General features: G+C 40.7%; 4 protein-coding genes across 8 annotated transcripts; 1 reads left to right on the forward strand and 3 right to left on the reverse strand.

Annotated features, from left to right (window-relative positions):
- The first annotated feature begins 8,931 nt into the window (after nt 1–8,931).
- On the forward strand, nt 8,932–45,591 carry lrrc3b (leucine rich repeat containing 3B). 4 transcript variants are annotated; one of them, XM_039605108.1, is made up of 3 exons: nt 21,984–22,040; nt 37,675–37,872; nt 40,189–45,591. In XM_039605108.1, exon 3 carries the CDS (start codon nt 40,335–40,337, stop codon nt 41,115–41,117), a length of 783 nt encoding a protein of 260 aa, XP_039461042.1. In that variant the 5' UTR covers nt 21,984–22,040; nt 37,675–37,872; nt 40,189–40,334; the 3' UTR covers nt 41,118–45,591. The 4 variants fall into 4 exon arrangements, with proteins under 4 accessions (XP_039461045.1, XP_039461044.1, XP_039461042.1 ...); XM_039605109.1 differs by lacking the exon at nt 21,984–22,040 and adding an exon at nt 37,512–37,652 and having other exon boundaries at nt 37,768–37,872; XM_039605111.1 differs by lacking the exons at nt 21,984–22,040; nt 37,675–37,872 and adding an exon at nt 8,932–8,984.
- A 4,613-nt stretch (nt 45,592–50,204) lies between these two features.
- LOC120435516 lies at nt 50,205–54,651 on the reverse strand. 2 transcript variants are annotated; one of them, XM_039605274.1, is made up of 5 exons: nt 53,147–53,170; nt 52,752–52,805; nt 51,294–51,449; nt 50,952–51,047; nt 50,205–50,700 (listed from the first exon to the last, which is right to left on the reverse strand). In XM_039605274.1, the coding sequence occupies exons 1-5, from the start codon at nt 53,153–53,155 to the stop codon at nt 50,383–50,385; spliced, it is 633 nt and encodes a 210-aa protein (XP_039461208.1). In that variant the 5' UTR covers nt 53,156–53,170; the 3' UTR covers nt 50,205–50,382. The 2 variants fall into 2 exon arrangements, with proteins under 2 accessions (XP_039461208.1, XP_039461209.1); XM_039605275.1 differs by lacking the exon at nt 53,147–53,170 and adding an exon at nt 54,611–54,651 and having other exon boundaries at nt 50,206–50,700.
- Nucleotides 54,652–57,059: 2,408 nt separating this feature from the next.
- Nucleotides 57,060–71,699, reverse strand: LOC116333393 (tropomyosin alpha-3 chain-like). The gene is made up of 10 exons (XM_031756617.2): nt 71,492–71,699; nt 71,042–71,167; nt 64,968–65,101; nt 62,708–62,825; nt 62,460–62,530; nt 62,203–62,278; nt 61,926–61,988; nt 61,657–61,726; nt 58,737–58,815; nt 57,060–57,935 (listed from the first exon to the last, which is right to left on the reverse strand). The coding sequence occupies exons 1-10, from the start codon at nt 71,603–71,605 to the stop codon at nt 57,932–57,934; spliced, it is 855 nt and encodes a 284-aa protein (XP_031612477.1). The 5' UTR covers nt 71,606–71,699; the 3' UTR covers nt 57,060–57,931.
- Nucleotides 71,700–94,492: 22,793 nt separating this feature from the next.
- Nucleotides 94,493–134,108, reverse strand: arhgef1a (Rho guanine nucleotide exchange factor (GEF) 1a). The gene is made up of 23 exons (XM_031756620.2): nt 133,875–134,108; nt 129,484–129,646; nt 128,149–128,216; nt 127,097–127,145; nt 126,773–126,905; nt 125,548–125,657; nt 123,966–124,109; nt 123,520–123,770; nt 123,318–123,443; nt 121,646–121,763; nt 121,159–121,235; nt 113,943–114,114; nt 111,437–111,513; nt 110,712–110,884; nt 108,006–108,073; nt 106,687–106,875; nt 105,054–105,140; nt 103,287–103,336; nt 102,384–102,419; nt 102,248–102,298; nt 97,982–98,302; nt 97,261–97,435; nt 94,493–95,409 (listed from the first exon to the last, which is right to left on the reverse strand). The coding sequence occupies exons 1-23, from the start codon at nt 133,935–133,937 to the stop codon at nt 95,381–95,383; spliced, it is 2,730 nt and encodes a 909-aa protein (XP_031612480.1). The 5' UTR covers nt 133,938–134,108; the 3' UTR covers nt 94,493–95,380.
- Between the last annotated feature and the right edge of the window lie 249 nt (nt 134,109–134,357).

Here is a 134,357-nt window from a genome sequence, read left to right on the forward strand (position 1 = left end):
ATAGAGGAGGGAGACTCTCTCTTCAAACGCTAGCTCGACAGCTGCCATCTAGCAAAGATACCGTCTGGCACAACTTCCTCCCACATCCCTCCCACATTTCCGGTTCACGCGCGTCAAAATATGCAATTTTGGCGCGATGGATTTTTCTTGGACACGCGTTGAGGTGCGAATGTGCACGCGTCAAATTAGGGGCGTTTGGGGCATTTTCGCTCGCGTCTATCGCGTTCGGGGTGAAAACACCGGCTGCGTATGCTGGTCGGAGCTACTCACCGAGTTTTTCTTTAATCCTTGTTCAAGAAAAAGGTTATGTGTGAAGACACAAATTGGATTTTACTCTTCCGCTTGTTGGGAAACGCGGACACTTTTTGTTGATGCCGATGTACCTCTGTTTTTGTGGTTTTTGTTCATTTCCAGTTGGTTTTTTTGTTGGAGTCTAAAGTTGCGAGCCAGGATTCCGGACCACCAGCTGCGATGCAGGAAAGGTTTCCAGCCTACTTAGAAGTGACAACTGCGTTACTTCTTGACAGATAAGCTTATGAGATCTCAGAACAATACACTACCCAGGTAGTACTACTAACATTAACACTAAACACACACACTCACACACCTGAAAAGAACTCTGAACACTGAACTCTAAAACTGAATACACGGACTGACAAATGTGGACTATTGGAACTGTTGAATGACTGTTTTTGGTTTTGTTTTGAATAAATGTTGACTGTTCTTTTAGCTGTGTGTCAATCGCTCCTTAGTCGATTCCTAGAGAACATAAGCCCAACATCCTAATTTACTCTACATTCAGTAGTGGTAAAGTATTGTGTGTTACAACTGCATTTGTATAGCGCTTTACTAGTCCCTAAGGACTCCAAAGCGCTTTACACTACATTCAGTCATTCACCCATTCACACACACATGATGGCAAGCTACATTGTAGCCACAGCTGCCCTGGGGCGCACTGACAGAGGTGAGGCTGCCGGACACTGGCACCACTGGGCCCTCTGACCACCACCGCTAGGCAAACATGGGGTTAGTATCTTGCCCAAGGATATTTGGCATGCAGCCACGAGGCAGCCACGAGGCAGCCACGAGGCAGCCACGAGGCAGCCACGAGGCAGCCACGAGGCAGCCACGAGGCAGCCACGAGGCAGCCACGAGGCAGCCACGAGGCAGCCACGAGGCAGCCACGAGGCAGCCACGAGGCAGCCTGCGATCGAACCACCGACCTTCTGATTAGTGGCTGACCTGCTCTGCCACCTGAGCTACAGCCACCCCGGCTGTACAAGAACAGAGAGGTTTTAAAGGAAAACAGCCATCCATAGTGTTCCCATCACAGCCACAGAAACAGGAAGTGATAACGGTTTTAAAAATAAAACTTCACTATTCTCCCTTATGAAGGGATTCTTTGTATCTTTGGGCCTCCTAACACTGTGTGGATGCTGTGTTGTCCTCTCTGTTAGATGCTTCATTGTTATAACATTTGATAAATCTAGCTCACAGGAAACGGCTTCCTTAACTGAACAATAACTTCTGATGAAAAAAACAACCTGATTTCAATTAGTTAAAAATAATAACAATGTTTTATAAACCTTTAAATCTCTTTATAATTTGTAACCACTAGCATGTTCTAATCAGCTATGGCTACTTCATGTGTTCACTTAAACATCAGATGTATAAAACACTTTTTTTTAAATTACTACTACTACGTTTTAGATTCAGATTTGATGTTATGAGTGATTACATATAATCAAAAGGATTGTAGTGCAGAATTTGTATTTCCATCATTTAAACGTTCTGTGCTTTTGGTGTGTGATTGATTTTTGTTTGCTGTATTGCTCCCTGTTTTCTGTCAAACCAAAAAACCCAAAACAAACAAACAAAAATCCTCAATTTATTTTCCCAAAACAAAAACAAAAAATTAATGAGATTCAGGGTTTCAAATAGTGACAAGTGCTATTCTACCATTTCAAACACCATGGTTTTTAATTAATTCATTAAGTTCTTGCCTTTTCCTTCAGGAACCATGTGTCCCTGCTCTACCTCTCTATATCAGCAGTGTGTCAGCAGGGCAGACTGTGATGATGACGGCTTTAGCTCCTGATATTTCTTCTATTTCTTTACCATCTATGCTCTCCTAATTAGAAGACATCCAATTGTGGTTGCCATGGAAACAGTTAGCACGCATTCCCTTTGATATCACCGTGTCTAACGGGGAGCACAGCTCATCACTAGTTTCTAAAATTAGAAGTCTCTCACTCTGTGGCACATGCTGGATGCTCACCATTTCTCTACCATGAGCATTTTTGTCTGACTGTAAAATGACTGAATTTGAACAATTTCTGATTTGGTAAAGTTGGCAAAGTTGGAAGCTCTTTGGAAGTTTTAACTCTCAAACGACTGATGCTGATGTGCTAGTCTGTTATTATGCTTTTTGACTCTTTAAAAATTAATAATAATCATAATTTTGATTTTGGTCATTTATTGTTAGGTTTTGTTTTGTTTGTTTGTTGTCAGAAAATAACAACCGAAACCAAACAATACACAAAAAATAGTAATTGAACGACAGCAAATAATTAATTGAGAAAAAAAACCAAAACCAAATCCTTGACCAAAAAGTGAAGGCTGAAGATTTTGGTTAATTATTTATGCTCTTCACACAGCACCTTCGGTCACATTCTGTAAATTTTACCAAAACAAAGACCAAAGAAATTTGGAATTAAAAAAAAAAAAAAAAGAGTGACGTACACACTATTAAATTGCTCTGTACTTATGTGGTACATTTTTGATTTTTGCTGCCATGATGCCAGGTGTCTCTTGGAAATTAGATTTATTTTTAATCTCAAGGAGATTTTTTCCTGGATAAATAAAGGACTAATAATTAAATTTACCTCTCTCACAGATCTGTGACTTAAAAAAAGTCCGAGCCTTTAGCTGCATAAGTGATGGTTAAGGGTAATCTGGATCAGCTATAAATTAAATAAATCGTAAAATCAAAACAATAGCTGCCTCGAGGCGTCTTAATATTGTAGTGTAAAAATAACAACAACAATAAAAGAAACCTCTGGCAAAACCAGGCTCAGGGATGGGCGGCCATCTGTCGCAAATGGTGGGAGTGAGGAGAAGAGGACAGGACAAAGACACACTGTGGAAGAGAGCCAGAGATTAACAATAACTAATATTAAATGCAGTGAGTTACCAAAAAAAAAAAGGTAAGTTAGGTAGAAACACTCACACGGTGAATCACTGGGAGCCCCCAGCAGCCTAGGCAGGAAGGATTCAGGGTCACCTGATCCAGCCCTCACCATAAGCTTTTTCATCATTCCAAGTTTGCTCAACCCTGACACAAAATTTGAAAAGTGTACTGGTAATGTACAACAAAAGCAAGCTAAAGCCAATGGGAAAATGTTAAATAAAGCTAAGAAACCCAGGAAACTACAGACTGTACCAACTGGAGTTCCAGGTGGTAGACAAGGAGGGTGTTGTGCCGATAATGGGCAAACAAGCCAGTGAGACTGTGAAAATGATAAAGGTGCACAACGAAAACATTCTGGCAATAGGCTGTAATACTACCTCAGAGAATCCCACAAATGGACAGTGGACAATGGAACAAATAAAAGCAGAATATGCACTGGTGATGGATGTCCTGACGGCAGAATACAAGACAGAGGTAGACGATACAGTGAAGCGTGTTCAGCTGCCAAAAAGACGTGTTCCAGTTGGTATGATGAAGCTGCTGAAGGAGAAATTATAGGACCTCCAGCACAGACGAATCATCACTCCAGTTGAATGCAGCACAGATTGAATCAGTGGTTGTGGTGATGAAACAGAATGGCAGACCAAAGGTTAGCATTGATCTGTGAACTCTAAATGAGACTCTAAAAGGCAGTCACTTCCCATCACCAACCAAACTAACACAAGAGTTATTTCAGATGATGTGTTGATTAGGGGACAAGGAGACACACACGAGGAAGCGAAAAGAACATCAAACTAAATGCAGACAGGTTTAATCTGAGGCAAAAGGAAGCTGCGTACACAGGACACCTAACAGCAGATGGACTAAAAATAGACTGAAAAAGTGTGTGCCATAAGAAAGATGCCGAAACTAACAGATGTGAAAGCGGTTCAGAGGCTGTTGGGTATGAAAATTACCTAACATTTTGCTCACACCTCTCTGATCACTGTGAGGCACTGAGGCAATTAACACACAAAGACTGTGAATGAAATGGACATCACAAGATTAGGACGCATTCCTCAAACTAAAGGAGACTACTGCAAATGCTCCAGTCCTGAAATATTACAACCCAGAAGACGAACTGTCAGTGCAGTGTGATGCCTCAGACACAGGCTTGGCTGCAGCACTTCTGCAGGAGGTAGACCCATTGCTTTTGCAAGCAGAGGACTCACACAAATGGAGCAGGGCTATGCTCAAATAGAAAAAGAGTTCTTGGCTATTCAGCATGGAAATGTTCCACAAGTACACATATGACTGCAAAGTGACCACGAACCACTGGAGACCATAGTGAGAAAACCACTGTTGAGTTCTCCTAAGCGACTTCAGAGAATAATGTTACGCATTCAAAAGTATGATCTGGATGTGGTGTATGTGCACGGAATGTTACAGACACTCTAAGCAGATCAGATCTTCTTGAATGTCCACCTTTCAGCTCTGTCGAAGCTGATATAGAGACTCTAAACATGCTACAACACCTGCTAATCTCCAAGGACAGGCTCTGTGCAATACACCCTGCTACAAAACAGGATAACACCCTGCAGATCCTCATTTGAATCATGCAGGCTGATGAGTTAAGGTATCAAGATGGAATAGTATTCATGGGAGAACGTGCTGTCATCCCTGATAATCTGAGGAGAGAGATCACTCATTACACTTTCCACATCTTGGTGTAGAAGGATGCTTTCAGAGGGCTGATGATGTGTCTACTGGCATGGCAGGAATGTCCAGATCAAGACACACAGCCAAGGGTGACATCTGCAGGGCAGTAGACAACAAACAACCAAAAGCAACCTTCCTCCCACATGAAGTGCTGAGCAGGCCGTGGCCAAGGTGGGAACAGATTTGTTTTAATCAGACAACAGAGATCTTATCACTGGAGACTATTACTCAAACCTTTGGGGCCATTGCCCATTGTGTGCCGAAGTTTAATAAACGATTCTCCTGTTTGAATAAGAATCGCCAGTGCTGTATTTATTTTGTCTAGAAGAGAATGAAATACAACAATATAGATTCACTTACACCAGCGTTGGCTGTCAGGATAAATGGTAACACAATGCTGGTTATCAACTAGCTAAGGTAACCCCGGGTTTCCCCTGCCTGTGCCCTTTTCCATTACAATCGGGTACTACCTAATGTGCGTGGTTGTTGTCATAGCAACACAACCGAGCATCCCGCAACATAATTAATAAGTGACATGAACGCTCAAAAAAAGGTGGACATCGAGGCCACGATATACCTGCTCCTCAGTCTGTGGCTTTTTGTCACACTCTGGGATCACAGCCTTGTTTTTTGTAGACATTTCCCTGAGCAAGACATCGCCAGACAGAAATGGCGGTTTTAAATTTCATGAACAAGACATGCTCATGACTCACCGAGTGACGCTACTGACCAGCCAATCGGTGGCATGCAGTCTGACGACATCACATTGCAGTACCTGCTTGGAGCGCTTGGAACTCTGGGCGAGCAGGTACTAAAAAACTACCTGGTACCAGGTACTGTGACCTAATGGAAAACCCTGGAAACTGTGGCGAACCGTGCCGAGTTGATCCAAGTAGGTACTAATGGAAAAGGGGCTACTGTGTCTTTGTACTGTTTTCCTCCTGTCACCCCCAACCAGCGCTGGCAGATGGCAGACCCTCCTTGAGCCTGTTTCTGCCAGAGGTTTCATCCTGTTAAAAGAGAGGTTCATCTAACTTCTGTGCACTATTGATATGTAACTATAACTTTCTTAAACAAAGAATGAGTGTGAAGATTTAAAATCAAACTGTGTTTAAGGTCATGACACATTCTATGCGTCTTCACTATCAGCCCAGGGCCTACATGACTGTGGGAATTGACCTCTCTACAGCAGAACAGAGGAAGATTGTGTTCACACAATGGGTATAAAGGAACTGTTATTATTTTGCCTATTAGTCAGTGCTGGTAGGAATCCTCTATTCATGGGACATGCCCGAATTACTTCACCCAGGAGGCGCCCAGGAGGCATCCTTGTCAGATGCCCGAACTACCTTAACTGGCTCCTTTCGATGTGGAGGAGCAGCGACTCTACTCTGAGCCCCTCCCGAATGGCTGAACCTCTCACCCTATCTCTGAGGGAGAGTCCAGCCACCCTATGGAGGAAGTTCATTTCCGCTGCTTGTATCTGTGATCTTGTTCTTCAGTCTCTACCCACAGCTCATGACCATAGGTGAGGGTAGGGACGTAGATTGACCGGTAAATCGAAAGCTTCACTTTTACACTCAGCTGTCTCTCAGTGTAAAAACATCCTGCAGCCGCAGCACCAATCCATCTGTCAATCTCCCGCTCCCTTCTCCTGTCACTCGTGAACAAGACCCTGACATACTTAAACTCCTCCACTTGGGTAAGGAACTTGTCCCTGACCCGAAGTGGGCAATCCACCCTTTTCCGCCTGAGGACCATGGCCTCAGATTTGAAGGTGCCAATTCTCATTCCCACCGCTTCACACTCGGCCATCACCCGATGAAGCCCACAGAACCACATCATCTGCGAAAAGCAGAGATGAGATTCTGAAACCACCCAAGTGAAAGCCTTCAGTCACTTGGCTACACCTAGAAATTCTGTCCATAAAAATTAGGAACAGAATACAGATACGAATCCTGTTCATGCTCTATTGATTCCTTTCCAAAGGTTTTAACTTTCCTTCAATAAATCTCATAAAATCACTTTGCTTTTGATGCACAATTTGTTTTTCAACAGTAAATTAAAAACAAACAAACAACAAAAAGCAGAAATTGTTATCTGCTAATCGAAAGGTTGGTGGTTCGATCCTCGGCTGCATCAAGTATTCTTGGGCAATACACTGTACCTTCATCCTCATCATAGTGCGATTGTGTGTGAATGTCAGATAAATGTGTGGTGTTGAAGTACATGCACAAAAAGCTACCTTTGTGCTTACATGATGCTGCTGGAGAGAGAAAAAAGCTGCTGTAACTGCAAAAGACTTTGACGAGAATCTTCCTTATTGGCCAGATGTTCCTGACAGATCTGCCACCTGGATAAGTTAATACATTTTGTGTGGTCCACTCTGGTCTGCCATGAAATGTCCTACTCTTCTTCTTTCTAGAAAATTTGACTAACAGATTATAGTGAGTAGCAGGACTGATAAGAAGCTGGCCTCATGAGATCATGTTTGCTATATGTTGGCTGTCTTATTCATTTTGTTCCCACGAGATTTCTGTCTTCTCAGGAAGGTTTTTATCACAATAGCAAAATGTTTTCACTAAAAATGGGACAACATGAAAAGTAAACTAATTAGGATGGAAATAGGCTTTTTAAAGTGTTGATATTTATAAGGCTGTGTTCTTTTGGAACAGCACCATTGTGGTGTTTTGACAGCCTCCACAAGCTGTGAGAAATTCAACAGACGCTTCTCACATAGCACAGATGGAAATATTTCTCAAAGCACAGTGCCACAAGCCAGAAGCCCCAACACATGTGCAGTGTATTTAAAGCAGACCATGTTTGCTCTCAATACGCTGCACTATCTCTGTGTTTCATTAGTATTTGATCTCAGTTACCATCATTATCTTACAGATTAGTATATCATTGATTTAAAACTGATAAATCTAAAATGTTTGGAAGTCATTGCAGTCATGAATAATTCAGGGTTTGTTCAAACTGCATCAGATTTGCTTTTAAGAAGTGATTATATTTGAGTCTGTGAACTAATGGACCATCATCTGAGAAATGCCAACAAGAGTGTGGAGCAGCTCTGCTTTAAGTCATCTCTCGAGTCAGGATCCCAAAGAGAGACTTACTGACCAGGCACCTCGTTCACACACACTAAAAGAACTGTACAAATGACTGGATATGAAGTCATGAACTTTAGGACCTGACAGCAAACCTCCACATGCTGGGGAGGTTGTCACGAGAGAATTTATTCCAGGCCCAGGAACGTCAGTGATGCCTATACAGCAGATAATTTACACAAGGATAAGGCATTTACATCTCAGAACTCCTGACCAAATTACAAGAACCCTTTGTGGTGGGAGGGGTACCGTTAGACAGGTGCGGAGCCACACAGATATACCTCAACCTCCTAAAAAATGGAGAAAAGCAGAATCCATTTCTCTGGTGAGTGTGGTGAAGGTTAGAGATGAACTGGGGCTGCAGGTGCCAAGCCAAACCATTCCCACCTCCTTTCACTGGGATAACCATCTCACACCAGCCCAGAGAGCGGATGTTGCTGCATTGCAACATGTGCACACGTGTTCTCTCCCCTGCCTGGTCACTACATACTCGAAGATCACCATTTTGAAATGCGCCCAGGCATCACAGTGAGTTCCTATAGATCACCTGAACATAAAAGGCAAACAGTTCAGAAGGAACTGGTTGCTAGAGATGCCTTTGGGGGCTGGCTGGTTACTGCTGTAGGTTTGTACTGGGCTTTGTATAACAGAGCGATAGATCTTGTACAATGGACAGAGTAGTGCCAGGCGACTGCCCAGTCGTGTGCCTCAACAGGAAGCGTAAGACCCGCTACAACACTCAGGAAAACGTGTGGTGGGAGGTTGACTCTCTTCATTATTACCTCCTGAGATGTCCATTCACCTTCTGACAATGGCTGAACTCATTATGCAATTGTCCTGTTTATAAGGTTGGAAACCTGCAGTCAGCTGAGACTGAAGGAGTCACCTGGATGAGTGATGAAATGTTTCTCCCACTGAAAACATCCAGATGAACAGAATCAACCTTTCTGGGATTTACTTACCTGGATGACTGAACATGCACCAAGGTAATTTGGTTCTCCCCACTATATTTGCAGTATCAGATTTTTTTTAAATCTCAAGATAATCAAGCTAACTAGTACAGGCACAAAAGATGCAACAGATTAACATAATCAGTGGAACTTTAGTTCTCTAAGTCACCATCTTGATTTTAAAAGAATGTAGTCAAATGGACAGAAAATGTGCAGATGACTTTTTTATTATTCCAACCCAGCTTACTAGAGTTCACTATGCATTAAAAAGGGCTTTACAGTTACAGTACACATGTACTCCCATCATTTTCAAGCCAATTTGCATGTTAAACTGACAATGGCAAAGTCCCATTTAAATGAATAACTGATGATTTGCTGATTTGGGCTGATGGCTTTTCCATGTATTTGACAAACAGATGGATCCCCAAATAAATTTAATATTCCACACCACAGCTTTATGTACAGTTACATAAACAAAACTGTAACAAATATCTGGGGTGGCTGTAGCTCAGCAGGTAAAGCAGGCCATGTACTAACTGAAAGGATTGTAGTTCAATCCCTGACTGCTCCAGTCTGTGTGCCAAATTATCCTTGGGCGAGATACCTCAAGTTGTTTCTGATGTGTTCATTGGAATGTGAATGTTAGAAAGCACTTACATGTAAAAGTGTGTGCATGAATGATGTGTTGTATAAAGTGTTAAAATGAGTGCTCTAGAAGAACAGTGCTACATATTTACCATATTCCATAAATCAAAAAGAAATCTGTACCTGGTGTTGATACAGACTATGGTTTAATTGGATAGATGCAGATATAGAAAAAATATCTGTAGTCTGTGCAAGATCCATTATCTGTCTGCAAAATCATGACTTTCTATTCATTTCATTTGGCCTTTACATGGTGAACATTTCAGCTGCATCAAGTTGCTGCTGATAGCCATATCAGTGCCAGGAAAGCAGCTACTTCTGCCATCAAAATAATAGCTCATCATCAGACATCAAACATACGTGAGCCCAAACCTCTCACGTTTAAGGAAACCCTTCTGTCTTCATGCTTTCCCCTCAATTAGTTGGAATGCTTTTGTCACTTTTTTTCAAGTCCAATGTGAAAGGATTACTGTACTAGTGAATACAATTCTTTTCTTCTCACTCTCATCGCTCTATATTTATTGGAAGTGGTGTGAACTGACTGAAATTGTAGGACGATGGCTGCGATGGTTCAATGTTATAATAATTAGGTTAGCTTAGCTGTTGCACTACTTAAAGTGTTTGGCAAAGGCAGCTGATAAGCACTTATCTCCTAGGAACCTTTAATGCCTGGAGAAGTCCTGGCAGTCAGTTTAATAGTCAATAAAGTGTCTGGATCAAGAGGTGGACCTCTAGACTGACAATATTCAATTCAGGGAAAAACCCAACAATGTAATAATCCCCAATGAGCAAGCACTTTGGTGACAGTGGGAAGGAAAAACCAGGAAAAAGCAGGAACACAAGCTTTCACTAATCACAGGGTAGTTTTCCTATTGAGTTTCTCACTTTCAGACTCACCCCCATTTTCCTATTGGCTTCACCCGACATAGCCTGTCCATCTTTTATATACAGTTTTTTCTGACTTCCTCATGGTGCTATTGTTTCACTGTTACTGTGAAGAAGTGACAGAAAAATCATGGCATAGTACCTGGGATTACTGTACTTGTGAAATACTTTGTGGAACTGAAGCTACTGATAAAAGTGCAACTGGAGCATAAACATGAAAAACAAACAAAATAACAAATAGGACATAATCTCTGAATGTGACACAGTCCACATATGAAGAACTGCCAATCCCAAGAGAAGTTGGGAGAAACAAGTAGGAATCTTGAATATAGCAGCCTGTTGGAATAAATGAATTTTGTAAAGACAAAACATTTCAGAATGTAAAAATATACCAATGAAAACACTGAATGGGTTACAGACAACGTGATTTTAATATATGGTTCATCTGTCTCGTATAGTGGAAGTGCCTGGTCATCAACATTTTATACTGAAAGGTGAGACCGGTAGTGGGACTGCTTTTGTCACCCTGTAACTTTACACAGCGAGCCCCTCCCTTTACCCCATTCATTCCTTTGCAGTGTTTTATACTGAAAGGTATAAGATGCTAATTCACACGGCGATTTGTACACGCGTGAACGGACAGCAGAGCAGAGACTGCGCTCTCAGCCTCTAATCAGCTTCATGCGATTCGGACTTTCCGCTCCAGCAGTTTCTACAGTCGATGACTGACTGCAGGTGAGGAGACTCGTGTCGCCTGTTGCTCCTGTGTCCATCTCCGCTGTGATACGTGCGGACTACCCGTCCTCAGTCAAGGCCGCTGCTTTCATGAATGTTTGCATGGAAAAGAAATGTTTCTTCTTGTATGATTACTGGTGTGATGTTATATAAAAGTGCCTGTGTGCTTGTACTTTTTATTTTGCTTGCAGTCTCATCTTACAATTCGATTATGAAAGCTTTGAATTGGTGTAGGCAGTTCAGGTAGGGTGATGCGTGATATTTTCACAAGGAACGTCGTGCCAGACGCCATTAAAAAAAATAGACTTTAATGTTTATTCTTGTAATTATCTGGGCAGCTTTGCGCATTAAAGTTCATTCGCACGCCATTCAAGAGCAGCGACACCACGCATTAATTCGGCTTTCGAGAAAATAGCGAGAAGCTGTTTATTTTTTGCATAATTTCAACTTTATTCCGGCTAAACCCGCAATTTGCTGCGATCCTTTCTGGGTACACGCACCTCGGATGGCGGTAGCTGGCGTCTATCAATATTAAAGTTCAGATAATTAGTAAATAACCGCTGAGTCTGGTTTCTGTGCGTCGACTTATGCTAATATCTCGCATATGGATTTATTGCACGGTTATTCGTTTGCAATAAACAGGCAGCGTAAAGATGGGTTGGGTATATTCACTTAAATGAAATGGGAGAAACGACAAGTTGAGAGCTTTCAATGTGTGCAGCAGTTCAAGCGTTTTTACGCGCATGGCAACAGCTGGATCTTCCTGGGATTGTGTATCTCAGACTAGGGCAGGGCGATATGGCCAAAAATCTTTATCACGATATATATTTTAAAATTTGCGATAACGATATAACTGACGATATAATTTCTGTGAGACAAAATACAACTCCACAACTTTAGTAGCGCAAAAAAACCCCATCCATTTATTTTCACTTAAACAAGCAGCTGTTTTTTTTTATGTGCATTAAAGCTATATAAACATTTAACAGTGCAAATGCAAATTCCTTGCTGAAAGTTTAACCAGAAGGCATTTCCAGTAGAAATGGGCTGACATATCCTGAGCATAACCATGTATAATATCCACTGAAGTTAAAAAGAGGTGCTTTACAACATGAAACTGCAGTGTGCCAAATAAAAAAGTCAAATAAGTGGTTTTCGCACCATAAGGTGCACGGGATTATAAGACACATTAAGCGAAACAAAGCGGTCAGATAAGTCCAACTTTATTCAACTCATTCTTCTTGCTTCCTCCACTTCTGTACCATTGATTCATTAATGCTGTATTCTATCACAGCTGCTCTATTCCCATGTTGTTGCAGTATATTAATGACTAACCTCGTATTGTGGATCGATTATCTCAGTTGTTCTCCTGACTGAAGTTTGGTCCGTTTACAGCATCCTGCCATGCGATTGCATTTGTCCCTAACCATCAGGAACCCTCACGTTAACTTTTATCGAGTGGAAAAGTGTTAGCGTTCATCCTCCAGCTTCACTGTTTATGTTATGCTAACACAGCTGTGTCGCTAGTGATCACGTAGCACATCATTATATACCAGCTAGCCCAACTTCAGTAACCCTACAAAAGTCACTGTTGTTTAGTTTTCTGTCTTCATTTATGTTGGAAGTGATAGCAGAGCTGTACGTTTGAATTTTTTCATTAATCTCTCAGTCAGAACATGCTATATCATGCTTAGGTAACTAGCGAAACTAGCGAGCTAACTTCCGCTAACTTCCTGCTAACTTCTAACTCCGTTAAATGTAATGAATTCTGTTTTCATGGATGCCTGGATGTTAAACATCATAGTTACACCTGGTAAAGCAGCAACGCTGATCGTTTTATTAAAGACGAAAGAAGTTAGACAGTTTTTAACTCTCAGTGATGCTGCAGTGTTCAGTGTGCAGTGATGCTGCAGTGTTATACATATATATATATATATATATATATGTATATATATACATACATACATACATACATACATACATACATACATACATACATATGTATGTATGTGTATATATTACTCATATCTGGGTAGTCCCCTTCTCATTAATAGAGACACAATCTCATATCATAATGTCAGCTGCAAGCTTTAGACATGTGACATGAGTAACTTTAAAGTAGTCACTTTTGCATTGCCTCTGTGGGGCACACTGGGTTGGTTATCACGTGGGTTGTTAATGAATCATTACAGTGCAGTGAGGAATTTTGTTGATATTAAACATCTGAGCTGTTCGTTTAGCTTTGGTCAATATATGGAAATGTTCGTGCGGTGAAGGATGACCCAAAATACGTACACAGAGAGACAGGTGGAGTTGAACAGGGGAGCCCTTTGTTGGGCTGTATGACAGAAACAGTATGAGAATAACATCTCACTGTGACAACGGCAGGAGGAAGGATATCACTTTAAATAGACAGGAGGGAAATCAGGGCAGAGAAGAAAACGCCTGGCAACAAAATGAGACACAGATGAACAGAATGTAACTGATAAGACAGGTGTAAGCAAACCTAAACACAGCTCACATGAGAAAAAGGGTTAACAAAATGAAAATCAGAACATTGAGAGTAAGACCCACAGGCTTGATAAAAAACCTCTACGCTAGACAGAGACTAGAGTAAAGAAACACAGAGACAGGGAGAAAGCTGACACAAAAGGGAACTAAACAAAATTTAATTCAGAACTAAGAACTAGAAACAAAGTTAGTTATACTGAAGGACTAGAAATTAATTTGCTTTGCAAACCCAAAATCAAACAGGAACCTACAAAAACTCAGAACCAACAGTCAACGCCCATTAAGGTCCATGGGCTGTTGAGGGGAGGAGGTAATTTATGATGTTCATGTGTCAGAATAATTTTCCATATTGTTGTTTTAGTATTAAAAGCTCAGGCAGTCCTAGTAATAAAAAAAAAAAACTTTAAAAAAATGAAGGTAATAGTTTTGATTTAAATCAGTTTTTCATTAGCAAGCTAAAGCCATGTGGTGGCTAGGTTAGGTTTTCATGAGGTCATCTGGGGATGGTTTTCTCACCAATGCTGGTCCGAATGTTTCTGAACAATAAAAAAGGAAGAAACTGAGATTCTGGGTCAGATTCTCTGTGTTGCCAGATCAAAACTAGCAACCTGTAAATGTAAAGAAGGTTTCTTTACCTGCACGATCGAGTAAGCATCGAGATGGAGAGCAGTTCAGAGTCAACTTTGATATTAATGTGATTCATTTTTGTTCTGACGTGTTTTCCTTGACTTGCTCACTATTGCCGATGTTATGGAAAATCTTACACAAAAAGACTTGTTGTCTTTTAGAATATATACGGAGCGTCTGGGCTTTTTAATTGTGTCAATGATAAATCAGTTCAAATTATTGTCACTGAGTTAAATATGTCCTTTATAAGGGCTACATTATTAAAGCACTGCAGATTCCTTTATTTCACTGCTCATACATAGAATAATTCACCATAATCATCATTGGTTCAAATTCACGGTTTAAATACAACAGTTTAGTTTAGAGCTGGTGCCTAAACTAATATCTGTATCTGAACTAAAAAAGTTATACATAAAGATGTGAAAAAATTAACAATTTTTACTGAAATCCAACTGACGACTATAGGGACATATAGGGTTGTCCCAAACTGTCACAGGGTAGTTGATGGTAATTACTTTTTTGTTACAGTTAATTGCAAAAATGAATATGATACCAATATTTAATCAACACTTGAAGCTTCAATTGAATGAATTAGTGGTTATTAAAAGACGTTCCTTTTTTTTTTCTTTTTTTTGGATAATTTTATTTTAAATTTTCAAAATATAACACAAAAACAAACCCAAAACAAAAAGAGACGCAAACAGGCTCAGATGCGTTACAGAAAAAACAGTTAATTCAAACAAACTAGCACTTCATAATATATATATATATCTACATACATGCACACATATACATATATATACATACACATACAGATACATACAGATACACATACACATATACACAAAAAGCTGAAGTTGATAAAAGTTTACAAATCTAGTTTAGCCCAATCTGGCTTTTGCAAAGTGTTCCAAAAAGGGGTTCCAGACATTCAAAAAAGAATCTTTTGAGTGCTTACTAAACCTTTCCATTTGTATTATGGACATCATGTCTGTTACCCACAACTGAAAGGAAGGAGGGGTGGGGGACTTCCATTCCCTCAGTATTAGTCTCTTGGCAATCAACAATCAAGCCTAGTTCCAGTGGCCCCTGCAGTTTAACCGGGAGTAGCTCTGACGTCGGAGAACATCCAAAAATTACAAGTTCAGGTTCAGGCTGTAAAGGTTTCATATATGCCTTGGAGTACCAGTCAGATATTTTAAACCAAAAGCCTCTTAATGAGGGACAAGACCAAAAGGCATGAAACAACCTTCTGCCTGTCTGGACCTGTCACACATTGGGGAGATAGAAGGATAAATCTTGTGCAGTCTGACCTTAGAATAGTGTAACTGGTGGAGGATTTTAAATTGAATTAATTGATGTCTACTGTTTATAGAGCAGGAATGGATTTTGGACAGACACTTACTCCACATTGATTCGGGCACCCTCATCCCTGATTCTTTCTCCCAAGCCTGCCTAATCTCAACGGTATGCACTACAATAGAGTCGCCAAGTAATTGTACAATTTTTGTGATAAGATGTCTGGAATCAGGTTGGCTCTTGAGTATTTCATAGATCCCGTGCTCCGAATGTAAAGTTGCAAAGTCTTTAAACTTAGTTTGAATGTAATGCCTGACCTGCAAATATCTATAAAAGTGTGAATGTGGCAGATTATATTTCCCTTTTAGTTGACCAAATGAAGAGAATTTATTATCAATATACATATCCTTGATATACACTAAACCCTTGTCTCTCCAGTCATGATAAGTCTTGTCTTGCCAAGGAGGCATAAAATCATGATTAAAACATATTGGCGTCTGTACAGATGTGTCTGGCAATGCCAAAAATCTTCTAATCTGATTCAAGATTCTAATGGTTTGTTTTAATACAAAACCCAGACATTTATAAGAGTCCAATTTTTCAAACTTGGTAAATAACATAGCCGACAGAGAGGAGTTGTTCACTGATTCAGCTTCCAGTCTAACCCACAATGGGGGCGTCGATGCCTGGTCATCCGGGGAGTCCTGCTGCCAGAACACTAATGCTCTGATATTAGCATCCCAGTAGTAATGTCTAAAAACTGGCAGACCCAGCCCTCCTTCTCTCTTGGTTTTCTACAAACGCACTTTAGAGATTCTAGCCCTTTTACCATTCCAAATATAGGACTGAATGACTGAGTCCAAATGTTTGAAAAAGGCTGCTGTAAGATAAATGGGGAGATTTTGACATAGATATAAAAATTTGGGAAGAGAAATCATCTTAATTGAATGAATGCGTCCAGTCATTGACAGAGGTAGTGTAGTGTAGACCTGACAGATACTCAGTGAAATTCAATTTAAATATTAATTTGGGATCCCTAGGTATAATCAAGCCGAGATAGCTTAGATGATTCCTGACTACTTTGAATGGAACTTGCTGCAGAAATTCTGGTGAGCTGTTGTTGGAAAGAGGCATAAACTCACTCTTTGACCAGTTAATGGTATATCCTGATAATTTACCAAAAGCTGCAATCAGGCTGAGGAGCAGAGGAACTGATTGTTCAGCATCCTGCAAGTACAGTATTACATCATCAGCATACAAGCTAATTAGTGATTCAACACCTCCAACCTGGAGCCCCTTGGTATCTGGATGCTCTTTTATAGCCACAGCGAGAGGCTCCAAAATGATGGCAAAGAGTGCTGGGGATAGTGGACAGCCCTGCTGCACCGAGCGCTGCAGAAGGAATGGGGCAGACTGGTTGTTATTTGTCAAAACAGAGCACATTGGTTCTGTGTAAATCAGTTTCACCCAAGAAATGAAAGATTCACCAAATCTGCGCAGTGACTCAAACATGTAGGGCCATTCGACCTGGTCGAAAGCTTTATGTGCATCCAAGGCCAAAACAGAGGCTCCCTTAGAATTTTTATAGTCAGAATAGATGATATTGAGTAATCGCCTAACGTTAAAACAGGAAAGTCTACCAGGGATAAACCCGTCTGGTCAGGATGAATAATGGATGCCAAGTGTTTGTTCAATCTAGTAGACAGGATTTTTGTAACTATCTTACGGTCAAAATTTTGAAGTGCTATCGGCCTAAAGTTAGTAGGGTCAGTCATATCTTTTCCCTTTTTCAAAATGAGAGTAATATTGGCTTGACATAAAGTTTTAGGCAATTTTCCTTCTTCTTTTGAGTTGCGCAGCATCCTAAGCACTAGTGGTGCAAGAATGTCACAAAATGTCTTATAGAACTCTGGACAAAAACCATCAGGTCCCGCTGTTTTGCCATTAGGGAATGATTTTATAGCCTGGATAACCTCCTGAAGAGTAAACTCGGAATCAAGATAATCCCGGTAGGAGTTCCTCAGTTTAGGCAATTGGAGAGAGTCGAAGAAGCCATTAAGATCAGATTGTAACACTTTATGCTTAAGAGAATATAACTCACTGTAGACCTCACTGAAACGACGGTTTATATCAATCGGGTTAGTTAACAGAGTTCCTGTTTTGGATTTGATGCTGTGTATTGCTCTTGCAGCTTGAACACCATTGAGCTGTCGTGATAACAACATACCGGGTTTATCCCCAAACTCGAAATGCTTTTGTCGCAGTTTCCGAAGTAGATTACTGACTAGGCCACTCATTATATCATTATATTCGTATTTTAATTTCACTATCTCTTTAAAATCCGCAGGAGATTTAGAGACTTGATACGTTCTTTCCAGGCCAGGGAGAACACTATTGATTTCCGATAGACGTTTCTCTCTTTCTTTTTTAAGAGCTGAAGTGTAAGAGATTATTTCGCCCCTCAAAACAGTCTTCAGTGCTTCCCATAAAGTTGAATCGGATACCTCACCATTATCATTTAGTTCTATGTAATTCTTCAATTTACAGGTTATATTCTTAACAAAAATGTCATCTTTAAGAAGGTTAGCGTTAAGTCGCCAAGAATAAACCTGTTTTGGAAGTGAAAGATTTAATGATATTGTTAAGGGACTATGGTCCGATATTAATATATTATAATACTTGGAGTTGGTGACTTGAGAAATGAGACATGAGCTCACCAAAAAATAGACAATCCTGGTATAAGATTTATGAACATGTGAGTAGAACGAGTACTCTCTACCTGTAGGATGTTGAATCCTCCAGATATCTACCATGTCCCTAGTTTTAAGAAGATTGTTTAAAAGTTTTGAAGATGCTATTTTTGAGACTAATTGTGTAGATGATCTATCTAAGAAGGGGTCAAGATAACAGTTAAGATCTCCAGCCACTATTATATTAGAATCATTATCTGGGAGCAGATCAAAAATTCTCTTAAAGAAACTCAGTTCATCTGTGTTTGGGCCATATATATTTAAGAGTATTAAGGGGTGAGAATTTATGATACCAGAGACCATTATATATCTACCTAGGGGATCGGTAACTATAGAAGTCATCTGGAATGGGACATTCTTCCCAAATAGTATTGCGACACCACGCGCATGCGAGGAGAATGGTGACTGATATATCTGAGATACCCAGTTGCACTTTAATCTATGTTGTGTATCTTTTTTAATATGAGTCTCTTGCTGAAAGATAATATCTGCAGATAAGGATTTCAAATGCTTAAAAACTTTCCCCCTTTTTATAGAACTACCCAGCCCCTTCACGTTCCATGAGATCAACTGCAAATTTCCCCCCTCTGCCTTCACACCACCCTGGACATCAGTCATTATTATTATAAGTGATGAAATTCAGCAGTTTAATCTTGCATAACATAGAAAAAATAGAATACACTCATCTGAGCCACAAAACAAAAAACAGAACAAAGAAAAACAAACAAACAAAGAAACAAACAAAAATTAAAAGATGTTTCAATGACCAGCGTTTCATGCAAGAGTAAAAAGTGTGACAGCAAACCCCAGTCTATCCTACTTCATAATTACAATAATGTATTTATTGCATTTTGCTAATTAATTTGCACTGGCTAAGAATATTTGGCAAATTTTTAAAAGGTTTTAAGAAAAGACTTCCTTAAATGTAAAAATAAATTTAAAAAATCTCAAATACAGTAAAGTCAAATAAAACGAGGTATACTTTCATAAAATAAAATAATCTGCACACTGTCTTTTTTTGGGTGGGGGTTTGTATTAAAAGTAAGAGGCAAAAAGAGTTCTGACAACATTTTATCTCCAAGCTGAGGCAATGTGTGCATGTGTGTGCAGGTAAACTAGTGAATGAGCGAATTTGTGCGTGTAAGAATTCAAAAGAGCATGTGGTGGCTGCAATGAAACAGAACATAGAACAATGGCCTGTCGATTTTTTTGTTGTTGTTTCACTTTAAATCTGAAAAATGATGTTACATATGCTAGTCAAGGACACCCCATGCACCCCTTTAGATGAACCCCTGCTAGTTGCAGGTATTATGTGATAGAAAAGTGGACCAGCTGTCCTCAGGAATAATTTAATTTACTAATTTAAACATGGTATCAGACCAAGTCAACATTAATAATCTAGTCTTAGCCTTACTGTAGATACTGTGGATGGAGCAGTAAAGGTTCGAATGGTGATTACAGGAACAGGCGTTTGTTAGGGCAGAGCAATATGGCCAAAAATATTTATCACGATATACATTTTTAAATTTGCGATAACGATATAACTGACAATATAATTGACGCGAGACAAAATACTTTACAACTCCACAACTTTATTAGTGCAAAAAAACCCCATCAATGTATTTTCACTTAAACAAGCAGCTGTTTTTTATGTGCATTAAAGTTATATAAAAATGTAACAGTGCAAATTCCTCACTGACAGTTTAACCAAAAGGCATTTCCAGTGGAAACTGGCCGACATATCCTCAGCATAACCATGTATAATATCCACAAAACTTAAAAAGAGGTTATACACACACAATACGCTAATATTATGTTGAAGCACAGTACGTATCACTCCGCGAGGCTCCTGCCTACGATAGCCGTAATGCTCCGACAATCCATCAAGCGGTGCGGCTTCGTGCTTAGCAAAGTCGGACTAAAACATTTGACAGATTTTTGAGCGCCGTGGCCGTGTAGCACATAAAATCGTTTCGAGGTCAGTAAACACAACCAGAATTCATACATAAGGCACACTGGATTATAAGGGGCACTGTCGATTTTCAGAAAAATCAAAGGATCATAGTGCTTTGTTGTGTATCTGACGGACGAAAGCTAAACCAGTTCCACATCCAGTGGCGGTCCTAGCCTGTTTGGCGCCCCGGGCGAACACGCCCCCCCCCCACACACACACACGCACACACGCACATGCACATAAAACATATTAAGGAACCATACTGAATTTCGCCAGAGAAACACACATATGAAGAGAGAGAGAGTATGCATAGTATGCAAACGGCTACCAAACAGCCATCATAATTTGTCATACAATGAGAACAGGACAAATCAACAATTGACAAAGACTAATTAATATTAAAATCTGTAACATAATGTATTGTTTGGAGTTTAGTCTGTTACTGTTACTATTTTTACCATTTCTTCTTGGAGCAACTGTAACCCACATTATTTCCTTAGGGATTAATAAAGTATTCTGATTCTGATTGGTTCAGGATGACCTGCCATTATCCAATGACACATCTACTTACCTGTATCTTTTGCTCATTTCTCCTTCTCGTCTTTTCTGTTTTTTCTAAACTGAGCACCTGATGGCTTTGAACTTTTCTTGTCCATCTTACATTGGTTTTAATTTTCCACTGCAGTACAAATCACCCAACTCGAGGATCACCACAACATAACCTAACAGACCTACACCTTAGTTCACAGATTCACTTTGTCTAAGGTTTATTTCTGGGATTTCACACAACCCAGGATTCAAATCATGAATACATAATGGGCTTGGATTTACATCATTATGAATGAAATGTGCTCTATTTGGAAGCAGGCAGCATTTTTTGTTGTTGTTTTGTTTTGGGTTTTTTTTCCCGATGCCCGTGATGCCGCCCCCCACCACGATGCCACCCCGGGCAACCGCCCGTGTCACCCGTATCAAAAACCGCTACTGTCCACATCAGTGAAGTTGCAGCATTTTTACAAACCAATTCTGGTTCATCCGTTTCATTCAACGATCCACTTTCGCCCTTCTCATTCTCCGTCGCTGCCATGTGCGTATGTAAACATAGGCACTGCGCATGTGCGTTTTACCCATATTCTATCGCGATATTTCATTTTCCTATCGTTGCCTAACATTATACCGGTGTTACTGTGAACGGTATGATAAGGCCCAGCCCTAGAGTTCGCTCCACTTGAGCTCACCATCTTGGTAACTGCTCCACTTCTTTGCTCTTCACGGATGTTGTGTAGACAGACAACATCACTGCTGCTGTTGTGTTATTAGTCTTTTACAAACTGGGTTTGATGTTTTTAATAATTTTGTAGATGAGTCCTAACAAGCATAGTACAGGTTTAGACTGCCAAGCTGGCACATGTGGTGATTTAAACCCATTTCGACAGGCTGTGCACACATTTACTTAGTTACATTCAAGCTCTAAAGTCTGTGATTCTTAAATTTTGCAGATTTGGTAGAAATCTCTTCTTTTCTATGTTAAGCCCAACATTGGTTCCATCAAAAAGCAGACTTCCCTGTGTAAAAGCCCCTCTTCTCACGTATACAGGCACACTGCTCTTCCCCCTCCCTGCTCTGCTTTCTCACGTGACTAAGCGGCAAGACCGGAAGGCATTGTGCAGACACATACAGACTGCAGTAAGTGGCACACAGAGAAAAGAGCATCGTGTGAACTTATTTTTACTGCTTTAATTTAAAAGGTTTCAAACTGTGATGTGTGTAAAGAGTATCTGCTACCGTGGCAACACATCCGATTTTTTCACACATACAAAACACATATGTCATGACTGACGTGTAATATTCAGTATCAACTAATGTTCATTTTAAAAGTGCAGTTGGACTGATTACCTATAGACTATATTCAGACATTCAAATAATATATACAGCTCAAAATTGTTTAATGAATTATTTTATTGGAACTAAAAACATATCTCAAACCTGAAATAAAAATAGATAATTGTAATAACTTTGTGTTAGCTGTGAAAGCAACACTAGAATAAAATTCAACTTAGTTTCATGTATATAGTGCTAAATTACAACAACAGTTGCCTCACAGTGGATTATATTATAAGGTAAAGACTCTACAATAACACAGAAAACCCCAACAGTCGGACACCCCTGTGAGCAACAGAAAGAAACCTCTGGTGGAATCAGGCTGGGGAAGGGGATGCCATCTGTCACGACAAGTTGGGGATGATAAGAGGGCGACGCTGTGGAAGAGACCCAGAGAGGATTAATAACTAAGGATTCAATGCAAAGTTGTGTACAAATATATGGAGTGAAAAGAGCAGAGTAAAGAAGAAACACTCACTGGACCATGGAAGCCCACAGAAGGCCGGGTTCAGGGTCACCTGTTTCATCAAACAGAAAGTTCAACTCATAATCTTAAAAGTAGAGAGCAGACAGGCAGCCTGTCTCCTGGATCTGGCACAGGCACAGAAACGAAAATGAACTGCTGTTCAGAGAAGAAGCCAATTCCAAGAAATCAAGAAATTCATTAGTGACAGTAATCATATTTCTGTTTTTCTATATATTTGGCAAGAAACCTGGTAAATAAATACTAGAATCAGTCCTGGTTTTTAACATAAACATAATCAGCTAATTAACCAGTCTTTTAATAGTCATGAAAATATGTTCAGATGTAGCGTACTGATGATGCATTCACCTCATAAATCATGACTCACTGCTCTCCCAAACATGACAGTGCACAGGCTTCCCTTATATGTTAAAGGTATCTTTATCTGTGATCCTTGTATTTACTTGCTATCAGATTGATACCAAGTATCGCACACCATTAACAGAGAATCTGTAGTGCCTTTAAATCATGCTGTAAATGACAGAAAAACGAACACAAAAAAACGCTGGTCCACTTTAACCCTGATGATAGTTTCATGACTGATTGTTCTGACTATTGTCAAATTTGTACATGTTTTGTTTGGTTAGTGCACTGGCCCTTTAAGAGAAAGGCATGGTCTGTGTGCGGACAGGGGAAGTGTAAAAGACTCAGACAATCGACTGATTAATGTGATCTATGCTGTGAAAGGCTGATAAAAAGGCATTCCCTGTGAGTATGCATTATTGTTTGGCACTTTATGTTGATTAATAGCAGTTACTTAGATGTTGTATTACACGTGCTAATTTATGGTTTGTAGACAGTTGTTTGGTGTTAGCATTAGACCTTGGTCACGCAGCTCCTCAAGTAATTATTTTAATTTGACACTCATATACACTGTATTTTGTTGTTACAGTTTCACACCTGCCATATAAAGCAAAGTCTAAACCCACTCTGGCGTCAGTGACTTTTGTGTGGAGGTGTTTAACTCCTGGATAGTAGAAAGTGGTTCTACGAGGCCAGTACACTGATGCATAAATTAGATGGTTTGGCCTCTTTCCTGTTTTCGTATACAGGGCTCCAGAGTGCCACCAATGTGGTCGCAAATGTGACCTAATTTCTCGATGGTGCGACTAAAAAAAATCCTAGGTCACACCGGTGTGACCAGCTGTTTGAGTACAGAAAAAAGTGTCCGCAACTCTGAAAGTCTCCGTGTGGTCAACGACAGACAAACACACATTATGCCCATATCGTGCTCTAAACCAATCAGAGATAATCAGGGGCGGGACCTCTCTGATTGGCCATGGTCCAGATATTCCCGTCAGCCTACATGTATGTACGTTTGAAAGCGGATAGACAGAGGTGAGTAGTAGGGTTGGGTTTCAGTAATCGATTTTCCAATTAAAATTGATTTTAGCTTGAATAACGTGACATTGATTCATTAAATCCTGAATCGATTGTATTAAATGTATTTTGCCAGAAATGCCAGAAGCTCACAAAACTATTTAAACAACCCACCAAAGAGCTAAAACAGTAAATGAGGGCAGGTAAACAGATTCCACACAAAGACGTGAACAGAAAGCGTGGACCACGGCGTCGGGGCTGAAAGCCGACGGCTCACACCAAAATGTACCTCAAGAACAGTTTCCCATCTCAAATCTCTGTTTCCTGCATTATTCGTTTGCTTATCACGCACTGGTCTGCTGTTGTGTACAGAGCTGTCGGCCGCTGTTTGTTTTTCTTTTCCACAAAAATTACCTCCAACAACAAAGCCTCATTTCTGCTGTTCAATACTGAAGAAATTTCAACTTTTTAAAATGATGCCAAATTGCAAAATGCTTAGCTGTGTTTCTAATCAAATCTCTGTAACACTGTGTGCCATGGGCTCCCCAGTTTCACCCATCGTGGCCAATTTGTACATGGAAGAAGTGGAAAAGAGGGCTTCGCTATCCTACCCTGGAACACCACCAAGCCATTGGTTCAGATATGTGGATGACACCTGGGTGAAAATCAAATCTCAGGACGTACTACATTTCACAGATCACTTTAACTCGGTGAACCGACACATCAAATTCACCAGGGAGGATATGAAAAGTGGCAGGTTAGCCTTCTTAGACTGTGAGATTTCCATCAGTAATGGGGGACATCTAAAGGCTGATGTGTACCGTAAACCTACGCATACAGATCAGTATCTAAGGTTTGACTCTCATCATCCACTGGAGCTCAAACTGGGTGTCATCAGGACGCTACAACACAGAGCCAACACCATCCCCACTGACACAGCGGCCAGGGAGGCAGAAGAACAGCACATCAAGAAGGCCCTGAGTAAATGTGGTTATCCCAGCTGGACTTTTGTCAAAGCTGGGAAGGCACCTAAAGAAAGCTCCAGCCGATCCAGGAGAGAAGGACAACCGCTGCCCAGGCGAAAACCTGTAGTGATCCCATATGTGTCAGGAGTATCGGAGCAGCTGAGACGCATTTTTTCTAAACACCGGGTTTCTGTGGCTTTTAAACCCCAAAACACGCTGCGCCAAAAACTGGTCCACCCCAAGGATCGGGTCCCCCGACACAAACAGAGTAACATAGTGTACGCTGTTAAGTGCCAGCAGGATTGCCAGGATTTATACATCGGGGAAACCAAACAACCTCTAGCGAAGCGGATGGCACAACACAGAAGAGCAACCTCATCAGGCCAGGACTCTGCAGTTTATTTACACCTACAGGCCAGTGGACACTTTCAATGATGAGGATGTACACATCCTGGACAGGGAGGAACGCTGGTTTGAGCGCGGAGTCAAGGAGGCCATTTACGTGAAAAGGGAAAGACCATCTCTGAATCGAGGAGGGGGCCTAAGGGTACATCTGTCACCATCTTACAATGCTGTGATTGCAGCCATTCCCCAACTCTCTGTGAATGGTACTCATGGCCATTGATCAGTGTTCTTTGATCAGTGGGTTTTGGTCAGTGATTGTTGATCAATGGTCATGGGAATTTGCATAATTATGATTAAGGAACTGACCTCACAGCCCATTGTTCCTTCAGTGGGCTGGTTTCAGTCATTATGCAAATGTACTGTTTATAAGGTTTGGGGAAACCTGCAGTCAGCTGAGACTGAAGAAGTCACTTGGATGAGTGACGAAACGTTTCTCCCACAAAACGCTACGTCCAGATGAACAGATTCAACGTTTGGAGATCTGTAACACTTACTTCACTTCTGCAGCATTCACATGTTGATTCATGGTTTTGTTCAGTTTCTGTTCTACTGCACAATATTTTTAAGGTTATCTGCTACAAAAAGCCAGGCCAGGAAAATCTGCTTCATGTTTTTCTGTTTTATCCTCAGTTACTTTGACACAAAGGCATCTGCTGTGATGCTCACACCTCTGATGAAGTCTTACAAGTGGTAAATGATAAATGATCACAATTATATTTCTGAATGTCTGAGTCACAATCGAATCAAATCAGGACCTTGTGAATCGGAATCTAATGGAATATAGAAAGATACCCAGCCCTATGAGTAGCCTAGGCCTGACAGAAGTGGATGTAGCTGTGGGTAATAAGAAAAGATGAAAAGAACGATTGGTAACTTTTTTGTTAAGTTAAGCCCTGGTCCATCTAAAATTCAAAGTCAGTGCTCTGACACGGAGCCATCGACCTCTCAGGTTATGTCTAACACTGGTCCAGAGATGGCATCACATAATGAGCCACATACGATCGACTCCGAGCCAGAGCCCACTGAAAGTAAAACAGGGAAAGTGTATATATTTGGAAGAGAGTGGCTTGAGCAGTCTCCCTGACTAAGATACAGCAAAGCTGACAACATGATGTACTGCATTTACTGTCGTGAGCGTGGAAAGACCACGGCCGCCAGTACTGCGTTTGTGACTGGTGCTGATACATTTCAAATTGAAACGCTGAAAAAACAGCAGTGTATCCAGAAAACACATTATATGCTGCGATAAATGCACTGCCCAAGTGTCCCCTCCCCCCACTGCCTTTCAGCGGCAGGCAGCAGCAAACAGGTCGTCAGAGGAGCCAAAATGATGATTAAGTTTAACATTGTCTACAATATTACCAAAGAGTGCCAAAGCACTTTAAGCACAAGCACTTTTTCAGTAACTTATCTTTCTTGTGGAAATGTGCTTGTTAGTTAATCATTTACAAATCAATATTGTCTGTATAAACAGCAATTCCCCCCCCCCCAAAAAAAGTGCACATGTAAGACTGCGGTGTTAAGCCATGCGGTTGAAAAATTTGGGTGCACCTAACTTTTGTGCTGGTGCACCTAAGAAAAAGAGTTAGGCGCACCATGGTAAAAAGTTAGTCTAGAGCCCTGCTGTATCTTATACACCAATAGGATTGCCTTTCATATATTGCTATTTGGGCTCAAATTTTGGGGGGTGTTTGAAGGGGCACAAAGATATAAAAAAATAACTCCCCTCAAATTTCTTAAACCAAACATAACAAGCCTGTTTCTGAAAATGGAGTAGAAAGTACAGATATTTAAAATATGAAAACTTGCCAGAAAGACAAATACTTTATAAAGATTCAAATTCAAGATTCATGGTCTTTATCGTCAGTACAACAATATATACAGTATAAAGTGTACAGAGAGGCCGTTTCACCCCAAGTCTCCCATGGTGCATTATAGGTATATAAGAAATATATAAGATAAGAGATAAGATAAGATAACTCTTTATTGTCATTGCACAGTCATACATAGTACAATGAAATTGGAAAAACTGTCCTACGTCGGCACTACATATAACACAATACGACACGATATGACACAACGCACAACGCAACACAAACAACGCGACACAGCATATTAACTTAGTAAATAAAAAAAGAAGAATAAGTGTATGTGTATTGCACACTGTTATTATTGCACATTAATTATTATTGCACCTTGTTATAAATATAAATATTGTTATTGTTTTAAACATTGTTACGTCCCCCCTAAAAAAGTCCAGGGAGGTAGCCAATCAGGTCAGCTATTTGCACTGATCAGGGCTATTGCCCTGTTGTAAAAGCTGTCCTTGAGTCTGTTTGTTCGGGACCTCAGCAGCCTGAACCTCCTGCCAGACAGCAGCAGCTTAAACACCCGGTGTCCTGGGTGTGTACAGTCTCGTAGGATGCTGCGTGCCCTCTTGAGACAGCGAGTGCTGTACAGGTCCTTCAGGGAGGGAAGAGGATGTCCAGTGATTTTTTGGGCCATATTAATGACCCTCTGGAGTGCCTTTCTGTGTGCTGTGGTGCAGCTGGAGAACCATACAACGATGCAATATGTCAGCACACTTTCAATGGAGCAGCGGTAGAAGACGGTCAGCAGCTCCTTCTTCAGGTCCATTTTTCTGAGGATTCTCAGAAAGTGGAGATGCTGTTGGGCCTTCTTTAAGACCGCAGAGGTGTTAGAGCTCCATTGGAGGTCTGTGTCTATGTGCACACCCAGAAACTTGAAACTGGACACCCTTTCCACACACTCCCCGTTGATGCTGACAGGCTGCAGCTCGGACTTCCTCCTTCTGAAGTCAACTACCAGTTCTTTTGTCTTGGTGGTATTGAGGTCCAGGTTGTTATCTACACACCAATCTGACAGCCTCTGAACTTCAGCTCTGTACGCCCTCTCATCTCCCCCTGAGATGAGCCCCACCACGGTGGTATCATCTGCAAACTTGATGACTGTGTTGTCTGGGTGGGTACTAACACAGTCATGTGTGTACAGAGTGTACAGTAGGGGACTCAGTACACAGTCTTGTGGAGAGCCGGTGTTAAGGCTGAGGGCTGAGGAAAGATGAGGCCCCACTCTAACTCTCTGTACACGGTCTGAGAGGAAGTCTCTGATCCAGCGGCAGGTGGTAGAAGGAAGTCCAATTTCCAGCAGTTTAACTATTAGTCTGTCCGGGAGTATCATATTGAAAGCAGAGCTAAAGTCAACAAAGAGCAGCCTGGCGTAACGGCCCTGCACTTCCAAGAGATATAAAACTATAAATTACAAATAAATAATAACTTGCTAAATTTGGGTAAAATTAAGAGCTAAAAAGGTACTATTACTAACAACATCTATGTACAATACACAAAGACAGGACAGAGACAATACAAAGTGGATTGTGCAGTAGGTGTTGAATACCAGGTTGAGTTATGGTCAGGATATTGGAAAGACAGGACGAAGACATGTGCAAGATGCAAAATGTGCAAATATGATATAATTTAGATGTGTTCAGTAACTATGTGACTGAGTGTGCAAATAAGGATGTTGTTCCCAGGTCCAGTTTGTAGTGGATTTGTGGAAGTTTTTGTTGTTTTTGAGTCCTTTGGTGAATACTGTAAGGTGTTTGTAAAGGTGTTTGTGTATATCAGTCCTTTGGTGGTAGTGAGTTGAGGGCTTTGACTGCGATGGAGATGGAGATGGGTGGGAGAGGGCCTCCAATGATCCTTTCTGCTGTCCTCACTATCCACTGCAAAGACTTCTTTTCAGCGAGGGTGCAGTTCCCGTACCAGATAGTGATGTAGCAGCAGAGGATGCTCTCAATGGTTAACTGGTAAAAGGATGTAAGGATGGGAGGAGGGAGACTCGCCTTCTTCAGTTTCCTAAGAAAGAGAAGACGTTGTTCGGCTGTCTTCATGATGGTGGTGGTGTTGAGGTTCGAGGAGAGGTAATCTGATAGGTGCACACCCAGGAACTTCACACTGTTGACCATCTCAACAGCAGATCTGTTGATGTGCAGTGGGGTGTGGGCTATTGAGCTCTTCCTGAAGTTAACAACCATCTCTTTAGTCTTCTGAACATTTACAGACAGGTTGTTATTCTGACTCCAGTCCACCAGGTGTTGTACCTCCTCTCTGTATTGATCATTGTTGGTGATGAGACCCACCATTGATTTGAGCTGTACTGTGCAGTACAGTCATGTGTTAACAGGGTGAACAGCATTGGAATAAGCACACAGCCCTGCTGGAATCCTGTAATCAGTCTGAGGACTTTGGAGGTTTTATTTCCTATGGAGACGGACTGGGGCCTATCAGTTAGGAAGTCCAAGATCCAATTGCAGAGAGTGGTGTTTATTTCTAATAGGTCCAACTTCTTTACCAGCTTCTGGGGAATGACTGTGATGAATGCTGAGCTGAAGTCAATAAACAGCATTCTGACATGAGTGTCCTTTTTGCCAAGATGGGAGAGAAAAAGGTGAAGAGCAGACAAGATGGCATCATCTGTGGAGCAGTTTGTGTGGTAAGCAAACTGTAACAGGTCCAGATTCAGTGGAAGATGAGTTTTCATGTGCCTCAGTAACAACCTCTCAAAGCGCTTTGTGATGATGGGCATAAGTGCCACTGGTCGATAGTCATTGAGGCAGGACACAGTGGACTTCTTTGGAACTGGGATGATTTTTGTGGTTTTGCGGCATGCTGGTACCACACCTGAGCTCAGTGATGTATATTTAGGATGTCCGTGAAGATGCCTGTGAGCTGGTCAGCACACTCCGGAAGCACCCAGCCAGGTATGTTTTTAGGTCCTGCAGCCTTTCGCAGGTTTACTCTGTGAAATGTCATCCTGACGTCTGCTGTGGACAGAGCACTTGGTCGTTGGGGGAGGGGGGCATCTTCCTTGATGGCTCTTTGTTCTGTGCCTCAAAACGTGCAAAGAAGTCATTCAGTTTGTCAGTCAGGGAGGGATCACTGCTGCATGCCGGTGTTGGCTTGTAGCCTGTGATTGTTTGAATGCCCTGCCACAAGCGCTGAGTGTCCTTTGAACTTGTGAAATGTGTGTTGATCTTGGCCCTTTCTCAATTCTCAAGTACGCGAGTCCGTGCTCGCGTGCATTCTCGGCCAGTACGTACTCGCCGAGAACGCGAGCACGGACTCGCGATTTGTACTATTGGAACACCAGCGTACGTGATGATATCACAGGTCCGGAGGTTTTACTGCCGTCCCCTCTTAATTTAACTGTGAGTAACATGTTATGAAGCTTAACTTTAATCACAGCCAAACCGGTTTACTCAGGAACAAATAAAACACTGAAATAAACCAAACATTAACATTTAGAAGTGATCTAAGTGACTTATATATCATTTTTAACCTCGGTAGTGAAACCTCTATTAATAAAAATAGTGTACAAGTACATACGTGTACATACCTTAATAAAAACAAGCAGGTGAGATGTTAGAACGCTTTTATTTTTATTATAGTGGACACTCAATACAGTAGACAGCTGCTGGGGTTTCTTTAACCTGAGTAGTGAGAAGTCCGCGGGGGAGGGGGAGGGTTCAAAACGATGTGCCGGGAGTCCGCTGTTCTCCCCGGCTCTAATAATCCTCGACCTCGCTGTCTGCTATGGAGCTGGTGGGTCACAGACGTCTCCGAAAACGTCGGAGCGCGTTTGGAAATATATGATATCTTGATAAATCGAGCAGATATTTGAAGCTTACACAGCTACATTCTCGCTTGAAAATAACTTAAAAGTTTATTTTGTGACCCAGAAAGAGTAATATTTAAAAGTTTTCAGCCCCGCTCGTCCGCCATTGCCGCGTTTCAGGTTTGGACGAGATGCATTCTGGGATATTTAGCTGTACCAAGTCCACACAAGTCACCACCGATGCATGCTCGATAAAACGGGCGGAGCGAGAACACATCCGGGACTTTTTCGCGTTCTCGGCTTGATGCGTACTTCGAATTGGAACAGTACTTGGTCTCCGACTGATGACGTATCACGAGTACACAAGAACACAAGTACACACAAGTACGCATATTGAGAAAGGCCCCTTATCTGCATACTCCCGCTTTGCCTCTTTGATGGCCCGTGATAGGTCTGCTCTGGCTGTAGTGTAGGCTTCTCAATTGTTGGAATTAAAGGCAGAATCTCTGATTTTCATCAGGTTGCGTAGCTTTGCAGAGAACCAGGGTTTATGGTTTGCATAGGTTATGACGGTCTTGGAGACAGTGACATCCTCAATGCATTTGCTGATGTAGCTGGTTGCTGAGGTTGTGTACTCCTCCAGGTCCATGGTGTCTGTGTACAGGGAGTGCAGAATTATTAGGCAAATGAGTATTTTGTCCACATCATCCTCTTCATGCATGTTGTCTTACTCCAAGCTGTATAGGCTCGAAAGCCTACTACCAATTAAGCATATTAGGTGATGTGCATCTCTGTAATGAGAAGGGGTGTGGTCTAATGACATCAACACCCTATATCAGGTGTGCATAATTATTAGGCAACTTCCTTTCCTTTGGCAAAATGGGTCAAAAGAAGGACTTGACAGGCTCAGAAAAGTCAAAAATAGTGAGATATCTTGCAGAGGGATGCAGCAGTCTTAAAATTGCAAAGCTTCTGAAGCGTGATCATCGAACAATCAAGCGTTTCATTCAAAATAGTCAACAGGGTCGCAAGAAGCGTGTGGAAAAACCAAGGCGCAAAATAACTGCCCATGAACTGAGAAAAGTCAAGCGTGCAGCTGCCAAGATGCCACTTGCCACCAGTTTGGCCATATTTCAGAGCTGCAACATCACTGGAGTGCCCAAAAGCACAAGGTGTGCAATACTCAGAGACATGGCCAAGGTAAGAAAGGCTGAAAGACGACCACCACTGAACAAGACACACAAGCTGAAACATCAAGACTGGGCCAAGAAATATCTCAAGACTGATTTTTCTAAGGTTTTATGGACTGATGAAATGAGAGTGAGTCTTGATGGGCCAGATGGATGGGCCCGTGGCTGGATTGGTAAAGGGCAGAGAGCTCCAGTCCCACTCAGACGCCAGCAAGGTGGAGGTGGAGTACTGGTTTGGGCTGGTATCATCAAAGATGAGCTTGTGGGGCCTTTTCGGGTTGAGGATGGAGTCAAGCTCAACTCCCAGTCCTACTGCCAGTTTCTGGAAGACACCTTCTTCAAGCAGTGGTACAGGAAGAAGTCTGCATCCTTCAAGAAAAACATGATTTTCATGCAGGACAATGCTCCATCACACGCGTCCAAGTACTCCACAGCGTGGCTGGCAAGAAAAGGTATAAAAGAAGAAAAACTAATGACATGACCTCCTTGTTCACCTGATCTGAACCCCATTGAGAACCTGTGGTCCATCATCAAATGTAAGATTTACAAGGAGGGAAAACAGTACACCTCTCTGAACAGTGTCTGGGAGGCTGTGGTTGCTGCTGCACGCAATAATGTTGATGGTGAACAGATCAAAACACTGACAGAATCCATGGATGGCAGGCTTTTGAGTGTCCTTGCAAAGAAAGGTGGCTATATTGGTCGCTGATTTGTTTTTGTTTTGTTTTGAATGTCAGAAATGTATATTTGTGAATGTGGAGATGTTATATTGGTTTCACTGGTAAAATAAATAATTGAAATGGGTATATATTTGTTTTTGTTAAGTTGCCTAATAATTATGCACAGTAATAGTCACCTGCACACACAGATATCCCCTAAAATAGCTAAAACTAAAACAAACTAAAACTACTTCCAAAAACATTCAGCTTTGATATTAATGAGTTTTTTGGGTTCATTGAGAACATGGTTGTTGTTCAATAATAAAATTATTCCTCAAAAATACAACTTGCCTAATAATTCTGCACTCCCTGTATATAGCAGCTTCTCTAAACATATCCCAGTCTGTGCATTCAAAGCAATCTTGCAGAACTGGTATGGCCCCCCTCTGGCCATGTTCTCACCCCTCTGAAGGTTGGTCTGATCCGTTTGTTTATGGGTCTGTAGACTGGGGTGAGAAGATGTGGTCGATTGTCCGATGTGGGGGAGGGGTGAAGCCCTGTATGCATCCTGGATGTTTGTGTAAACAAGGTCTAACATGTTGCCCCCTCTTGTTGCAAAGTAAATGTTCTGATGAAATTTGGGTAGAACTAATTTAAGTGTGACGTTGTTTAAATCCCCAGCGACGATGAAGAAGCCGTCAGGGTGGGCTGTTTACAGATCACTGATAATCTTGTAGAGTTCACTGAGTGCTCCACTAACACATTGATCTAAAATCAGAAAAAAAACATAAAATCAAAACAACAAAGTTATTTGCAGCCATTTACCTTTTACCCTTTTTTTTTTATAACCATTTCAAACTATTTACAGAACAATCAGCTGTTCTGCATTCAATAAGATGCCACACAAACTATTTGTGCCACTCCAAAAAAATATTTTCTGTCCACTATAAAGGAGAACATCACAGCCTGATACCTGCAGGTCTGACAGCAGCAGGTGTATCACTCCTCCTGTTTTCTACCTGGAGACAGTGTTTACACTGTAATCTGCCTTTGGTGGCTTTTTGGTAGCACCTGTAACATTCAGCAGTTGCCTCATTGTTCTGGCACACAACACAAAACTATCCACAAGACAACACATTAACTACACACTCCAAACATGCTAAACGTCACAAATCTCTCACATCTCAAAACTCTCTCTCTCTCTTTTTCTGCTGTCTTTCTTTCTTCTCTCTCTCTCTCGCCGTCACTCCTAAAACTTCCCCCTCTTCCTAAACAACCAAATGTCATGTTGCCATATCATTTCTGATTGGTCGACATGGTGCATTTTTCCACCAACACGAACGACTAGGTGTTTTTTGTTTTGTTTTTTTATTTTTTGGTCATAGAGTGCTTGCTAGCGCTGTCCTTAGACGTTAAACGTGATGAAACTATTCAGGAAAAACACGCGTATATATTGTTTATTATGACTCTGGTTTTACTTGGCCCATCAACACAATTTAAAAACTGGTATATATCACCTTGTTGCTTTGTCATCTTAAAGTGGTCATGTGATTGGCTTACCACGACTACTTTATTCTTCCTCAGTCAAACAGCAGCACTCATGCGATTGTTTTGCCCCCTTAGCTCCAGGTGTTGTGCCAAAAAGTGATTGTCGGGCAGAAAGTGATCGCCGCCCGCGGGAGCGCGCGCAGCTGCTTAAAGCTGTAGCGTCCAGATTACTTACAGCTACTTCTGTGCAACTGATATAAGGTGCGGTAAGCTGAACACAGCTTCAACCGTCTGTTTGTTGAAAAATAGTAATGCGACCGCACCGCATTTTCTTGTTAGTAATGGTAACGCCGTTGTAACGATAGGAATAGTAATTAGTTAGATTACTTGTTACTGAAAAAAGTAACGCCGTTAGTAACGCTGTTACTTTTAATGCCGTTATTCCCATCACTGCTGATGACAGACTTTTAAGAATGCAGCTATGCACAGCTTAAATAAAATAAAAAGGTACATTCTGACTTGTCAGGTTGTTACATCATGTAAAAATCACCTTTGCATATTTTTAAAGTTACATATTGTTATAAACCCAAAATGATGTCACAAAATTTGCAGATGTCTTAACATGAGTTATGGTAACATACTCTGAACTGCATAAAAATGGGAAAATAAATTTAGTACAAAGCACATCAGTGGCGTTCAGTAAGAAAGTTTTACAGACAAGCAGAGACGGGGGGAGAATATTATCATCATTAAGAGGCAACAATAGTTTCAGTGCAGTACAAATGATGCACGGCAGCTGAATAACAGCAAAGCTGTGAGGATGCCAGTTTCTGCAGTTTCCCATAAACTTTGTGTGCTTTATTCCTTACATTCAGCTTGAGTGGTCATATAATGATGATGATGTATTTAATTGGACAGTCCCAAGAAAAGATATAGGGAAATATTACAAAATAGATATGAGTTGTTAATAACTTCTTAAGTACACAGACTACGTTGTAGTCTGTGGAGGCAGACTACAACCAACCGAACCGAGGCAGACTCTGTTTATATAGTCCTCATTATGACTGGGTTGAATGCTAATGACGTGTTAATAATCTCCTACCTGTTTTGGTGATAAGTGGGCCAGAATAAAGCAGGGAGACCACCAGAGAACTGCAAAACAACTTCAGTGATCAAAAAATAAAGCATGAAAAGCACAGACAGTGGCTGCAGTGACACTTTTCACTTTTCACTTGCTGTCTTTGCTCTTCTTTGCGGCTCACAGACCAACAACAACACGCGACAGAGGCCCACACACCAGTTGTAGCACATACTTCAATTGACAGCAGAGCTCACTGCAGGCAGATGGACAGGCTCTGCAGTAGTGCAGACAGTGAACACGCTCGCTCTGTTCGAGCATAAATTCTGCACGACTGTGATCATTGTGACTCTTATTTTTAGGGAAAGAGTAAATGCGAGGATTACTAATAGTCTACAGCACAGTGCCAAAGCTTCGGGTCTCATAAAGCAACAGTGCACCACATATTGCCAGCAGAAATACACATTCACATGTGTAGCTCAGGTCAAAATACTGACTTGCAGAACATATTTCAGCCAGAAATATATGGTTAAATCCCTGCATGTCAACTATCCTTGGACAGGATGTTAAGCCCAAGTTGCTCTATGAATATGCATAATCAGAAGATAAAAAGAAGAAAGTGTTTGTATGAATGAGGCATGTTTTATAAAGCACCTTAAGTGCTCCAGGAGAGCAGAAAAGCTCTAAATAAGAATCAGTCCATGTGTCATTTACATACATATTGTTGTTGAGTGCTTTCTGCCTGCCTATTTGTATTGCAGTAATTGCTGGATTTTGCAGGAAACAACACTTAATGTATAAATTGAGATTTTGCATTTTATAACAGAACATTAGCAGTGGAGTAACTAATTGTTTCATGTTTTGATTTCCAAACATAAGTAATCAATTATAACAGAATGGATCACTTAGATCACTTTCTGTCTTCTGTCTTGCCTGTTCGGTGAGCATAACCTCTATTCTGTGTGCTGCAAGCAAATATCAGTATTTTATAGAAAGGCTAAAATTCATGATACCATATATGCCATATCATATCACCCTATTAGAGCACTTCTAATGAGAACTTGTTGTTCCTAGAGTATTTAAAAGTAGAATGGGAGGCAGAGCCTTCAGTTTTCAGGCCCCTCTTCTGTGGAACCAGCTTCCAGTTTGGATTCCCATGATGCACTGGGTGCTTCTTCTTCTTCACTCACTTTTTTCACTTACAGTGTTTGTAGACCACTCTGCCTGTAATTATTAGTTGTTACTAATCTCTGGCTCTCTTCTACAGCATGTCCTTGTTCTGTTTTGCTCAACTTATCCCAACCAATCACAGCAGATGGCCCCGCCCCTCCCTGAGCCTGGTTCTGCCGGAGGTTTCTTCCTGTTAAAAGGGAGTTTTTCCTTCCCACTGTCGCCAAAGTGCTTGCTCATAGGGGGTCACATGATTGTTGGGTTTTTCTTTGTTTTCTTTGTATTATTGTAGGGTTTTTACTTTAAAATAAGCGCCTTGAGGTAACTGTTGTTGTGATGTGGTGCTGTATAAATAAAATTGAATTGAACTGATTTGAATGGAATTGATTGGAACACCTGATGAGTGAGTAAGTACTTTTGGCAATATAGTGAATGTCATCTAGACCAAACCTTTTCTATCTTCATCATCTTCGTAGCTTGCTGTGTTTCCTGATTCACTACCATTCCCCTCTCTAATATTCTTTATGCAGCAGCTCCTCAAAGTACTGCTTCAGTCTTTCAATTCAATTCAGTTCAATTCAATTTTATTTACACAGCGCCAAATCACAACAACAGTCGCCTCAAGGCGCTTTATATTGCAAGGTAGACCCTACAATAATAGATACAGAGAAAAACCCAACAATCATATGACCCCCTATGAGCAAGCACTTTGGCGACAGTGGGAAGGAAAAACTCCCTTTTAACAGGAAGAAACCTCCGGCAGAACCAGGCTCAGGGAGGGGCGGGGCCATCTGCTGCTTTGCCAGCTCTCTCTTTGCGTTATGCATAGTTTCCCATAAAGTTTGCTGTTTTCGTGTGTTTTCGTCTCCCTGGCTATCAGATGTGTTCATTACTAAACTCTTTGAATATTTTCCAGTGAATACACCAAACACCTTCTTGGCAGTCTCCCTCACTACTGCAGCTGTATTTTCACAGTCACCTGGTAATTCTTCTCTACCACACAGAACCTGTCTCAACTCCAGCTTTCACCATTTCATCATTGCCTCTGCCTTCACTTACTTCCACACTGAAGAACATCATCTCCTCCTCCATCCCAGACTCCACAGATCCCCTCCAGTTCGCCTACCGACCCAACAGATCCACTGAAGACGCCATCGCCCATGTCCTGCACACCACCCTCAGCCACGTGGACAAGAAACAGGGTAACTATGTGAGAATGCTGTTTGTTGATTACAGTTCAGCGTTTAACACAATAGTGCCCAGCAGACTGTTCACAAAGCTGAGGGACCTGGGACTCAACAGCCGTCTGTGTGCATGGGTGTTGGACTTCCTCACCGGCAGAACTCAGGTGGTGAGGGTGGGTGGGTGTGTCTCCGACAGCATCACCATCAACACAGGAGCACCACAGGGGTGTGTCCTCTCGCCACTGCTCTACTCCCTCTACACTTCGGACTGTGTGGCCACCCACGGCTCCAACACCATTGTGAAGTTTGCTGACGACACAGTGGTGTTGGGTGCCATCTCCAACAGCGATGAGGCGGCCTACATGGACGAAGTGAAGAATTTGGCATCATGGTGCCAGGACAACCACCTCCAGCTGAGCGTCAGCAAGACCAAGGAGCTGGTGGTGGACTTCAGAAGGAGTCAGCACAGAGACTACAAACCCATTTTCATCAATGGAGCTCCAGTGGAGAGGGTGCAGTCCTTCAAATATCTTGGTGTCCACATCTCCTCAGACCTGACATGGCTGCCCACATTCAGGTCCAGACCAAGAAGGCTAGGCAGCGCCTGTATCACCTCCGACAACTAAGGAAGTTCAGGGTCTCTCCAAAGATCCTCAGGATCTTCTATACAGGCGCTGTGGAGAGTATCCTCACACAGAACATGACAGCGTGGTTCGGGAACAGCTGTGTGAAGGACCAAAAAGCTCTCCAGAGAGTGATCCGTACAGCAGAACGCTGCTGCAGGATTGCTCTCCCCACTTCAGGACACCTACACCAGGAGATGCCGGACTAGAGCAACGCAGATACTGAAGGACCCGTCCCATCCTGGCAACAAACTGTTCCAACTTCTACAATCTGGTAGAACGTTCCGCATCATCCGGGCAAGGACAGAGAGACTCAAGAAGAGCTTCTATCCTCAAGCCATCCGGGCCCTAAACCAACACCCCCCCACACACACACACACATCTCACGTCATCTATAATTGACTGAGACTCTCCTCCAGACACTCAATTCCTTTAACTTCCTTTAACTTTAAATATGTTTATATTGTCCATTCTGTAAAATAGTCAGATGTCTATTCATATTAATGTACAGAATTCACCTGCTGCTGCTTCTACTGCACATTCACCCAATGTATATACTATATATATATTTATAATGTTATCCCTCTACCCCCCCCCCATGTTTTTGCACATGTCGAGGATCGTGTCAGGATACATTTCACTGTGTGTTATACTTGTATAACTATGCATGTGACAAATAAAGAACCTTGAACCTTGAACCTTGAACATTTTGATTTCCAGAGTCATCCTACAATCTACAATCCTTTCTACATTTTATAATCTCCTGTCCTTTTCAGATTGCACCTTCTGCATAAGATATAGTCTACCTTCTTCTACTCTTATACCTCACTCTATGTTGCTTTTTCTTGAAGTAGACTACATGGTCACCACGGCCATTTCTGTCCTTTTGGCAAAATCCACCATCTGTCCTTCTGCATGCCTCTCCTTAATACATATATACTTGTCACCTCTGTTCCCTCGACCTACATGTCCACTGAAGTCACCTCCAGTTACCAGCCTCTCCGCCCTGGAGACACTCTCTAGCGATTCATCGAACTTCCTCCAGGATTCCTCTTTGTCTTCTAACTGACATTTAGCCTGTGGGTCATGCACACTGACAGCCTGATCTTGTCTGACATTCACTTTCAGGCCCTGTGGCTTCCATTGTGTCATCTTCTGAGACTGAAATTGTGTGCAGCATCACTAAAATAAAACATTGCCCATATGCACACCCACTTTTGCGTATCCTGTTTGGGTATCCAGCATTGTGTTATACTTAACAGATGGTATGATAAGCCTCAGAATTATTCAGCATTCATCTTTTTATCTCTACTTGTGTTAAATTTTGATTCTATTTACAAGAGTAAGATAATGCTTGCACTATTATTTCATCATATTACTGCTAAACAGATCAATCATACATTTTATGATTATGCACTAATCCAGCATAAAAGGTTTTACTTTTAGTCTTTCAGAAGCACTTTTATTCTGATGATGCTGTTGGTAAGGTCAGGCTCTGGATATTCATTCTCTTTGGCAGCTTTCACTGGTAGAAAACGTATTTGGATTCAATTGTATAATTTTGATTATTGATTATATTTGATCATCTATCATGAATTCTACTTTCATGAAATTTCACCTGCCACATTTAAGATCACTTAAATGATGAACCTTTGACTATACTATATTTTTAGCAGATATGTTTAACTGACTCTCTCTTATCTCATTCCAGGCCACAACGCAGTATGATAACATCTGTTCATGCTTCCATATCTTCAGTGGGTAAATTGCGAAAGCCAGTCGCTACTATGCAATGTGTGTAAGCGACCAGTGGTGGTGCTGTGGCCCGAGGCGGGATGCTGCTGACAGTCGGTCAGCATGACTCTGCTGGACTTGTGGCTGTCGCGCTCCATCCCCATGTGCCTGCTCCTTCAGAGCCTTGTCCTAATGGCCTTGTGCTTTCCCTCGGCCAGCATGTGTCCAAAGGGCTGCATATGCCAACGCGATTCCCACCTCCATGGCTTCAATGTTACCTGCAGTCAGTCCCGCCTCAAAGAGATTCCTCCCAGTCTACCAGTTGACACTGTCTTGCTGAGACTGGACCACAACCAGATCGGCAGCGTGCCTGATCTCGCCTTCCATGGACTTAGGTTTTTGAGGGAGCTAAACCTTTCTTACAATGCAGTGGAGACTTTAGGGGAAGGTGCCTTCACTGGCATAGAGGCAACTTTACAGGTGCTGGACCTTTCCCACAATCGCATCACTAGCGTACACAAGGATGCCTTTGCTCGACTGAAGGCCCGGATTATTGTGAACGATAACCCCTGGCATTGTGACTGTGCCCTTCAGCAGGCTATTGGAGGAATGGCCCATAACCATGAGGCTGCTGCCCGGGTTCTCTGCAGAAGCTCGGAGCTCCACGACCAGGAGGGACAGCCATTCTTGGCGGTTGACATAGATCTCTGTAACTTGGCAAAACGGACCACAGATTATGCTATGCTCGTAACCATGTTCGGTTGGTTTGCTATGGTCATTTCATATGTGGTGTATTATGTACGTCAGAACCAGGAGGACGCGCGACGCCATCTGGAGTACCTCAAGTCTCTCCCCAGTAAGCCGAAAAAAGCAGACGAGACTGACGACATAAGCACTGTTGTCTGACAGCAGTGGCCCCGTGACTGTGTTCAGCAGAAACCCGGTGAACACCAAAATGTTTATGGAACAGGACCTACATTTATAGCATTTACCATACCAAACTTTTATGTAATATGAGCATCAAAATGTATTTTGATTGTCTGTCTTTGATAGTGTTTTTCTCATGACTAAGATGACAGGAGGAAGGCCACACCAACATTTTGGTTTTTACAGTACAAAGAAAGTCTTGAAAAATTAGAATCTCAGGTTTAAATATTTAAATGATAATGACTTTTGTAGAGTGGAACATCTGAAAAAAGCAAAATTATTTGTAAGACATGACACACTGTTTTTCCCATTTGTCTATTTAATTTGCCCTCTATCTGTTGATTTATCTATCTGTCTAGATTGCTGACAATCTTAAATTGTAGGTTTTTGTAGCTACAATACACCAAGGTCTTTTCAAATGTAGGGTTATAATTGGGATATTACATTAAATGTAGCCAATAGTGTGGCTTTTTAATTTTATTTACAAGTTTATTATGAAAAGCTTACTAACCATTTTTAAAACTACCCCCTTGTGTAGAAAAAGTAATTGCACAAATAATACGTTTTTATGTCATAAAAGTATCTTGTTATAACAAGCTATTTTATTATGGTTTTAGCGATGTGCTGCCATGATAAACTGCACAGGTCAGGCATTGAGGCATTACATTAAAAGCCTATAAAGTCATATGTGGTACCATAACAACATGGCTAAAAATCAAATAATCTAAAAAAACCAAGGTGTTTAAAAGCTAGAAAGTGCTATTAAAATACACCATATTGCTAAAATTACTGGTTCACTTTCACAAGCACATGAACTTGAGTGACATCCCATTTTTAATCCATAGAGTTTAATGTGATGTCGGCCCACATGTTGCAGCTATAACACCTTCAACTCTTCTGGGAAGGCTTTCCACGAGGGTTAGGAGTGTGTTTATGGGAGTTTTTGAAAGATTTTTCGAAAAGTGCTTTGGTTAGCCTATACAGTGATGCTGGATTTATTTCGTCAAAGGTGTTCTGTTGAGTTGAGGTCAGAATTCTGTGCAGACCACTCAAGTTCTTCCACACCAAATGCTCTCATCCATGTTTTTAGGGAGCTTGCTTTGTGCATTGATGCACAGACATGCTGGAAAATGTAGGGAACATCCCCAAACTGTTCCCACAAAGTGAGCAAGAATCTATCCAAAACATCTTGTTATGCAGAAACATTAAGAGTTTGTTTCACTGGGGCTAAGGAGCAGAGCCCAGCTCCTGAAAAACAATAGCACACCATAATCCCCCCTCCACTAAACTTTACACTTGGCACAATGCAGTCAGACAAGTACCGTTCTCCTGGTAACCAGTTCAGTTCAGTTTTACTTATATTGCACCAAACCACAATAACAGTTGCCGCAATGCGCTTTATATTGTAAGGTTAAGACCCTGCAATAATAAAAACCACCAAACAATGACTTGTCCAGCATATAGTCAGACACCATGCTTAATACCACTAAATCTGATGTTTTGCATTTGCAATGTGCTTGTTGATTTAGGCATTATCTGGTTGCAGATAATAATGGGAAGGTCCATAGGTTTGTTTGGTAAGCTATCATAGAAACGTCAAAGTCCAAAATAAGATAATTTGGAATATGAATATGATCCATTTCTGCAAATATGTCCAAAGTCTTGAATTTACTCTTTTTTTTCCAAATGTGTTTGTGTTGGATCGAATGTGTTTATGTCAGTCTATCCTATCACTGCAGCAATTAGATATTCCATGGTGTTTCTGTGTATGGCAACATTAAAATCTTCATTATCTTTTATCAAACATTTTAAATCACTTCAGCTTAAAATGCACAAACTAAACTCCTGTACAGGATGGAGCTATCTGTGGTATGTCCATGTGTGTGTGTGTGTGTGTGTGTTTTCACAAATTGCAAATTTATTGATTAAAGAGTAAAACCACTGAAAACTTCAAATATGTAAATAATCAATCTATGATGATGTCAGTGTTTCATTTAAATATTTTGAATATTTAAAGTGGAATGCTGTTAATCTGCTTCATCTAGGTCTGATTAGATTTGAGTGACAACAACCCAGCAAACGTCATTAGGTTCTTACACTGTTAAATCACGACTGACATTTTTCTTAGCTTGAAACCTTTTAAGTAAGTGGTTGTTTGAAATAAATGCATTTTCAGGGGCTTTGAAAGCTGCAGTGTGGTTGTATCCAGCCATTTATTGAACTTCCCAAAGTTGAAAATTGACCATCACATCCACATCATGCTATGCTTGGCAGAAACATATGTATGTTTGAATGTCTTCCTACAGAGGCTGTCTGAAAATGTGAAAACGCTGTCTCACTCAGCTTTTTATGACTTTATTTTTAAATGTGTCCTGACATCATATTGCAACTTTCAAAGAGCTTTCTTGTCTTTTATACAATCTGGAGGACACAATCAGTGGGCTCTAAGTCTTTTTAAGAACAGGATTCATAATCTCTCTCAGTTTTGGAGTTGTTCATTATGAATTTATACACATATTTCTGATTTTAAACAAATGTTTCAAGACGTTTGATTCATATTTTAGCATATTAATGGTTAGAAGTAGATCTTAAAAAGTACTGTAAAGTGCTTTGGGGTCCTTAGAGACTGAGTAAAGCGCTATACAAATGCAGGCCATTTACCATTTAAAAATATCAACAAACTTGGCAGAGTTGGCTGGAAGTAATAACATCCAGTGTAGTATTTGGTTTTAAATATGAACTCTTGCCTTCAGTGCTACCACAGCAGGAAACGTAATGTGCTTGGTAATGCAGTTTAATTGAAAACCCTTAATGTTGAGGGGTAGGATATGATAAGTAACACCAACATATGAGGGACTTTGGCTATGGACCCTGTAGAAGTTTCTTTTATTCATGGAAGTACTCGATCATGAGACAAAGTTTGAGTCATAGAGTCAGAAGTCAACCAAATTAACAGCTTAGGATTTCTTCCAGAATGGAACAGAATGGAACAATTCCCTCATTTTATCCAGGAACTGTAAGGAACTCTGAAGGAATTTGTACCAAACCAAGATCTCTATACAAAAAAAGAAGTGGAAGATCTATGTTTGCTTGCATTCAGCTTCAGTATAGAAAGCAGCTGGGTTAGCAGAAGGTTATCTGACTAGTGCAGTAACTGACTCTACTCTTCACTCCTATCCCAAGCCCTCTATAAATCATTATTTCTGTTTTTTATTACTCTAATCATAAACATAAACTCTGGCTTTGGCCTAGAGGATACAGTCCTTCAAGTCCTTCAGGTTTTTACATTTTCCAGATTATAATCATGCCAAAGGTGCCATGAAGAGATCAGACAAGAGTTCCAGTTTCCCCTCCAGAATATTACTGATAGTACGTTGATCACATGATGACAACTAGAGTATCTATTGGCAAATTCCTGCTTCTTCTTTCCCTAGAAAGTCAAAAACATGCTACGACTACAGGTTGCTATATTGTACTGTGCATTTGTTCCTTCAGTTTGTGGCATCTTTGTTTATTGCTATTGTTATACCTAGCTGTTGTCAATCAGAGTAAATCTTTGTATGTCTGTACTGAGCAAAGGGAGGCACTATACTAAATGTCATTTGCAGTTGACTCTAATTGTTGGTGGTGTTACTTTCCTTCAGTCTCAGAATTCCTCCCCCCACACACACACACACACACGCACACACAATTAACCTTAATCACTGTTCTTCTGTAACAGTATACAGTAATGTTCCCATCAGTGGCTGAGGAGAAAAATAATTCTGATGATTCTGTTTTTGTTTTATAACTTTGTGCTAATTGAAACACATTAGCATTGAAGGCTAATGGAAACCAGATGGAAAACCAGTACTGATAAAAAAGATACATATGGAAAAGTACAAGAAATTATATTCTCTCCACAAAACAATAATTTTAAGTTGTCCTTCAAACAAGTGATGTATTTTCTCTGAATGTTCAATTCATGTTGTACAGTAGCGGTTATAAAATTGACTTAGGGAATATGATGTGAGAATATGTAGCTATTGAGTGCTAGGATCACATGTAAATAGCAATGTGGATGTTTTGTGAAATACCTGAAAACCCTTTAATTTGTTGGTCTTGTCTTCAAAAGACAATATCCTACTCCACAAGATGGGATCAGGATCAGTCTGTGAAATACACGTACAATGTCATGAAGCAAAGTGTAGCCAAGGATTTGAGAGTTTTTCTAAGTGCCTGAATATTTACAGTTCTTTACTTTTTATGTCTTCTTTTTCCATCTCTTTGCTTGGACTTTCAGAGTTTAGGATTATTACTGTTTAGTGGATTTGTGCTAGCTAGAAAAAGCAGAATCAACCATACGATATATGAAATATAATATACCATATTGCAGATCTTGCACAACAAGAGCAGTGTGTAATAGATTAACACACCATGTTAGCATTGACTTTCATAGTTGTGGCATGAAATACAGAAAATAAAATAAAGAAGGTATGTAATGGTTCATGGTATTTTTTTTCGCAGCATTTGCCAGTGAGTGATGGATTACCTTTGGCTAAACAGATAACTCTTGTCTGTTTAGCCAACAAGTTCAAAGTTAGTAGTGTAGTAAAATGTAAGTGTATGATAATGATTATCATTATGTCAAAGAGACAATTTTTCTCAAATGGTAATCTGCAGCAAAGATATAACATTCTAAGAAAGATTTTTAGCTTGCATGTTTCAGTTAAAATATCAGACCATTCTCGCTCTCGAGGCGTAATATACCCACGATTTGTCACGTCCCAAGGTATTCCATAGGAACACGAAAGGTGTTCCTATGCTACGCGCCGGTTTATGGATGACATCCAGTAGAACGACGGTCCCCTAACCCTAACCCCCTATTGTCATGAACCACAGTTCATGCACACAAGCGGGATCCAAAAGCAGACTCAATACGCTTAATTGTTTTAACAAAAGGTGACCCGGAACAACCAAGGAAGCAAAATTGCAGAACTGAAGGAAACCGGGAAGACAAATTACACAGGGAAGCCGTAATCAGGACCGTGGGAGGCTGCAACAGAAAGGGGAGAAAATACTAGTGAGTAGTTGGATTGAGGGACACAACTAAACAGGGCTATAGTAATTTGGCTTACGATGAGAGCCGGACTGTGGGGCTCAGAAGAGGGGAAGCGTGTCCGTGGGAAGCGAATCCGAGGAGGCAGGGATGAGGACGGATGGTGCACTTAGAGATCCGAGCAGGCAGGAGGACAGGCAGGGGGCAGACACAAACCCTGGATAGTAACCTGGGCACACGGAGGGAGAATTAACACAGTTCATGTAACACTTAGATATATACAAAGCTTTGCGGGGAGCCTAGTTACCACTGAGGGGTGACTAACAGACTGGCATGGAGCATCCGTCAGCGCAGGGTTAAACGGTCCTCCTGACAATTGCCTGGAATGGGATACAGGTGTGATGGTGATGGCCCAGCCCGGAGGTGTGGCCACCGGGGCATCCCACACACTCCTCAGACACAGAGCCACGGACCATGACACCTATAGACGTTCTAGCCATGTATTCCAGCCCTAACCCTAACCTTATCCCTAACCTTAACCAGCACTTTAATAACGTTAGATAGTGTTTTCCAAAGGGATTTGAGTAAAACGAATGTACATGTGTAGATTCATTCCAAACAGATCCTATGTTTCGTCATTTTTCCAATCTCGTAATACAGCGGTCCCTCACTATAACGCGGTTCACCTCGCTGCTTCGCAGATTTTTTTTGCATGCTTTTTTTTTTTTTTTTTTTTTTTTTTACAGCACATTGTGTTCTGCGTCCTGATTGGCTGTAGACCATTGTCAATGTAGACCACTGTACAAACTCCTGTACAGTACAGAATGTGTTCAGCTTGTCAGATTTACATAAATCTTCGATCCTAGCAGTGTTACTCTGCAGTGCTGTACTGTATGTTTGTAAGTTTTCTCCCCAACAAACAACAATGTCGATGAAACGTTTTGCACCATCAAAGGTACCTGCGGTAGCTCCCAAAAGGCAGAGGACGATGCTAACCATCGCACAAAAAGCTGGTCTTCTGGACATGCTAAAGGAAGATAGAAGTTAGCGTAATTTTCGGATTATAAGACGCATTAAGCGAAACAAAACAGTCAGATAAGTCAAACTTTACTCAACTCATACTTCTTGCTTCTTCTACTTCTGTACCATTGATTCATTAATGTTGAATTCTCTGGCAGCTGCTCTATTCATGTTCTGGACCTGAAAACAGGGTTTGACCTTTGGTTTCATTCTATAATACTGGACTTGTTTTTCTGTGCAGGTTTGAACTTTGAGAGAGTTTAAACAAGAGAGAAACGTGTGAAAATGTCGATGCCTGTCTGAGAAAAGTGTATAAAGTGTGTAGTGAGAAAATATCTATAATAATTGTAAAAAATAAAGTTGGCAACTTCGCGGATTTCACCTATCGCGGGTTATTTTTAGAACATAACTCCCGCAATAAACGAGGGACCGCTGTATAGGGACGTGTTGGGTTCCCGGAAGCGTAACATACCGACGATTCATCACCTAGCATAAAATGTTACGCTTTGGGAGTGAGAACAAGTTGAAAATAGCCAACATCGATGCCTGAAGAAGTTTAAATCAAGCGTTAGATAGCCAACACTTAAAAAATAAAACGGTAATGTTTGGAATTAGGAAACATTTGTAGGCCAAAAAACGAGGAAAAAGGGAGTGCTAAAGTTTTTCTTTGAAGAAAGTGGATTAAATATTAATATTTGAAATTCAACATTCCTAAAAGTGTGTATTAGGAATATTGGATATAAAATTGTAATTGTGCTCAGATTACTTTTTAATTGCAAAATGTGACAAAATATGTTAGTTTTGCAACATAATTAATAATTTATTTAACATGTAAAAACAAAAACCAGATTCTTACAAAGGCTCCTGAATATAGCACATAAATTAAAGGATTGCCACAATCAGAGGTGGCAAAAATACAGATATTATTGACTTATGCAGAAGTACAGATACTTGTGTTTAAAAATATACTCCAGTAAAATTTGAAGTAGTAATTCAACTTCTTTGCTCAAATAATTCTTTTCTGTTGAAAACAAAAGTCGCCTCAAGGCGCTTTATATTGTACAGTAGATAGCACAATAATAAATATTATATCATATTTAGATGGAAGCTAGCGAGCTAACTTCCTGCTAACTTCTAACTCCGTTAAATGTAATAAATCCTGTTTTCATGGATGCCTGGATGTTAAACTTAATTGTTACACCTGGTAAAGCAGCAACACTGATCATTTTATTAAAGATGAAAGATTTTAGACAGTTTGTAGCTCTCAGTGATGCTGCAGTGTTCGTTTGACTTTGGGACCTGACACAGCTAATGACATCAGACATCAGACCAGATAACAGGAGTTCTTGCAGTGATTTAATGGCACACAGGAAACCAAACGCAAAGCCAATGTAAAACAAAAGTGACACAAACCATAGACCAAGATGCACTTGGGCAAATCTGAAAGAAGTTTTCTTTCACTCTTTTCCCTAGCTGGAAATATAGTAGCTGCTCCAAGACAGTAAGAACAGCAAGTAACTAAACTAAATTCAATAATACAATAAAGTGAAAAATATAACAATCTAGCTCTGATAGATACAAATAATTCTAATTATAAATATCCCAGTATATTACACAAATTAAATATATGCTGGTGACATTGCGGTGCCCTCTTATCATGATATACTTTGTTAATTTCTCTGTAGAGGATGTGCAAACAGTAACAGTGTGCAACTATTGCAGTGTGTACTCGTGCTTTAGATGAAGGAGTTGTACAGGGAGTTCACTCTAAGAACTAAAACTGATAATTACTTAAATATTTTGGTGCAACACTTTTACACTCAAAAATAATGAGTAAATGCAAAAACAATCACATCTCTTAAATACACCTTATTAATTGAGTAAATCCAACTAAAATGGAATAAGTTGTTATGAACAATTAAAGATGTTACAGTAACATACAAAATTGAGTAAATACAATTGAAAATGTAAGTTAAAACAACAGTAACCAAAAGTTCAAACTACATAAAATATTAATTAGGAAATGCTGAAATGCTTGGCACATATAACCTACACCATTACAATTATTTGTTTTTAAATAATGGTTCAATTTACTTAATATTTTAAAGTTAACTTAAGCAAAAACGTTAATTACAATTAAGTGTTTATATATATATATATATATATATATATATATATATATATATATATATATATATATATATATATATATATATATATATATATATATATATATATATATATATATATATATATATATACATATATATATATATATATACACACACACATATATACACACATATACATATATACACATATACACATATACATACATATATACACACACATATATACACATATACATACATACATACATACATACATATACATACATATACATACATATACATATATATACATATACATATACACACACACACACACACACACACACACACACACAGGAAAAAAAGAACCACGTCAGTTCAACATTGTTCACAATGATTTATTTTAACCAGCTTTTTTGTGAATCACACATTTAGCAGATTCCTTCTCTGAACACAGTGAGCTGAAATCTGTTCTACATTCAGTGGATAAAACTTCGATAAAATTTCAGTCACAACAGCCTTATATAATAAAATTGCATCCAAATTGGCATGCTTGATAAAACTCTGTAAAACTGGCATATTGATGCTAACAACAAGAAAAATGTACCTGCCATACAAAGAATAAAAGTGGCTCAAGTGAACGCAGTGCTTTACCTTTTCAGAAAAGGTCAAATGACAAAAATAAAATTAAGATCCCAAAAAAATATAAATCCTGAAAAAAAAACAAACATTTGCACTGTGACATAGTTTTTGAACATCTTATTTTGATTCCAAAAAATTGGGCAGATTATAACTAAAGAGTGACCAAAAAACATCCATAATTTAAATAAAAAGGTTTCAAAAAGGATTGCGCTAAGACAAAAAAAAAAAAAAAAAAACACCATACAGAAGATACGCTCCCATTTACACCTCATTGTGAATCTGGAAAGTTAATACAAAAACACAGTTTATGGTACAAACATTATTTATGAACAGGAATGTCAACACAATGTAATGCCGCAACTGAACCTTTTGATGAGCATTACATGTCACTTAACAAGTCTAACACTTTAAGAACAGCCCTGTGAAATTTTGTCTACAATGAACAGAGGTCATTTTTCAGTCTTTGAACCTTGACAGAAAGGTTTCCTGGATCCAGCTCCATGAACACTTTTTGAAATGCTTCAAATGTGCATTTGAGATTCTTGGGGTGTTTCAGATCCAGAGCATAGCACAGTCCCAAAAGATAGCAACAGGCTTTGCTCAGATTCCCAAGTTTGCCCAGAACAGTAACGCCTTCAATAACAATACCCACATCAGTAGGTTCGCCTGACCTGTCTTGATTCTGCAGCAGATAAATCTTCATCACCTCCTCAGCCAAAGCCTCTTCAACAAAGACAGCATCAGCACCGTCCTTTAAAAGAGAAACAACTGTTTTAAGCTCACATATTTCCAAACATTGAAACAAAAAGTTTCATTTGTATGAGATCACCGGTACTCATAATATGTGGACACTGTGCTCCAAAATCTTTGAGCAAATGCTATTCTTTTGTATGCTTTGAAGTGTTTTTTTTTTTTCTTTAGAACAGTATCTTAAAACTTTTCTATGATCTCACAAGCTAAAATAAACTACTAATATTCCTAAAACAGATTTATTGCACCAACCTCAAAGGTTTTGATTAAGGCACTTGGATCCTCTCCCAGATGGTCAATGAGACATCTGATGATGACTTCTCGTTTTTTCTCGATGGAATTTCCACTCTGTAAAACAGGAAGTCTCAACTGAGGCAAAATTTGTACATTTAAAACATGACTTACCATTTCTAGCTTAAACATAACTATTTTTTTTTTCTGTTGTTGACCTGTTTTCACACCCACCATCAAGGTAAGAACACCTGTGGAGCTAAAATATTGAACAGAAACCTCAGAAAAGCCGTTTTTAGTGGAAGGGCCTCTTCAATGCTGTGTTGGAACGTTTTTGTGGTTAGAAAATGCAATCTTCCTTACCTGAAGCAGAAGGTTTAACTGTGCCCTGTGGCGTTGTCCAGCAGCACCTTTCTTGGCTTGAAACAAGGACAGGAGTTTGGATGAATACAAGTCCAACGATGACATGAACTTTGGTTCAAGGTTCAGGGTCGTGATCCTATGAAACTCTGCACTGACCTGGATGGAGAGGACAAAAAACCAAGGACAAAAATCTGAAGGCCAAAATTCTGATTCAATCAAAAAAAAATCTTTAAGTGAAACTACCATTTTTGCAACCTGGACCTTATTTTCTAACATGCAAAAGATTAATTTACTCATCCAGACATAAATCCATATAAGTGGAGTTGTTCAGTATGCAGACTAAAGCCTTAGTGGAAGATAATACTTTATGTTAAGCTTCTAAATTTTATGTTATGAATTGCTTGCACTATTTCCCTGTGAGATTGTATAATGTTGGAGGGAAGAGGCGGAGCCAGGTTGCCCTCTGAACCATCGTCTGCCAGGCAGCGATGCGAGAGGAACACACCGCTGAAGCGGCGCACATATTCAGAATCGCGTCAGCGGCTTTACAGAGAAAGCCTTTCAGCTCCTCTGGCAGCTCTGCTTCCTCCACCTTCCTGAAGATGACAAACGCTAGCAAGGCAGTGTTGTTAGTCACTGCAGCTGACTGAACAGTGCATTGATATACGCGATCAGTGAACCTTGCTATCAGCTGGTCAAGTTTGGCGGGGTGGGCCGGTCGCTGTCCAACGACCTTGGTCATTTTGGTGCCGAAAACTGAAGCGAGGCTCGGCTCTAGAGGGGAACAGGCGGAAAACTCCGGTCTGTGAAGCCCTCCGTTTCATGCGAACTGTGAGACCTAGACAAGTGTGAGCGTAAGGCACCCCATGTCTTTAAAGAGCAAGGACAATTCAAATGAAGACAGGGTATGGAATAGCCATGACCAAATGTACTATGTTTCACTCGATAATGTTTGAGTAGTGACACTTTTGATGACTCCTCATGTTTGCAGAGTTTACACTGCCATCTCATCACCTGTGACCTAAAAATTGTGAGAAAATATGTCTCACAGCATGAAGATGACAGAATGGTGTATAACCATATTTACAGTTTTGTATGATTAACTGATTGAATAACCAATACTCACTACCAATTCAGGTGGAGGATACAACTTACAAATAAGTCAACATGGAACAAAGTACAATACTTAACCACATTGAAGTAATCTGAATCACATCACCACGCTGTATAAATAAAAAGATAGTATGGTGACACTAGATGACAGACCATGAACTCATCAATATATTTACCGAACTGAAAAATTCTCAAAATTTAGATTTGGCATTTGTATGACTAAAATAACCCACCACAAAACCAGTATAAATATTTAGGTGGTATCACCATCCACTACTCAGCTTGTATAAAACAATATCATATCATTCCAAAATTTAACACATCAAGTCCTCTGAGTAAAATTACCTGCTTTACTTTGTAGTTGATGCAGATTTTTTTCTCCTGGTGGTGAAGATGGTGCTGAAAAAATACAAATCAAAACTTTATCATTACAAAACATGTCACTGAGTAATCTGCCATAACATCAAGCTTTTTTTTTTTTCATTATTTTCTGGGATCTGAAAGGAAGTAGGGCCCCGAGTCTAAATTTACTTAAGGCCCCATAGTACTTTGGACCGGCCCTGGATGAGGTAATCTGCTGACCCGGGCGGTCCTCTCAGCGTTCTCTCAAAAACTGGCCCTGTTCGGGACAAAGCTGAAAGCAGCGTCTTATATGCTCTGAAAGACCCCACATAGAACAAGAAAGCTAAGCAGCATGGTTGCTGCTATGAACTGTTCCGCGGGCAGGTCTTCTTAGTTACCAAAGCCATTGATGACGTCTGTTCATCTCCTCCTGAACAACCTGACAGAGTGAGTCAGGCCGCGTGACTACCGCAGCTCCCGCACCGCGGGCCATTTTCTAGAAATGTCTGAGCACACTGTTAAGGTTCAGATATTGAGGAGGAATCCAAAAATAACCACAGATCCAGCCGGGTGCAATTAGACGACATTTTAATGTACACACGTGCGGAGTCCGAACGCTGTGCAGATTTCAGCATCGAACTACCTTACAATAGTCAGACAAAGGCTTTATAGGGTTTCTGTTGTCAGGCAGATCCAGTACAGCATACGTCAGCCTAAACCACAAACGTTCAGTCAACAACTTTTGAACACAGTTTTAAAAAAGAACATTGTCTTCGGCTCGGTGCTTCCCCTCAGCTCGTCTTCGCTGTCGCTTATTTCTGGGACATCTGGTGTACTTCCTGGAACAGACTAACACGTACGCACCCCCACTTTGCAGTCGCAAGCAAAACATAATTAAACTCTTACCTATATAAATGAGTCTATCTAATATGTATGTGTACGTGTGTCAGCTTCTGCTGCCCTTTATTTCACCTCTCAGCTCCCCAGCCAGACCTTGTAACCTTTCCGCTAGACAGAAGGCCAACACTGAAACTATGTGTATGTGTCTGTCTGTGCGTGCACAGAGTTTGCATATGCTCTCTGCACCTTAGTTGACCTCAACTTAGGCAACCAGGCTAAGGCCATCCTGTGTGTGCCTATCTTGACTTATATGTAAAATGTATAAAACAAATGTTTCAATCTAATACAACTACTCAAAGCTTAATCAGCGATAAATGCATAATAAAACACCCTGCTCTTGGCTTACACTCAGACTCGGCTTTCAGTTTCACTTCTGCAAGCCTTGCAGAAGTGTTTCCTGTCTCATTTTGGCACAGAGTGTATTTCCTGTCCCTGCAGTCTACACAGAAACATTTAAGATTATTATATAGGAGCATTGAAAAACATTTAAAATTATAGATTCAACTCCAGTTTAAAGTGGTTCTTCTTGGACCTGTAATAAAGACTAATATAATACCAATATGTTTGAACATCTGAATGCATCTGCATGCAACATCACTATTAATAATGAAATGGTAATGATGATTATAAAAATAGCAACAAATAATAGCAGCATAACATTCCAGCACTCCCGACAACACCTGCTTTCACGTGGTTCCTAAAATGCCCCCGATTAAACGGTCAGGTCGCTGGTACCGGGACATTCCGGTCAAATTACCCGGAACGCAGATAGCGACTCAGAACGTAAAAGGATAAAAGGGCGCGGTTTCCCGCCGCCTTGACTGGAAGACGGGTTGAAAACTTAAATTAACGTGCACAAACACGCTGCGAAAAGTGAGCCACCATGACAAACGCTTTCTTCAGAACATGTTATAAAAGAACGGTGTGGATAAAGACAGCTAATGTAAGAATTGGTCACTTACCTGAAAACGTTACCAAGTCTGCAGTGGATGTGTGTCTGTCTTGTTCAACGTGCAGAAAATCTCCCATGAGGCCATGCTCTCTCATGGCGGTACATGCCAAAGGTCATTAGTCTTACTCAAAGTTTTAAGTTAGTATTGGGGACAAAATTATATTGATTTTGAACCATTAATAATTAAAGTTCAAGACAATGATAAGTATGAATACCAGTGTCTCAGTTATTTTGAGTACTTTCTATGAGATATATTGAGTAGATTTAAATAATGCACCCTGTGTTTCAAATACAGAATTTTTTCTTTTAAATAAACTTGAACAAAAGAGCTCAGTTCAGCTCAAAAACTGGTGTTGAAAATTTAAGCATTCTTTTCAGTATTTTCAACTCAAGATAACACTTTTGTGATTTTCAAAGATTTAATCAAGGTCATCTAACTTAGAATTATAATGATATTTACTAAGCCCCTGAATAATTTTTTAGGGTGTTGGCCATGGGCAGGAATTCCTGATTTCTTGTGTTGTTCACTAGTGCATTTGGGTAATCTGAATCTCTCAGTGCTCCTGTGACTGGTGAGCATGTCAAGGAGTGGGTGGGCGGTATTGTCCAACATTGTCCTCATCTTGGACAACATCCGCCTCTCCCACACCACCTTAAGAGGGTCCAGCTCCATCCCCACAACATTACTGGCCGTCCGGATCAGTTTATTAAGCCTGTTGGTATCTGTGACCCTCAAACCTACTCAACAGCATAGAGGGCCACAACATACAATGATATCATTGAACTAACGTTTAAATGTACATTTTGAAAATAAAGTACAAATACCTGAAAATTCAGCTCAAATACCGTAATGAGGTATTTGTATTTTCTTACTTCCCACCTCTGGCCACAATCGGGCCACAATGTTTAAAAGAAACATTTGATTCACTTCTGTTGCAAGCAGGTAAATTTAGAATGGTTATTGAATTTTTTGTTTACTGAGTCGTTATTATAGGGCCATTATTAAAATGTCTTTAAGCTGAGCTGTGCTGGTGGGCACTTTTAAAGGAACTTTCCCCATTACCTTTTTACTTTGTAAATTTTACATTTATCACCTTACTAACTCTTAAATCCTAAATATTTGTTTGTATTTATTTATTTATTTATATTATTTTTCTTTTGCATTTCCCCCATTTTTATTTCCCCAGACCTATTTATTTCATCTTAATCTTCATCTCATTCCATCAGGAGTGAAATTCCTTGTTTGTGTGCACAAATGTGGCCAAATAAAGAAGATTCTGATGCTGATCTTGATCCATTTGTACAGTTAGACTTCACCTTCACGCACAGTTCATCTTCAGCTACACTCATCCTGAGGCTCTGTGAACACTGGAAAGAAGGAGGGCAATACCTCAGGCAGATCATCAGACAGCATGAGTGCCAATTAAAGGCTCCACTTCAGCGCGAGTGGTTCACTTTAGAGTGGTTCATGGTCAAAGTAGCTATTCCTTTTATGTGAATCTACCTTCGTACTTATACCCCTACATCTGATTTTGGAATCACAGTCTCTGCTCTCTGCCTATTCCTCACTCTGTTGTTGGGACTCCTCCTGCAATTCTGCACAGCTAATGTTAGAAACAGCAGCCTCTTGTGACTGTGAGAGCTTGTTACTAGTTGACAGTGCAGCTCTTAACATGCCAGTTAATTCAACACATATATAAAAAGAACTATTTCTTAATATTTCTCTCTTAGCTTTTCTTTTTACTTTTGTTTGTTCAGTTTTATCCACTCCATCCACGTAAAACTCTTCTATAAGGTGTGTGAGTTCAAAGGAAAGCTAAGGGAAGGGGCCTGTTGCATTAGTAAATTTGATTGTGTATCCAGTGTCAGTTCAATTACATTAAATTCAATTTTATTTATATAGCACCAAATCCTAACAGCAGTTGTCTCAAGGCGCTCAAAGAGTCGGTAATGAAAATGGCTGAATATGCTGCTCTCAGTGCTGGTAGAGACGGTGTGAAGCAGCCCTTTAAGCTCACTTTCAGCCTGTTGAATTATATTGACAAAGAAAAACATAATAATATTGACCCGTCAGCCCACAAGTGCATTTGCCCAGTGTGATTATTGTACTGGGGGCTTTGGGATCTGCGGGTAGGGAGAGAGGTGGTTAAAGGCAGCAAGTGCTAAGGGTTGATTACAGTTGTTGAACATCATAGTGTCTCTTGGAGGAGGAGAGTGGGCAGGCAGGGGATCCCAGGTAAGTCCATGTTTCCAGTAAAAGTGTCAACAGGTACAATGAGGCAGTGCTGCTTTTCACATTTAGCTCCAAAAATTGGCAACAGGTACATTTCTTTAGAAAAATCTGTAGCTCTTACATCTCACAATGCTTTGCAGGCTATCATCGATGTGCAGTGTGCACAAACGGAGAGTAAAATTAATGTAAATTTTCCATGTTAACCACCAGGCCAGAACACAGCATCGACAGCATTTCACCTTTAATATTTAACCATATGATTTAATGACAAGTCATGTTTTCGGTGTCTTCAGCAGCTTTTGTTTGTTTGTTCTGTTGCTCCAGAAATTAGATATTTAATGCACAGACCAGCGACTGCAGAATGCTGCAGATACCCCACTCATTTATATTTTCAAAAAGTTTAAAACACCAGTGCAGCAAATCTCTGCTTTCGTGTAATTTCCAACAAAGAGATCCAGATTGATAAAACCAATGTAAATGGTTTTATTTTTTTGCCTGTGCTCCACGTCTCCACCAAATTCCAAAAGTGTTCAAATTATTTTGCTGACAGACAAATGAACATGAGACATACTTTCACCGAGGCTTTACAATCATAATACTTTGTAATTCACAATTCAGGAAAATATATAAGTATATATATATGTTTATATATATAGGTTGGTGATATTTCTATCCAGATGTGGTTTTGTTCACGAAATTTTCCATGAATTCCTGAGACAAGAAAATCCTGAAAGCATTCATTAGGGACTGAAGACTGCAGAACTCCCATCGAAATTGCAAGACAAATATTAATAACTTCAGACTAAGAAAATAAATCATGAATACAGATGACGTAACCCAGAGACGTTTCCTTAAACAGGGATAGGCCACAGAATTGATACAGAAGCACAATGAAGAGCAAAACAAGACAACATTTATGAGCACAAACAATTATTCATGGACAACTGAACCATAAGAGGCTAATTGCACAGGAGCAAACTTAGAGGACATAGTGGGAATACTGTAAATACAGGTAGGCGATCACAGACGCAGAGCTGAGAGTAATGGTCAGCAGAAGAAAAGGTCACAACCTGGAAGGTTGGTGGAGATTCTGAACATTTAGCTGAAAACAACAGAAGCAAAAGACAGTGTGTAAGTGCATTTATATCTCAAATAACATCTTAGTAATGCAGGCAACACAAGTGCAACATAGACAGGCCATTCAATATGTTTTACAAGCAGGTCTATATTTACAGATAACAAGGTGGCCACGACAAAAGAACTCATTGATGATCCGTCAGCGTCAGCTTTAACAGAGGTGCTCAATTTGCTGACAAGATATTTGACTCAGTACGGAAAACAACAAACAAATCCTCAAGTTTAATGTTTCCTTTATGGCCTTTGCAAAGCCATAGCATCACCTATCTAAAGTCTAGATTCAGCCCCTCGTTACAGTGTCAGCAAGTAATGTCATAGTCAGTTTAAACCTTTAGTGTGTTTTTGATAGTGTGGCATCATCTTTGAGGTCCCAGAACAAGCATATGAGCCTTCAATAGTGTCTGAATTCTGTACCCACTGTTTGTCTATCAACAGTAAGAAGAGGCCACACAGAACATCAGTATCTCAATGACCTTAAAGTTTACAGTGCACTTATTCTGGGTGGCAAAACACTATCAAACTCTTTAATGTTTAGTTGTTTATTTAAAAAAAAAAAAGATTAAACACTCAATTAAAAACCTAATTTAACAAAAATTAAGATTTTTGTAATTTTCTAAAGCATTTTAATGCAGTAAAATGGACAGCCTGATGCTCTGAAATCAATTTACTAATGCATATTTTATGGCACAAATCATTATTAAATCACAAAGTGGTTGATTTCAATGTGCAAGACTCTCTTGGTCATCCATGTGCTGTCACAACTTACATAGAGGTCATGTCATTAAGGGCATGGTCCAGTTCCTCACTGATGGCTTTGTACTTGAGCTTTTGTGCATAAAGTTCATCTGTGGGTATAAACACAGACAAGAGAGAAAAACGAAGAAAGAAAACAGACAGTTTGAACAAAGAGGCTGAAACTGATCTGCAGAAACATTCACAGTGAAATACTGCATTATAAAAAAATTAACTAAGCAGTTCTTTCTTAAATAGAAGAGTCCAGTTAATAAGAGTAGCATCGCTTTCTGTGTTAGTGCTGCTCACTGTCTTGGACTCTTCATCACAACCGAACTTACTCGAGACATCCTCCCATGTACATATATACATATATATATATATATATATATATATATATATATATATATATATATATATATATATATATATATATATATATATATATATATATATATATACAGTGTTGGGGAGTAACGGAATACATGTACCGCCGTTACGTATTCAGAATACAAAATATGAGTAACTGTATTCCGTTACAGTTACCGTTTAAAAAGGTGGTATTCAGAATACAGTTACTTTGTTGAAATAAATGGATTACCCTGCGGTACTTTCCTGTTTCATATTCTCGTGGGTCAGGACTGTTTGGGTTTGTTTGACAGCTACGTTCTGTTGTTCCAGGCGGCAGCGTTACGGTTGCCATGGTTACAGGGTGACGCTCTCTCTCTGCTTGTTTCCTGGGTGAGAGAGCGCTTTTTTGTTGTTGTTGTTGTGCTAAGCTAATAGACAGAATGCTACAGGCATAGCTCTAAAGCATGTAGCCTGATGGGCAGTGTAGTCCGTGCTGCAGGGAGAATGGACTACCATACCCGTTATGTGTCTGTGAGCGAGGGAGGGAGAGAAAGGAAGTCCGAGCTGTCACGGAGCAAAAACGGGAGCTGGAAGCATGTAAATATAATAATAACCACTGCAGCCAAGAAGAGTGCCTGACGAGCCCATTTGTAAGTAAGCTATTAAGACTCGACTGTACACTGTGTTCGTGTTTTCCTCCGGAAAAAATAAGTTCCGTTGGAGCAGCCTTTCAACGCCTCTCTGTCTCTCGCTAGCATAGTTGACCCAGACAACAAAGTAAAGCTAGTTTTCAGCTACCAGCCCGACAGGGAACCCACCGTATTAGCCAGAGGTCCCTTTACTACGGTTCGGAGCCGCGGACCTTCAGTAACAGTAATAAATCACAGCAATAGTACATTCACGTAGTTGTAAACAGCATGATAATATATTAAGTAATCCAAAGTATTCAGAATACGTTACTCTCATTGAGTAACGTAACGGAATACGTTACAGAATACATTTTGGGGCATGTATTCAGTATTCTGTAATGGAATACATTTTAAAAGTAACCTTCCCAACACTGTATATATATATATATATATATATATATATATATATATATATATATATATATATATATATATATATATATATATATATATATATATATATATATATATATATATATATATATTTATATAGTCTTGTTTTCTGGCTCTCCATCTGTTTTGCTTCATCCACTTTTATTTTTCTTCTCCCTTCAAGTTTACACTCTGTTTTATTTTTGTCTTTATTTTGCTAATGTGTAAATAACATTTTCCCTTATTTTTTTCTGTGGAAATCAAACATGGAACAGTACCTAAAGGGAGCCATGCAGCTAAGAGAGTAACAGTTCAGACTGACATCAGGAACAGTGATGTAAAGTTCAATTCCTCTGCTGACCTTTACCTCTCAAGAAACTGGCCTGCTGCAACCAGTGTTATGTTGGTAGATGTTTTGACATTACACTTTACCATGTCAAAAATCCCCAAATTTATAGTTTATGTGAATGTGAAAATAACATTAGGCACAAAAAAATGTATAAATCTGTGTTTCTGGGGGACAATTTCTGAATTTTCTGTATACAGTATTTTCCGCACTATAAGACGCACTTAAAGTCCTTTAATTTTCTCAAAAATCAACAGTGCGTCTTATAATCTGGTGTGCCTTATGTATGAATTCTGGTTGTACTTACTGACCTCGAACCGATTTTATGTGATACATGGAGCTCAGAAATCTGTCAAAAATGTTTTAGTCTGACGTTGCTAAGCTACTAAGCCACACCGCTTGATGGATTGTTGGAGCATTACGGCTACCGTAGTCAGGAGCCTCGCGGAGTAATCTGGGTCCTAAACTCCGTCCGCTTCAGGTCCAAGTCAAACGAACACTGCAGCATCACTGAGAGTTAAAAACTGTCTAAATTCTTTCGTCTTTAATAAAATGATCAGTGTTGCTGCTTTACCAGGTGTAACAATTAAGTTTAACATCCAGGCATCCACGAAAACAGAATTCATTACATTTAACGGAGTTAGAAGTTAGCAGGAAGTTAGCGGAAGTTAGCTCGCTAGCTTCCATCTAAACATAATATACTATGTTCTGACTGAGAGATTTCTGAAAAATCTAAATGTTCAGCTCTGCTATCACTTTTTCCCATTTGATAAAAGTTAACGTGAAGGTTCCCAATGGTTTCTATTTAAAAAAACTGAGCTTTAAGATGAACAGTGGTAATAAAAACCAAGAGTTTAACGTGAGGGTTCCTGATGGTTAGGGACAAATGCAATCGCATGGCAGGATGCTACAAACGGACTACACTTCAGTCAGGAGAACAACTGAGATAATCCATCCACAATACCAGGTTAGTCATTAATATACTGCAACAACATGGGAATAGAGCAGCTGTGATGGAATACAGCATTAATGAATCAATGGTACAGAAGTGGAGGAAGCAAGAAGAATGAGTTGAGTAAAGTTTGACTTATCTGACTGTTTTGTTTCACTTAGTGCGTCTTATAATCCGGTGCAGCTTATGGTCTGAAAAATATGGTAATTAAAGGGTGAATTTTGTTGAGAAATGAGTGTTTTACCTTCCAGATCATCAATTGTCTTCTCCAGCTTGGCCACAGATCTCTCAGCAAACTCAGCTCGCGTCTCGGCCTGTTAAAGCAACAACTTTTGATCAGACAACGAAGTTGAAGAAGTAACAGAAATGCAGCAGTATGTTGAGCTCTCAAGCATCAAAACATTTAGAGCGCAGCACTGATTTAAATGTAGGAAATATTTTAAATAGATAAATAAAATGATTAATAAATCCAGCATTTAGAATATCTACAGGTCATTTTTCTTTCTTGCTCACCTCTTTCAGTTTGTCAGTTAGGATCTTAATTTCTTCCTCATACTTGTCCTCCTTTTGCGAATACTGTGGTGAAGGAGAAGATTATTCAGAGGGAGATGTCTGCTATGTCTGCAGGATGGTGAAGTGTCACAGGGGGGCAACTTGGTTTGAGTGTAAACCTCCCGTGTGTACTGTGTCAGCTTCTTTATTGTTATGTGTAAAAAGGAACGTTCCAGGAATTTGTCTGAGTCACGTTTTGATTATATGTTTACTTTCAGTGTCTCTGGCCTTTCCTTACCTTCTCAGCCTGGGCCTCCAAGGACTTTAGGTTATTGGTGACATTCTTCAGTTCATCCTCCAGCTCAGCACATTTACTTTTAGAGTTTTTATAAGATAAAAACATGTTGGTGTGGAAAACTCACAGTTTAAACGTTTGCCATGATATGTAAAAAAAAACCCTGTAAACACCTGAAGCAGTGCACCTAGGAAATAATTGCTTCTGTCCTTCAAAAAAAAAAAAAAAACATGAGTAGGTAACACGGTATATGTACTCACGCCTCAGCCAGCTCTGCCCTCTCCTCTGTACGTTCTAACTCTCCTTCTACAATCACCAGTTTACGAGCAACCTGAATAGAAAGTGTGAGAGTTTAAGGTCCTGCACCGTGGATTTGTTATTTTTCAGTATTATTGTAATAACAACAACACAGAGGTACATACAGTTAACAGCTCCTTTCAAATGTCTTTGGTTTAAAGAAAATGCATCACTACAGCGGACTGCAATAGACAAGAACAAAAAAACTCACCTCCTCGTATTTGCGGTCAGCCTCCTCGGCGATGTGTTTAGCTTCCTTTAGCTGAATCTCCTGGAGCTCCATCTTCTCTTCATCTTTCAGAGCTCTGTTCTCAATGACCTTCATACCTCTGTGCAGACAAACCATTCCTTACTTTCTGACAATACAAATACATTGCTAAAACATTTTTAACCCTCACGCTTTGTTCATTTCATGTAAAACAATTCTGTGTCCCCGATCAGAAGTGGCTGTTCCATTAGGACTCTTTATAGAAACTATAATAATAGATATATTATCACTATTTGTTGTGTTAGATTTTTGTAATCAGCTTACATTCTTGTGAGCATTACAGTTTTTGTATGTCTCATTAATCTGAAAAAAACAATACTTCTGGATTATTTTGACTATGAGAAATGATCAGATGAAACACAGTCTACTGTTTATCGCAGGCTACTTTGGATAAGTTACAACGTTACGAACAGTTTTTTTTAAGCCATTTAAAATCTTTTATAGTCACATAAAGCAACACCTGTTGTTGTCCTGGCCAAAAGTGAACGGGAATGTTTTATTTGTGTGACTAGGAAATTATCCCAAAACTACACTTCTGACATATCTTTATGCCATATTTAGACTACTTGCTTGGCATACACTTTTCGAAAGGGCAGCATCCCCTACCAGTCACCAGACAAACTGATATTTGGACTTGGACATGCGTGATGAGTGGCTGCTATTCCACACACTCATCCCAAACCTCTAATCACTGACAGTTTGTCTTGCTGATGATGACCCTGAATAGTATTGTAGCTGTCAAAGCGAATCACCCATAACAGCATGTAAAATTTCCAGAGTTACACTGTGGCCTGGAAAAATTGTCCAACCAGACTCTGCATCCCTCAAACTGCTGGTAGATCTGTTTCTGGATCTGTTCACTCCGATGAAAATCAGAAGACCCACGTATGCTGTGATGCCTTTCTTCCAGTTGTCTTTGTAAAACTGTTGCCCCTACACATTGGTCATGTTTGATTAATCAGGAACAGTTCAAACCAGGATTCAATGGCCATAATCGTCATCATCATTCCTCTTTATCTGGATTATATTCCGTGCCATCTTCAGCTTCTGACGCTTCCTCCTCTGATCCATCCTCACTGTCAGTTTCCTGGTCTCTCTCCTCCTCACCAGTGTGGTGATCAAATATGTAAGTTAAGTAGTAAATGGGATTGTTTGAGCTGCTTTGGTCTTAATAAAAATAACAAGTGCACCAGAGAAGCAACAATGAAACAACCCCTAAACAGGAAAGGTTTAACAGGTGGAGGACACTGACTTTTTTCCCTCCTCATCTTTTCTGAATGTTTTTTTTGTTTTTGTTTTTTTACTAGTTTTGCATTTGGCTGGTGTTGGTGTAAGTACCAGTAGCATGAGGCGATACCTTGACTTTACAGAGGTTACACAGATTGTCCAATTGTAAGGATCCCTGTTTTCTGTTGGACTCGTCAAGGTTGATATTTGTTTGTTTGGTCTTTGCGATTTGGGTCCTCGCGCTATTTCTAAGTTTGTTATGTAACTTCTTTCTAGTCACGTGTATGTAGCTTTTCCTTTTCCTTCCTAGTTTAATGATTTGCATTTCTAGTTACTTGTTCCATTTCGTGTCCTCGTTGTCCTGGTCTCGTCTGCGTGTTCTCCCCAGCCCGTCATGTCCCTCGCTCTCTCGCTCTGTGTGGTGTTTCCTGTTTAATTTGGTAGTCCTTGTCTCATCTGCATTGTGTTCAGCTTTGTTTCCCCTGTAACGTTTGTCTAGTTTGCTCCAGCTGTGTTTCTATGCATCTCCCCTTCTCTTATGTATACACTCTGTCAGTGTCTCTTATGTTCCTGTTGTTCCAGTCATGGGTCTGATGACCTGCCCTCGTGTCTCCAAGTGTTCCTGGTTTCTAGTGTACCCCCAGTTTAGGTTTCCTGTTTAGTTCCTTGTGCCTGTTTTGTACAAAGTCTGATCAGCCAGTATAAAGAGCTCGCTTGCAGTTTAATTTTCCATCTACTTCCATGTCTGCACTAAGGTCAAATACTCAGTAGCTGTTCAACATCTATGGAGTTTTTTGCTGATATATTAAGATACATTTTCAGTTCTAGGTCTTTTTCGTGTGGTTCTAGCACAGTATGTTCATGAACCGCCCAGGGGAAAAGTGTGGTCACTGACATTCAAGCTGTTCCTATAACGCTTGACTTATGATACTCATCGTAGAAGAACAATAAAAATAATAGGTCACAGCAGAGTCACCTCTCGCTCTCATCAGCAGCCTTCTCAGCTTCTTCCAGTTTTTGCAGAGCTGTTGCCAGCCTCTCTTGAGCGCGGTCCAACTCCTCCTCTACGAGCTGGATGCGCCTGTTGAGGGAAGCCACTTCTGCTTCTGCCTGAGAATACAAGGAGCAGATTAATTAGAAAAACAGTCTGTTACATACGCTGCACATGTCTAACACAGTAAAAGCAGCATTTCCCGATAGAAGCGTATTGCATGTTATTCCAAAGAAATTGAGACTATAATGTGGATGTGGACAAAGCTGTTCCAAAGAATGTCTTTACATATTCTCTTTTTTTACAATTCACTTTTGGTTTTCAATGGATTAGGATGATGTACTCAGCTAGAAACTTATCATGATACAGTGCAGCCGGAAAGTATTCTGAATGCATCTCTTTTTCCCCATCTTGTCATATTACACCATTATTCCAAAATGGATTGAATTCATTTTCAAAATTCAACATACAATGTTCCATAATGACAACATGAAAAATCCTTTGCTTGAAATTCTTTTCTTTTTTTTGAAAACATATATTAACAAATATTAGATTTAACAGGTCGTAAATCAAGTCTTGGCTCTGGCTAGGTCACATAAGGACATTCACAGAGTAATCCTAAAGTGACTCCTTTGTTATCTTGACTGTGTGGTTACGGTCTTTGTCCTGTTGAAAGATGACCTTTTACTCCTCTCCGAGGTCCAGAGCAGTTTGGAGCAGGTTGCCACCATCATGCTTCACTGTAGAGATGGCGTTGGCCAGGTGATGAGCGGTGCCTGATTTCCTCCAGACATCATGCTTGGCATTCAGGCCAAAGAGCTAAGTCTTTGTTTCATCAGAGCAGGGAATTTTGTTTCCCATGGTCTGAGAGTGCTTCAGGTGCCTTTTAGAAAACTCCAACTTACTTTTACTGAGGAATGGCTCTGGTCTGGCCACTCTATGATACATACCTGATTGCTGGAATGCTGCAGAAATGGTTTGAGTGTTAGGGCAAAGACAGGGTGCTACTGTTGGCCAAAGACAAAGGAAGATTCAGGAGGGAAGGTGAGTTAGGAGGCATCGAGAAAGACAGAAATGCAGGAACGTGGAGGAGAGTAAGGAGTATGTATGGACTCATAAAGGGAGATATTATGAAGAGAAGGAAAACAGACATATTGTGTGTACAAGAGACCAGGTCGAAGTGATGAGGCCAGTAGCATTGGAGGTGGATTCAAACTGTCCTAGAGCGAGAACTCGATTATGGGTTATTTTGAAGGAAGTGTATATGAATAGTTCTGTTCAGGTGAAGAGTCTGTCAGACCAGATCATTAGTTCAAAGCTGTACATCAAATAGGTGAATGTTAATGCGTGTTCTCCACAGTCAGAAAAGTTGAATATAGTGGTAATGAGTGGTAACTGGTGTCAACTCTAACAGACATGGGAACACGAGTGATGAGGAAGTGATTTCAGCAAAACGATGGAAATGACTGGTCAACACATGCTTCAAGAAGAGGAAGGAATACAGGGTGGCATGTTAAGGTGCAGGAAAGTGCACACAGGTGGAATACATCTTATGCACAACTTTCATATATTTCAAATATCAAGTCATATTCGGTTTCAGGCAATAATAGGCGATAGAAGCCTCTCCACACACCTTAATGAATCCAGTCCCTGCATACAAACGTCTCCTCGGACTTCGTTTAATGTGGTCAGACAGAACCAGACCAGGAGCCCTATAGACTCATACAGCGGAAATCACACAACCCCAAAATATAACGGATACTTGATTTAAGAAATGGAAAGCTATGGGTTTGGTTAAATATTTTGATTTACTTAATGGGACCAATTAAAAAGGTTTTGAAGATTTTAAAGAAAAAGCACTGACAAATAAAGACTTCTGTAGATTTTAACAAATTAGACATAACATGGAAAGTATATTTAAAAGAAAGATCTTGAAGGAGCTGTGTCGGGTTTTTTGAATGTTTTCCTAATGGCATAAAAATCTATTTTAGCAATTAGACCCATTTCTAAAATATACCAAGGCTTACAAGCATTGAAAGGGCAAAATAAAACAGCTAGAATAACTCTTTAACCAATTAAAGAGCAGGTGAAAGTGAAAAGATGTAAACACAAAATGCAGATCCCCCGTTCACAAGATGGCATGTACACAAACAGTGTCTCTGCTGAATGCACATGAACTGCCAGTTTCATCATGCAACAACAAAATTTACTGAACCAGCAGCACACGAAGACTAGAATTACGATTCTCATTTGAACAACATTAGCAGGAATTCTGTGTTTTCTGTCTTGCTACCAAAAAATCCACCTCGATAAAACCACATTTCCTGCAGGTCTCAAGAGCTTGAAGGCAGTTTCCATCATGAATCGCTATTTTTTGCCTAACTGACTTGTTCACGCACAGATGCATTATGCACTGGAGTACTGTTGTGTACAGTATTGTGTACTTTTGAGTTTTTTTGGGTTTGCAAAAGCCAAGAAAACCTAATTTCTGCTTTTCGATACCTAAGAAATTTCAGCTGTAACAAACGGCGCCAGATTGCAAAATGCTTAGCTATGTCTGTCAAGAGTGGGACCCAGGCAGAGGTGGGACCCAGGTACAGGACTCAAACCTGTAGAGGGTAAACTGGAAAAGGCAGCTTTATCTCTGTACACACAAAAACCAAAAACTAAACACTGAAAACTGGGAATGAGCAGCGAGGAGAACATGGAGCACTGGGAAACACAGCCAGTGGACGACACACCAGTGAGCAGAGGGAGACTGAGGCCTTAAATGCACACAGGATAGTGAGAGGATGGGAAACAGGAGGGAACACAGCAGGAAATAATCAGACTAACGGGAAGGGAGGAAGCAAAACTCAACACACTGAACATAGGATGAGAGACTGCCAAAATAAAACAGGAAACATACTAAGACACAGACTAAGATACACAGACATTGGGACGAAACAGACATGGGAACAAGACATACTGAGAAGATGGAGAGGGCGACAGACATGACAGGCTGGGGAGAACACAGACCAGACCAAGACAACCAGGACTCAAAAGGGAACAAAAAATTCAGAACTAGAAATACAAATGATTAAACTGGGAAGAACAAGGAAACTAAACAATACCAAATGAGAACTCATAAACAAAGAAACACTGAGTCATGATGTTTTCTCAGTGATCTATGAGTGGGTCCTGCTGGTTTTATGACACAACAATGGGCTCAACAGACACTGATTTGCACCAGGATGCAATCACCATCCAATGACAACAGTGGGGAGAACATGAGTGAGTTCTTTGTGGCCTCACTTCAAATCAGGACATTCTGCTCCAAAAGATAGTTGAATCTGGTAAATTCATGGTGAAAGTGCAGGCAGTGTTCCCATATCCAAAAAACATCTACAGTGTCTACTTTTTAGGTTTTTCCAACTTCTATCGCTGGTTTATCGGGAACAATAGCAAAGTCTGACTTTTCTTAGGACTCTTCTAGTGGAATGTCTCAGTCTGGGAAACCTTCGACCATCTGTTCGCCTCTGCGCCCATTCTTGCTCAACACACTCCATCCCTCTTGTTCATTGAGGAGGTTGACACTTTGGATTCTGGGATAGATGCAGTGTTATCCCAGAGGGTTGCTGATAAAAATGCACCCCTTGGCTTTCTTTGCTCATCAGCTGTCACCCACAAAGCACAATTACAAGATGGGGAGGGGAGAACTGCTGGTGGTGAAGCTGGCACTGGAAGAATGGAGACACTTGAAGAGGAAACTGAACATCCCTTTGTTGTTTGGATGACCACAAGAGCCTGGCATATATCCAACCAGCAAAATGATCAAACTCACTCCAAGCCAGGTGGTCTTTGTTTGGTTGCCCAGTTTAACTATACAGATTCGTGGAGCACCAATGCAGATGCTCTCTCTCCCCAAAGAGAGTAAACCAATCCTTCCAGCTTCCCTCATCGTTGGATCTATCACCTGGAAGATCGAGTCTCTGGTCTTTACCGTGCAGCAAAATGAGATGGATCCTCAGTCAACTCCAGTCGTCTGTAATAACATCTGTGATTCATACAGAATGGCAGCCATGGCTTGTGCTGATGAGGTCATGGTGTTAATTATGAATCAAGAGAATGTAGAAAGATTAACTTACTATAAGAAAAGGTCCTGTACCGCGATGAAGGTGGAACCTTTGAACATTTATTGTTAGACTACTACAGAACAACAGGTTTTATCATTGACAGCAAACTAAACCCTGTAAGCTATGGTTTATTCAACGGAGTACTGATGGATAGTAAAAGATATTTATTTGGTAAATCATGTCCATGATCGACACTCTGGAAAATGAGAGCTAAAGAATGATTAATAGTGATATTGTCTTTAAAGACATTAGTACTATCCATTGGACAGATAAATAAAATTCATTTTTCCCTGGAATCTTTTAAATATGTGTATAAATATATATATATGTTTTTGTACGATTCTCATCTGATGTAACTGCCATATTTTTTGGAAGAAAGGATTTTTGAAAATGTGATGTGAGAGAGTAACAAGGAAGCAGGCCACACCTCCTCATGAAAAGAGGCTTTATGTGTAGAAACTGCCATAATTCCTAAACAGTTAATATGTTTGTTCAACCACATGAAATAAAATGGAAGGGGTGAGTTCATTTGCATCTTGATTGTTTGATTTAAAATTAGAGGCAAAATTACAAAAAGTGTGCCACTGTCCAAAAACATACGGACTGTACCTATGAGCTAAATTAGTGGACTGAGTTTCTGTAATTAATGCCATGGCTCGACTGGCTCGACTGGATTTCTGGTCTACTGTTTCAGAAATCCCCCGGGCTCAGCCATTAAACAAAAGGACTCCACCGCCTCACCACTGGTGTGCACCTGTGGGCACCAATGACTTTCTGATCATAACATTAGACATCTGTCCAAAAGAGGCTTTGAACACTTATTTGTATGGATAACATAAAACAAATAAACCAACAAAAATATGGAGAAATAGAAATAACTATCGCTTCTCTCAGAAGATATTCCCCCATTTCCTCTTCTGTCTCTGTTATATTTAGTCTGTTTCTGTGTTATTTATGGGTTTTTGGTTAATTCCTCTTCCTCCCTTTGAACATTACTTTCCTCATGTCTGACCTTCTACTCTTGTCTTGTGTTTCCTTGTGTATGATTGTCTGCCCCACCCTCTTTTCTGTAGTTTAATCTGAGTCAGTGGTGTCTCATTTCTAACCACCCCTGAGTGTGTGTATAAAAAGTCATTTTGTCACATCATCTTTTTGTTTTCCATTGCCCCCCCTTCAGCCTGTTATGGCCTGCATTTGTATTTCACTGTCCAGCGATGTCTGACAGAGAGTCTGTCCTGTGAATCTGACGCTCATAGTTTAAATTCTCAAAGTGTGTGAAGAGAACCATTTGGATGGACACCTTTGAGAACTAAACATTGTAGGAGTAGCATGAGCTGAAGTATTAAAGTAAAACAGATGAAAAAGTAGAGTACAATGGCCCATTGGTTTATGATAGTCCACTTCTTATTGTGCTGTGAGAGCCACAGTGAATGAGCCTAAATTAGGCTACATCCATTAAATAAAAGCCGTCAGTTACTGTGATCGGGGAGGCATGGGTACCTAAAATGGACTTGAACAATTGTTAATCTCACTGCCAAGGTTGGGTGGTTGACATCAGAGCTAAAAAAGGCCTCTGAATCCCCCCAGCAGCTGTGAGAAGTAAGCACAGGGCATGATGAGAATGGAATGCAAGGCTAACAGGGACTCAAACTGGCTTGGCTTACACTGACCATCAGTTCATGCTGTGTGAGACACAATGCCACCACTGAGAGAGCAGTGCATTATCTATTACAGTTTCTTGCCCTTCCCAGTCATAAAATAGGGATAAAATCATCATCTCCCAAAGAGTCACATCCACGTCAGCACCCTGCTAATCTGTTTGCTTTGTGGAAGAGACGCGATGATATTTCTTCTATACTTTCAGAATGTAAGGGTTGGTCAGTTATCAATAATGTGGTATTATGAAATGCACCAAACACACCACTGTGAATTTGTTTTACTCACATCAGCAGCTTTCTTATCAGCAACTTCAAGCTTCTCCTGAGCATCCTTTAAGGCCTCGGAGTATTTATCAAGCTCATCTTCTGTTGCTTTCAGCTTCTTTTGCATTTGTAGAAGCTCGTCTTCATGCTGATAGCGTGGGACATGAAACAGAGTTAGACTTTAATGTACATTTTTGGACAGACTTTCCTCAGCAGCAGACTCAGGTCCTTGTTCGACTACCATCCACCAAAACCACAGATAAAACATAACTGGGTCTTGTAACTTGCTCTGGAAAGTCTCAAAAAGTCACCTTTCAGCTGTAACCCAGTGAAGAACTCTTTCCAATTTTCTTTCATCATTCTCATTGGTACAAGATGCTCACATTTGAACTAAACTACACCACATACTAAGCTCATATAAACCACCAGACTGATGAGTCCACTTCATGTCATTTGCACCTGTGTGACCTACCTGCTTGCTTCTCTCTTCAGCTGCTTTTCTGTCTGTTTCAGCCTGTTCCGCCTGATCCAGCGCATTTTCCTTGTCCAACTTCAGCATAAGCATTTTCTTCTTGATGGCCTCCATTTTTGTTGATGTGTAGTAGCGTTTTCCTGGTGTAAAAACTCAATACTAATTGGTGCAGAACCTGAGACTGGCAAACTGGAAGAGAGACCAACTCTAACAAAGCAGCAGACTATTTATATGACAGACAAGGAGACACTCCCCCAAAATCACACACAACTGTGCTCTACAGATTAGCTGGAAAGTGAACCTCCATATTACACACAAGCACCTCAGAATATCTTTGATCTGCTCTTTCGCCTTATCATGTAGCTGTGAAGAAGGAAGGAAAAGGACAGAAATGAAATGTGTTTTCAGGACCACTTTTGTCATGACTGTTGTCTGTGCTTCCATGCACATACATGGAAAGCATAGAGGGAGAAAGAGTAGCACCAAGACACCGTCATGAAACACAGCAAAGCATCACTGACAACAGAAATGTTCATGTTTAAGAAATGACACGAACAGCTTGAAATGGTAGAACTGGGGTTGAGATTGTTTTGCAAAGCAGCAGGCACAGGAAACAGCTGCTGTATACAGGCTGAAGTATCCTTAATAGTGTAAGACTTGAATCAGCTGAAGACGTGGGATCCTTCAGGTCAGTAGACACAATGACACTAAGAACAACATGACCACTCCTTTCCATATCTCACTCCCACAGCTCACCACTTTACATCCTCCATCATCCGAGTGCATACTGTTTACTGTTCACCAAAATAAAAGGATGGCCAGGATATTACTATGGTGTCTTGTTATAGCCCCTAGCTGGCCTGTTCATGGCTAACATGGAGCTAGTTTGGAGCTTATTCATTTCTTTTTGTATTTTTTTCCTTCAAAGTGTAGAAACATTAAAGTTCCAAAAGAGAAAATGAAAGACAAAACTTACTTTTTTCCCTCCCAAAAACCTTTCCAGGTGGAGCTCCGGGAGAAAACATGAATACTTGCTTTCATTTCAATGTGATTCATCCTAATAGACTGAACATCCTTAAACGATGTATAAAAACTGCAAGTCTAAATTATATTTAGATGAGAAATTTTAATTAGTCATGTTGAATATATGAAGTCCATCCATCCATCCATTCACTGCCGCTTATCCTTTCCAGGGTCGCGGGGGGCGCTGGAGCCTATCCCAGCTGTCATAGGGTGAGAGGCGGGGTACACCCTGGACAGGTCGCCAGTCTGTCGCAGGGCTAAGACACAGGGACAGACAACCATTCACGCTCACATTCACTCGCACATTCACACCTAGTGACAATTTGGATTTTCCAATTGACCTATCCCCACAAGCTGCATGTCTTTGGACGGTGGGAGGAAGCCGGAGTACCCGGAGGGAACCCACGCAAACACGGGGAGAACATGCAAACTCCACACAGAAAGACCCCGGCCTGGCGGTGGAATTGAACTCATCATCTTGTTGTGCGGCAACAGTGCTAACCACCGTGCCACCGTGCTGCCCACGAAGTCCTATATGAAGTCCTTATATGCAAAGTCAACAACCACTCTATTGCCATTCTTCAGTGCATCACTGACTATAGTAAGTGAGATCTTGAGTGTCCCTCAGTTACCCTTCACAGAGCCTACTGGCTCCTTTCCCTTCTTTGAATCTCCTCCTCCAGCTCCAGAATCACTGTCTCACTGCCGTGCATCAACCCCCAGAAAGCAAAAGCAAAAGGCCCAAACAGTATTCCAAAAAGGGTTCAGAGGGACCGTGCTTATGAACTCACACAAGTCTGAACAGATATTTTTAACATCTCACTCTTTCAGACAGTGCCAGGGTGTCTGAAGGCATCAAGAGTGCAGCAGCAATGTCATGAAATGTATTAAGGGGCTAGTTATGACCCACTACATACACTAACATGGACCGATGTGCCATAAAAATAGTCACTGAGCACTGGATGCAGAGTGGTCAGTATTGACGATCTGCTCTCACAAAGATGGGCAGCTCCTGTGTCAGGCTGCTCCTCCTAGACTTTAACTCTACCTTTAATACTATTATCAACTATTGTTGCTGATACTGTCACGGGTTGCCGGGGCAAGCTGTGTGAGAATTATTTAGGACCCAAAATGCGGCAGCTCTGGTGCAAGTGAGTTGATTTAACCAAAAGTGGATACAACAGGGATGGCGAGGGTGAACATGAAACTAAGAGAACCTAAACTGGGAAAAACTAACAGAAACTACCCAGAAACAGATATGCAGGGAGGTACGGGGAAATACACAGAAAGACGCAGACGGAGAGACGCAGACGAACCAGCAACGAGGACGAGGTAACACACACTATAAAAACACACATCAGGAATCAAGGGATGGGAAACAGGAGGGGAACACACCTGGAAGACATCACAGCTGACGAGGCAGAGGAAACATAAACAGAACGCACTGACATCAGACAGAGACCTTCAAAGTAAAACAGGAAACACATACACGTAATGACACAGACTCAGAAACGCAAACAAAACACAGAGACCTTACTACACCAAAGGGGACACACAGGAAGGGATAACACCAACAGAGGGAACACAACTAAACCCTGGGAAACCAAAACACAACAGTCATAATACAGAGAACTATCAAAAATAAAAGTACAACAACCAAAAACACTGGGTCACCGACCCAGGACCATGACAGATACCTTCCCTCTGCAACTGGGTCCTGGACCTTTTTGACACACCACTAAATCACAACAACAGTCACATTAATGAACGACCGTGCAACAATACGAAGAAAACTCAAACAATCAGACGACCCCCTATGAAAAAACACTTGATGACAGTGGAAAGAAAAGACTCCTTTTTCACCAGAAGTAACAAGTGGAGGCCGTCTGCCACGACCAGCAGGACATTAGGACAAAAGCATACTGTGGCAGAGATCCAGAGATAAATAATAACTAACGACTAAGTGCAGAGTGGTGTATAAACAAATACAGAGTGCCATTATAAAGTACTCTGGTATTGTACTATGGTACTATAAGACAGGTCCTGATTCTTCCAGACTTTCCATGTGAGGACAAGGACTTTAAATTTGATTCTGGATTTAGGAAGGAATCACATTTTGGATCAACTGAAGGCTTTTCAGGCAGATCTTAGGACATTTTGATAACACTATATTACAGTAGTCCAGCCTGGAAGTAATAAATGTCCTGTCTCACTCTGAAACAGGACATTTATGATTTTAGAGATATTGAACAAATGTAGTCCTACATATTTATCTAATATTCACACTGAAAGACAAAGGAAGCAAAACTAAATGTAAGACATGGAGACAAGAATTTGACATAATAACTAACACTGAGAGAGCACACGAACACCGAGGGAAGAATCTATCAGGAACATACTGACTACAGTACTTTTCATGTACATTGTAACAGAGAAGATGAAAGCTGATGGTGACAGTAAGCAACACATTCAAAAGATCTCTGATTTCTGCAGTGAGATTTGGAATCTGCTATACAAAATGTAAACTGAGCAAATTCACCTTTTCACTTTAAATATTCCTTGACCCCAGAATTCATATCATGATTCTGCTTAGAGAAACAGCAACCGTCTGTGTGAGAACGTGGAACACTTGAATAGATAAATCTAGGGCTGCTCAATTAATCGAATTTTAATCTAGATTACGATCTGGGCGTTCAACGATCATTAAAAATGACTGAGCCGATTATTAGCACCTCCCTCGTGCTTTACTCTCGCGCTGCTCCGTGTGGCAAATCGAGCGCCCCTCTCTGCGTTTCGAACACGCGTCACAACAATTAAGAGGACCCGAGGGAAGCTCGAAAAGCTAAGCAGAAGTTATTTGTAGAGGAGAGTGGTGATGGTAAATTTGATTCTTTTTACTGAATCGAGTTTTAATGAGTCACTCACCAAAGTGAATCGGGTTTCTTGAGTCATTTGAGTCACTGAGTCAGTTGACCAGAGAGTGCAAAAGTGTATATTTTCACTCAAACTTAATTTGTTTCTCTTTTAATGTAAATCCTACTGCTAAGGTGAATGATTGTAAAAGAAAACAACTATGTTTTTAGAGCAAAAAAAGAGCAAAAAAAAAATTCTAAAGGGAACATTTATTTATTTTTATTTTATTTTATTGGTATTTTCCTTAAATGTGTCAAATATACCTCATCTAAATGTCCACTGAGCTGTGAGCCAGGGGGCGGCAAAGCGCCTTAACATTGGTTGCCAACCAAGAAGAAGAAGAACCTGTGAGCCAGGAGCTAGGGGGTGAGTGAGTGAGTGAGTGATTCGTAACAGGAAGGGAGGGGGTGAGTGAGTCAGTGATTCGTTCAACTCGTTTGAGCTGTGAGCCAGGAGGGAGGGGGTGAGTGAGTGAGTGATTCGCTTTACGCTATGATTCAGCACAGCAAGGGAGGGGGTGAGTAACTCAAATGTGCTGTTAGCATGCTAGCTGCGCGATGCTACTGTGAACTGAGGAGCTATTGTCTTGATGTGAGCTTCTACTCAGGGTTTTTTCTTCCAGTTCAGAGCAGGAATGTTTTTGTTAAGAAACTGGCTGTTGTTTTTTCCCCCACAATTTTAATTATAAGCTAGATATATTTCTACTAATGGAATTAGCTTGCTAACAGCAACAGGGATGAGTCAGTGAGTCAGTTGCGCTTGTGAATCATGATTCACGAGTCAGTAAAGTGATTCTCGAGTATTGAACGATTCGTTCACGAATCGAACATCACTAGAGGAGAGGATAATGGCTGCTGAAGAAAGAATGCCGCTGGTTGAAAAGAGGTAAAACGACTTCAGTGGTGTGGAAACATTATGGGTTCGCGGAGTCAGACGTGGATCAAATATTGTGCAGTATTTTGAAGTTCACTAAACATAGATGTTTACATTTTTCATTTATTTTTTATATTGCAAACATTTGCACTGTAATCAGTATTTGCACACTATTTTATATTATTTTTTGACAATCTTTAAAGCCATTATTCAATACATTGTTATTGTTAAATAAATATCGTCAAATAATCGAGATCTCAATTTCAGTGAAAATAATCGTGATTATCATTTTTGCCATAATCGAGTAGCCCTAGATAAATCTGTCTAACTCCAAAGAAGGATGAGCACTGAAGCTAAAACTGCTTAGCTTTTTAACAAGCCCATTCTCAACATTATAAGAGGAAAGAGTTGGTTTAATGCTTTCAACACTGTACTCTTGTTAAATGACAGATAATCTGCAATGGCCTTTATAGTGCTCATTTGAAAGTTAACTGCTGCTCCTGCTGGAGCACAGACCTACACCTTTGTTTCTCTTCGAAACTTAAATGTTAAATCTGGTTGGTTGCAGAATAATATTTGGTATTTTTATTTTACAAAACTAATTAAACAAATATTTTTCATATGTTTAGTCTAACAAACTTTTCTTTTTTCTAAGGAGCTTGGAAAGAAGAGCATCTGGACTTCTTTAAGTTGCTTGAAGATGTTTCACCTCTCATTCGAGAAGCTTCTTCAGTTCTAAGGTCAAATGGTGGAGACTCCCAGATTTAAGCCCTGTGGGAGTTTCCCCCCAAAGAGGGACAAAAGGACCCCCTGATGATCCTCTAATCACATGAGCCAAGGTGTGAAAGCGGGTGTGGGTCCCAATCAGCCAGGGTTTAAGGTGAGCTCATTGTGAAACCTAGCCCCACCCTATCATGTGATTTCCTGAGGTCTGATGGCCCAGGGTGTGAGTGGGCGTTAAGGCGTCTGGGAGGGGATCTCAAAACTGGATTATAGATGGCAGACAGTTAGTTTTGTAAACCACCGATGGCCCGATGGATGCAGATGGACCGCTGAGTCTTGTCCTGTGGAGGTGGCTCTCTATGCTGTGCCATGCACTTGGGAAGTGGCTGTTTGGTCTCTCCAATGTAGAGGTCTGGGCATTCCTCGCTACACTGTACAGCATACACCACGCTGTTAAGTTTGTGTTTAGGAGTTTTGTCTTTGTGATGAACCAGTTTTTGTCTGAGTGTGTTGCTGGGTCTGCACTGGGGTGTCATGCTTGGAGAAAACTCTCCTGAGTTTTTATACCAGCTACAATGTTGTTGCGTTTGTCTTTTTTATCCTCCCTCTTGGTGTCTGATCTTCTTTTCTGTGCATCTTCGCCCAATTAGGATAACCACATGTTTTAAGTGCTTCCTTTACATGTGTGTGTTCCTTCTTTTTCCCTTCAGGCTTAGAGGGAACATGTTCTGCCCGGTGGTGTAGCGTCCTAATGTCTCCAAGTTTGTGTTCCACTGTGAACGGCCATCTTTGAACAGAGGCGGGGCTTACGAAACCAACTGTCTGCCATCTATAATCCAGTTTTGAGATCCCCTCCCAGACGCCTTAACGCCCACTCACACCCTGGGCCATCTGACCTCAGGAAATCACATGATAGGGTGGGGCTAGGTTTCACAATGAGCTCACCTTAAACCCTGGCTGATTGTGACCTACACCTGTTTTCACACCTTGGCTCATGTGATTAGGTAGAGGATCATCAGGGGGTCCTTTTGTCCCTTTTGGGGGGAAACTCCCACAGGGCTTAAATCTGGGACTCTCCACCATTTGACCTTAGAACTGAAGAAGCTTCTCGGATGAGAGGTGAAACATCTTCAAGCAACCTAAAGAAGTCCAGACGCTTTTCTTTCCAAGCTCCTTAGACTATGATGACCTGGATGATGGAGAACCTTCACAGACAAACTTTTCTTTTGTTTCTCTGAAGTAGTTATATGTGAAGTAATATAAAATGATGCTAGGTTTATTTTAATGGTGCAATCCTGTAATTTCACAGCTATTTAACTTTTATTGTTCACACTAAATAAATTTGTGGATACATTGCGCATTCTATTTTTATTATTTTTTGCTATTTTACCAGTTATGGTAATATAAAACAGCATCTGGGAAATTACCATAATCATAGCTTTTGAAAGTTTAAAACCCGAAGATGAACCCATAAAAATCATATATACTGTTTTTACCCATTTTCGTGGTCAAAACTTCCATAATTACAGAAAATATCTGTTAATTAATGAACAACTTTATTTCTTTTACTGTCATTTTGTATTTTTTTATGTTGTATTCTATTATTTTACATTGTTATTATATTTTTATTGTTTTATTGAGAAACAATTGATGATTTCTATTAAAAACACTACATAAATGAATTTTACTTACATTTGTAATTTCATAACTAAACACAGTATCAATTAAATTTAAAATCTCTTAAAATTTAAATAGTATTTCAAGTATATATTTTTTTTTTAATGAAATGTCCCCGTGACAGATGGTTGGTTGTTAGCTAGAACAAATGCAATACGAACTGACACTGTTGAAGGAATGCCTCCCCTGCGACAGTATTTCATGACCTGGCCTTTGCTGCCTATAAATGGATCTCCCCTGGGAAGAGTAGGGTAGATAGCCAGGGAGTTGAATGTGTCACTTATTCCCCCCTAAGCCCCAGTTAGTTATTAATAAACATCTTTTGGCTGACATTGTCTGAAGGATTAGAGTAAGAGACCGAGTCTGCAGCAAGGCAGACAATTCCCACATTATGTCATATCTATAAACTCTGGGAACATCGGTTCAGTTAAAAATGTTATATCATGCCAAATCACAACAATAGTCGCCTCTTTGTATTGTAGAGAGGGTGTCTGTCTCCTGAATCCAAACTGGAAACTGGTTCCACAGAAGAGTTGTCTTCCTCCCAGTCTACTTTGTAGTGGATAAGCCTGCAGTCTGAGAGGAAAGTTCTCTGTTGAGATATCATACTTGTACTGTATATGAGAAGAAGAATTTGAAATTCAATTCTAGATATAATACAGAACAAGTGAAGAGTAGCTAATATTTAAAATAATACAATCCCAAATCAGAAAAAAATTGAGACACTTAGATAAAAAGTCAGGGCAGGGGCATATTTATCACTGTAGAGCACCCCATCTTCCTGTGACAGTGGCCAATAATGTCTAGGAACTGTAAAGACCAGTTGCCAGTTCCCAAACGGATTTGGAAAAATTGTTTTCAGCCCATGTTTCAGCAAAACCTGTGGTGGATGTTCTGGAGATTTATCCTGTTTGCCCCTAACGAAATATTGGAATTGGGTCATTTAATCTGCTGATCTCAATCAGACAGGTATGGAGTTTACAGTGTTCACATCTTGAACTTCCATGTCCAGTTAAGGCTGCTTCTTTGTCCACTGCAGTTCATCTTTGTATGACAGGCACAAACCAGGAACAAACCAGGAACACTCATCTTGGAGCTTTCGAACTGGTCAAACTGATTTCAGAGAAAACTCACCAATGATCTCAAAGGCTCAAAGACAAGTTAGCAGATTCAAGTTAGCCGTTTGTAATGACTCACCATTTTGAAATGTTTGAAAAAAAAGAACAAGGAGTAGAATATTCCAACTTGATCTGGGTGGATGAAGGGGGTCTAAGAGACGGCCTAGACGGGAACTGGAAAGGGGCAAAAGAACAACAATAGACAGAACAAAGTTCCAAAGAAAAAAAGGCAGCTCTGGGGTCTTCCTGGCCACCGAGCAAGACCTTGATAGAGTGTCCAGCAGCAGACATGAAACTACTCTGGGGGATCATGGGTGGCTAAATGACAGAGATGAAGGAATTCTGCAGGGTGGCTAGGAGGCCAACAGCGGACACAAAAACACTCTGGGTACCAGCCAGGAGCCCAACCAGAAGGCCAGTAGTGGACACGGAGCAATTCTGAGGATCAACATCAGGGAAGGAGACATGTCCCATCATGACCGTCAATTGCTGAAGAGATGGGGCTCTCCATGATACAAAAGAGGAAGCCAGCAGCAGAGACTGAGACCCTCAGAACCAGGACACATAGAACTCCTGGATTTTGGCTCACACTCAGGTGGAGCAGGGCCCACTGGCTCGAGATGCTGGATGTTCCTTATTTTTTGAAGATACTAGAGGCTTGAGATTCCTTAGATTCTCTGGGGACTCTTGAGGCTCAGGATTCCCTGGAAGCTTGATCTGTGCAGGACTCCCAGTCCTAGATGAGTCAGGCTGTTGAGTAGGGTGCATAGTCCTCTCAGAAGGATGCTCAGCAGGGTCTAGCAGATTGTGTTGGCCTGCCTGGAACTGTGCAGGGTTCACAGCCACTCTGGCGACTCAGGCTGCTTCGCATGATACGCAGACCTTCTTGGAAGCTGAAGCTGTGGCTGGAGCCTGGCCACCATCACCCTAGGAAAGGGGTTTGGTGAGAACTGTGCTGAGCCTGGAGTAAGGATGGGTACACAGTCTCCGGGGAGGCCCCGGGTGGAGCAATAGCCTCTGAGGATGCAGGCTGTGAAATGTAAGCAGTCTCTGGAGCACCATATGTAGTTTCTGACAAGGTAACACAGTGAGTGATCTCTGAGACAGGACTACATTCAACAGTCTAGGCAGTCTCTGAGTGAGCTGGCTGATCAACACAACCCATTGTCTCTGAGTTCATATTGTCAGGCCCAACAGACATACTATTGTTATTCACCAGCACAAAAAGACAATCAGTCTTGTTATGCACAGGTTCCAGACCTGCATAGGTTCTAAACCACAACACGTAACTTTATTAATCACAGTTCATTCTCTGACACAGCAACAGAAACCACAGTCTTTCTCCCAAATATTGAACACACAGACTCATTAAACTTAGTCCTGTTATCAGTGGACTCAAAAACAGAATACGCACTTATACTTTCTCCCACAGAAAACTCATTCCCTTCATCACTCCGATCAGAAACAAAATGCTCATTTCACTAACATTATATGAAAGTTCAAGAAATGGAGAAACAATCAAGTTACCAGACCCAGGAGTAGTCCACAGAAGCCACGGAATATTTAGTCTCTTCTTCAGGACCAGGAAATTCAATCAATTTATTTGCAGATTCATAAATTGGAATCTCTGCCATCAATTTCTCTTTACTCACAGAAGCAGGGGCACCACCAAGCAGATCCAGGGGGGCACTGGCCACCCCCCAAAATTTGCTGCCCCTGAGGTGCCCCTGCACAGAAGACGAGACACCAGGAGACACCAACAGAGAAATGGATGGGCTGGGCATCAGGAAATACGAGCAGGTCAAGAAATTAAAATAAAGCAACTTGGGACTAAGAATAAGACCAAAGCCACTAAAAATACATGAAGCAACTATAAACATTACACACACCAACAATCAACAGGCTTGAAAGTCTAAAAAACTGAAACTGCTGGGCACACTGACCCAGAAACACGATAGAGATAGAATAAGACACAATAAAATAAAATAAATGATAATAAATCAATAAAATTCTCAACAGAAAACTAAGTTAAACAAAATGCCTGATCAACATGCAGTGTTGTGGAAAAGTGTTTGCCATCTTCCTAAATTCCTTTTTTAATGTTTCAGATCATCAAACAAATTGAAATATTAGACAAAGATAACACAAGTAAACACACAATGCAGTTTATAAATGAAGGTGTCTAATATCAAGGGTAAAAAAAATTCAAACCCGCATGGTCCTGTGTGAAAAAGTGATTTTATAACATAAATTAACAGTGGTGAATGACATCTTTGGAAACTTGAGTTCAGTTTCTCTAGCCACACACAGGCCTGATTGCCGCCACACCTGTTCTCAGTCAAGTAATGACTTAAATAGGGGATGCAGCGGAGGAGAGTAGACATGTATTCGTGAGCTCTCGGCGGTAGGCCCAGGAATCTATCTTTATCCTGACTTGCCCTCATATAATTCTGGACTATAGCAAGAGGCAAAGTTACTAAGGAAACTTCTGTATGGCAAGTTATAATTTTCGACACTCAAAACGAAAGAAAACGGGTAAAACTTCAGGGCACCTGCACGCAGTAGCAACAAGAAATATGGCGGATGGGGAGGAGGAATTGCCAATTAGCAAACTTCTCAACGCTATCAAGGAAACTAAAGAGGACCTCACAAACCACATTGACAAAAACAACGTCCGACATACAAACAACCCTGACGAAAATTGAATCCTCTCTTAATGCGCTTTCGGAGCAGGATGAGGAGATGGAGGCGTGAGTGAGCGGATTTACATTAAAAGAGAAACAAATTAAGTTTGAGTGAAAATAGACATTTTTGCACTCTCTGGTCAACTGACTCAGTTACTCAAATGACTCAAGAAACCCGATTCACTTTGGTGAGTGACTCATTAAAACTCGATTCAGTAAAAAGAATCGAATTTACCATCACTAAAGAGGAGGGCCTTCAAATCCAGAGACAAGGAGGAGTTGAAAAGGGTGCAGAGAAAGCCGAGGGGACTGATAAGGAATGGGAAGGACAGCTACAGGCAGAAGATGGAGAACCAGCTTCAGCAAAACAACGTTGGTGAAGTCTGGAGAGGCCTCAGAACCATCTCGGGACATAAACATCAGAACTCTCTGCCTGGGAGGGATGTGAGGTGGGCAAATGAACTGAATCATTTCTTTAATAGGTTTGATTCAGCCATGAGGCAGTCTCCAACATCGGCTGCAGACTCACCCACCCCCACTGCTGCTGTTCCACCTCTGACACCTCAGACACTTCACACCTCCTCTATTCACCCTGCTCACTCCTCCCCACCCCCAACAACAGCATCCAATACACAATCAACACAAGGCTCCAGCCTGTCTCTCTCAACCACCCAGGTTAGGAGGGAACTGAGGAGGATTAAAGCCAAGAAGGCAGCGGGCCCAGATGGCATCAGCTCAAGGGTCGTCAGGTCCTGCGCGGACCAACTGTGTGGGGTGATGGAGCACCTCTTCAACCTGAGCCTGAGGCTGGGGAGAGTCCCACAGCTCTGGAAAACCTCCTGTGTTGTACCAGTGCCAAAGACTTCACGCCCCAAGGACCTCAACAACTACAGGCCGGTGGCCCTGACATCCCACCTGATGAAGACCCTGGAGCGGTTGGTCCTGGCTCAGCTTCGGCACCTGGTGAGCTCATCACTGGACCCACTTCAGTTTGCCTACCAACCTGGCATTGGAGCGGATGATGCCGTCATTCACCTCCTACATCGATCCCTCGCGCACCTGGAGACCGCTGGGAGCACTGTGAGAATCATGTTCTTTGATTTCTCCAATGCCTTCAACACTATTCTTCCCTCGGTTCTGAAGGACAAGCTGGAGAACTCTGGAGTGGACCATCACCTCACTACCTGGATTTTGGACTACCTCACCAACCGACCACAGTATGTGAGGACTCAGGTGCTGTGTGTCGGACAGGGTCGTCTGCAGTACGGGGGCCCCACAGGGAACGGTTCTGGCTCCGTTCCTCTTCACCATCTACACTGCAGACTTCTCCCACAACTCCACCCAGTGCTTCCTGCAGAAATTCTCTGATGACTCTGCAATAGTCGGCCTCATCACTGATGGGGACGACAGGGAGTACAGAGGACTGACTCAGGACTTTATGGACTGGTGCCAGCTGAACTACCTCCAGATCAATGCCAGTAAAACCAAGGAGCTGGTGGTAGACTTCCGCAGGCACAAACATCCTCCACTGCAACCACTGAACATCCAAGGTATGGACATTGAGGCTGTGGACAGCTACAGGTACCTTGGTGTTCATCTGAACAACAAACTGGACTGGACTCATAACTCAGACGCCCTCTACAGGAAAGGGCAGAGCAGGCTGTACCTGCTGCGGAGACTCAGGTCGTTTGGAGTGGAGGGCCCACTCCTGAAGACCTTCTATGACTCTGTGGTGGCCTCAGCCATCTTTTACGGTGTGGTCTGCTGGGGCGGCAGCATCTCTGCTGGGGACAGGAAGAGACTGAACAGGCTGATCCGAAGGGCCAGCTCTGTTCTGGGATGCCCTCTGGACCCAGTGGAGGTGGTGAGTGACAGGAGAATGGCGGCTAAGCTGTCATCCCTGTTGGACAACATCTCCCACCCCATGCATGAGACTGTGACAGCACTGAGCAGCTTCTTCAGTGGGAGACTGCGGCACCCACGATGTGGGACGGAGAGATTTCGCAGGTCTTTCCTCCCCACTGCTGTCAGACTCCACAATAAAGACTTTTGCAGCTGATCAAACACACAAACCCACACATGTGCAATAAGACTGCTATATGTGCAATTCTTCTTCTGACGAAGTTGTATTTTTATATTTTCCTACTCAGTTGTATATAGTATTTGTATTTCCATTTTATTCTATTGTATATATTATTCTATTCTATTTTATTCTATTGTATATGGTATTTTATTTTATTGTATTTTTATTGCTTTCCAGTGTTTTCTAATTTCTGCTACATAACTTTGCACTTTGCTGTAACAAAACAAATTTCCCACCTGTGGGACTAATAAAGGTCATCTTATCTTATCTTATCTTAGAAACTCTCCATCCTCATGTATTCAGACTAATTGGAGATATGACTTAATAATCCGGTATTTGATAACTAATAGAAATAATTGGTCGTTAGTCAGTTAGATAATGTGTACGAACTCATAAAAGTACAGATCTTGTGTGTATTTATGACCATGACAACCAGTTTATTTGTCTCTTATACAGTTATGTTCTATATCTGACTGTAAAATTCAGTACTTTGCTGTAAATATTTTACCGAGAGTGGCTAAAGTTTCAATCTTAACAGCTGCCTGGGCCACCACTATTGTTTAGCTGAGTTACCTACCTAATGTGACTTTGCTACAGGGGTTCTATAAGGAAGGTTTTTACTTTAATGTTTTGGGGTTATGTATGGTCTCTTACCAAAAATTTTACTCACGCTTACACAACTGTTAAGACAGCAGCCTGGTCTAGGCTGTATCTTACTATTATACCCATGTACCGAGCTTCACCACATCGAAACTCAGGAAAGCAGGAATGTGTTCAGAAATCCCCAGTGTTGAATACCATGACACTTACCTGTCCAAGATATTCATATAAAAAACTTAAATTATGGTTCATCTAACTTGTATATCTTGGAATATTAAAGGGATCAATTCACCCATTAAGAGGAAAAAAATGCTGACATACTTAAAGAGGCAGAGTGTAGATGTTGCTTTTATCCAGGAGAGTCACCTCACAGATGCTGAACATTTAAAATTATGAAGAGATTGGGTGGGCAATGTTTTCTACTCATCATATACTTCCAAAGCAAGAGGCGTTACCCTGCTTATTAATAAACATCTGAACTTTCAACTAAACTCAGTCGAAAAGGACAAAAATGGCAGATTCTTACTTGTAGATTGTGAAATAAATAGAAATAAGATAACTCCGGTAAATATATAAGGGCCCAACTACGATGACCCCTTATTTTTTAACAACGTAATAATGAAACTGGCTACAATTGAGGGCCAGTATATTGTGGGTGGAGACTTTAATTTGGTCCTAAATCCTTCTCTGGATCGGTCCTCACCCAAAACATCTTTACTATCCAAGGCAGCAATAGCACTGAACCAAGATATGAAGGATATAGGCATAATTGATGTGTGGCGAAACCTTCATCCAGGCCAGAGGGACTTCTCCTTTTTTTCACCAGTACATAACACACACTCTAGAATTGATATGTTTCTTGTGCCACAAAATATGACGGCAACAGTGATAGATTGCTCCTACTTAGCAGCTACTTTTTCGGACCATAATCCCATCAAACTCTCCTAGGCTACCAACATCTCACAACCTACAACCCACAGGTGGAGGTTTAAAAATTACATGCTAGGAGACTCTGACTTTATCTCATATATGAACACTAATATTGAAATATTCCTTGATGCCAATTCAAATTCCTCTTCATATGCCAATATCTGGGAAGCTCTCAAAGCCTATATGAGAGGTATGGTTATATCATACGGTGCCAACAAGGTTAAAAAAATTAGAGAAAAGATAACCAAATTGGAGATTGACATTAAAAACCTGGAGCAGGAATATTTTGCTACTAAAAAGGAAGAATACCTCAATACATTAACAAAAATAAGGATGCAATATGATAATTTATGCACCAGCAGAGCGGAAGCAGCCATGGCAAGAACTAGATATCACTACCAATTTGGAAACAAAACAAGTAAACTACTGGCCTGGCAAATTAAGAAAGAAACATCTGACAAATTTATATGGACAATATTAACGGAAGATGATAAACTTCTTGATGAATCAGCACCCATAAATGCCGAGTTTAAACGGTTCTATGAAGATTTGTATAAATCTGAGCAAGGGGCTGACAGTACTGCTGCAAAAAGATTTATAGATGGAATAACCCTTCCCAAATTATATAATGAGGACAAAGAACTGCTTGATGCAGATATATCTGAGATGGAGGTACTCCGAGCCCTCAAGTGTTTACAAAATAATAAGACCCCTGGACCAGATGGATTCTCAGTCGATTATTATAAGGCTTTCTCTAATGAATTATTGACACCACTTACAAATATGATTAAAGAAGCTTTAGAAAATAGTAAATTACCAGAATCATTGGAAATCGCAACAATCACATTACTTCCAAAAACGGGCAAGGACAAACAGAGATGTGACTCTTACAGACCCCTCAGCCTCTTAAATGCAGATTATAAAATATTATCCAAAATAATTGCACTCAGATTGGAAGACATTATGCCTAAGATAATACATGCTGACCAAACAGGTTTAATTAAAAACAGGCACGGAGCAGATAATGTGCGACGTTTGCTCCATATACTGAACACTGCTCAAAAAAAAACAAGACCCCCTGCTAATAATCTCCATGGATGCTAATAAAGCGTTTGACAGGATTGAGCCAAATTTTCTATTTCGGGCGTTGGAAGCTATGGGCTTTGGAGAGAAGTTCACCCGCTATGTTAGGACACCTTTTAATGCCCCCAGAGCCAATATCATAACAAATGATGTGCTCTCAGGCACTTTCTCTTTAACCAGAGGCTGCAGACAAGGTTGTCCAAGCTCCCCCTTGCTCTTCGCGATTGCGATCGAACCACTAGCAGCTGCCATTCGTACTAGTGCTTCCATATCTGGAATCAAATTTGGCACAAGTGAACATAAACTTTCTCTATATGCAGATGATTTCCTACTATATATAACGGACCCTCTTAAATCAATTCCCTCTTTAATGAAGTGTCTTAAAGTGCAGTGCAGCCTCAGGATACAAGTTAAACTATATCAAAAGTGAGATTATGCCATTAAATATACAAGATAGCCGTATTAGAGCTCTTACTGACCCATTACAGTGGTGTAATAATGGCTTTACGTATTTGGGTATACAAATTGGTAAATCCGAGGATCAAATATTCAAACTAAATTATATCAAACTGTTGGAGCAAACCAAACTTAATATTCAGAGATGGATGGATTTCCCATTATCTCTCATAGGGAGAATTAATGTTATTAAAATGAACACTTTGCCTAAGTACATTTACCTATTTCAATGTCTCCCTACAAATGTTCCTAAAAGTTTCTTCAAAGAGCTTAATAAACTTATAACTTCTTTCATATGGCAAAAGAAAAATCCAAGAGTCAAACTCTCCTCTCTACAGGCCCCGTATTCAAGGGGAGGACTTAATTTACCAAACTTTAGGAACTATTATCTTGCCTCCCAGTACCGATCAATTTGGATATGGCTACATGCAGAGAGGAGTGAGGCTAGATGGGTTCCAATAGAACAACATGAGGTGAACCCCATACCATTAAAAGATGTTCCATTTTTAGGTACAAAAAAATGTCTATCCAAGCTCACAAATAATTTGTTAATATTAAACAATCTCACTTGCTTCTGAAAATAAATATCTCTTTTCTTAGAAGGACACCCCTATGGGGCAACCCTGATCTCTCTCATCATATTGCCGACCCAATATTGCGGGGATGGAAGGACAGAAATATTCGAACTGTTGGTGACTTATACAATAATGATACATTTATTGACTTTCAACAACTAAAGGAAAAATTCAAACTTCCAGAACAAAGTTTCTTCAAATTCCTACAAATAAGAGAGTGGGTCAAAGAGAAATCCAAAGGGGTATTCCCCAAGATACCAAAAGAAACTCCTCTTGAAACCCATCTTTGCACCAAACCATGGAAGTCAATAAAAGGAATAGCATCTTCTATATATGCTATTATCACTGAAAAGTTACCTGACCACAACAAAGCATCCATAAAAAGAAAATGGGAAACAGACCTGGGCTATGTCTATGAAGAGATAGAATGGCACCATTTATTGGAACAGGCACATACCATGTTAATTTCTACAAAACACAGGCAAATGCAATTCAATATACTTCATAGGATATATTACACCCCTTACAGGTTACATAAAATTGATAGTAATTATTCCCCCAGATGCTTGAGATGTAAGGTGACAGATGGTGATCTCCTGCACATGCTGTGGAATTGCCCAGTGATAGAAGAATTTTGGAGACGGACCATTGAAATAATCTCGAGGGTAATGGGGATCCAAATTGAACTGGACCCAAAACTATGGATTCTAGGTGACACAGGTTCTATCAATGTGAATTACCATAAGAAATATTTTATTTTACTTGCGAGTACAGCAGTGAAAAAATGTATTCTGTTACATTGGAAATCTGAAAATTCTCCAACATTGAAACACTGGATCAATGAGCTAGTGTCCTACTGCACAGCTGAGAAGATATCATATAGTGCAAAAGGGAAGTATGGAACCTTTGAAAAAATCTGGGGCCCCTTCCTGGCAGTGCTACCGTCTCTGGACCTAACAGATCATAGAGGTGACGCAAACCCCCCTGGGTCTGCCTTGAGTTGATCCCCGGTTGGGCCTTCCTGACTCGATCTCCTGAATGCTGTAGTTTTATTTTGGGGGGTGTTGAGTCCTGTGCATGAGAGTTTCTATAGATAGGTGTAAATATGGGCTGTCTGGATATACGAATGTGATGAGGTTGAGAGCCATACAGGGGTAAAGGGGTGGGGGATGGTGGGAGGGGTTCACATGATGTGTTCTGTGTTTTTTGTTTTGCTCACTTTTTTTTTTCACATTTTTTCTGTAATTATCAATGTTATTATTATTATTATTATTATTATTATTATTATTATTATTATTATTATTATTATCATTATTATTATGTTTTTACTTTTTGTGTTTGGTTTTCGGATGTCTGAGGTTATCCTTGAAAGGCATAGATACAAGAGTGTGCACCTGGGAGTGCTTCTGTGGTCATACTAGCCTGCCATGTTGTGGCTAGTTGTTGATGCTTGCTCTGTGCCATAGTTGTGAGTTTTCTGTTTGTTTGTTTGTTTGTTTGTTTGCTTTGTTGGTTTGTTTATTTTTGTTTGTTTTCCAATTTAAAAATGAAAATAAAGCTTATATTTTTAAAAAAAGTAATGACTTAAATAGAACCCGCCTGACAAAGTAGAGTAGACCAAAAAGTTCTCAAAAGCCAGATATCATCTCGCGATCCTGCGACTCATCCAGAGGTCACGAAAAAAAAAACAAAGAACAACATCCGAAGAACTGCTTGCCTCACTTCTCTCAGTTATGGACACTGTTATGGACTCCAACATAAAACAAGAGACTGCCATGCAGGTCATTTTTGTCCAAAGTTCCAAGACAAAAACCACTGTTGAACAAAAGGAACATAAAGGCTCGTCTCAGTTTTGCCAGAAAACATCTTGATGATCCCCAAGACTTTTGGGAAAATACTCTATGGACTGATGAGACAAAGGTTGAACCTTTTGGAAGGTGTGTTTCCCATTCATCTGCAGTAAAAGTAACACAACATTTCACAATAGGAACATCATACCACAGTAAAATATGGTGGTGGTCTGGGGCTGTTGTGCTGAATCATGACCTGGAAGACTCTCTGTGGTAAATGGAAGCATGAATTCTGGTGTTTACCAAAACATCCTGAAGGAGAATTTCTGGCCATCTGTTCATGACATCAAGCTGAAGTTGGGTTCTGCAGCAGAACAATGATCCAAAACACATCATGAAGTATGTGGTACATCTCCAAGAAGTCTACGGGGTGAGGGGAATAACATAAATCTAGAAATAGAAATCAAGCTAGGCAAAAACATAAGCCTAATGAAAAAACAGGCAAACAAACCAAGGCTTCCAGAAACATCTGACATTCTGACACCGAAAAAATGGCCAAAGACCCAGAAGCGGGTCTTGTTCACAAGTGACAGGAGAAGGGAGTGGGAGATCGACAGACAGGTTGGTGCTGTGGCTGCAGTGATGCGGACACTGTACCTGTCTGTTGTGGTGAAGAGAGAGCTGAGTGTAAAAGCAAAGCTCTCAACATCAGAAAAGGAGACATGTCCCATCATGACTGTTGATGGCTGAAGAGATGGGCCCTCTGATACAAAAGAGTAAGCCAGTGACAGAGAATAAGACCCTCAGAACCAGGCCACACAGGACTCCTGGACTCCTGAACTGTTCAGCCATCTGGGAGGGGCTCAGAGTAGAGCCGCTGCTCCTCCACATCGAAAGGAGCCATTTGAGGTGGTTCGGGCATCTGACAGGATGCCTCCTGGGCGAGGTGTTCCGGGCATGTCTCACTGGGAGGAGGCCCCGGGGCAGACCCAGGACACACTGGAGAGATTATATCTGCCTGGGAATGCCTTCCCACATAGCAAAATTGGTATGGTCCGGATCTGGCCCACACAATGTGCTTACACATGGCCCACATACCGCAAAGACTTACGGCCCTTTGGTGGCCCAGGTCTGGTTTGCCAGAGGTGGCCCACACATGGGCCAGCAGCAGACACACTGGTGGCCCTGTGCTGGCCCAGAACAGCTTCAGCTCTGGCCTCAGATGTCAGCCTAATGTGTACCTTAATCAAGCCATGTAATAACAACATGTGCCGGAACTTAATAGTGCAAAAGAGAGTGAATGGACTGATTCTTACGTAGTGTTTTTCTACTCTCTCGCATTACTCAAAGTGTGATATACAACATGCCACATTCACACACTTTCTCTAAACTGAGTGCTTCCTAACTACATTTATACACTTTCATACTCTTGACATGCAGACTGGGGGAGCCAGGGATCAAACCACTAACCTTCTGATCAGTAGGTAACCTGCGCTACCCCCTGAGCTACAGCCACCCAGTGGTAAACATGTGTAAACCCTCACTAGGTTTTGGATAAAGTGTACACTCACAAACCTGTCAACCCTGCATTTGAAACGTTGGCTACCATAGCAGTATAGTATTGCAACATGGCATTTGGATCTTCTAACTAAAATAGGAAAATAGGAACATAAATAGTGCCATCATTGCTAGAGCTGGCCCACATCTGGTTGACATACACCCTGCCATGACACCAGTCAGTCAGAAGTGCCAGCTCGATGCCAGATCTGGGCCAGACCTGTTTTCTATGAGCCTGGGCCACATAAACCAAACCATAATCGAGCCAGATATAGCATGCCATGACATAAACAGTGTCATCTATGCCAGGCCTGGCCCACATCTGGATGATGCCAGAAGTCAGCCAACAGTGCCGGCTTGATACCAGATCCGTGCCCGACCTGTCTGCTATGTGGTTTGGTGTTCCCTCGGATAAGCTGGAGGAGGTGGGCAGGGAGAGGGAGGTCAAAATCCTGACCTGAATCTGATTGAGATGCTGAGATTTTGTAAGAAGCTGAGAAACATAAGCTGGAACTTGACAGTCATTAAGGTCATGGTCTTGAGAGCATGAAAATGACAGCTGGACTTCTTAAGGATCCTGCTGCAGCCACATTTGTTTTATTCTAATAACACTCCTCCTCCATCAGGGGTCACCACAGCAGATCATCTCCTTCCATCTCACCCCATCTCGAGTATCCTCCTCTGTCACACAAATCTTTTACAGATTTTTCTTCACTACATCCACAAATCTTCTCTGTGTTTTTCTTTTTTACCTCCTGCCACATTCAGGGTCTTTTGTCCAATATATCCACAGTCCCTCCTCTGTTTATGTCCAAACCATCTTAACCTTGCCTCTCTAACTTCACCAGATGTTTTTTAGACAAAATAAGTCAATATGTTGATCGATTATAAAATCTTTTCAAAACAGATAATCATAAAAATAGTCTCCTAATGTTTGGTGTTATGGGGGGAGGAGGGAGCTGCAGAGAGCCTTGTACGACTACAACTCTTAATTCCTGGTCTTTACTTTGGGTAGTGTTGATTTAATAAATTAATCCTTATTTCTCTAAATGACAGCTGCACCATCTAAAGTGGAATGACGAAAACTCTCCTAATAAGACCAGATCAGTTATCAGTAATGACCACATTGTGTTTTTGGACAACACATAGACAGCTAGCAGATGAAGGATGACATGTAGCTATGTAATCAGTGGTCAGATTGGGAGTCTGATCAAATTTGATTCAAGTCAACTCCTCTACAGAGAGCTTACCAAAGGAGGTGCTGCTCTGATAGTTGAACTGGGTCTGTCTAACCTTCTCGGCCCTGTGGCTTTCCCACACCAGACGTATGCACAGAGGTCACACATACAAACATCTTGAGAGGGAATCCTTATGCACTGAGAACAAAGCATTGAACATACCGAGCTGACATTATTTTTACTTTCCTGGGGTTGTTTTAACATATGGTTTCCTGGTTGTGGCTACAGATCTGGCCACCTGCACTACTTTGTGCAGGTACCCCTTTCTGCCGTCCCTGCAAACCAGTTTTAGAAAAGAGAAATCATATAATAAAGAAAATAATTGACACCAGAATATATTTCAGGTTATATATTTTATGTAGTAATACAAATAGCACAATTGGAAAAGGGTGTGCAAAAGTAATTACAGTCCTTGTTTTTGGCTCACATTGTATTTAACCTTATATTGTAACAGGCAAACGCTCTGTGCAATGAATCCACACTTTGATGCTACTATCTCATACATTCTCATACATACAGTATTTTTGTTTTCAGTTGCTTTAGACCATTATTTACAGTCAAAATGTTGCAAATCCTGTCTTTTTAATCAATAGATGTGCTAAATTATATCTCAGCTGACCCAATGAATTAGTTATAACTAATTCAAATCAGTTTACATCCAGATTCACTGCAAATTTGCAGTTTTATGCAAGTCAGATCAAATACGGTTGATTTTTCTGGCAAAAAACATGACAGTAGTATATCTCATGCAGAAGTCACATAAATTACCATTTAAAAAGTCACTATTGTTTCTACAATATCTAAACTTTAATTATGCATCTGGACCAAATAAAGACTTGTAAAGGTGGTCAAAAACTGTTACTGAAAATCTGTAGGTGAAAAGAAAAGAAGAAGAAAAATGTTCACCTCAGATGCACACATGCTGAGAAAAAAGCTAGGCTGTTCCTTTAACTCCATATCATATCGTGTGACACCTGGATCATGAAAAGGTTTCCACTGTCTTGGCTACCAGAGTTAGTCAGATGGTGGTGTTGATGATGGCACTGATCCTGTCTTAAGTCTGCAGAGCATGATTTGAATAAGCTGGCTTTTTTTGGAACATCTGTTGGGCACTGAAGATGTGAGAACTGAACACTTTTACCTACCAGGAAATAGTCTACACCCCCCTGAGGGGAAGAATAGAGCCCACAAAAACAAAGTGCAAATCTCATGTAATCAGTCACTGAAGTGAAATTAAAGAAAGCCTGGCTTCAACATAGGGGAAACTACCCAAAGCCCTTAATTATCATAAATGTCTTCAAGAAATACAAGCTGAGGGATGTAAAGTTGACCTCATAATCTCATGACCTGAACATCATCTTTGGAGAGATTAAACATGCTGTGCATGCAAAGATCATCGAAAACATCTCAGAACGTGAAGAGTGGCTGAAAATTCCTAAATCCAAAATGAAAACACTCAGAAAACATTTAGATCAGCGGTCTCCAACCTTTTTGTGCCACGGGCCGGTTTATGTCCGACAATATTTTCACGGACCGGCCTTTCAGGTGTCGCGGATAAGTACAATAAAATAAAACCAGTACCGGTACCAAAAAAAGAAGATTTATTCATAACACAGGAAAAGACCCAGGGAAACCGAGTTAATGATAAAGACGATTAAAAGAAATAACGATAAAAACCAATAAAAACGCTGAAAATCATAAATTTCACACCCGAGCCTCAACCCTCGCAGCCCGGTACCAAACGACTCACGGGCCGGTACCGGTCTGTGGCCCGGGGGTTGGGGACCGCTGCTTTAGAGTTGTGATACCTGATAGAAAAAGTTCAACATTGATATAGTTACTTGCAGTAGTTAATATGTAAGACAAGTACTTTTTGCATACAACTGTATGTCGTCATCAAAGTATTACAACAATTAGGCACATGGGTTAGTAATTAATGAAAAAACAGTACTGCAGATAATACAGAGCAACAGAAGAGATATTGATACACAGAACATGAAAAAACAGAGCATGACATGTATGTGCTGCATCCTCCCCTTGCTGTTGGCCACAGTAGGGATCAAACTGTAGGCCGATGTATCACGTCATAAGAATTTCAACACAACATTCGAACAAACAGTGCAGTGTATCTACAATCGAAGCCCATCATTTGCCAGCGCCTAATGCACGAACTATAAAAGTTTAATATATCAACAGCTTATTGATGGCAAATTGAAAGCAGGTGAAATGATGCAGTACTGTCACTGTCAGACCGGTTGATGGTTAGTATTGATTTTGTAAAATGTTTAAGTTATAGTTGTTTTTTAAATTTTATTTTATATTTCGTGTTTTTTTTCCAAGTCCAAGACCGTTGGGTAAAGTATTGATAAAAATCTTGTTTTCATTAAGACATTAAGACATTAGTAGCTGTAATACTTGTAAGTTTATCATGCAACGTGTGATTAAATGTTAAACTCACGGCCACGTCAACACAAACTACTCAAAAACAAAGCAGACCAAAATATCAAGACTTCAGATGAGCAAATATATTCATACAGTCATTAGTAGAATGAAAACATGCCAAGGATCAGATCTCCTCTGGAATATCGTGAAGATCTGAAAAAAAGAGAACAAATATAAATTCAGACCTCTAAAATCAGTTTAACAGTGCAGTTTTTTAGTATCAAGTATCCAAACATAATGTGGGGAGGAACAAATCAAATTAAAGCTCATGTGTTTTATTTGAGGAATGAGGGACAAGGATACAAAGGCAGTGAATAAACTCGTTGGTGGCTGGATTTCTGGAGTCACCCCAAGTTCTTTAAAGCTCTGAATGTTGTGGAGCTGTTCGGATTTATACAGCTTTGCAACATTGCATGGGAATTGTGGGGGGTACCTCTGGACTGGAAAGCTGGCTGGGGGTTGTTGTATAAAAAGCTAAGTGTAAACATGTACTCCATCTTTTTTCTGGGAAATCAAAAAGTAAATGGTTTGGGAAATGGTGTAGGCTATGTCTTCATATCAGACAACCAAGTACAGTAAAAGGTCTTAAGTTTGGTATTTGCATTTGGATGCTGAGGAGAAGGGCTTAGACTAAAATGGAAGAAATCAAATGGGAACATTAGGAGTACCAAACCAAATCAGCAGTTTGGTACATTTATTAGTTACATTTATTTACATCTACAGATGACGATAAAGTTATTTTGTCAGAAAGTATGTTGTAACATTTCTAAACATACTGTCCTGCTGCATGCTCAATTATACAGGTAAGTAAATCCCAAAAGGTTGATTCTGTTCATCTGGATGTTTTCAGTGGGTGAAACGTTTCGTCACACATTCAAGGCAGGGATAGCTCAGTAGGTAGAGTGTCTGCCCCATGATCGGAAGGTCGGGGGTTCGACCCCACTGAACGGCTACCCTGAGGTACCCCTGAGCAAGGTACCGTCCCTACACACTGCTCCCCGGGCGCTGCACTGGTGGCTGCCCACTGCTTCACTGGGTGAATGGGTTAAATGCAGAGGAGTAATTTCCCTTCGGGGACTAACACAACACACTTTACACTTTACTTTACACAAGTGACTTCTTCAGTCTCAGTTGACTGCAGGTCAGTAACTTGATCATTAGTATGCAAATTGTCATGACCAATGATCAACAACCACTGATCAGTCGCCATGAGTACCATTCACAGAGAGCTGGGGAATGGCTGCAATAACAGAAGAGCCACCTCGTCAGGCCAGGACTCTGCAGTCTATTCACACCTACAGGCCAGTGGACACTCTTTCAATGATGAAGATGTGCAGATCCTGGACAGGAAGGAACCCTGGTTTGAACGCGGAGTCAAGGAGGCCATTTACGTGAAAAGGGAAAGACCATCTCTGAATGGAGGAGGGGGCCTAAGGGTACATCTGTCACCATCTTACAATGCTGTGATTGCAGCCATTCCCCAACTCTCTGTGAATGGGACTCATGGCCATTGATCAGTGGTTGCTGATCAATGGTCATGAGAATTTGCATAATTATGATTAAGGAACTGACCTCGCAGCCCATTGTTCCTTCAGTGGGCTGGTTTCAGTCATTATGCAGATGTACTGTTTATAAGGTTTGGGGAAACCTGCAGTCAGCTGAGACTGAAGAAGTCACTTGGATGAGTGACGAAACGTTTCTCCCACTGAAAACGTCCAGATGAACAGAATCAAACTTTTGGGGTTCTAAACATTCTAGTTTTCTTTTGTAAGGAAAAGTTATTACTATTTTTTACACAATAACAAAATCATTTTCAGAAAAAACAACTGAGGGTTATTTTTCAATTAACACTCAATATAATTTGGGCTGTCACTTGAGAAAGTGCTGTGCCAAAAAAAAAAAAGAAATGGTAAATGGACAAAAACATTCGGGACAGAATTATATATATAATTATAGATATAAATACATAGACAGTAGTCGGTCACATCGTGTCTGTCTGTTAACCTTTGGAGCTTTCAGATGCAGTCCCATCGTCATCATCATCATCTGACGTCACATATACCTCTAGGTCAATGACTTGCTGCAGGTTTGACTGGTGAACAGAATCTTGGTTGGCTTGCATGTTATAAACTCCAGTAGAGATCTCTGTTTCTGACTGCATTGACAAAGGCTTAGACATCTAGGAAAGAGCAAAGAAACATGGGTAATGGGTACAGAAAACAACGCTTCTCTAATGAAGAGAACACAGCTGATTTATAACAACCAACAGGTTTATTTTATTCCTCTCAGAGGTTGTTTCTTCAGGCTTCTCTGCCTCTTTGTCAAATGCTTAACGTCCAAAGATCAACCTATTGGCTCTGCATTCAGTTATCAACCTAGCTCAGTCATCACCAGATCATTGCATCAGCCAGAGGTAGTGTGCTGTTCTGGTCATGTTACCAGTCAGTTTGTTTTTCACAGCTATCCTCTTTTTCTGTTCTGATCCCCATCGAGCATATGTGATGGTCTGTATTCCCATGGACAACCTGCATCTCCTGATGCGTTGTTCCAACTTTCTGTAAATAAACCTGTCGACCTTTTCCCTGTGTCCTCTGTGTGTGGGTTCATGATTCTGTTTATGACAGAAGGATCTGGCCTCCGTGGAGTTAAAATTTGTTTAAAATCTGTGTCTTAGTGCGCCTTGTTGCCCCCATTGTACTACTTCAGTATAAGTAACTGAACTTACCTGAGAGGCCTGTTCTCCATACCGCTGTGAAGCAGGTGCAACCCCACTGCTCGCTTTCATTTGTCGGACCTGCCTCTCTAGCTCAGCCCGGGCCCTCTCGCTGTCTTTGAACCGATTTTCTGCATCCCTCAGTCTCAGCAGCTCTTCCTGCAGCAGGCTGTGTTGTCTCTGCAGAAGCGCCAGTTCTCCTATGGTTGACAATACAGTGGCTTCCCGATGTCCTCCATCTCGCAACAGAGGGCGCCATACTTCACTTGGAGACATAGTCCCTTGTTGCTGCAGTAACAGCTCCAAGATTGAGTCTTGCTTAATAACAGCACCCTGCCATATTACAAGGAGAATCCAGTGTCAAATATTTTTGGGTTGGGACAGAGTCAAATATGGTGTGTGTCTGTTATGTTGAGCGTCACCTCAAACACCTTAGAAAGATTCCACACAGCTAAGAAATGAAAGATGGATTCCCTTCCTTGTTTCTGGTAGATTTGACTTTTATTTACAAATATTTCAAACCAATTGACCAAATAAGCACCAAAAGACTGCTGCTGATCACCTTTAGTTTAGCTTTTACTGTGAAAAAAAACCATGTATAAATAAAGAAATATTAAGCACTAAATTTACAGAAAGACATAAGAGAGAAAAATAGAAAAGTGATCAATTGCACATAAAAAAAGTGACAGGACTGAGCAGCGGTACAAGTTTGAGCAGCACAAGATTAAAAGTGTCCATTAGTGCAGTGTTGCACGGAGTGTGAGTTCATGCGTCTCATGTCTGCATGTCTTATGATGGGAAGCTGGTGTTGTCATGGCTACGTCTCTCAGTGTTTCCTGTTTTATTTTGTAGAGTCAGGAGTCTCAATGTTCAGTGTGTTTTGTTTTACTTCCCCTGTGGTGTCATTATGTTCATTTGTGTCAGCTGTTTCCTCATGTGTTCCCACTTCCCGTGATCACCTCCTGTGTGGATTCAGGCTGTGTCAGGTCATGTCACAGAGATCTTACTGCTGAGGTTCATGTTGGGGTTATTTCATAGTTCTATAGTCCCAGGTACCTGATCAGTTCCATGTCCATGTCTCTCGCCACAGTTTTCATAGTTATTTAGTTTTCCCAGTTTAGGTTTCAGTTAGTTGTCGCTATTTTTCGCCTTTGCTTGATTTTTGTATTCATGCTTACCAGCCACAATAAACGGCTCACTTTTGTTTAAACCTTAGTCCCATCTTCTTCTCTATCTGAGATTGGGTCCTCCATCTCACTCTACACACAGTCAGCTCCCACTGACAACACCTGCACTACTACAACTATCTCCTGGGACTGAACAACGCTGCATTCATTCTGAGGACAATGGTCTGGAAGCTGGTAAACTGTTGCCCAAGGAAGAAACGTAAGAGGCTGGATCCTGTCACAGTGTCCTTTGTTGTTGTTTTCACTTTTTTTGTAGCAACAACTGGATGAGACACTTGTGAGAGTCATCGTTTTGGCAAATGGACTGATTCTTATATAGCACTTTTCTACTCTCCCGGAGTACTCAAAGCGCTGTATACAACATGCCTCTTTCACCGATTCACACCCACTCATACAAGCTCTTCTAAACACAAGTGGAACTAATCTACATTCACACACCCTGAATGTGAATGCTACCAAGCAGGTGTTGTGTTAGGAGACCTGGGTCGTTGACCCAGAGTTTTGAGTTTTTTTTACTATTGTACTTTGATTCTGCCATTATCTATTGTTTCTAGTCTTTTGGTTTCTTTGTTGATGTTCTGGTTTCTGTCTGTGTTTCTTAGTTGCTCTGTCTCCCCTGTCTGCTGTGTCCCCTTGTCAAGTCCATGTCTCCGTGTTATGTTTCCTGTTTTACTTTGAAAGTCCTTCTCATGTTAATGGGCGTTTCTCAATATGCGTACTTGTGCGTACTTGCGTTCTCGTGTACTCGTGATACGTCATCAGTCGGAGACCAAGTACTGTTCCAATTCGAGGTACGCATCAAGCCGAGAACGCGAAAAAGTCCCGGATGTGTTCTCGATCCGCCCGTTTTATCGAGCATGCATCGGTGTGGACTTGGGACAGCTAAATATCCCAGAATGCATTTCGTCCAAAACTCAACAGCGGACTCCCGGCACATCGTTTTCACCCCCCCCCCCCCGCTCGCGGACTTCTCACTACTCAGGTTAAAGAAACCCCAGCAGCTGTCTATAGTATTGAGTGTCCACTAGAATAGAAATAAAAGCGTTCTAACATCTCACCTGCTTGTTTTTATTAAGGTATGTACACGTATGTACATGTACACTATTTTTATTAATAGAGGTTTCACTACTGAGGTTAAAAATGATATATAAGTCACTTAGATCACTTCTAAATGTTAATGTTTGGTTTATTTCAGTGTTTTATTTGTTCCTGAGTAAACCGGTTTGGCTGTGATTAAAGTTAAGCTTCATAACATGTTACTCACAGTTAAATTAGGAGGGGACGGCAGTAAAACCTCCGGACCTGTGACATCATCACGTACGCAGGTGTTCCAATTGTACAAATCGTGAGTCCGTGCTCGCGTTGTCGGCGGGTACGTACTCACCGAGAACGCGAGTACGTACTCGCGTTCTCGGTGAGTACGTACTCGCATACTTGGGCATTGATAAACGGCCAATGTGTCTGGTTTTGCTTCCCTTGTCTCGTCAGCCCTGATTTGCCCCAGCTGTGTTTCCCTCCTGTCTCTCATTCCCTGATTGCTCCCTCTGTGTATTTAAGCCTTGTGTTTCTGTGTCAGTGTTGTGATCTACCATCATCCCATGCTGTGTGTTCCGTCCTTTGGCCTGCCAGTTTAGTTTTCTGTGTTTCCAGTGTAGCCAGTTCTGTTTTGTCATTTAGAAATAAATCTTTGTTTTGAGTCTGCACTTTTGGGTCCACCTTGCCGTCACTACTGCCTGCACACAGCCTTCACATGACAGAAGATTGCGACCAGAACATGGACCCCGCAGACTGTTCCGCCTCGGAGTTTGAGGCCGAAATAAAGAGGTTGGTTAATTTGCTGGACCGTATCTCTCAGGCCGATAGCTTACAGGCTATGGCTGTGGGACTGAGCGTGGTGGAGGCAATGATTAAGACCAACCCCCGGCTTCATCAATTCTCCATGAACACTAATCTTGGCAGCACTATAGCCGCGTGGAGGGAGCACGTCAGATCCAGTGAGCTTATCTCTCTCTCCACGTCAACACAGCAGCAGAAGGAGCTCGCTGTGAAGCAGCTGCGTTCGCCACAGCAGCACAGACGTTTCTGCTGGAGGTTCTGGAGAACCGCTCCTGTGTGACGAGCCGGAGGATTTGCAGCCCGGTCAGCTGGAGGGTTCGCGGCCCGACTCACCTCCTCCCCCTTCATGAATGTTTATTGCACTCTCCGCTCGAGCGTTCCAATCCCGGACCTTCTGCAATTTCTTTCACTGTGAGCAAGACTGTTTTTCACTCAGAGGATTCTATTCTGCCTGAATCGGTTTATTCAGAGAATGTAAGTCTTGTTCCCCCTGGAGGGTCTGAGGGGCCCGTCCAGCCTTCATCGCCTGCCGCACCACCACCTGCGGCTTCCATGCCGTCGCCTGCAGCACCATCGTCTGGTCCTGCCGCTGCCATCCGCACAGCCGGCTTCCGGACCTCCTTCGCCTGTGTCGCCGCCGCTGCCTTCCGCGTGGCCGGCCTCCAGACCTTCGCCTGCGCTGCCGCCGCCGTTGCTTTTCGCACTGTCCGCCTCCTGACGACCTCCGGGCCGGCCCCCTGAACCTTTCAGAACTGTTTACTGTGTTCCTGAACACTTCATGGGCTTTGTTTTGGTTTGTTTTGGACTCTGGCTCCTTGTTTTTAGTTTGTTTCGTTTGTTTGTTTGTTTGTCTAGTCCTTAAAAATAAATTATTTTCAATATTTCTTGAAGCTGTTAAATTTATCAGCACTCAGTGCAGTTGTGGCAGTTGCCTGCCTTCATTTTAAAAGGTTTGTTACATGATTTTCAGGAATCTTTTAAATTAAAGAGGATTACAAAAGTGAACAGGAAATACTGAGTTAAGTTATGTCAGCTAATTCTCCTCAGAGACATGCTTTTATAAAATGTAGTTATTAATCATGTTAGTTTTATAGTCAAAAAGTACATGTAATCAGAACATTGGCATTCAGATAAGCTTTTAAGTTTATCAACTTAACAAAACTAAGGTGAAGGTGACCTTGTACTTCTGTACATAGAGTGTTTGTAACATATCATGTGGTGTACGGAGTGCTGTGGCGTGTTAAGTCCGACTTACCTGGAGTGCATGAAGATAAACGCTGAGATTCACCAGCCTTTGGCAGATCTCCTGTCAAACACGAGCAGCATGCTTATTACTGGCTTCTGTTTTAAATGCACTTTAAATATACAGACATACTTTAAAAGTTACTTACCATTAGCAGCGACTTGTCTTGTCGCTTCATGCATTCCTTAATTAGGCAAAAAAGTATTCCACAGACGACAGAGAGAATGAATGAATGAATGAAGCAAAGTTATTACAGTTCACCAACTGAGAGAAACATTTTAGACATTTCAAATTTTACGTACAGATCCTGCTCAACCTGGATGGTTACACTCATGACACACCCACACAGGGACAGAACTAACAAGGAAACAGGGGACCCGAGGCACCAATGCCCCAGACTCCACACCCAACCCAGGAACAGCACCTACCAACGCAAGTATCCCAGGCACCATTCCCCAGCACTGCAAGGCAACATCCACCCACGTCCCCCACCACCACAAATCAGGACAGACACATAGATGCCCCTAAAACAAGAGTCCAGTGACTTCAGTGTGAACTGGAGTCACTCTGTATTGTCTTTATTATACAGGAGAGCTTAAATGTTCTCTTTCTTTTCTTAATCATTGTATTCATCAAAAACTATACTGAAATATCTATAGTGGTTCCAAAATACAAGAATTAAGGTCATATAATACATGACCTGCTGTGCTGATATTAAAATATGATTATTAGAAACATACTTGCAGTTAATGAAATTACTAAACACAAGTAAAGTTTGAATTTTACATTGAAAGCTAAATTCTTAGTGACATTATTGATGTCAAAGATGAGCATTAAACTCTAGTTTTGCTGATAAAATAAAAGTACCAAAGTCTTTTTGTTGATGCCTTAAACATGTGAATGTCTCAGTAAAACCTGCACAAAATGACTCAGCAGTCCCGTTAACTTTACTTTATGCAGCACAAAACCAAATCTGAGACAATTTGAAACCATGTTCAGTTCCATAACTGCACCTCCAAAACCTTTCCCATCACCAACTCTTTGTCCTCACCTTTGCTGCAATAAAATGCTGGGCTCCGTTGACCAACAGCTCTTGGTCACCTGAGAAGAGACAAAACACACTCAGTACTTGTCTTGGAGCGATATGTGCAATTTAACCTTTATTTTAACTGTTCAGCTGAAAAAAAAAGCTTTTTTATGTAATTCTCTGCACGCTCATCTAAGTTGTTGTTGTAACATAGTTTTCTGGTATCACTTTATAATAATGTCACACTATTATATAAGCATTAGTAAGGTATTACTAAGTGCTTAATTCATCATTTATAAAGGATTACTCTTTATGAGTATGTAATTTATAAATGCAGATATAAATGTTTATTCTAGACTAAAAAGCTCATTCATAACATGTCCATGGCATATTTAGTGTAAAAAGGTGACTGAGTGTTTTAAAGGTTTTCTTAATACTTCAGATTATAATTATGGTTAATTCAGGCAGTTCAGGCATTTGGATGGTGGCCCAGTGCACATGTAGGCTGATGTGTCCACATATTTTCTTTTCTTTGTCGTTGTAATTATACTGTGCAGTAAGCAGCCGCTGCACATCGCACTGACAGCAGTTCATTTTCATTACTGACACTGGATCGCCCAATCACATCCCTTAATGCAACCAGCCCCTCCCCTACTTTCCCCATGAATTCATGCACCTTTCTGAGAATTCAGATTTATATGGCCATTAAATAGCAGTATTTACTTACTGAGTGCAGTAACATGCTTGGGAAATCAAGAATCCATGATAACGCTCATTGATTTGGGATTCTCCTTAATGGTGGAGAACCACCTCTGAACCTGATCTCCTCCTCACCCCGTGGAGCTGCTCTGAGTTCTCACTGAATGAGGAGGAGATGGAGTCCATCCATTACTTCTTTCATTTAAGCTGTTCACCTGTGTGAAACCACTATTTAGTCTAATTCAGCTAGACTAAAGCTAACAGACCACAAACCAGACGAAAGCTTAACCTCGGGAATGATCTAAAGAAGTTCCAAAGTCTCAAACATTCCAGAGACATTTTCCTGCATTACCAGTTTAATATGATGGACCCTTTTTTATATTGTATACACTTATTTGTGAAGCTCTGTGAAATATTTATTATTGTTTTGTAAAAACAATATTCATGTTTTATGTTGAATGAAGAAATCTTAGTATGTTTAAGTTGAGCTGTCCTGTGGCTCCAACTCCTTGGTGCATCTTCCTCTTAAACCCCGCCTACAAACCTGCATTCAGTATTCTGCAAACCTCAGGTGTGTTATGTTTGCATCTGGCATTAAATATTTGTATGTTCTGTACTTCTTTCTGCGTTGTCTGCATCATGTCTCTGTTGGGAAAATAGCTGAGACTTAAATAACCCTCACTTTAGAGGTCACAGAAAATTCTTAATTAACAATTGGTAATTGTCTTAATTAACCATGAATTACACTATGAAACGTCTAACCTCACAAACAATGAGCTCATATCTTAATCATCTTGATCATTATATAGAGAAATGGGCATCCAAATACTTTGTTATTTATGTATTTAGAAATGTTACCATGAACACAATATGAGCTTATTAATCAAAAATGAACACTTATATCTGTATTCATACATTACATACTAAAAAGGAGTATTGTGTTACAGATGATGACCTAAGCACTTACTAATACCTAACTAATGCTTGATAGTACCACATTATAGGTTGTTACTATTTTTCTCAATGTATATCCATAATTAATTCAGTCAAATTTAAGATGATCATAAATGAGAGACTGAAACGCTGACTTACTACAGTCTACCACCTCCATGTGGCTGTGATGGCACAAAAGGCGGGTGTCCATGCTGAAGCCCAGAAGGAGTTCACTCAGTCTGTCCACTGTGAGGACACGCACACACGCACACACACACACACACACACACACACACAGGCACACACGCACACACGCACGCACGCACGCACGCACACACACAGACACAGACACACACACACACACACACACACACACACACACACACACACACACACACACACACACACACACACACACACACACACACACACACACACACACACACACACACACACACACACACACACACACACACACACACACACACACACACACACACACACACACACACGCACACACAGGCACACACGCACACAGGCACACACAGGCACACGCACACAGACACACACACACAGACACACGCACACACAAATTTTTTTCTATTAACTTTACATCTTTTTCTATTTTTCTGTTCCCATGTTTATTCCTCTTGGATGTCTTGTATTTGCCACAGGCTGTGTGTCAGATGTATGTATAGTATGTCAGTCAATGGTAAGTGAGCTTGATATGGCCAAAAAAGCTGTTAACTTCCAAAGTATCATCGCGTCTCTTCTTAACCTAACTTCAACAACTCTTTGCTAAAGTTTCTTCCTTTCTCATCAACTTTATCTCCTGTAGTTACTACAGCTCTGCACATCACCCTAGTTTTGAAAATTGATACCAGCTCACCGTTCCTCAGACATTCTCTCAGTTCCTCCACACATATATCACCTAGACCATTTGCCTTCCACTCTCCATCTTCTTCATAGCTGCTGTCACTTCCTCCTTACTTACAATGATCCTCTGTACTTGCCGTATCTGTCCTTCTCTCTCTCTCTGTCTCTCTCATTTTCTTTATTGATCAGCTCATCAAACTACTCCTTCCATCTCAACACACTTTCTTTACTCATAGCAGATAGCACACTGTAAGCCTTTGCCTTTCTATCCCTTATTTGATGTACATTTAGTTCTTGCTCATTCCACCAGCAGCTCGTCTGTTTCCAGACGATACATAAAATACTGTAGTGCAGTTTTCCTCACCACTTCATCCAGCTTCTGCCATTCAATCCTGGATTTTACCTTCACTTAATTCCTTTTCTTGATATCCAGAGGCACCTTGCAAACTACCATCTGGTGCTGCCTAGCTGCATTATCTCCTGACATTACACCTACGTGCACTTTCTTTTACACTTGTCCGTCACCTTTTTTCAACACTCCTTTATCTGTCCTTGCACGCTTTTTGAGAAATCCAATACCGTCAGCCCTACCTACCCAACACTACCTCATCACCTCTGTTCCCTTAATCTACATGTCCACTAAAGTCTGCTTCAGTCTTCAAGCTTTAGCCTCAGCCTCAACTATCTGACAGGTTACAGTCACTTCAGAAAAAATTCAGGGGGGAAAAGTGGATATAGGAGTTTGGATAGTAAAGATTTTCATTCTTGTTTGCTACAAAATGTTTATTTTCTACTCATACTTCTGATTAAAATTATGTGAAGTTATGTACAAAAAATGTTGTTGTTTTTTTGTTGAGTTCGATCAGATATTCACCTTCAAATGTGGACTATGCTAATATGAAACGTGGATAGTTACCCTCAGATGTGGCATCCAGTAATAGCTTTTCAGCACGAGGAGCTTGTGGTGTGTCGGCCCTAAACAAGTAGCGAGTGATGGGAGGCTGCAGGCTCTCCTGGCCGCTTGTCACCTCTGCCAGTTCACAGAATAAAGTCACTCTTTCCTGCAGGAGCTCCAGCATCTCCTGGTCCTTGTGCTGCAGATCAGCTGATTGGATGACAATCAATCAGTCATCAGTCTAAAACAGACGTACAGAAAACCAAATCCTGCCTCTTCATAAGTCTCCCTTGTTTATGTTGATCTGACAGAAAGGTCCCGCAGGTCCCAGCCTTCACTAGACAAAATGTAAATGCTGATGCAGGATGCTTTAGTTTAACATACAGTTCATGTAAATAACTATTCAGTTCAATTTTCAGTTTAATTTTATTTGTATGAAACAAGCTCAGACATGGTCTAAACAGGAGGAGACCAGTGCAGCTATGACTGTGGAGCAGAAATGGTCCAGTGCGTTGAGTTTATGGACTTTCCAGCTGCTGTTTTTTTCTGGTGATTCTTTGGTCGACTTGTTATTTGCTTCATATCTTCATTTAACTTCCTAGTTTTAGTTTGTCCTGTTCTCAGTTCTTGGTTGTTGAGAGTTTAGTTCCACACTTGTGTCAATTCCCTGATAAGTTCATTCATGCCTGTTTCCTCGTTTAGTCACATGCTTCACTTCCTCTGCTTCTGGTTAGATGTCACTGCTCCAAAATTGTTTGCAATCAATACATCAGAAAAAAAGCAGCTTGATCAGAGAAATTCTGTTAGGCATTTGATGGTTCTACTGTTACCATAACTGCTTTGCTCTTTGTGGTTTTACTGTTTACTGTTATTCCAAACTTGTGATATGCTGTCTTCTTGTGCAAAAGCATTTACTGTGGGGCAAAAACGCAATCCAAGATAATACTGGCATGTCAGAAGATCTAAATAATTACTGATACTAGCACAGATGTTCTGCCTGAATAAACACATGAGCCAAAACTGCTGTGGATACTACAGCAGGTTTAATGTTTTAGATTTATATCCATGTTTGGTATGTTTGATACTCTGACAGGGCATGGTTTGGAGATCACAGTGTTGTTTGGTCAAACACCTCTGTATTTGGTAAAAGTATGGAAACCTTTAAATAACTATTTAGGACCAAAAAGGTGAAAGAACACCTGGTTATTCATCTTTTTGGTTAAAGTTTGTGGTAGAGAATACGTAGGCAGTTCCACCAATAAGCTACCATGTCATCTTTTTCTGGTTCCCAGGTATTTGAAATGTGAATGTAATTCAGTTAATCTGTATATTCTCCTGACCTTTGAGCCTCCTCAGATGAGCCTTGTGTTCCGACTCTATCAGGGGAAACTCTTCTCTTGATGGACACCTGAACACACAAAATCCAGACCACACATATCGTCTCATCAGTCATAAAACGGATACAAATGTTTTAGATTTGTCGGTTTTTTGTTCATAAACTAATTAGTAGACATTTATACCTCAATAATTATACAGATAGTAAAGATAGAAATTTGCAGTTTATCACAACTTGGGTCTCATTTTTGTAACTCGTCTGTATTACCCTCACCTATGGTTACAAGCTCTGGATGGTGACCAAAAACACGGGTACAAACAGAAATGAGCTTTCCCTGAAGGGTGTCTGACCTCTGGGGCGAGGAGCTCAGCCATCTGGGAGCTCCTCCGCATCAAAAAGAGCCATTTGACGTGGTTTGGGCGTCTGATAAGGACGCCTCCTGGGTGAGGTGTTCCCAGCATGTCCCATTGGGAGGAGGCTGGAGAGCGTGAGTGTCAAGATATTGAATAACACATGCATATACTGAGCTGAGGTTGAACTACACACCAAACTAATCACAGCCCCATTGCCCCCAAATTATATATATATTTATATAACAATAAACATACAGAGCGCCCCCATGGAGAAGAAACTGGAAGCTAGAAAGATGGAAATTATTCCCATGAAAAGATGTAAATACAGTGCAGTAAGTATTTCTGAATATTTCTCACTATACTGGCCCTGTGTGGTAAATCCCCCCTTTGTTGAATCATGAACTTTGTGGAAAGCTGAGTTAGATTTCAGTAGCCACACCCAACCCTGATTACTGTTAGACCAACTAAATCTAGAAAAGACTCAAACAGACAGTACTCAGATGTACACTAAAAGATCTCAAAAAGCAACACATCATATAACAATCTAAGGAAACTCAAGAACAACTGAGTAACAAAATTTTTGACATCTTACAAATCCAAAGACTTTGGGACTCCACCACAGACGGAGAAAACATCAAACAGTGATCAACTCCCCAGGGAAAGCACCAGAATTACTCCAGGAGGTCACAGAAGAACCTACAGCAACATCTAGAACAGACCTAGAACTGCAGTCCTACTTACCTCATTAGGTCAGTCGTCATGATTCAACAGTAACAAAGAAACTGGATTGTTTTGTATTTGCTAAACACATCTTGATGATCCCCAGAGTTTGTGTCCCGTTACATCTGGCATGAAACTAATGAGCATTTAAAAAAGCGTACATCATGAACCAGCCAGCATGACCCGGGCAGAGTGGCTCACTGCCAGTGGCGCATGAAGACCAGTCCCACAAGGCGCCCAGCCGAGCCCCCCACATCCCCCACATCCTCATCAATCCCGGAAGTGAGATGCACCCACCACTCCACATATCCCACGCCACTCTCGCCCCACTTGGAGTCAACAGACAACACAGGAGACATAAGAAAATGGCACCCACCCCATCATAGCAAACCAACACCCATGGAGGCGCCAAGGGCAAAGGCTCGTCCCTGAGAACCGCCGAGGGCCAGAAACCAGAAACCCCGGGACAAGAAGAGAGACAGCATGAGTGCAAGAGGGAGACGCAGGTGGCAGACACCACCGCCAACCCGCAAGTCTCACAACGCCTGTTCTTCTACACTCAGGTTTTATTTGAGTCATGTAAAATTTGTTTGATCTAACACAAAGAGATGCCTTAAAAAAACGAATAAAGGAAGTGTTGAATTTTTTTCCCAGTAAAACCTAAGATAAAGGTGATGAACAGCAATCTTTAGTTATAAAGTTTCTATAAAGCAGACTGGGACAAAAACCCCTACTGACATACACTTAGTACTCGACCAGGGAAACTCCTGCATGCAAGCAGAGCATGAAGAGGTTTATGGTAGCTGCTCATCAGGTTTAAGCAAACCCACCAAAGTCGTGGGGACAGAAGCCAAGGATGTATAAACTGAGAAATTTACTGTAAAGATGCCTCCAGTGTGGATGAATCTGAGAAGAAAAGACAGGTTGAACTGAGGTAAGAATATTTTATCACTGTGTTTTATTATCTTAATGCTGATAAGACAGCGTTGATGATCATTGGACCGGAAAAATGTCATTACTTCTCCCAAAACTTCACCTTGAAAATGGATGACTATGTCATAAATTGCAGGGACGGGGTAAAGACCTTGGGCGCATGATTTGACCCGGAGCGCTCCTTCGAGTCTCATGTAAAAGACACAACGAGGACTGCCTTCAATCACCTAAGAAACAGCTAAGATTTTTATTTGTTCGTCTTTTTTGTCTTCAAATAGCTGTTCAGCACTTTGTTTGAAAGTGCTTTATAAATAAAGTTATTATTATTATTAGTAGTAGTAGTAGTAGTAGTATTAGTATTAGTATTATTAGTATTATTATTAGTAGTATTATTATTATTATTATTATAGCAACCAGTGTGCCGACCTCATAACTTAGGAGGAAAGTACAGGCTCTATGAAAAACATGCTACATTTATTCTGCTATTCTGCTCAAATGCAAGTAAATATTTTGTCTGATTAATTTAGATTTTGTTTTCTGTGGGATTTACAGAGTCCATAATTTTCTCTGGGTAATTACCTTTTTCTTTATATTTTCTAAAATGTAGAAATAAGACCCAAGATGCAATAAATCTCAGTTTCCCCAACATGTAGATTACAAACTGATGGAAAGCTTTAGCATGTGTTGTATGTGTATTTACCCACTTGCTGACAGCGTGCTGTACATGGCGTATCCAGATGTTCTTGTCGTCCTTGGAAGCAGCATAAAACTCGTACATCTCAGGAGGAGTGGAATCACTAATCAGATACATGCCTCGTTCCTGATTGGCTATGTCCCTTACTATTAGGTTCTGAAGGGACAGTACTGGAGGTTTGTCCTAAAACGCACACCATGGATAGTTTTAGTGAAATAATAAGAGAAAGAGAAAAACGTATTGTAACTATGTGTTTTTTTACTCTGGTTTATCTTTTTATTTTACATAAATGACTTTGTTACATGAAAGCTTACACACACATACACCTCGAACAGGTAAAACAGCCAGGACACACCTAAAGATACAGATTCTGTGCATTTCATTGGGTTTTGGCTGAGGGGTCTTCTCGGGTTCTGTTAGCATGCTTAGCATGCCGCAGCTATTTGGTTACCAGTAATGCACATCATTGTACTTTCTCTTTCTTGCTGCATTCGCTCTCTGTCACCTGCTTCATCGCTGTCTGTGTGTAAGCAGTATTTACTTATTTATCAGTATTTATTTAGTGTTTTGAAATATCATTTTCAAAACAAAAGGGTTACAATCTTTTTAAAAAATGTCTTTCCACTCATCTATTCCAAAAATTATTCATTTATGTCATTAGTTTTAGCATGCTTTGGGGGTTTTTTGGTTAGTTTTTTGTGTGTGTTTTTAATATGTGTGCAAACATTTTCTTACCATAGATGGAAAGATGTACCTCTGGTCCTTCTCCTGCAGAAACACCAGGATGTCAGACATCAGTAAGACCTGTATATCTACACAAACACACACATAAACATTTTTTTTTAGAATAGAATCACCCTTTAGTGTCATTGTATAAAATCTTTACTTAATGCAATGCAGGATGGTTCTGGGTTTAAATGCTGAAGTGTGGGAGATAGAGGCAACCATAGAGACTCCACCACCCAGCAGGTTCAATCCCAGACTGTCAAACCTTGGTAACAACAACACAGCCCCTTTCTAAAAGTTTTATTTATACAGCACCAAATCACAACAACAGTTGCCTTAAGGCGCTGAGAGATTGATATTGCAAGGTAGGGACCTACAATAATACAGAGAAAACAGAGAAAACCTAAATCATATGACCCACTATGAGCAAGCCCTTTGGCGACAATGGGAAGGAAAAACTCCCTTTTAGCAGGAAGAAACCTCCAGCAGAACCAGGCTCAGGGAGGGGCGGGGCCATCTGCTCCAACCAGTTGGGGTCAGGGGACAAAGACAGGACAAATTATTAATAACTAATACAATAATATTATAATTAATAATAGTAAAATATTAATGATAAAATGAAGAATGGTTAATGCAGAGTAAATGTATAAACACACAGTGAATGAAGAAAAATCAAACAAAACAAAACAAGGTGAGTAAAGAAGCAGCACCCAGTGCATCATGGGAGTCCCCCAGCAGCCTACACCTATTGCAGCATAACTAAGGGAGGATTCAGGGTCACCTGATCCAGTCCTAACTATATGCTCTAATGGGGTGATATGGTATTGAAAAGTTAATAAGATAAGACGGTGCCTGATTATTCAAGACCTTGTTTGTGATTGAAAGGATTTCAAATTTGGATTTAACAGGGAGCCAATCATGAGCAGCCAGTATGGGAGTAATATCTTATATGTCGTGTTAAGGCCGTCATTTTCTCCATGGGTGTTAAAATCACCCACACCACTCGGACAGCCAACAGTTTAATATGACCATGTCTGACATTGTTAAAGAAAAACAAAAAAGATAAATGCTCATATTTAAGAGCATAAACAAAAACAAAAATCCAGTTAAATGTGACCACAGAATAATACCTGAGAAAGTTCAAACTGAAGCTATAATACATATACCTCTTTTATATAACATATTCTAATAGAGAACACTTTCACTGCTATACTTTACCAGTGAAAAGGTCAAACAACACAGGAGGTAAAAAAAAAAACTCCAGTTATGTTAAACACTATATTGATCATAGCTGATTTCTTAATTAACATGAAAATTAATCAGTAAGATACAGTTAACAACATAAGTCTCTTATTTTGGGCAAACACATCAGGTGGACTTTGTCCTCCACCGACATTCTTCTTCGTCTTTTGGTTTTTATTTATTCATTTTTCATATCGGCTTTGATGTCACACATTTTTTTTAATATTTTTCTTTTTTTACCAGGTCCATAATCCATGCCTCAGGGAACATTAACATAACATAACCTGTCACAGTCCTGGGTCGGTCTTTGAGTTCATTTCTAGTATCTTGGGTTCAGTTCCTGTGCTCCGTGTTCCCTCTGTCTCCTCAGTCAGTCATGTCTCTATGTCTCAGTGGTAAGTCAGCGTCGTTGTGTATGTCTCTTGCGTTTCCTGTTTTACTTTGAAAGTCCATGTCCTATGTCAGTGTATTCTGTTTTCCTCCCTGTCTCCTCATGTTTAATTAGGTTCAGCTGTGTCTCCCTCTTGTTGTGCATTTCCCTCGTTGCCTTCTGTGTATTTATGCTATGTGCTGTCCTCTGTCTCTTGTCGGTCTGCATTTATTCTTGCTTGCCTTTCATTCTAGTTGCGCAGGGTGTCCCGACTTTTCATTGTGCAAGCACAGTCGTACTTACTTTTATTATTATTTTTATTTCATTATATTTGTCATTTTTTAAATTGAGAATTTGTTTCATAATTGAGATTCATGGTTTTTAAGGTGTATTTTAATGTTGTTTATTATTAATGACAGAATAATTACATAAGCCAACGTATTACGTGTGTTTTATATATACGGTCTGTACATCAGGGGTGTCCAACTCCAGGCCTGGAGGGCTGGTGTCCTGCAGGTTTTAGATGTGTCCTTGATCCAACACAGCTGATTTAAATGACCTCAGCATGTCTTGAAGTTCTCCAGAGGCCTGAACTCATCATGTGATTCAGGTGTGCTGACCCAGGGTGTGATCTAAAGCCTGCAGGACACCGGCCCTCCAGGCCTGGAGGTCCCCACCCCTGCTGTACAGCTTTGTAAAGGTCAACTGAGGCTGATTTAAATGTTCAGTTTTGACTTGATGGTATTTTGTCAATATGAACCAAAATCTCTGAGGAATGTTTTCACCACCTTGTTGAATCTATGCCATAAAGAATTAAGACAGCTAGTAATAGGACAATAGTCAGTGTCTACCTGTTGTATTATGTTTGTTTTATTAAATATTAATCACCCAGTTGTTGTGTACCTTTGAGTCGTGATCCTGGAGTTTTCCAGAAAAGGGTCCCTTCACGGATAAGTCTCCTTCGGAGTAACTCTCCAGCTTTAAATATTCCTCCATCCCGTACTATGGCCTCAGCCCTTGGGTCAAGCTTGGCAAGGATTTCCTGAAGCCGCTGTGTTTTCTCCAGATCGTCCATCTGCCGACAGGAAATTCAATCTTACATTTTCAGTTTGATTAATTATTAAATTATGTATTAACATCTGAATGAACTAACGAGCTAATCTCAGTCAGCTAAAATGGATGTTACAAGGAGATTTTTAACATCCATTTTGAAACGGTGATGGAGGTGGAGGTGTGCTCTGAAGAGAAGAGGAATGAACATCACTTGAAGCAAGACAAAATAAATGTGTGTGAATTGGAGGGAGTCAGGTGGAAAGATGAACATGCAAAGATTAAAGATGGTGATGGTAGATGGGTACCAAGGGTCAACCATCTCAGGGAATGGACAGTGTACTAGAATGAAGACGAGAGCACAGGCAGGGTGGAGTGGGCTGAGATGAGTGTGGTGGGTGATTTGTCACAGAAGGACAGGAGCCATCATGAACAGGAAGGTTTACAGAATGGTAGCGAGACCTGCTGTCATCTATGGTTTGACAGGAGGTGGAGCCGGAGGTGCTGGATGGTCAGGTTTTTATTTGGAGTGACCAGGATGGACAAAGTTAGAAATGAGGACATCAGAGAGAGACTGAGATGTTCAAAAAAACAAACGGGACTCATTTTAAAATCATTCTTTTCCTCACAACACACTGAAACATCTGAGATAGGAACCTCATGTGTGGCAGTGCCTGCTAAAGCCCACATTAACCCCTGAGTAACCATATTAGTACTAAACATAATATTATTCATTCTCATGCATTGTCTGTTTTTAGTGGTATGCTTTGAGCTCATTAATGGTCTAAGTATTTAAAATTAAACTGAGTTTTACTGAGTTTTTTTTAGTAAAAGTAGAGGAATAGTAACAGTAACAATAGTAGTAGTAAGGTCTTATTACTAAAGGTTTTTCTATTGAAACTAATAAATACTACATATTATGACTGTATTACAGTATAATATATTATATGAGATTATTCAGTAGATAAAAACAGAAGTAAACAAGTCTTAGAAACAAACAAAGATCTCGAGTATGAGCTAAAAGAATTTGTGTGGAAGTTTAGATCCTGTCAAACAGGGCAGGGAATTGTTTGTCCTGCAAATGCTACAAATGCTCTCTTTAGTAAGTGAAACAGCTTGCCCACTTTACAGCTGAGGTAGGAGAGCGAAGAACAAACTAGAAAGCGAAAATTTCAGAAGAAATTTTAAGTGTGCCTATGCCGCTGCTAATCACTGTAGTTTGCCATTCATACGGCTACAGAGAGCAAAACTCAGAAGAGCAGCCATTCTCCACCATGAACTATGGTAAAAACAAACACCGCTCACGCTTCACAGATGACAGCTTACAGTTTTGTGTAAAGATGAAGTTACTTCGTACAACGCCGATTTGCAGACGCTGTGCACACAGGTTCATGAGCAGAAGTCCCATTGCACCACGGCAGACCCGACAATGTTTGCATGAACACGCTTTGAAGCATTACATTATGGACCACTTTTCACACATGCATTCACTTTTTGTTTTTGTTATTTTACACAGTGTTCTGAATTATGAACAATGGTCTACAGCCAATCTTGTGTATTATTATACAAACTTTGGTTGTGAGATTCAGATAACTATTTAATAAAAGCTAAATATTTTATATGACAGTAAGAAAGAAAAGTATATCTTTGTGTCCACCTTTCTCTGTTAATGCCCTAGCTGCCCCCGTAAAAGCTTTGCTAGATCCGCCCCTGCACAGTTACCAGCTGTCAGCTACACACAAAAAGGACCTTGGTCTTTGTCTCTCAGAAACAACTCATAACTTCCCTTCAACTCATTCATGTCACCTAAAGTGTAAACCTGTTTCTCCATCACCAGTTCAGCTCTGATGATTCAGTAAGGACATCTCCTGATTTCATCTTCATGCTCCAGCAAACATCAGCTGATACTAGAAATTAAAATCAAAAGAATTCTAACAACAGCTGATCAAGCTTAAACGTGCTGCTGTTGTTTAGCGCGATAAATAAGAGCGAACAGCCGATCATTGATCAGTTTCATGATTGACGTTTCAACACGCGAGAGAATGACAGGGGAGGCTTCGTAACGACAGAATAAATCATAATGTTTTCTCTGAATGTGGGACGATTCGGCAACTCTATGAACTAACCCTAATGAATAAAATAAAGTCCAACGTCAGTAACTTAGTGCGCACACAGCTGTATATAAACTCCCGTGGCATTACGATTGTAAAAGGTCAACGAAAATAAATTACACCTAAACTCGGTTTATATCTGACCCAAATAGAGTGCAGTTCATAACTTCTTACCTGAAATTCAGTTCACCTCACGCTCCTGCCTTCGCTTTCCAGCATCATCGGCCCATATAAGCGAAAAATAAGTCCAGCTAAAACACATACTGTCGGCGAGCGACCGGGTGCTGACACGAGTTTCACCCGCCTCAATATAAGCCAAGCCTGGGTGCTTTTTCACGAAGGGTCGCTAGCGGCGCTAGCTAACTATGCTAGCGGCGCTAGCTAGCTAGCCGGCTATCAGCAACACATAAGAGAACTGCTGCTAAATAAACTACACCTAAACTCGGTTTATATCTGACCCAAATAGAGTGCAGGTCATAACTTCTTACCTGAAATTCAGTTCACCTCACGCTCCTGCCTTCGCTTTCCTGATCCACGATTGACCTCCGCGTTAGCAAACACCGGTCGATCGGCGGTTGCGGCATGTCCTTTCTGTCATACACCGGTGGATAGCTGCCCACTGTTGTAGCTCCGCATTATAGCACCACCAAACAACTCAGTTATTTTTTCCACATCCAGCTGTAACTCCGATTCTGTGCGAGCATTTGCGAGACCGGGAGGTGAAAGGAGAGAGAGTCCCTCGCTGTCCATTTGCAGCCAAGTGCGGCAGCTAGCTAGGTAGCCGGCTAGCTGTCAGGCAGGACCGAGGTCGTCAGAGCATTGTCGCTAATATGGGATGTCTTGATAAAACAAGCAGATATTTGAAGTTTACACACCTACATTCTCGCCTGAAAATATCTTAAAAGTTTATTTTGTGACCTAGAAACACTAATAAAAGACATATAAAATGAAGTGGTGGCCGCCATTGTTTAACTCGGCAGAGGTGTGCTATGAATTGTGGGATATGGAGTTTTCCACCAAGCATAGAAGCCATTGTGTTTACCGTAACTATTCAATGGTTCGCGCAACCTTAAAACCTCAATGGTTCCTGAAAGCAGCGAGGCTGTGCGCGCCATTGATATTGTCGTCATTACGGTATCCAAATAAGGGTAGACAGGCTGTACCACTCCCGGCATACCACTAGAGAGAGCCAACACACCACAAATGAAGTTTGAAATTTGTTTCAATGGGACCAAAAGATGGCGCCAACACACCACAAATGAAGTCTGTTTATTTGGCGCCAAAAGATGAATTGGCCTAAAGTTGCACTAAAATATTAATATTTAAAAACTATAAAAGTCATAAACACCAAAAGTCATGACATAATAGTCCAGCTCCAGCCGCACAAAATGATCTAACATATGTAACCCTAATGTCAAAACTGTTCGGCAGAGGAGCGCGGAAAAATTTTCACTAAAATATTAATATTTAAAAACTATAAAATTCATAAACACCAAAAGTCATAGCACACCATTCCAGATCCGGCCGCACAAAATGAGGTAACATATATGAAGCTTTTCTCAAAACTGCGGGGACGTGATACGTGCGAAATTTAGGCGGAAGATGGAGAATAATAATAACTAGAAAGCGAAAATTTCAGAAGAAATTTTATGTGTGCCTATGCGCTGCTATTCAGTGTAGTTTGCCATTCATACAGCTACAGAGAGCAAAACTCAGAAGAGCAGCCATTCTCCACCATGAACTATGGTAAAACAAACACCGCTCACGCTTCACAGATGACAGCTTACAGTTTTGTGTAAAGATGAAGTTACCATTACAGCGCCGATTTGCAGGCGCTGTGCACACAGGTTCATGAGCAGAAGTCCCATTGTACCACGGCAGATCCGACAATGTTTGCATGAACACGCTTTGAAGCATTACGTTATGGACCACTTTTCACACATGGTTGGTGTACCCAAACAGCCGGCTGTAGCTTTTCAACTCACAGCCCGACACACACCAAAAACAGCCGAGAGAGCACAGACTACGCCCGAGAGGCGTGATTGCAGGTGCCGCTCAGGTGGGTCCACCTCCCCTGCAGCGGCACTGCAGACCACGCCCGCCACACACATCAAACACGTAAAATAAATATTTATGCACTTTTGCATTCACTTTTTGTTTTTGTTATTTTTACACAGTGTTCTGAATGATGAACAATGGTCTACAGCCAATCTTGTGTATTATTATACAAACTTTGGTTGTAAGATTCAGATAACTATTTAATAAAAGCTAAATATTTTTATATGAGTAAAGAGAAAAGTATATCTTTGTGTCCACCTTTCTCTGTTAATGCCCTACCTGGCTCCCTGGCAAAAGCTTTGCTAGATCCGCCCCTGCACAGTTACCAGCTGTCAGCTACACAAAAAGGAGCTTGGTGTATATTTGTCTGTCAGAAACAGTTCATAACTTCCCTTCTTCAACTCATTCATGTCACCTAAGGGTAAACCTGTTTCTCCATCACCAGTTCAGCTCTGATGATTCAGTAAGGACATCTCCTGATTTCATCTTCATGCTCCAGCAAACATCAGCTGATACTAGAAATTAAAATCAAAAGAATTCTAACAACAGCTGATCAAGCTTAAACGTGCTGCTGTTGTTTAGCACGATAAACAAACAAGAGAGAAAAGCCGATCATTGATCAGTTTCATGACTGAAGTTTCAACAGACGAGAGAATGACAGGGAGGCTGTCATAAAGTTCAACATCGGTAACATCGGTAACTTAGCACGCACACAGCTGTATACAAACTCCGTAGTGCTAGCTAGCACGCAGTACGAGTTATTGTAAGTGATTGAAAAGTCAGCACAACGAAAATAAACTACACCTAAACTCGGTTTATATCTGACCCAAATAGAGTGCAGGTCATAACTTCTTACCTGAAATTCAGTTCACCTCACGATCCTGCCTTCGCTTTCTGATCCACGATTGACCTCCGCGTTAGCAAACACCGGTCGATCGACGGTAGCCTCACCGCCTTGTATGTCTCGTTCGCGGCATGTCCTTTCTGTCACACACGGTGGATAGCTGCCCTCTGTTGTAGCTCCACCACCAAACAACTCAGTTATTTTTTCCACATCGACCAGCATCATCGGCCCATATAAAGCGAAAAATAAGTCCAGCTAAGACACAGACCCTTGCCGAGCGATCGGGCGATTAAACAAATTTTAGCCACCTCACTATCAGCCAAGCCTGGGTGGTTTTTCACGAAGGGTCGCTAGTCGCGCTAGCTAGCTAAGCTAGCGGCGCTAGCTAGCTAGCCAGCCGGCTATCAGCAACACGTAAGAGAACTGTTGCTAAATAAACTACACCTAAACTCGGTTTATATCTGACCCAAATAGAGTGCAGGTCATAACTTCTTACCTGAAATTCAGTTCACCTCACGCTCCTGCCTTCGCTTTCCCTGATCCACGATTGACCTCGCGTTAGCAAACACCGGACGATCGGCGGTAGCCTCACCGCCTTGTATGTCTCGTTTGCGGCATGTCCTTTCTGTCACACACGGTGGATAGCTGCCCTCTGTTGTAGCTCCACCACCAAACAACTCAGTTATTTTTTCCACATCGACCAGCATCATCGGCCCATATAAAGCGAAAAATAAGTCCAGCTAAGACACAGACCCTTGCCGGCGATCGGGCGATTACACAAATTTTAGCCACCTCACTATCAGCCAAGCCTGGGTGGTTTTTCACGAAGGCGCTAGCTAGCTAAGCTAAGCGGCGCTAGCTAACTAACCGGCTATCAGCAACACTTAAGAGAATTGTCGCTAATATGGGATGTCTTGATAAAGCGAGCAGATATTTGAAGTTTACACACCTACATTCTCGCCTGAAAATATCTTAAAAGTGTATTTTGTGACCTAGAAACACGAATAAAAGACACATAAAACGAAGTGGTGTCCGCCATTGTTTGACTTCGGTAGAGGCATGCTATGAATTGTGGGATATGTAGTTTTCACCAAGCATGGCACCCTTTAGGCGTACTACTCCCGGTATACCACTAGAGAGAGCCAACACACCACAAATGAAGTCTGTTTCTATGGTGCCAAAAGCAGAATCTTTCTCAGGAGCCTAGAAATTGGCCTAAATTTGCACTAAAATCTAAATATTTCAAAAACTATAAAAGTTATAAACACCAAAAGTCACACCATACTAGCCCAGCTCCAGCCGCACAAAATGATGTAACATATGTACCCCTATTGTCAAAACTGTTTGGCAGAGGAGCGCGGGAAAATTTTCACTAAAATATTAATATTTAAAAAACTATAATAGTCATAAACACCAAAAGTCATAGCACACCATTCCATGATACGTGCCGAAATTTAGGCGGAAGATGGAGAATAATAATAAGAAGAAGAAGAAGAAGAAGAATAAATCCGACGAATAGTAATATGTGTGCCTCTTGGCATAGGCACACATAATAATAAATCCGACGAATAGTAATATGTGTGCCTCTTGGCATAGGCACACATAATAATAAGAATAATAAATCCGACGAATAGTAATATGTGTGCCTCTTGGCATAGGCACACATAATAATAATAATAAATCCGAGGAATAGTAATATGTGTGCCTCTTGGCATAGGCACACATAATAAATCCGAGGAATAGTAATATGTGTGCCTCTTGGCATAGGCACACATAATAAATCCGAGGAATAGTAATATGTGTGCCTCTTGGCATAGGCACACATAATAATAAGAATAATAAATCCGAGGAATAGTAATATGTGTGCCTCTTGGCATAGGCACACATAATGAATGCGTGAGTGAATGAGTGTTTGCACTGACTTGTACTTGATGTCTGAATGTGTAAGATTTATAAAAGAACTTAAATTCTTTGTGAGTTCGCTGATATTTGAATTTGAATATGAAGAGAATGAATGACACACAGATTATTGCACAGGGAGAGAACACTTCAGCACCTGTTGGTCAATTGAACTAAGAAGTTCTCTGACCATCAGTAGAGCCTGGGCCACAGAGGAAGCTTCTTCTTCATCATCTGGATAAAAAACAAGCAAACATCCTTGCATGTTATCTTGCTCACATAGAAACAAGCATCAGATTCATCTCTAATTTCAGTAAAACTGTGAAGTTTGAATTTCATCTTCTGACAATTTTTTCAAAAGAAAGAACGAAATATAAATTTGCATATATGAGTTTTAATTTACTAAATCCAGCTCACAAAAGCTTTATGTATCAAATATATTACCCTGGGTGTTAAAGGGTTAAGTTTTCCATAAATAACAGAAAATGGAGAAGAGGAAAAGGTTCACATTGAAGCCTGGTTTTGCTTCGATGTGTGAAACCATAAATGTAGCTATTAGCTAAATGTGAAAACTAGCATTTTTTAATTTTCTAGTGACGTGGTAGATCTGAAAAAGAAGGAGGCAGATGACTGGGATGAGTCACCAGTTGTGTTGTCCAGAATGCGCTGAATAAGTGCAGGATACTTGAACATCCGCTGAGTCACCAATAAGATGCACTCTTGAACACCATGGCAACGTAGCAAGGGTCCTCGACTCACCTGCTGCTTAGAGACAGAAAGGAAGCTTTAATTTTTCATTGTTATTCAAAAGTGATCAGTGACAATGTTACAGAATCATACACTCAGCAGAGCTGAAGTCAAAGGTATGACTTTTCTCCAAGAAGTCATGGTTTCAACCAGTTTCCATGAGGGTGGCCTGAGGGCGCGACAATGTCTAGTTGGCGCTGTGCTAACTGTATCAACACTGTATGTGTGAGTGCATGATTGGCATTTGTCATGGAATAGCAGAATTGGCAGGTCCACCCTGGTATCCTGTGCTGTCCACAGATAAGTGCAGGTTCACACTGAACACACGTGACATACGTAAGAGGACCTGGAGAAGCCGTGGGGAACACTCTGCTGCCTGGACAAGTTTAGTGGTGGGCCAGTGATGGTCTGGGGTGGCAGGTCTGTGCTTCATCAGTACCTAAGATAAATTTACTGCCCAATAAAATGAACAGAACACTTGGAAAGAACATCAGATATCAATGGGGGGAAAAGAATTGGCACACAGACCTCTACAGGCTGAGCAACGCCATCCTGAGCGTCGTTTCAGTATCAGTGTGAATTCCTCTGACCCACTGTACCCTGCACTGGTGCAGTGGGTAACTGGGTTGCTCCTGGTGTACAATGCCCGGCTTTATCTGGCGCTAATATGCAGGCAGATCTAAAAGTAGATCCCCCAGGTCACCACCTGTCTCATTAGGACCATGTCCCAACATTGTCATGCAAACTCCTGAGTACCATTAGTAAAATGGAATAGCCTGCTGTGCCATTCTTTAAATTCAGCCGTCTGTAGGTTCATAATTCCATTTCATTCCATCAAACAATGAGGCATCCTTTCATTCCTAACTCATTACCAGTCTATACCAGTATGAGTATCCATCATGAATGTTTTCCCCATTGAGATCTGATGTGTTTTCCAAGTGTTCTGTTAATTTTAGGGGGCAGTGAATTTATCTTAGGTACCGATGAAGCATTTCCTCCACTCTTCAATTGAAGCTGCGTTTTCTTTTTCTTGAATGTCTCCTCTTGTTCTTAAACAGGATTTCTGCCCTTTGTTACCCAATTATAGCAGCCACATCTGGTTCCTTAATTGTGTCTTTCAGACATACTCATTCAAACCCTTTAGCTCTACTCCAACATGATCAGCATCTTTAGTCTATGGACTCCTGAGTGACTTTTCACTCTAGAGTTTTGCTCTTTCATTCATATCTTCTTATTGAAGATGTGCAAGTAAAATTGAAATGCCTTTAGTATGAAACATTGTAGGTGCCAAGTAAACCAATTATTTACTTGCTTATTGTTGCTTTATTGTTCATATTTATTATGCTGCTGTGTCGTCAACAGCAGCACCAACAACAACTGGTAACAAGCCCTCGCGGTCACACGAGGCTACTGATGCTGGCAACAGCTATGGAGAAGTGCAGCAGGAAGGGCAGCAGTTCCAACAACAAAATGAGGAAGAGACGGAGGAAGGTGAAATAATAATTAGGAAGTCTTGGTAGGTCGGTACAGTCGTTAACATATACATATGCTCATGCATGTGTCTCCTACCCGTATGAAGAACTGGAACTTCTTGTCTTTAGCGAGCAGCTCCTTGTATGATTTGACAGCCTTTAAGTGTCGGCTACAGAACTCAGCATAAGTCTTCTGCATGTCATCTGCAGACTGGCCTGAGAACTGGCAGAAGAACACACAAACAAGTCACGTTATTGTGAATGTGAGTCAGTAAGGTAAAGTCAGCAGAATCACAAACCTGCTCTACTAGAATATCCCCCAGCTGATGGATGGTGTAATTGTGGTTGGATCCAGGTTGCAGGCTGTTCTTGCGCCGCAGGAGAAGTTGTGCCAGAAACTGGGAATGTATCTTGATGAGCTGGTCCAGGCAGGGAAACATGGCATGCACGGTGCTGGGCTCTAACTGAAGCTCCTCCAGCATGCCTTGTCGAAACACCCTCTCCATGATCTGCAGTGTCTGCATGTGGTGCAGCTCTGTATGGATCAGCTCTAAGAGATACACACACACATATAACAAAGGTGAGATGAGATGCATATGGCATTTTTAAATGACAACCATTACATATTTCTAAACGGTGACATACTGATTTGTTGCATATGCAAACACATGTATAAAGTTTAGCAATAGACTGAACATCTGCATATAAGGCAGAAATGATGAAAAATAGATCATGTTTTTGTCACCATAGATGACATCCTGCCTCTTGATAACATTTTTGCGATGTGTCTGTAAGTAACTGCTATCCACAGCCATGCTCCACGAGTCAGCCTTAAAGTCCTGGCCCTCAAGCTCGATCTCCTCCAGGACAGAAGCGTAGTACATGTCTCCTAAAGAGGAAAAGAAGATCAGTATGAAAGACTGCAGACTCACAGACTATTGTTTTATTTTACTATTATTATATGAGAGATTATTGTAGACTGAAGACAAAAGTTTGAACAGACGACTTGAGCTTTCTCCTGTACTCTGAAGGTTTGAAGATTTAGCGACCTCGTCATGTCTTAGAAATGTGTAAAGTTTCACTTATACTACTGTACAGTTGTAGTCTACTACATTCAGGAAGAAAATGCTGTTTATGAGGATCTTATTACTAATCAGAGCATTCACTAAGCGGTTAATGGACTGGTTCTCATATGGCACTTTTCTACTCTACCCTAGCACTCAAAGCGCTTTATACAACCGGGGTCATTCAGCCATTTATACAAGCACTTATTTTTTTAAATGAGAGTGCTTCCTATCTAGCATTCACACACATTCATACTCTGATGGATGCAACTTGGGGTCAGTATCCTGCCCAAGGATATTTAGCATCCCGATCAAACCAACAACCTTCCAGTTAATGGACACCTGCTCCACCTCCTGAGCTGCAGCCACCCCCAACTACTAGTAGTTAAGCATTTATCTATTTATATAAGTTAAGCACCAAAAATGCATTCATGTTGATAAGCGTGCTTAAATTCTGGTAACATGCATTCATCTGTCACAATGTTACAATAAGAAGGTGTGCAGGCGTGGAGAGAACGCCAGTTCCAAACTGCAGTTTTGGAACTGGCGTTCTCTCCACCTTATTAATCCATAAACTATCAGACAAATTATTGGGACTTGTACTCTTTGCAGTCTCCCATTCAGCCCTTACTTTCTATGTGGAAAATAGTCACAAGGAATTTCTGTTTTAAAAACCTACATTCTCCAGGTACACCTGTTCAACTGCTCATTTATGCACATATCTAATCAGCAGCATTAGTTCTCTGGGTGAAAATGGCCTGTTGACAGCAGAGGTCTAAGAAGAACAGTACAACCAAGGTATGCACAACATCCTCCCTGAACATGCACCTCACCAAAGCTCGAAGCAGCAGGAGACCTCACTGTGTGCCAGTCCGAAAATGGCCAGGCTAAAACTTGCACAAGTGTCACAAAGTAACGTGTGAGGGTGTATTTCAGTGACAACGTTTCCATTTTCATGTGTTTGTTTTTTATGCCAGATATGATTTGCAGCACTCTGGTTTAATTTTAATTTTTTTTTTTTTTTCATTTATTACCCATTACCGTTATGATTTATCACATCAGCCATCTTCATGAACTGTTCTGGTTTGTTCTGGTTTGTTTTCTACTACAGTCCAGTGTATTGTGATGTTGCTGCAAAATGACCAGTTTGGTTACTTCAGTCTTTGTGAGTATATAACATACATGTATAATTAATAACCTACTAACTGACTGTGAACATATGGAGCTGTCTAAGATTTTGTGTTGCTTGGATGTTTGCGATACCGTCATCATTGAGCGACTCCATCGACATAGTTCTGTTTCTGAAGCTGAGGGAGTCCGTAGACTGGGAGAGAATTCTGCGTAGTCCCAGGGGAGCATCATCATTCAGCGACCTGCAGCACACACATGCATGCAGGTATTATTGGTGCATAACTATTGTGCATGAAATAAATGTAGTGGCGAACAAACTGGAGAACCAAACTGAGCCAAAATGTTAAAATAATAAGAGGTACCTTGAACAGCGGTGTTTAATGCATAGAGATTTCACTGGCTGTACACCAACTCAGACATTTTGGAGTTGGGAATGTTAGTGTTGTGATTGAAGCTGACAGTTTCCAACAAAGTTTGTGAGGGTTAACTGAAAATTTCCTCGTGTATATATATATCAACATGGAGCCGTATAAACTGCCATCACAAAATCAACACATCTAGTGTCAATCCCAGACACAGTGGGTGAGCTCTTTGGTTTTGAACAAACATGGAATGGAGGGTTTGTAATAGATAGATTATCTTTTTTGAAGGTATTGTTGTTCTTTTTGGGTGTATGTGTCACAGAAAAAGAGCAACAAGGCTGCACTGTTTGCATGACTTCACAGTGGGCCATGTGTGCCTCCTCTAATCCCCACCGGTCAAGACTTCCCCCTCCCTCAGCCTGGTTCAGCCAGAGTTTTTGTCTCTGTGTTTCTGAACTGAATTCAAATCAGGTGGAGCAGAGTATATGTTTTGCAATCTGAGATATTATCACACTGTCCCTGTGAGCATTTATAAAACCTATATTAATACATTTTTATCATTGTCAATGACTGTAGCATAAAGATGGACATGGATCATCTTTGCCTCATCATCATCTGTCTGTCAGTCACAGTCTGTTCTGTGCCTCACTCATCAAAAACATTGACCTGTTGGGGGAAAGCAAGCATTATGAATACTCATGGTTGCACTTCAAAATCATCTTAAATTAGCTTCATGACCTTTCCTGTCCCACCATGTGACAGTGAGTGACCACGGTTAAGGACACGTACTGTGTTTTTAAAAGATCATTTCCTGTCCTGCGTTTTTTGCATTCTTGATGTTCATTAAACATTCGACAAAGCCAATCCAAATCCAACCTAGTGGATGTGACTGGTTTCTGTCCTTAATCCAACAAACAAGCGTGCACTGATGACCTCAGGCAACTTTAACCAAACAACAGAGCAACACTAATATTCGCTCTATGTTTATGACCCACCCTACGATGTTGTTGGTGGAAACACTCTTGGACAGGGATAGGTGAGAGCGGCCACGGCGTGATCTGAGCAGAGATTGTCGGAAGCTGTCAGAGGGGTAAATAGCTGAAGTTGGACGTTCCCGCATTCCTTGAGCTGAGAAGAAAAAATAGTTGTATTATAAAGGGGAAAAATATCCCAACATGTTAGCAAGCTAAAGAGGATTTTAATGTTGACGGAGGAACATACTGCAAAAGAGATAGATAGGAGGGAGGAAGGAAAGAAGACAGGACAAGAGTGAGGCAGAATATGCAGCTCACTTCTTACATATGTTCCATTGTTCTTACTTTTTGCACGCAGTGGAACATTGTTCTTCATCAGGGCCGTCTTTTGTTGCTGAATTAATAAAGGACAAAAACTACAATTACAGGAGCACAAAAAATGAAACAAAGAGAGTTTCTAGGTCAGTTTAGCTACCAGAATAAATTCACTATTCATTATATTTAATGTTGATTGAGAACCCAAAAGCAAACTGTTAGGAATAAATAAAAGGGACTAAAACAACCTTTTATTGACACAATAGGCTGTTCATGAGGGAACACTGTAATGTGGGGGAATGACTCGGAGCTTGGAACTGCAGCACTACAGGAACCACAGAAACACTAACAGTACAAGAACAGAACAGAACTAGAGACAAAGACTATGACACAAACAGAGGGACAGGAAACAGCAGGGAACACAGCTGGAACTACTGGGAACTATTCAGAACAGAAATACGTTTAGATCAATAAATATCTGAACAGCACAGATACTGAAGTGCAGACTTTCAGTGTTACATGTAAACTTCAGCAGCACTACATCCACAATTTGACAAAAACAATTAGTATTCTTGATGAACTGTTACAGGCTGTGTTTCATCATTTCTGATTAAGCAAAGACCATCATTCTCAAAAGTGATCTGATACCTTTAAATACAAAAGAAGTACAAAACTCTTCCAGTGCTTGGATTCACTAGTGCAGTGTCTGTTGGTTTGATGATGACTTCTATAACATCACTGTTTTACTTGGTAACTGTAACTCTAAATCTGTGACGTGTCTGTGAGATCAGTAAATTAAACAGCATGTAGCTAATCTTAGTCACTGCTTGAAGCTCTTTTGCACAACGAGCCACATTGACCCAGTCACACACACAGCCACTCAGTGATGGATACAGCAGGACACTTTGGACACTGCCGGTGCTTAGGCAACAAGAAGAGCAGCCCAAAAATTAGATGACCATGCATCTGAACCAGCTCAGCCTCACCCAGACTAGACAGATGAAGAACACGTGCTCAGACTGATGTACAAGACTCTTTGGTTTTTGTAGAAACTGTGATTAGTAGTGAAGTCTGTGTCTTACCCTCTGTTTCATTTTGGCACAGTTCGGCAAAGTATCTCGACATCGGTTGTGGATAGTGGCACTGCATGCTGGAATAAATGAAGACACAAGAGGCAAAATAAACAGCGAGGAACATAAAACATGCAGTTAAATCAACAAACTCATTAGACACAGATCTTTCACTATAATCACATCCACAACCAAAATAATCTCTTTAGTCACCAATTTCGCTGCCAACAACCTGTAAGCCAGCGGTTTTTAAACCACTTCTTTATTTATCCAGAACCTATTCAGTGCTTATTTTACTTACATTTTTCAAACATCAAGGGGGCACCAAGGAACCCACTGGTTAAACCAACAGTTGTGATGTGAAAACACATCAGTCCTCAATGCTGTATAAATGTACTGATATGGACGGGAATGAAAAGTTAAGAAAGTAAGAAACAGGTCACAGAAACTCTTATGCACTGATGACAACTTGTTCGGGGCCATGGCTCACAGTTTACAACATACTTCACTCTTAGCAACAGTAACCCTGTTTTTTCACACATGATAAGCTGTGAGCGATAGTTTATTATGGCATATACTGTGCATGAGGGCACACACAGCCTGCAGCCAACCAGTAGCTTTGAGAATAAGAGTGGACTGAGCTGTCATCGTCACACTGTGATAAAAACAAATAGCAAAATCTCCTATTGTTGTATTTTGACAGGTTATTTAATTTGGTGATTGAAACTGTGTTCACTGACTGCTCTTTATTTCTTCAGTCATCACATTATAATAAAGATTCTGAAAATATCAGCACTACTGTGACTGCTGATGTAGTCATGATGCGGTCACGGTCGGCGGCCGCCCCTCCCTGAGCCTGGGCGTTTCTTCCTGTTTAAAGGGAGTTTTCCTCCCCGCTGTTGTCAAAGTGCTTGCTCATAAAAGGACATGTGATTGATGGGTTTTCTCTGTTACTTCTCTGTTTCCTGTGACTAAAGTGAAGACTGATTCAAAATAAGAGTGGAACCAGGTCTCTTCATCTTTGACCATAAATAGTTTTTTTTTTTTTAGTTTAATTTAAGAATTAAATATTAATGTAATGGCCCCCTCTTGTCTCCCTCCTTTCAAAGTCTAATTCAGTTGATAAAAAGGGACCAAACACTAAAAAACCAAGCTAGAGGTGATGCCTAACTCACTGCACATCCTGTGTTTTTAGACATAGAGAGAACTTTGCTCTGAGGTTTGTGTCTCTAGCTTTATCATCATACTCACAATAAAATAACAACTTCCTGAACTACACTCGTCTAGCTGCCTCTCACTATATAAAGCATAATGATGAGACGGTGGAATAACTACAGTGTTACTTACTAGGGCAGCAGAGAGCCTCCTTTGCAGTGATACTCTTGTTGCATGCTGAGCAGAGTGTGGTTCCTGACACTGTCAGAGATGTAAAAAGGTGACCATTGGGCTTGAGCACCACACTCTCCCTTGCAGCCTTCTCTCGCTCCCTCATGCGCTCTCGCTCTTTATTCTGAAAATGAAACAGAATGTAAAAAACTTGTAATACAAAATACTTATTCACATACTTTTACTGAGAGAAAGTAGAGCTTATGCACTGAATCTGCTACTTAACATCTGTGAAATTAGTTCTGCTTATTTACATCATAGCTTGAGTCTAAAGACAGATTGGGATGAAAGAGGAGCAATTTATCAGGGAAGCAGAATTATTACTAAACTACACGTTCAGTTAACTTGGCCATAAACAAATGCATTGTTGTAATATCTTCCATAAAGCTAGAACATAGAATAGAATAGAATAGAATAGAATAGAATAGAATAGAATAATCCTTTAATTGTCCCACAAGGGGAAATTTGGTTGTAACAGCAGCCAAAAAGACATAAACATACACAATTTTTCTTGAATATTTACATTAAGGACAATGGTTACTATATACAGAGAGTACTGTACAGTTGTTAAATTAAATAAAAATAACTACAGATAAGAGGCAAACCAGGTTGTAGTGCAAATCGGTTGATTAACTTATTGCAGTTACAGCGCAGATGTAAACATCTATGATTGTTGGGAGCAGTTCTGATTATACAGTCTGACAGCTGCAGGGAGGAAGGACCTGCGGAAATGCTCCTCCATGCATCGAGGATGCAGCATCCTACCCAACATCTTACTATTCATCACTGATTGAAGTAAATAAGAACAGCCCCAGGTTTCTCTTCAGCACTGTAGCCAGGCTGACAAACAGTCAGAGCTCTGTTGAGCCAACCATCCCTTTAACGTTAACTAGTAATAATCACAACCATCACTATGTAACTCTTAATCTTATCTACAGCTACTTTTAGTACCATCGATGTTAAGTTAGACTCTTTTTCTCCAATTGATCTTTCTGAGTTAACTTCAATAATTAATTCCTCCAAACCATCAACGTGTCTTTTAGACCCCATTCCTACAAAACTGCTCAAAGAAGTCCTGCCATTAATTAATTCTTCGATCTTAAATATGATCAACCTATCTCTAATAATCGGCTATGTACCACAGGCCTTCAAGGTGGCTGTAGTTAAACCTTTACTTAAAAAGCATCTCTAGACCCAGCTGTCTTAGCTAATTATAGGCCAATCTCCAACCTTCCTTTCATATCAAACATCCTTGAAAGAGTAGTTGTATTTGTATTTACAATTTGTTCATGTCAGTGAGGGTCCTCCTCCTTTATAGTCCTGACAGGGACTAGAAAGAGAGAGAATATTTCTCCTATATTGGCTTCGCTTCATTGGCTCCCTGTTAAATCCAGAATCAAATAAAATCGTTCTTATCATGTACAAGGTTTTGTTTAATTATACCCCGTCTTATCTCAATGACCTTATAGTACCATGTTATCTCATTAGAGCACTTTACTCTGCACTCAAAAAAAAATGGGTGGTTGTTACATTTACAAAAGCATAACTTGTAATTTGAAGAAAATAATTTCATGTTTCTTTGGTGAACGTGATTAAATCATGTAGGATCTGTATGAAATTCAACAACTTATTTTGTTCTTGTTGAGATGACATGATACAATCTAGTAAGAGTGGTTAGTTGCCTGGACTCATGAAATGTGTCTCATGTATCACAAAGTGCTTTAAAAGCTATTTGTCTTAAAAGCATTAAAAGCTTTTTGAAATAAAAATGTCTTTAGCTGCTTTTTGAAGGTCTCCACTGAGTCCAAACACCGTAGAAATAAAGGAAGTGCATTCCACAGTCTGGATGCAACAGCTTGGAAAGATCGGTCCCCTCATGTTCTAAAGTGAGTGTGGGGGACTAAAAGGTTTTGATTTGATGACCTCAGGTTACGAGAAGAGGTATGTGTAGGAATCAAATCTGCAATATGGGGGACTGTCCCTGTTTTGTTAAAACTAGGATTTTAAAATGGGACCTAAATCTTATTGGTAGCCAGTGCAGCGACTTTAACACAGGGGTCATATGAGCTCCCTTGTTCGAGCGGGTCGGTAGCCTCGCTGCAGAGTTTTGAACAACCTGTAGACGAGCTAGCCCTTTCTTGTTTAGACAAGTAAACAGGCTGTTACAGTAGTCAAGTCTTGTAGAGATAAAAGCATGTTTTATCATCTCGAGTTCACTTGTTGACACGATGGATCTAAGTTATGAAATGTTCCTCAAGTGAAAAAAGCAGGTTCTTACCATCTGATTTAAATGTCCCTCCAAAGAAAAAGCTTCATCAAAAGTAACACCCAGGTTTCTAAGGTTATGTTTCTGTGAGGAACCTAAGTCACCCAGTCACCGATTAATATCAGGTATTGCACTGTCTGGTGCAATAATCAAAGTTTCTGTTTTGGCCGGGTTTAGCTGTAAGCATTTATTGTTCAATGTTGGTTAAACAATCTGGCTAGTTTGCAGTTGGTTCTCACCAGGTATTCTGGTTTCCTCCCACAGTTAAAAGTCATGCAGTTATTCAAGTTAGGTTAATTGGTGATTCTAAACCTGTGAGTGCAAAAAGTTGTTTGTCTCTATGTGATAGACTGGTGACCTGTCCAGGGTGTACCCTGCCTCTTACCCTATCACTTCTGGGTTATGCCCCAGCACTCCTGCAACCCGGATAAAGCTAGTAGGATGGATACAGTGGAAGTTGTTGTAAATCCATTAACTTTTTATGTTAGCCAGACTCTAGACTTTGTTGAACATTATGTAATATGAAGACAACATGTAGTATTCAAGTGACCAAGTAATACTGGGGTAAAAGTTATTGAATAGTGTTGGAATAAAGTGACGAAATTATGAAGGATTAAAATATTCCAAGAGCTCAACTTACTTCATCTAAACATGTTTCAATCACGTTTCATCAACACAGAATGCACAGGTTTATTGATTATGAATAAGCTGTGTTGATTTAACTAAGTTGTTTAAGTTTCTGCCAAAGCAAAACAGTTGTGTGCAACCAATGTCCACTATTGAATTAACATGTTCTTTTTTTCAGTGTGAGACTGTGAGCTTACTTGGGGTTTCTATGGTAAAAGTAGAATGGGAGGCAGAGCCTTCAGTTTTCAGGCCCCTCTTCTGTGGAACCAGCTTCCAGTTTGGATTCAGGAGACAGACACTATCTCTACTTTCAAGATTAGGCTTCAAACTTTCCTTTTTGCTAAAGCATATAGTTAGGGCTGGACCAGGTGACCCTGAATCCTGTCACCAAAGCACACAGCGTTATATAACTATTGGGGTTTTCTCTGTATTCTTTGTGTTATTGTAGAGTCTTTACCTTACAATATAACCCACTTTGAGCCAGTTGTTGTGATTTGACACTTTATAAATAAAACTGAATTGAATTGAATTGAATTGCTTTAATTCAGCCACACTGGAAACAATTTAAGGTCATGCTAATGTCAATGTTGGCAATAAAAACCAAGGCAGGGGAATTTTAAGCACAGTTTTAAAGATAAAACACTTTTTATGAAAGTCTGATCCATTGAAAGTTTGACCTTTTTGACCTTGATGAAGATTTCAGAGGTCCAGTAAAATCATATTAGACTCCACTATAGCACCTTTTGGGAATGCTGAAAATACACAGTACACTTAAAGAATCATAGTTTCGAAGAAACATCCGCAGAAAGACTGAGCAGTGTGAAACAACTAGTAATTGGAACAAATCCTTCAGCTCCTCATCTCAAAAATGGGAACCACCACCCCAGTCTGCCTTATCGCAAGTAGTGTCCCCAAGCATGGAGGTTGGAGACAAGACATTGTCCCCAACAAAGAAATGTCTTTGTTGCCCCAAGAAAGCTCAACAGAAACTGGTATCAGCACACAGTCACAGCCATTTCTATGGCAACAGTTGCTATAGTCGAATATAGTCCTAGGAGCTTGCACACAGTGTACAAGCAAACATACTCACAACCACCTACATGCTGCATGTAGACTTAGCTGCAACCCATGCAGCTACATAAGGCCCAGTGATCTGCCAGGCCTGTGCTCATGTCTTTCAAGAGCTGGCTCTGTGTCACAACACGGAAATTACAAAATTTATGGTTCAGAGTGCAAAAGCGGGTGAAGGAGTAAGGAAGTGTGAGTGGGGGTGGAGACAAAACCATGAACTGGTAGGATCTATGACCTACAGTACTGTATTAATGAACACACATTGTAACAATCACAAGATTTTGTAAAAGTGCTTTCTTGCCTGTCGTCAATATATGTCCAACACTTGCCACCGATGCTATCGTCTTTATTATTAATGCAGAACTAAGTCGAGAACATGCCAACTTACCCGCAGGTTGATCTCCCGCATCCTCTCCTGTCGCAGTTTTGACAGATTGGTAACTCTGGACATAACGCACTTTCTGAATACCGATTGAAAAAGCAGTGAGCAAGTCCAAATAAAATATTCAGTTTGAAAGTTTGTATAGTTTTCTATAAATCATTCAATTCTCCATCAAAGAGAAAAAAGAATAGTCTGTCCTCACTCGCCAACTGCAGTGTGTTTCTGCTTTTAGTGAAGTGACTGTTCCTGTGAGAAATCTGACTTCTGAATCATCACCGCCCCCTCACTCACACACATACGCATCCACTCACACACACACACACACACACACACACACACACACACACACACACACACACACACACAGTGTTCGTCCGTCTGTGAATTTTTAGTATAGACTACATTTGCTGTTTGCTAAGCAGCAATATGGAACCATTTTAAAAACTTGAAATTTTACAATAGCCACTAAGACGACGAAAAATATGTAAA

This window comes from Oreochromis aureus, linkage group 22, assembly GCF_013358895.1.
Source record: "Oreochromis aureus strain Israel breed Guangdong linkage group 22, ZZ_aureus, whole genome shotgun sequence".
In the NCBI taxonomy this organism is placed as follows: Eukaryota; Metazoa; Chordata; class Actinopteri; order Cichliformes; family Cichlidae; genus Oreochromis; species Oreochromis aureus.

Excerpts from the sequence above, each read along its gene's own strand:
- lrrc3b (XM_039605111.1), top strand. The coding sequence starts at position 40,335 with ATGACTCTGCTGGACTTGTGGCTGTCGCGCTCCATCCCCATGTGCCTG.
- LOC120435516 (XM_039605274.1), bottom strand. Across the intron at positions 51,450-52,751 it reads TCAACTACAAAGTAAAGCAG|GTCAGTGCAGAGTTTCATAG; the intron begins GTAATTTTACTC and ends CTCTCCATCCAG. Across the intron at positions 51,048-51,293 it reads AGTTAAACCTTCTGCTTCAG|AGTGGAAATTCCATCGAGAA; the intron begins GTAAGGAAGATT and ends CCTGTTTTACAG.
- LOC116333393 (XM_031756617.2), bottom strand. The coding sequence starts at position 71,605 with ATGGAGGCCATCAAGAAGAAAATGCTTATGCTGAAGTTGGACAAGGAA. Across the intron at positions 62,826-64,967 it reads GCTGCTGATGAGAGCGAGAG|AGGTATGAAGGTCATTGAGA; the intron begins GTGACTCTGCTG and ends TTGTCTGCACAG. Across the intron at positions 58,816-61,656 it reads GACAATTGATGATCTGGAAG|ATGAACTTTATGCACAAAAG; the intron begins GTAAAACACTCA and ends TTATACCCACAG.
- arhgef1a (XM_031756620.2), bottom strand. The coding sequence starts at position 133,937 with ATGTCCAGAGTTACCAATCTGTCAAAACTGCGACAGGAGAGGATGCGG. Across the intron at positions 126,906-127,096 it reads TGTTCCACTGCGTGCAAAAA|CTCAAGGAATGCGGGAACGT; the intron begins GTAAGAACAATG and ends TTTTCTTCTCAG. Across the intron at positions 121,236-121,645 it reads CATTCTGGACAACACAACTG|ATGATGAAGAAGAAGCTTCC; the intron begins GTGACTCATCCC and ends TTTTTTATCCAG.